The sequence below is a fragment of the Pelodiscus sinensis genome, chromosome 20 (assembly GCF_052426305.1).
Source record: "Pelodiscus sinensis isolate ZL-2025 chromosome 20, ASM5242630v1, whole genome shotgun sequence".
NCBI classification, from domain to species: Eukaryota; Metazoa; Chordata; order Testudines; family Trionychidae; genus Pelodiscus; species Pelodiscus sinensis.
In genome coordinates, this window is record NC_143071.1 from 12919277 (window position 1) to 13032717 (window position 113441).

At 45.3% G+C, this 113441-nt stretch overlaps 1 protein-coding gene across 2 annotated transcripts; it reads right to left on the reverse strand.

The window, feature by feature from the left end:
• Nucleotides 1–42002: 42002 nt before the first annotated feature.
• HLF (HLF transcription factor, PAR bZIP family member) lies at nucleotides 42003–90501 on the reverse strand. 2 transcript variants are annotated; one of them, XM_006125142.5, is made up of 4 exons: nucleotides 90153–90501; nucleotides 88264–88599; nucleotides 49550–49770; nucleotides 42003–46131 (listed from the first exon to the last, which is right to left on the reverse strand). In XM_006125142.5, the coding sequence occupies exons 1-4, from the start codon at nucleotides 90256–90258 to the stop codon at nucleotides 45913–45915; spliced, it is 882 nt and encodes a 293-aa protein (XP_006125204.1). In that variant the 5' UTR covers nucleotides 90259–90501; the 3' UTR covers nucleotides 42003–45912. The 2 variants fall into 2 exon arrangements, with proteins under 2 accessions (XP_006125204.1, XP_006125205.1); XM_006125143.5 differs by having other exon boundaries at nucleotides 42003–46128; nucleotides 90153–90500.
• Between the last annotated feature and the right edge of the window lie 22940 nt (nucleotides 90502–113441).

Here is a 113441-nt window from a genome sequence, read left to right on the forward strand (position 1 = left end):
AACACTTTTCTGAGTCACCTCAGAGTCTTTATTTAGGTCTGGGTTATTTTCGCCTCCAGAGGAATTATGTGACTGTGGCTGTCATGTTGACGTCATGATCTTGACTACGGCTTTTCTCATAGCTTTTGCTAATTTTAAAGGAATGCAAGATGTTAGTCTGTGCTACATAATTGCTTTTAGTAGTGAGAGGTGTAGTAAGATTAAAACTAAAAATAATTAGAATTTCCTGTTTCCAGAAGTATACCCTGGATGAACATCTTCCTACTTAGTATAAGAGCCTTTTTATTGAATCCCAGTTTGTCTCCATGGTATTCATGTAGGGTTGAGCAGGTCATTGAAACTGCAACTGTTCCTGCTTTAGCTATATTAAGACCCTCTATCCACATACAGTAAAATCTTACATGTATTTATAACTTCTTTGTATTTATTTAATGTGCTAGTAAGTGAACTTTCTATATGACATAAATATAAATCACTCATAACCCATGCTCTATGATTACTTGAAATACATTCAGGTCTATGGGACCACTCCCCTCCAAAACCACTTCACAATATATTTCTCTTTCCCACAGCTGTAACCAACCACTCCTTTCTGATTAGGAGGGCAGTTAAATGATTATATACAGGCCCCACAGTTCTAAGGTGCTTAACACTCAACTCTGTTGCAGTTTAGAACACATCTCACAAGAGTGGAACCTAGTCCGAACATTAGGTCTTTCTCTAAGTGTCTATTGAGATGCAATTTTTCTAGTAGGCAGACACAAAGTTGATATTCTCATTAGTGACCTGACTCTACCATTTGCTACAGTAACTGGCTTTAGAAGCGAGCTTTCTCTCTGAGCTATGTAGCTTGGGCATCTGCTTATTTTGAATACAAGAGAGTATTGCTGCATGGTTCTTTTGTGAAATAAGGACACTTGTTCCTATGACTCTGGTTTATCCTGAGTCTTCTTACAAAAGTTTTAAGGGTCAAATCCTGGCCCCATTGAAGCTGCAGAAGATTTGCCATTTTGTCTTTATCCTAGAGCTCTATGCACTTACAGGAGTATTTTCACATGTGCCTCAATGAATTACAAACACAAGTTAATAGGATTTATTCCCTTAAATCACAGGGGAGCGATTTGGAGATCTCCCCCTGAGGGTTTTTTTTTTTAATATATAAATGAAGTCATTGACATTAGTCCACAGAATTACTGAGGCTTTAGTTCCTGAAAAAGGGCTCTTGCATTCTTGTACATCCTGATCAATTTTAAGAACAATGACGCATAGGTTTGGGTAGTAGGCTATAAAGCAGGGTCTCTAACACCTGCCAGAATATTATAATAGACACTGACCTTCTTGCAGCTTTGTGGCTGTGAGCTGTTACCAATGCCAACTGACAGCCCAGCCTCATATCAGACAGGAAGTTTAAACCAGATCACAGGAAGCTTGGCTGGAGAAAGAGGTTTATTTTTTGGTGCTTATTCAACTCAGTTGAAATAACACAAGAGTCAAGCCCACAAAACCAAGGAAATGCAGTGTGGTGCTTATTCCCACAGTCCTGCATGGCTTCTTGCTTTTAAATATTTTGATGATCTTAGAACGTGATCTAATAGGTGGACATAATGAATAACAGAGTACAAGATGAATCCCTCATATTTCTTGCCCTGGGAATTTTTAAAACGTCATTCTTCCTAATGTCACAAACTTATAAACGCTAAATTCTTTGCATGGTACTAATACTGATTATGTATTTAAAAATAAATTTAAAAATTAGATACATTTTTTCACTATGATCCTTTTGGGGGGTGGGATTTGGCTCTTCAGGCAGCTTAAATGAAAATAACCTAACTAACTTTAATTGGGTCTGTTTCAATCTTGGGTTTTCTTTTAGTGACTGTTCTCAAACTTGCAGGGAAATTTTACAAATTCAGGAACATGATTTTCACTGAATGTTTTTGCAACACAAATCAAAACCTTCACATTAAGATCAGGGTTTTTTTTTTTAAATTGCTCTTAAATGTGTGCTGTTTTCTGCAGTCAGCTACTTCGCTAATGGCAAAATGGGCATTGTTTTTGTTGTTGCTTGGCTGGGTTTTGTATTTTTTTTCATAAATAAAAATACCTCAGAAATAATCACAACGAATAAAGCAAAAATTCACTGCATCAGTCCCTCTTCCCTCCTTCAACGAATGTGTTTAAAAGTTGTCCCAGCACTTAAGTCAAGCTTAATAAAGACAATATGTATCTAAATACATAGAAATAGTACTTTGGTTAGCATAGAATCTCAGAAAAGAAAGGGATATCAAGAGGAATCTAGTCCAGTGCTGGCCACCCATGGTAGCGCAAAGTATTATATAGATTATTCCTGACAGGTGTTTGTCTATAGCTTTATAGCCATCCGCTATAAACTATGTGATCATCAAGATATCTTCTCTTTTATCAGGGTGTGTGTCTGTAAAATGCAACATCATATGGCTACATCTACACTGCAGGCTTCTTGCGCAAGAACAGGTGTTCTTGCGCAAAAATTTGTGGAGTGTCTACACTACAAGCCTGTTCTTGCGCACGAAAGTTTACAGTAGATTGTCAGAGAGGGATTTTTGCACAAGAGTTATTCCTCTCCCCACAAAAAATAAGCCTTTTTGTGCAAGCCTCTTGAACAAAAAGGCTAGTGTGAACGGGAACAGGTTTCTTGCACAAGAAACCCCTATGGCTAAAATGGCCATCAGAGCTTTCTTGCACAAGAGCTATGGACACACGTGTGCAAAAGCACATGGCAGTGTGGACACGCTCTTGCGCAAGAACTCTTGCGCAAAAAGTTCTTGAGCAAGAAGCCTGCAGTGTACACTTACAATCTTAGGGTATGTCTACACTACAAAGTTAGTTCGAACTAACGTTCGAACTAACTTTCATAGGCGCTACACTAGCGCTCCGTTAGTTCGAATTTAGTTCGAACTAGGTAATCCTCATTCCACGAGGATAAAGCCTAGTTCGAATTAGCTAGTTCGAATTAAGGGGTGTGTAGCCCCTTAATTCGAACTAGTGGGAGGCTAGCCCTCCCCAGGTTTCCCTGGTGGCCACTCTGGCCAACACCAGGGAAACTCGTCTGCCCCCCTCCCGACCCCAGACCCCTTAAAGGGGCACGGGCTGGCTACGGTGCCCGTGCCAGGTGCAAGCCTGCCAGCACCCAGCCAGCAGACCCTGCACCTGGCACGGATCGAGCCACCCACCTGATGCCCTCCAGCCCTCCCCCTCTTCCCGGGACCAGGCTGGCGGCTCCCGGGAGCTTGCCCGGTTCCGCAAGAGGCAGGCACCCGCCTGGGCTTGTGCGGAGATCGTGGACCTTGTCCACGATCTCCGCACTAGGCACAGGAAAGTGGCCGGCTTGGGCAGGAGAGCTGCCAGCCTGGCCACCCAGGAGCAGGTGTGCAAGAGAATCAAGGGGGTCCTCTGAGACCCCCGGCCCTGAGCTTACAATGGCCATCCTGGGTCAGACCAAAGGTCTATCTAGACCAGTAGCCTGTCTGCCGACAGCGGCCAACCCTAGGGACCCTGAAGGGGATGGACCGAAGACAGTGACCAAGGCATTTGTCTCGTGCCATCCATCTCCAGCCTTCCACAAACCTTGGGCAGGGACACCACTCCTACCCCCTGGCTAATACCACTCCATGGACCCAACCTCCATCACTTTATCTCACTTCCCTTTAAACTCTGTTCCAGTTCTAGCCTTCACAGCCTCCTGCAGCAAGGAGTTCCACAGGTTGACTCTTTGCTTTGTGAAGAACAACTTTCTGTTACTAGTTTGAAGCCTGCTACCCATTCCTTTCCTTTGGTGTCCTCTAGTCCTTCTTTATGGGAACTAATGAAGAACTTTTCTGTATGCACCGTCTCCACCCAACTCCTGCTTTTAGAGACCTCTATCCTGTCCCCCCTCCGTCTCCTCTTTTCTAAGCTGAAAAGTCCCACTCTCTTTAGCCTCTCTTCATATGGGACCTGTTCCCAACCCCTGATCATTTTAGTTGCCTTCCCCTCTCCCAGCCTCTCTCTTCCCCTCTCCCACCTCCTTTTCCCAGTCTCCCCCAGTTTTGTTCAATAAAGACAGATTCCATTTTGGAAGACACGTTATCTTTATTTTGTACATCAAGAAGAGGGGCTAGGGAAAGGTAAGTGGAAGGAGGTGAGGGAGGAATGGGGCACGAGCCCCCGATGGGGAGGACTGGGCTGGCTTTGCGGGCTTCTGGGGGTGGAAACTCTCCTGCAGCCCCCCAATTGCCCCCTCTCTCCAGATGGCAGCCTGCGGCAAGTGCAGCCGGGCTGATGGCCGAGCGCTGTGATGTGCCCAGTGTGGGCACTAAGGGCACTCCAAGCCAGGACTGCTTTGCAAGCGGGGCACCCCTGAGAACTGTCTGTCCGGGGTGGGGGTCGGGACCCTTTAAGCACAGCCCTCTGCTAGCCTGAGACAGCATCTCCGCGCTCTAAGTCCTCCTCTGATGCCCTGTCGGCACTGCTTCCGGCCATCCTTAACCCCACTTCAGGGTCCACGTAATGTGGACGCGCTAATTCGAATTAGCAGAACGCTAATTCAAATTAGTTTTTATTTCTAGATGCGTTAGTTCGAATTAGCTTAGTTCGAATTAACTAATTCGAACTAAGTTAGTTCGAATTAGCGCTGTAGTGTAGACGTACCCTCATAGGCTATCGGGCACTGTGGCTGGATAAAGATAATAAAATTTGAGGGTTGATGGAGCATATTAATATTTGCAGAGGTCAATAAGCAATTATAATTTTTCACCTTTCACTTGAGTATCAACTGTTGGCCACTGTTGGACTGAATTTGGCTCTTATCTGACATTAAGTCTGCATAAGAATATAAATTGTAATTTAAAAAAATCCCTCATGACTCCCAATTCTTACATCTTGATATTTACAACAGCCTATTTAGAAAGTAATTTCAAATGATGGCCCCTTACACTAATATGTTTTGTACTGAAGTTAAAAGGTTGAATGTGTTAACATTTCTGAAGAGTGGCTGGGAATTTTAGACTATTACTCTCTGAAGAGCTTGGTATAGTTTATTTGATTGGTCTAATTCTGACTTAAGAGATGTCCTTCCAACTTTGGCAGACATTTTGGGGAGGATAGGTGTACACATTTCTTTCCTATCCATGATTCTAACTCAGGAAAACTTGAGTTACAATATGTAATGGGTGTTTTCAGAATGTATTTTAGCTTTCTAGCTATCTTCCATTAGATTCGATTGTATAATCATCTGTATATCCTCTCTTCACAAACATTACATCTCTTGAATCTACAAACACTATTTCGGACATTTTGAGGGCTTCTCTCAAATGAGTTTTCAGTGTCAGAGCCAAAGGTGGTGGCTTGATTCCCACTCGCGTTACTGTGAGAAAAGTGGTAGCGATTTCCTATTGGTAGGAGTAATCGGGGAGTGAGCTGCTTCAGTGCTACTGTCTATGGCCACATGTAATTCAAGTTGCAAAAGTAGCACTTAGGTTTGGGCCCCTTCTTAAATGTGGAATTTGCATATGTAGCTAAAAGATATGAATGTTTCCATGTAGAAAGAGGGGGAGGAGGAGGAAAAGGTTAAGAAATACATGGTTGATCTGAAAGCTGGTTGCAGCCAAACTCCAATCCCAATATCCATTTCAGGATTGATTTAAGCTGGGACTTTCAAGATAGCCCCCAACTCCTATTGAATTTCAATGTGATTCAGGTGCCAAACTCCCTTAGACTTCTCTCAATAGCCCACCATTTGTGGCTTCATAGTGTGTAGAAAAAACTTCACTAAGGCGCATTCCTGCCCTTTTGGATCTCTCTCTATTGAATGTTATGTTTGGTCATTTTTCAATGCCCAGTGCCCCACTAGCTAAGCTTTGATACATCCAGCATTTCCCTTTTGCCCTCTATATTCTGCTTTACACCAGGTCTTAAATTCAGTTTAGTTCTGATCTCCGTAGAGTTCATAGAGTCTTTGTGAACAGTTGTCAAAATTGACTGTTTAAGACTTTCATGTACCAACGACCCCCGCAAAGGAGGCTAGTAGTAATGAGAGTTGGTGTTGCTAACAATAACAGGTAGTTTAATGGCCTGAGCCTAATATTCAAGGTGGAGCACATTTATCATTCCTCAGGAACAAACATTAAGTCCTGTTTTGGGCAAACCAGCTGCTGAAGTCCTTGAGAGCATGGGGCCTGAGCGAAGGCTTCACGGTCAGGTTTCTTTGCACTGTGGATCATTGCTTAGCTCAGCCAGCATTTGTGTGGTTTGGAGGCAGATTGTTGCAGGTTATTTGTTTTCTAAATGGCTTTTGCTTGGGCCCTTGCCTTCATTTCCTCAGTCATGCAGAAGCCTTATTGCTTGACCTTTAGTTCACCTGCTACTATCAAGACCCCTTTAGCAAGAGTCCTCTTTCCGGAATGCCCTCACTCCTACCTTTTCCTAAGAACCACAAAAACATTAGTCTTGAAAAGTGGATAGCAGAGGTCTTTGAAGTGCGTGCCCAGTTGCTGTGTTAAATGGGGTGTGCTCCATGTTATATAGCAGGTCACAACTCCCTCCTAGACCTTGCACCCCCTCCTAGAGCCCCTCCCTCAGGCCAGAATCCTCTCCTGTACCCTTACTCCCTCCTGGACTCTGCACCCTAATCCACTGCCCCAGATCACAACCCCCTCCTTCACCCAAACTCCCTCAGACTCTACACCCCCTCCTGCACCCAGTCTCCAATCCCAAGCTCTGTTCTGCACCCAACCTCTCTCTGACTCCAGACTCCCTCGGTAGAAATGCGGCCTTTGACCACTTGCCAAAATCTTGGCGTGCCCCCCCCCCCCATTAAAAATTATTTCCAGTCCCTGTTATACACACTAAGCACATGGATGTTGTTCTGGAGAACGGCGGTGTATCTACAGCCTCGGTTTGAGCATCAACAGCATAGGCTGTTCAGTCTAGTAAACAGGACAGCTTTTGTTCTATGGACATACAATATGGCATCCAGGCCTTTACCCTGTTCCAGTTGAAGTCAGTGGCACATCCCTTGTTGAATTTAAAGTGAGCAGAGTGGAGCAAGTCAGCACCTGTAGTCCGAAGGACTTTTTAAATTGTTTTGCTCTCGTATTTCAAGCCCTAATGCAAATCACCCGGTAGAGCAGAGGAAAGAGAACCAGTTTGTCAGCTGTAATTATTTTTGACTATGAAGTGACTTCACCTAGAGAATGTATTTCATCTAAGAAATGATCGTGAGCAGCATCCACAGGTGGTGTTTGCAGGTATCTGAATATCTGTGGCAAGATAATCACATGAGCTACCACAGATATTGCTGGAAGGGGAAGTGCTGCTGTCTGAATGGAGAACTTACTAAGACAAGAAGGAAATGGACCAACTGTCTCAGATGTGTAAATACAAAAAACAAAAAAAACCCACACACCCCAGAAAGCTCTTCTGCTGGAAACATGAGGTACAGACACAGGAAATTAGTGATTACTGGAACTGGGGAGGAGGAGGGGATTAAAGCATGAAGCCAGCATGGTCTGAGGGATGTTTACTTCAATGAGAATTGCTTGTAGCTTCCTGAGAGCCAGGCAAGCAATAGACAGTGGAGCTGTGGAGGGCAAATCAGCCTTTTGCTTCAGGGCTGGGCAGATGAGGTGGGTCCAGTCTGAGGCAAGACAGGGTTTGGTGGGCATTAGGTTGCAAGGAAGTCGGTCCAGGCAGGAGAGAGGGGTGTATCTAGAGTCTATTTAGCCATCCTCCCTGCTTACTCACCTGCCTTGTGCTTCCTGCTACAGCTCCTAAGCAAGCAGCTTTGCTTTCTCTTTCAGTCTCCCCACCTGCTGACTTCAGGGAAACTGCTGCAGCAAGCCAGACCTGACCAGAATTCTTGCGTGGGACGGGGCTTTGCAATAATAATTAGTTTGGCCCCAATCCAATTCAATCAACGAAGCCTGAAAAAATTCACTTTTCTTTAAATGTTTGAGGCCAGATTCTGCACTGCACCCTCCGGAAGAGCAGGTAGGGCAAAAGGAGGATTTAAACCACCTCTATCCTGTATACACCAGCCCTACGTGGCGAGAATTCTCTCAGGGATTGTTCCGAACACTGGGTAGCATAAAGGGCCCAGCATGTGGAGCAGTGGCTGCATTTGTTTCCTGCTTTAAATAATACTAATGTGAGGATCCCAGATCCTATGTTCTGCAGCAGGGATATTGCAATGTTTTGCACAATTACCATCATGCTCAACAAGGGATCCTCTGCCCAGATAAACAGTTTGCTGTAAATTGGGTAAAGAGAGAGGCAAACCTGCTTCCCACAAGTTCCTTCCTTACCCATCACTCCCTAAAACTTTTCCCAAAGCAAGAGAACTTATTTCTCCTGAAACTCCTTTTCTTCCTTTTCCTAGCATTTTATGAGCTGGAATTTCAGTGGGTATTTTTAACAAATGTCTATAGCATTTAGGTGCTGCACTTGGTACAATACTAGTGCCTTCTATCTCCTACCACTTTAGAAATGGTCATTTTCATAATACAGCAGTGATGTATTGGACGCAAATAGCCCTTGGCTGCCTCTGGCTATGTCTAGACTGCAGGTTTCTTTCAGAAAAGCTTATTTCGAAAGACAACGTCGACACGCAAAAAGCGCAACGAAAAAGCGATGTGCTTTTTTTAAAGATAGCATCCACATTGACTGGACACTATTTCACATTTAAGTTGTGATTAGTCTGGACAGAGTGGCCACCAGGGCACCTATGCTATTTCCTGGAGACCTCTTTTTTTTGAAAGAACTCCCTTTTTCAGAAAAAGGATGCTTCTGTCGAAAGAACTCAATGGCAGCGTGGACGCAAGTATTGTTTTTCCAGAAAAACGCAGCCGTGTAGACACACTCTCTGGCTGCCCTCTGTCTCTGCCTACGCAAGGCCAGACAAGTTGCCATGAACTACACCTCCCTCACGGTCCCCCATGGAGGGCTGATCCAATAACCCTACAATGTGGCTGTCTCCTGTACAGAATTTCTGACATTGTGGCTACGTCTACACTGGCCCCTTTTCCGAAGGGGCATGCTAATTTTACAGGTCGTAATAGGGAAATCTGCGGGGGATTTAAATATCCCCCGCGGCATTTAAATAAAAATGTCCGCCGCTTTTTTCCGGCTTTTAGTACTTTGAAGTAGGAATAAGAGATCTCCGGAAAAGGGCTTTTTTCCGGAGGATCGGGGCCAGTGTAGACGCTCTTTTCCGGCTTTTCTAAAAGCCGGAAAAAAGCGGCGGACATTTTTATTTAAATGCCGCGGGGGATATTTAAATCCCCCGCGGATTTCCCTATTACGACCTGTAAAATTAGCATGCCCCTTTCGGAAAAGGGGCCAGTGTAGACGTAGCCTAGGTGTCTGAATACCCTCGTCACATCTCCATTAGCTTAAGGTAATTCCTTCCAGTTTAAAACAGTTGTTTTCCCTCAGCACAAGAGCATGCAAGCTCTGGGGATCTCTGTCCTGGTGACACATAGAGCAAGAGAATTGGCAGCTAACATAAAGTGGCACAGAGACATGGACTAACAGAAACTCCTCCAATTTTGTGCCAGTTTCGGTCACATCCTGCACCCAGAAAGAGCTTTTCTGCTCTGTGACTCAGTGCCAGCTTCCAGTTTCTCTGGTGTTAGAAAGAACAACCATACGCGCATGTTTCAGAAGGGCAGAGCCCCTCTCTCTGCTGCAGTGACTGGCAGTCACACTCAGGCGATTGTAGAGCCTGGTTCCAGAATCATTCATCTTTCTGTCCTGGGGCCTGGGCACTTCCCATTTCCCATGGTGACATCTGTCAGGGCAGGAATTGCCTCTTTCAATCTCGTTGCCTCCTTCAGGCTGCTCTGCAGCGATCATGAACCACTCCTTGTCAAACCACCCCTCTGTCTGCCGATCCAAAGGGACTCCCCAAATACAGTCGGCCATGACGTCCCATGTATCTCCCCTTGCACTTTAGGAATTGTCTCCTGTCCGTGGCTCCTCTGCACACTCCCACAGACCTTTCAGCAGGGCCTTCTAACCAGCCCTTCACACATTGTAGCCTGTGTCCTTTCTGCAGACTGCGGGGGTTCACCCAGTGTCTTCATGCCACAATTGACGGGACACAGATCTCCCCAGACGCAGACACCACCCATACCCACATTATTACATTTCCCTGTAGCCACAGCCTGTGCCCGGCTCCTGCCCTGAGTCTGTGACAGGAGGGATGCTGCAGGTGGTTTGACAAGAATCAAAAGATTCTTCCCTGTGCCATAGGCCAGAGCCGAGGCTTTTATATCCCCCGTCCACTCCCAGCTGGTCCTGCTGCTGCGTGTCACACCGGGCTTGTCACATGTTTGTTTTATCCCCTCAACATTAGTTTACATTGCTTTCTACCCCCGTTTTGGAACGTGTGGGAGGGGCCTGATTCATTGACTCGCTCTGTGACCCATGGAATAGTATCTTTAATAGCATGCTTCTTAGGAGCCTAATCCAGCCTCACTGTGGTTGGTGGAGAGATTGTGATGGGGGTGGGGCTGTGTCGCCTTCACTGTTCTCATTGATTAATTCCAGATCTTTTATTAAGGGGTCAATACACCTCGGTCCGTCTCTGCTTGTGCAGAGCCCGCAATAGAAGGCACTAATTTTTCACGTGCAAATAGGAATGTGCAACTTACCCTATTTCTCCCACCCCCAGGGATCTCAAAACCTTTTACAAAGCTGTGTAAGTCTTATCAGTGCCCTGCTTTATTGAAGAGGAACCAAATGACTTGCTCAATCAAGATAGCGCAGTAAATTATTGACAGTAAGCAACAAAACCCGGGTCTTTGGTCTCCTAGCTCCCTGCTCTAACCAAGAGACCGTTCTTTCTCGGTAGACACAATTTGGCTGGACGTCAACGATAGATCAGAAATACCAATGTGCGCACACAGGCAGATTTCTGCTCTGCAAATAAAAACTACAACCAAATGGAGAATGAACCCTAATGTTAGATCACCCATTTATGCAACCTTTCCTGCACATAACAGAATCTACATGGCAATATCACCATCTACTATCTGACATCATGCCTCACGCTAACTAGTTCCAATGACCTATTGCGTCACTTGGAGAACCCATGCCAAAGCTAGAGTCAAGGTGTCATGCTGATGTTTCAGGCGGCAGTTGGAGATATGTGGGGTGTAGATGGTGGTAAGGGTGGGAGCTGAAGCTGAGAAGGGTTGTTGGTGTGGAGGGATCGGTGAGCATCAGCTTTTTTCCATCCTTTGTTATTTAAGGGGAAGTGGGGTGTATGCAGTCAAGCAAATTTAACTGGCAACACATGAAGCTTCTCCATGTGGGAATGTGTAGTCTTGAAGCAAGAATGTATTGAACTAACTTTCCAAATACCCTGGTTTTAATGAATCTATCACTAGCTCTTCCAGACCCACACAGTCTTGTTGGGCCTGCCCACTTTATACTCCATGATCTGTTTTTAAGATACAGATGCATGGACAGGGGAGCTGAGGACCTCACCAGGCCTCTGGACGAGATGGGGAGGTATGCTGCTCTATGGTCCCAGAAGGGGCGGGGCCTGAGTTCGATGGGGCGGGGCCAGAGCATCCAGCCCTGAGCAGCACCCAGACCACAGCGTGCGTGCGAGCATGCGCGCATGCACACACAGCCTTCAGTGCTGCCTGGAATGCGTTGTGTGATACACCCACCTCTGCAAGCAGCACTAAGAACGGCCTGGTGCATGCTCTGCAGTGCTCCACTGGGGATTTCAAGGGCCTGAGGCTTTGGGCACTACTGCAGTCGCAGCGGCGACTGCAGCTAGGAGCCCTGGGCCCCTTTGAATCATCAGGCCCTGGGGAAGTTGCCCTTTTTTTGCTCCCCCCATTGGCGGGCCTGTGTATGGAACAAACACAGATTCCTCTGAGCCTACCTGAGTATTTCCCTCTGAGCTTCTCTGCACACCAATGGGCTGAGAGTGACTTTTTTATGTAGAGACTGTACCATGGTCATTCTCAGGAGTAGTTGCCCGTGTCACATTCCAAAATGCATCCAGCAGGTTCCATCAGCTCTGGTGAATGATGGAGCGTCCCACTGCAATGCACTACAAGCACCTGGCTCGAGATAACTGTGGATTAAGGACAGTCAAGCAGCTGCTACACAGGGTTTGAATTCCTGATAAAAGGGTGAATTTATCATTAGGGAAGCTCTACTGAAGTTAATGAAACTGTCCAGGGCTACATTTGGCTTTTGCTAGCTCCTTCCTTGCCTTGTCCTACTAAAACTCATTTCTAGGATATAAACCAACTGTCCACTAGTCCCTCAAGGCTGCATATGTTCTCTACATGGGCCCTGCAGAATTGAAACATGGCAGATCTGTAGTGACACGGTAGTACAAGCTGGTAGGGAAAAGGTTGGACGTCTCTGGTCCAGCACCTCAGGACCTGGCCAGTCCTGGATGAGGGGTTTTGCCAGATCAGGGAAGGTCATATCTGGCCCCCCTGCTACTGCTCCCCCAGCTCTGGCCTTCCCTTGGCCCATTGCTCTGCCCGTCTCCATCCCCTCTTGCCAGCCACTCTGGGCAGCCCAGCTCCAAGTGCGTCAGGCTCCCACCCCACTAGCAGCCCCATTGGGGCACACTGGGCTCCCAGTCCCACTAGCAGCTTGCTGGCAGCAGCCCACTGCCCTGCCAGCCTGCTGGGCTCTTTGCCGCCAGACCTCCACTCTCTGGTCCTGGAACACCCGTGGTCCTGCCAGACCGGAGAGTTCTGGGTTACAGAGGTTCAACCTGAAGTTAGAAAGGAGATGGAAACTTTGGTCTGTTTAGAAAAACCATCTCACGCCAGGTCTCTATGTTGTTCGAACTGCTGTGCCATCCAGCTTTGCAAGCTTTGCAGGACTGTTAGTTATGTGGGGGTGACAGACTCTGCCTTCCCCTTTCCTTTTGTGGCTGTTGTGTCTCCTCGGCCACTAGACTGTGGTTTCAGCTGGTGTCTCAGGACTTTTCAGACTTTCATTTCCAACCACTTTGTGTTCATCTTCCTTCCTGTGGCAGCTTACTATGATATAGTAATAATAATGGGGTGGGCAAGGAGGGGAGGGAGTGATGGAATCCAACTGAAGGCTCAAGATAATAGTTATTAAAGTAGGTCTAGCATGACCCCTTGTGTCAGAAGACAGGTTTGCTGCCATGTTCCACTACTGGAGATAATCAGACTAAATACATGTTAAAAAGTCTGAGTGGTAGCCATGGTCGTCTGTCACTTTAAAAACGAGTGGTCCTGTGGCACCTTACCGGCTAACAAAAATATCTATAGTATTATGAGCTTTCCTGAGCAAAGCCCACTTCATCAGATGAGCAAAATACATGTACTGTATAATACTTCCATGCTTATGTGTAAGGTGACATATACACGTGAAATTTCCATTTCTCTGTCAAATCCAGAAGGCAGTTTACATATATATCGATGCAGGTATACCAGTATTTATTTATGTAGAGGTTCCTCTAAATACATTGTGGTATACTCCCATTTATCCATGTGAATTTGTGTGGTCCCATATTAGAGACAGAGAATTAGATGCATAATCTCACATACATCTCACATCGTGCAACATTCAAAGTATGAAATATACATGTGAAATTTGGATGCGTACCCAGTGATCCATAACATCAAGTCTCCTTTCTAACAAAGAGATGTGATACAAGTGCTATTTTAAGTATCATTTTACAAAACACATAAGCCAATGCTGCAGATACCATGCAAATTTACAAATATTGATAAGGATAAGGTACCCAAATACAGTCATGAATAGCTGCTGTAGAAATCTTTTGTTATGTGATCAAATAGTGCCAAGTATGATACGATTCTGATTAGTCTGACTAGGTACTACATGGATACTACAAATATATAATATTTGATACATGATATTTATTAATAAATACATGATATTTATTAGAGTATATTCCATTCTTATATTATTCCTTATATTTGAAGGTTGATATATGACAGATACGAGTATCCATCAGTCTACGATACAAACAATGACATACGTACACAAAGTATACAATATAAAAGAGTGTAAAGATTAGTTACATTCAGGTACTAGACTAATAAGCCATATAAGAAACTTAAGAAAGAGTTAAACTTTTGATCATGTCCAGTGTCTTTGACTAAAATTGCCTATTGAAAAAAAGAAAGAAGCATTATCATTAATATACTTATATTTTTTAAAAAGACATACTTGTGCTCCACATGTTTTTTTGTTTGTTTGTTTCATTGTTCGTGACCATAAGTTCTCCAGAGTGCCAATCTATTTTATTCTCTATTTTATGGCTCATATGCCAGTTATAAATCAAGGGAACTCCTCCAGGCATGATTATGTATGTGGCTGTGTAAGAACAGGAGTCAAATTATAAATATAATAAGAATGCGATAATGTGTGTTACTATTTATTAAGGAAGAATAAGGCCACTTGCAGTCTTTCCAGGGATTTACAGCTTTGTTCTCTTGCTTGAGTGATTTTACCCTCCACTTCTTTCAGAGACATTGGATGCCATGGCAAAGAATGAATTTGTTCATTTTGTGCATTTTCAGTCAATTTTGGACTCCAACAAAATGCTGGACTGACGGCTCGAAATATCGTAGAATCATAGAACACTAGTGTGACAGGGCACCTGCCCTGCACTAGCCCTTTAAGACCAGGACTCAGGCCCTGAGCCAGGGCTGGAAACAGAGAGGCCAGCTGAAGCTGTTCGGGCTAGTGAGAGCCCAGCTGGCAGCTATCTAGTGAAGCACAGTTGGCTTGGAGAGGCCAGCTGGAGCCATTAGGGCAAGTGAGAGCCCAGCTGGCAGCTATATAGAGAAGCAGTTTGCTTAGAGGGGGAACCAGTAAAGGGCTGACTGCAGAGGAAGCAGGAGCTCCCAGGAGGGAGACCAGCTGGGGATAGCCAGCTAGGGCTGGGAGAGGGCCAGCCAAGATGCCTCTGGGCTAGGGGCTGGAGGCAAGGCCCAAGGTTTGGAGGCGGATTGCAATGCAGCCTAGTTAGGCGGGGCAGTAGAGATAACCCCATTCCAGTGATGAGCAACCCGTACAGACTGTAACTTGCCCTGAGAGGGGCTAGATGAGGACAGTCAGGGGGCACTGAGGCACAGTGGGGAGTGCACCCTGACAACTAGAAGGGATCTCAAGAGGTCATTGAGTCCAGTCCTCTGCCTTTACAGCAAGACCAAGCACCATCTAGACCAGAGCTACTCAACTTTGGAAGTCCCAGGGGCCACAATAATACTCACAGCACATGCCGAGGGCTGCAATTTAAGTGGGGTTGCACATACATGGAAATATATATATGCAAATAGCAACTTTCACACTACCTGGCATGAATACAAAGATTAAGGCAAGACTATGCAACACGCAGGCCCCATTTAAGTCAGTTCTGCTGATATTAATAAAATGCAACATTTACCCGATTTCCACCCATATGGCAGCACTTTTAATAAGCAATGGCAGTCCAGGAATGTAACCACTAAAACACGTATCAACAGGAGACTTTTTTGTTTTGGCTCCCACCTGTGGACCGCGGACAAATGGGCCGCAGGCCATGTGTTGAGTAGCCCTGGTCTAGACCATCCCTGATAGATGTTGTGCACATGTGAATAGATGCATGTATTACAGTGCGATTACTTGTGTTCTTAATTCACACAATATGTACAGATCGGACACTGCCACTTTCCTCTTCCCATAGCATCAGTGCGCTCCCACCTTAATTCACACAGATTCCTTTAAAGCATGTTCAGTCACTGGGCCTATTCAGCCCGATAGGATTTGAGCATTACTCTGTTTGCATGAAAATGGGATTATTTTTTCCCCTTGGAGTTCATTACTTTGCCCCAAGACAATCCTCTGGGACAGTAAAGGGCTGATGCTGCAACATTCTCAGCACACTCCAAACCTTGATAAAGCCATGCCACTGGCGGCAGAGGTTTCGAAGGGCAGTTGAACAAGACAAAGATCCAGACATTAACACTGACGACTGGGTAGGGCATCTGGGTCTCACGTTTTGGTTCCTAATTCCAGTGCCAGTGCAGCTCAGCAGTTATGAAATGTAAGAAGGCTCCTGTCTGTCACAGAAGAACTGTCAATCATGGGTGGTGGGTGACCGCATGGCTCGGGGACGCAAGCCCCCCTAGACCCACCTCTTCCACGCTCACGAGAGTCCAGCCCCCCGCTACTCTGGCTGCTACTGGCCCCTGCCCAGCTCCCTCCCATGTGGCCACTTGCCCCCTCCCTGCCCCATGGTAGCATCCCCAGCTGACCCTGGAGCTTCAGAGAGCCAGCTGCCAAGCATGGCACGGGGAATCTGGGGCCATGCCGCCCCCTTGACCATCCCCCCCACATACACTGAAGCCAAGCCTCCAGCCCCAGTGCTGGATGGCCAGAGTGGTCCCAGCGCCAAGAGGACAAGTAGCATAGCCCCTAACCTGCCCGCCCCAGCCCCGGGCATCACAATGGCGGACTGTCGGAGAGGGAGGTCTGGGGAACTCAGTTGGAGCATAGGCGGAAGCAGCTGGGAAAGACATTGCCTGTGATACCTGCCCCCCATGCTGTCAGTCACTGTAGAACACAAAGGATCTCGAGGAGTAATATGACAGATGGAAAGCCCTAATGTGTTTATTCTGCAATCAGCTGGCAACATTCTCCTCACTTCCTGAGATGCCGGAGCGAAAATAGGCCCAGAGGACATGGCAACGAACACGCTGCTCTACTGCATGGGTCCAAATCACCTCTATCTGTGTGTCCCTTCGACCGTTTCAGAAAGAATCAGTGGACTCAGGTGGCTAAAAGTTACTGTCCAATCGGTTTAATAGAAATATAGTCAGAAAATTGTGGCTATTACTTTGTGTAGTATATGGTATGGTCTCCAGGGCAAAAATAGAAAGGATGCTGTTACCTAGTTCCTAGATGTGTTGCTTTTCCCTGGCAGCAACTTAAAGGACCTTTGAATTGCCAGTCCTGGGAATAACTGTCCTAGGCTGTGTCCAGACTCAGGGTTTTTTTCGGGAAAAGTAGCCTTTTCCCGAAAAAACTTCCCCTGCGTCCAGACTCAAGCCGCGTTCTTTCGAAATAATTTCGAAAGAACGCGGCTTTTCTTTCGATGGCGGTAAACCTCGTTTCACGAGGAAGAACGCCTTCTTTCGAAAGTTCCTCTTTCGAAAGAAGGCGTTCTTCAATGTAAATAGGGCTTCCTCGAAAGAGAGCATCCAGACTCACTGGGTGCTCTCTTTCGAAAAAGCGGATTGCTCTTTCAAAAGATCCGCCTGCAGTCTAGACGCGATCTTTCGAAAGAGGCTCTTTCTAAAGATGCTTTCGAAAGAGCCTCTTTCGAAAGAAGCCTGCAGTCTAGACATAGCCCTATTTACTTCCCTCCCTTTCTGCATGTCTATGGGGATGTAAATCTTACTGCAGCTCTAGGGTTGCCAGATGGTTGAACCAAAAACTTTCCCCTCTCCCCCAAAAGAAAACACCAGGGGACAAAATTCTGTGAGGGGAAATAAAAGTGGGGAGACCAAAGTTGTTGAGCAATAAATAAATAAATAATAAACCAGCATTAAAACAGCATGGTGCCTTTCAGAGTGAGTGCAGAGTTAGAACAGGGATAGGAACAGAGGAGATGTTGAGCACTAAGACCCAGGGAAGGCTTCCCCTTGGTCTTTAAGTTTTTTGCCGGCAGCCATTTTGTTTTCTTGTTCAAGCCACAACTTAGCTTCCCTGCGGAACCAGGTAAGCATAGAGTCCCGGGGCAGGGAGATGGAGGTGTTGGGGGCTGGGAAGTGGAGGCCAGGGACTGGGCCTGGGCACTAGGGTTGCCAGGTGTCCGGTATTTTCGCCTCCTGGCCAGGTAAAAATCAGAAAATACTGGATATTTTAGGTGTCTGGTATTTTCTGAATTTTTTTACCGGACAGGAGGCGAAAATACCAGACTGTCCAGGTCAATACCAGACACCTGGCAACCCTATGCACCTCTGTGAAGTATTGCTAATCTCATTTCGTGAATGTGGGGCAGAGGCACAAAGCGTCTGGACCACGGTCCCACACGGAGCCTCATAATGCAGCAGGGAACTGAATACGTCTCCTGAGTTCTAAACTAGCACCTCAGTTCCTAGGCAATCTTTCCTGCCTCATCCTTGGCCTTCAGGAGAGTGACACGTCTTGAATAAATATTTTGTGGTCATAAAAAACAACAACCCTAGAATGGCTTGACTGAAGAAATGAAAACCCAAGATACTCCGGGAGTCCCAGAGACACTGTATGAATAATTAGGCCTGCCCCAGTTAAAATGGGATGTATGGTCACTGTAGGAGAACTGCCTCCCAGCTCATTAATCCTCCTTCCCTACCCTACCATACTCAAGGGGCACCCTACCCTGCCCTACCCGAGGGGTTGTGAGTGGACCCAACAGCCTGTTATGCTATAGGAGCAAGGCATAAAAGAAAAGTCAAGGGGAAATAGCCCCCAAAGATAACCTCGTGGAAATTTTCTTCACCTTTATTCCCTTCAGCTGCAAACCCATTGATACGTGTGATACACACTAAAACAGCAACAGAGCCACTATTTGCCACAAGAGGGCACCAACTACCAGGAATGTTAGAACACAAGCAAAGAAACATCTTTATTCAAGTATCTTCATCTAGGGCCAAGGCCTCGGGCACCTACACCCCCTTTCCTCCTTCCATACTGAGGTAAATGACTCCTGCCTGCAACAGAAGTGTGTGTATGGGCAGAGTTCGCTATTTGGCCCAGGGCCAGAAGGGAAGGGGTAGTGAGCCCTGTCTATTGTGGCCATGGAGCTTGGGAGTTCTGTGAGCAGTAGCCAGAGGGGATTTTCATAATGAGCATATGGCTGTTGCCAGGGATGCCCTTAGCATTTATGGGGCCCTATACAGTCCTATTAAGCAGGTGCCCCTCTGCCCAATGACAAACTGGAGTGGGGGAGCTGACAATTTTTGAGAGATGTGATTTTATAATCTTCAACAACACACTAATGAAATATTGTCAAAGCCAATTGAAACTCAAGTCCTGTCGACTAACACTGTAAGTTCAGAAACTGACAGTATAGACCTGGGGTTGGCAAATGCGTGTTAAATGGCTTCATTGCCGCTTAAATGGCTCTTTCCCAGGTTCAGTGCTCAGCTGAAAGCTCTGGCAGGCTTAAATTAACCAGATCCTCTCTGGAAAAAGCGGAACCATAGAACAGGGATAGGAAGAGGCAGATGGGTGTGCATTAAGACCCTAAATTTTGGGGTGCCCTACACAGCTGCATATTCTACATATGGGTAAGGATAGCTCTGGCTATTGTGACATCATGACACTACACTGCACTCAGATTAGCTCTGGGCTATTAACTAGCTTGTCAAAGTGCAACTTACAGACTGTCCATGTGCAATTCCTGGAGCCTGAAGCTCTGGAGTGGGAAGTTCACTCGCTATTAACTCCTGTTGGTGAACAGAGAAAAAAAGGTCCCAGATTGGAGTAAGAACTTCAGATGGACAGGAGGGTCCAGAGAGGAGAGAGCCCTAAGGTGGCACCTATTGGCATGAGTGAATGGGCCAGGCCTCATTTGCATTTCTGTGATGTGGGAAGTTGGATCGTTTTTGGTTACAAGACAGGTAAGTTTTGAGTTTGTGGATAATAAAGTGCTGTTATGCCTGTTTGGAAATGACAGGACGTGAGATTAACACCTCATGTGACAAGGATGAGGGGTCTCCCCAACTGAGATGGCATCAGGCACAGTGGCATGGTGGGTAAGGGGGCCTGGACAAGGTTAATGCAGGGAAAATTTTTATTCTTTGTGGCTGTGTGTGGGGAGTGTGTTTCTGGGGATAAGGACTCTAAGGCCTTGTCTATATTTACCCAGAGATCAATGCTCCAGAAATTGATCTTCTGGGATTCAATTTAGCAGGTCTACCAAGGACCCACTAAATCAAACACTGATCGTGCTCCATCAACCCTGGTACTTCATAGGGGCACAAGATGTTGACAGGAGAGTTTCTCCCATCGACCTCTGCTGCAGAACTTGGATTTAAGGTACGTTGACTCCAGCTACGCAATTCTTGTTGTAAATCATGAGTCGAATTTCTTCCCCAGTGTAGACCTGGCCTACAAAAGACCTGACTTCTAACAGACCCAGATCCTCAGTGGATCAGGTATGGAGGGGGCCTGGACCACACTCTCACTGCTGTGTTACATTGGTGAGACTGAAGTCTGTTAGCAGTGCCTCACCCACATTCCACTAGGAATCAAGCTGAACATATTGAGAGCCACCTGGTTAAAGTGCTCGTATATCAACCACGGTGTTGGTCCTATGCTCTTAGCAGTAGGGATCCCTGTCTTTCTCTGTGTCTCCATTCACCACACCTTTGTCCTTTTGTGGCCAGCTTGTGTGGCTGACTTGCATTGGCTTCAGAGGGCTGGCATAAGGGATAACAGGAAAGGTGTGGTGGTAGGTGCAAGCTCTTTGAGTTCAAAGATGCTACTGGAGTCCAAAATATTACTATGACTAGGCGTAATTTGTGTCTCGGCGGAGTTGTGCTTTCTTCTCCTTTGGTATCACTGAAGGTGCATTTCAGTTTCTAAAATCTTATTAATCCAGCAAAGAATGAGCAAAGAAGCAGGTAAAGTTGTCACCGGCAGCATCTCCGGATTTAGATTAGCCTAGATATTGCCAGTCTGCAGCCACGCCGCCCCTTCGTAAACTACAAGGATAACTCATTGGCTGAACCATGATCTGCTTCCTATGAAGTTCCCCAGGGACAAGTGTTTGGATCCTTTCATGACTGTTATCTGTGTAGTCACTGTGTAACATGACTGATTACGGAGGATTATGAATGTGCATATTACTCAGACACATGCCTGTCTCTTCTGTCTCTTTGCACATAATAAAAGCCTGATGGATTGTGAACAGATGGCTACACAGAGTGCCCAAGTTTGTAAGAATGGGCTCTCTCTATAGCAGTGGTGGAGAATCTATGGCCCATGGGCTGCACATGGCTCACTGAGGTCCTACGTGTGGCCCACAAGACATTGTGTTTACCGTTGCCCACACACAGAGTCACCAGATTCCGCTGCTTTCCATACACGTGGGGGTTTTTTTGCTCCTGGTATTACTGAAGTGACACGTGGAGTGAGACGCGGGGAGACGCGGAGCAAAGCCACAGAGGACGCGGGCGGCGGGACCGCGGCGCCTCTCGGTGGTCCCGCCGTCCATGTCTCCCTAGTCTGCTGGGAGGGGGGGCGCAGCTAGTACGCCCCCCCCAGCAGACCAGGCTTTTCTCGCCGCGGAGGACGCGGGCGGTCCCGCCGCCCCTGTCCTCCGCGGCGAGAAAAGCCGCTCCGCGTCTCCCTGGTCTGCTGTGGGGGGCCCAGCAGACCAGGGAGACGCAGAGCAAAGCCACGGAGGATGCAGGCGGCGGGGCCAGTCCCGCTGCCCGTGTCCTCCGCGGCTTTGCTCCACGTCTCCGAGGTCTGCTGGGGGGCCCCACTCAGCAGACCAGAGAGACGCGGAGCGGCTTTTCTCGCCGCGGAGGACAGGGGCGGCGGGACCGCCCGCGTCCTCCGCGGCGAGAAAAGCCTGGTCTGCTGGGGGGGGGCGTACTAGCTGCGCCCCCCCCCTCCCAGCAGACTAGGAAGACATGGGCGGCGGGACCACCGAGAGGCGCCGCGGTCCCGCCGCCCGCGTCCTCTGTGGCTTTGCTCCGCGTCTCCCTGGTCTGCTGGAGGGGGGGGCGCAGCTAGTGCGCCCCCCCCCCCAGCAGACCAGGCTTTTCTCGCCTGGGATAGAGTAGCTGGAGCGCTGCTGGGTTGGTCCCGCGCTCCTTGGCGCTACTGGACCAACCCGGCAGCACTCCAGCTGCTCTGCCTCGGGCTTCCTGTAGTCAGGCGCTGGACAGTTTCAGCAGTGGCTGACTTGGGGACGCCTGGGGCAGAGCAGCTGGGGTGCTGCTGGGTTGGTCCAGTAGCCCCGAGGAGCGGCACTGCGGGACCAACCCGGCAGCGCCCCAGCTGCTCTGTCCCAGGTGTCCAGATTCAGCCGCTGTTGAAACTGACCAGCGGCTGATTCCTGGAAGCCTGGGGCAGAGCAGCTCTGCCTTGGGCTTCCTGTAGTCAGCTGCTGGTCAGTTTCAACAGAGGCTGAATCTAGACACCAGTTCCGACTTACATACAAATTCAACTTAAGAACAAACCTAGAGTACGTCTAAACTACAGGGTTTTGTCGACAGAAGTTTTGTCAACAGATACTGTCGACAAACCTTCTGTCGACAAAGAACGTCTAGACTACTTTCAGTTCTGTCGACAAAGCAAGCTGCTTTGTTGACATAACAGTGTGGACGCAAAGGACAGTTTAAATGCAATAATGCCTTATGTTGACAGAACTCTGTCGACAAAAGGCGTTATTCCTCGTAAAATTAGGTTTACCAGCGTCGACAAAACTGCTGAGTTCTGTCGACGTTATGTCGACAGAACTCAGCGGTAGTGTAGACGCAGGTTTAGTTTTGTCGACAAAAGTCCACTTTTGTCGACAAAACCCTGTAGTCTAGACACACCCCTACAGTCCCTATCTTGTACGTAACCCGGGGACTGCCTGTAAACCATTGTTTAAATGACAGGAATGACAAGAAGGCCCAGTGTGCTGTAGGGTTGCCAGGTGTCCGGTTTTCTTCCTGACAATTCGGTATTTGTGCCCTCTGTCTGGTAGAAAAATTCAGAAAATACCAGAAATGTTCAATATCTGGTATTTTCTGAATTTCAGGCTGGGCGCTGGATGGAAGCCTGGCGGGGATGGAGAAACGACTGGGAGGAGGGGCCGCGATTGGCACTGGGTGCGCTGTGGTCACGTGCAAAAGCCGGGTGGGGCAGGGTGGGGGCTGGGATGCCCAGCCACTCCTCGTGCTTGGCTTTTGCATACAACCAGAGGCTCCCATTGCCAATCGTGGCCCCGTCTCCCAGCTGGCACCCTCTGGTTGTGTGCCTCTGGGAGCCTCCCAGCCAGTCCCTCCCCCTCCTGCCCACAATCAAGTGTGTCCAGTATTTTGGGGGGGGTCTACCTGGTAACCCTATCTGCACGTACATATAGTAAGAGACAAACCCTCCCCAATGAGCTTACAGCCATTAACAAGACAGGGAAAGGAAGGGTTCTTTTCCCATTGTACTGATATGGAACTGAAGAACAGAGAGCAGAGTGATTTGTCTGAACTCCCATAGGGTATGTCTACACTACAGCACTAATTCGAACTAACTTAGTTCGAATTAGTTAATTCGAACTAAGCTAATTCGAACTAGTGCATCTAGACTTAAAAATTAGTTCGAATTAGCGTTTTGCTAATTCGAACTAGCATATCCACACTGAGTGGACCCTGAACTGAGGTTAAGGATGGCCGGAAGCAGTGCTGGCACATCACAGCACTCGGCCATCAGCCCGGCTGCACTTGCTGCAGGCTGCCATCCGGAGGGGGAGGTCAATCAAGGGGCTTCAGGAGAGCTTCCACCCCGAGAAGCCCACAGAGCCACCCCAGTCCTCCCTATCGGGGGCTCGTACCCCATTCCTCCCTCACCTCCTTCCACTTACCCCTCCCTAGCCCCCCTTCCTGATGTACAAAATAAAGGACACGTGTGTTCAAAAATAGAAACTCTCTTTATTGAACAAAACTCGGGGAAACTGGGAAAAGGAGGTGGGAGAGGGGAAGAGAGAGGGTGGGAGAGGGGAGGGCAACTAAAATGATCAGGGGTTTGGAACAGGTCCCATATGAAGAGAGGCTAAAGAGACTGTGACTTCTCAGCTTAGAAAAGAGGAGACTGAGGGGGGATATGATAGAGGTCTATAAAAGAATGAGTGGTGTGGAGAGGGTGAATAAAGAAAAGTTCTTCATTAGTTCCCATAATAGAAGGACTAGAGGACACCAAATGAAATGAATGGGTAGCAGGCTTCAAACTAATAACAGAAAGTTGTTCTTCACAAAGCAAATAGTCAACCTGTGGAACTCCTTGCTGCAGGAGGCTGTGAAGGCTAGAACTAGAACAGAGTTTAAAGAGAAGTGAGATCAAGTCATGGAGGTTGGGTCCATGGAGTGGTATTAGCCAGGGGGTAGAAATGGTGTCCCTGGCCTCTGTTTGTGGAAGGCTGGAGATGGATGGCATGAGACAAATGGCTCGGTCATTGTTTCGGTCCATCCCCTCCAGGGTCCCTAGTGTTGGCCGCTGTCGGCAGACAGGCTACGGGGCTAGATGGACCTTTGGTCTGACCCAGTACGGCCGTTCTAAGCTCAGGGCTCAGGGTCTGGGGTCTCAGTGGACCACCTTGATTTTCATGCAAACCTGCTCCCGGGTGGCCAGGCTGGCAGCTATCCTGCCCTAGACGGCCGCTTTCCTATGCCTAGTGCGGAGGTCATGGATGAGGTCCACGATGTCTGCACTAGACCAGGCGGGTGCCCGCCTCTTGCGGACCCAGGCAGGCTCCCAGGAGCCACCAGCCTGGTCCCGGGAAGAGGTGGAGGGCTGGGTGGCAGCGGGCGGCTGGCTCGAGCCGTACCAGGTGCAGGGTCTGCTGGCTGGGTGCTGGCAGGCTTGCACCTGGCACAGGCACCGTAGCCAGCCCGTGCTCCTTTAAGGGCTCCGGGGCCGGGATGGGGGCAGACGAGATTCCCTGGTGGTGCCCAGAGTGGCCACCAGGGCAAGCTGGGGAGGGCTAGCCTCCCACTAGTTCAAATTAAGTGGCTACACAGCCCTTAATTCGAACTAGCTAATTCGAACTCGGTGTTAGTCCTCGTAGAATGAGGTTTACCTAGTTCGAATTAAGAGCTCCGCTAGTTCGAATTAAGTTCGAACTAGCGGAGCGCTAGTGTAGCGCCTATCAAAGTTAATTTGAACTAACGTCTGTTAGTTCGAATTAACTTTGTAGTGTAGACATACCCTTACAGAGTCATGGGCACAGCTACAGTGCAATGCATTAGCCACTAGGCCAGCCTTCCTCTTTGCAGTGTGGTGCCCGTCCTTTCTTCCCATGGACAGTTCTGCAGTAGCCCAGCTTTTTAATTGGTAGTTTTAGGGGCGTAGGTCTGATGTTTGTTGGGCTTATCGTGGTAAATTTGGGCTACTATTACACAGCGCCCCCTATAGTATTGGTGAGCATGAGCTATTGTAGATGTGTAAACCAGGGGGCTAGTACAACTAGACGAGGTGAAACACTGTTCCCCCAGTCAAAACCACACTACTGCCCCTTCCCCAGACCTCTCCGTGGAGCAGGCTTCTCTAGGGTGTGATAGCAGGCTGTGTGGAGGTAGGTAAGACAGCTTAAAGTGGTATCCGCTCCCTTTCAGTCCCCTGCACAGCTGTGGCGTAACCTAGCCCAGGTGTATCAGGACAGAGGGAAAATGGTGACAGGTTGACTATGGACTCTGAGCAAAGGCTGACCCCTATTGAACCACTAGTGCAAGACAATTCCTGACATGGACTAGGGCCTGGGTGGATCCTAAAAGCGGAAGAGGGTCCAGCTTTGCCGTGCTAATGACTATGCACCCCAAAAACCAGCACTAGCTATTGGGAGGTTTATGCATGACATCACACATCCCCTTTGTTACTATAGGAAGGGACTCTTCTGTTCCTTACAAGATCAAAGTTTTAGGAAAGTTTGCAAAAGTGTGTCTTCATGTGCTGGGCCAAGTTCTGCTTTCAGTTCTGCTGATGTAAATCTGGAATCACGTCATCAATGCCAGTGGAGTTAATCCAGATTTACACTAGCAACATTTGTAGCAGAATTTGGCCTTCTGTTTAGAACTGGGGGACTTCTCGTGTTCGCTGTCTACATGCCTTGGAGGAGCATAAACCAATTTGCAGCTATTTTCCTTTATAAACCAACCCCATTAAAAACTTTGGCTCAAATCTTCTCTTGAGTTCTCACTCAATTCTCAACCTACTCATGCCAGTGAAAGCAATAAAATATAATGGAAGAACTACCAATGTTCTAATAAAAACATATCCCATGAGGGCTTTGCCACAGAGGTGTTTCAAACACCAGTGGCAAAAACGCATCCAATAAAACAAAATCCACCTTTCCATCTCTCTTCCCCACCCTGAAACAGAAAAATAAAGCACGAGGCGGGAGATGTTAATAAAACTCACAATATTTTGGGACTGCAGCTGCTTTGCATAGTTAGGAAGCAACGTGCTGATTTTAAAGCTCTGGGTTTACAAACCAAGAAACTGAGTGTAAAGAACTATTGATCAACTTAAAAAATCAACACGGAAAGATTGGCTAGAAGCCAGCATTGACAGGACGCCTGAGCTGTGTTGACAGGCTGGGAACCTGCTGCTGATTTCCAGGAAAGCATCTGGCAAACATAATTGAAAATTATGTTCCTGCTCGCTGCATTACAGGGTGGCCTTGGTAACCAATTTAACTTGGAGCTGCTGCCTGAGGTGGATTAGTGGTGTTTAGATAGAAAATACGTTTTTGACTCGTTGATACAAGAGCAAAGGGAAAAAGTAAAAGCTGTCGGCAGGGTGCACAGGGCATGTCCAAATTACAACTAAGGGCTGGTACAAAACAGTGCAAATTAACCTCTCCCAAAGCCAGCAGGTCTTCTATGGTCACCCTCTGTGTAATATCTCAGGACACCAGTCCTTAACGGACCTGTCCTCTCAGCACCCTGTGAGGTAGGGCAGTGCTAATAGCCTCATTTTACAGATGGGGACAGAGGCACAGAGAGACTAAGAATTAGCTTCTCAAAAGTATTTAGGTGCCTAATTCCCATTTGGCTTAGGGATGTTAAATATCGGTTACTTGAATAGTCAAGTAACCTCATAAATTCTTATTGGTTAGTCGACTAATCTATAGTCCCTGGGGGCGGGACTGCCAGCCAGTGTACGCCGGCCCCACTCCTGAGGAGCCCCCTGCCACTGTATCAGAGGCAGCAGCGCGGGGTGCCAGGTGGGAGCTGGTCCGTGAGGGGAGCCAGTTTAAAAACCAGCTCCCCTTGCAGACCGGCTGCCTGTCATCCTGTGTTGCTGCCTCTGATACAGAGGCAGCAGTGTGGGGTTGCAGCAGCCCCTGTCCAGGTGGGATCTGAGATCCTGGACCTGGCGCGATCTGGAACTGAGCCGAGCTGCCTGCCCACCTGGCTCTTAATATACTTTACATGCAAAGCCACAGCGGGGGTAGGTCCCAGACCCGGCGTGAGCCAGGACTGAGCCAGGCTGCTGGCCACCCTGCTAAAAAATTAACTGGCAGGAGGAAGGAGAGAAATGTGTGTAGTCTGTAGCATTAACCCTATACGCTTTTGCTCATCGGTTAATCGACTATATTGTTACATCCCTAACTGGGCTGAAGCTCACCCACTTTCCAGACTGCTCCGTCCGGCATGGCAAAATGGAGAAATGCAGGACTTAAGCTGTAACGGTGCAGCCCTGAGCGCAGATGTGCTTTCCACTAGAGCAAGGTGATTGGCACGAGTCCAGCTTGCTTGGTTGGGAACAAAGGGAAGTTACACTGGAGAAAGCCAGGTTACGCTTGTCTTAATTGTGCCTGAACTTGGGGGTTGAATTAGTGCACGTACAACGGTGACAGAAATACCAGTGCAGACCTAGATACGATCAGACAACGGTACTAAACACAGTTAAGATTCAACTAAGTAACAGCAGTTTCTACTGGGGTCTCTTATTGCACCATCAGAGTTCAAATAGTGCATAGATCTGCTGTGACCAATTTCCCCCTGAGCATGTAAATTATTTCCATCATGGGTATATACATGTGACATACCAGGGTACAATCCAGACTGATAAGTAACTGTGTCACCTCTGCCGTCTAACCTGGGGGCCCCTTTGTAATACTTTGCTTTTTCGTTGCCTCCAGACTGGATTGCCCTCAAACAGTCCCCAGTGTGCAAGTCATTCCCATCTATGTCTTTGATTGGGCTGCAACCAGTCAGCAACACCGTGTTTCTCATCAGCCTTGGTTAGACTTCAGGGTGACACCAGCACACTCCCAGTCTTGCATTCCCCCTCCCCTCCGAAATGTATGTCCTGTACTGCCCAGCCCCTCCTGGACAATGCAAGCTTCCACAAAGTCCATTCTTTCTTTAATAGAAAAAGTATGCACTCAACTTGCCATCCCAAACCCTTTCATTTAAACACATAGGATTAGATAAAATAGTAAAACAAGTTTATTAATGCCGAAGAGAGAGACTTTAAGTGACTGAAAAGAACGAGGCATAAAAGTCAGAAATAATGACCAGAAAATAAAGTTAAATTACTAATAGGACCTAATTTAACAAGCTCAGTTTTTCATCATGTGCTTTCAGCAGTCAGGCCCCCTTCTCCCAGAGTTCAACAAATGCTTCCTGTGTTGTTTGTAGGGCTGTGATTGGGGTGCATAGGTAGGGGGGTATCTGGTGTTTACCTCTCCCCCCCCTTTTCATAGTTTCAGTTCCCCTTTTGAAAAACATTTCCAGATGGGCACCAGAAGACCAAAGGCCTATAGGGAAAGATGTTTCCCGCGGCTTTTTTTCACCTGTTTGAGCTTCCTTTGTCTCCCTTTCCTGCTCAATGATGTTTCCTGCTTACATGCAAATTAAGCAGAGCACACATTCCTTGGATGGAGACAGACCTGTTTGCCAATCACAGTTTGGAACATGTGTTAATAACACCTTACCGCGGGTTTTTATAATTTCACATATAGTGTTGCCACCCATATGTTATAAAGACAACAGTGACCAGCAAATTGTAAGTTTTCAGATGACACCTTGCAAGATATATTGGTACAAAGATTATTACAATAGTGGTACAGGTGTGGACATAGGGGTCCATTTTGTCACAAAAGAGCACTCAGCCTTTGATGCAAGCCAAAAGGGATACACTTCAATTAAAGATTATGTCATTTTTCTGCTTTTGGTCATAAGAATGCACCCTGCTTTTCCCGCAGCAAACTAATGACTTTAATTGCCTCCTAAGATACATCTACATTCCTGGATAAAAATAACCTCCTTTTCCAAAGGGAGACGCGCAGGATTACTGCTCATCTGCATCACAGGCCTCTTTGATTATTTCTTTGTCTCCCTTCTCTCTCTCTCTCTCTCTTTTGGTCTGGGATTCCTTACTGTGGCATCGGACATTTTGGCGTTCTCCGCAACCTCACAAAAGCTTTGTGAGACCGTGGGAAAATCACATCCTCTCTCCGGGCTCCTGATTCCCTTGGTACCCTTTGTCTGTCTTTGTTCAGACTGAGCGGCTGTGTCTACACTGGGCCACTTATTCCGGAAAATCATCCTCTTTTCCGGAATAAGCTGCGAGCTGTCTACACTGGCCCTTGAATTTCCGGAAAAGCAACGATGCTCTACTGTACAAAATCAGCCGCTATTCCGGAAAAACTATTCTGCTCCCGCTTGGGCATAAGTCCTTATTCCGGAACACTGTTCCGGAAAAGGGCCAGTGTAGACAGCCCAGTAGTCTTTTCCGGAAAAGCGCGTCTACATTGGCCACAGATGCTTTTCTGGAAAAAGGGCTTTTCCAGAAAAGCAGCCTGCCAATGTAGACGCTCCTTTTCCGGAAATACTTATAACAAAAACTATTCTGTTTTAAGCATTTCCGGAAATTCATGCCAGTGTAGACACAGCCACTGTGAACTGTCTCTTTGGGATAAGGCTTGTTTACATGGGGAACAGCTGCAGAATATTCTGGACTAACTCTCCATGTGGACATTCTTATACTGGATTAACCCACTGCTGCTACTCTTGTACTTTAAATTCACTGCCTACCTTATTCAGGTATAACTTTTCTATGTAGACACAATTTTACTCTATACGGTATCTAGCAACAGGAAATTTCTGATGTTGGTTGGCACTGGTATTCCAGGGATCCTGTAGCAGAGTATAATTTACAAGACAATTTGTTTGTTAGTTCTGTTTATGAAGGCTTTGGTCCAATTTTTTGCCCATGGGCAGGTACATCAGGGGCTGAGCACTGCATTTGGACACTTGGGTGCATCTACACAGCACCCTAAACTTGAAATAAGATACGCAGTTTGCTCTACGCAAATTGTGTATCTAAGGCTATGGCTACACTGCCGCTTTTTTGCAGAAGAGGATAAACCCCCTCTTTCACAAGATCCTGTAAATCCTGATTTTTGAGAAATAAGGGATCTAGTGAAAGAGGGTTTTTTCCCGACAAATCAACCCGTCTACACGGGGCTTTTTATCGGCAAAACCTCTTTTGCAAAAAGAATCAGAAGAAGATATGCAAATGCGAGCGCAAAAAAAAGGCAGTGTAGCCATAGCCTTATTTTGAAACTATTTCAAAATAGCTTATTTTGAAATTTGGCTCGTCTACACAGCGCCAAATTTCAAAATAACACGCTGTTTCAAGCCGTTCCTTATCCCTTGTGCAACGAGGTTTACCAGGATGGTAAATCAGTGCGCCCGTTATTTTGAAAAATATTTTGAAATAACGGGCAGCTTGTGTAGACACGGGGTAGCTATTTTGGGCTATCTCCAGTATTCCGAAATAGCCGTGCAATGTAGATGTACCCTTAGGCACCCAGCCACCCATTTTAGACTGTCAGTCTTGGCATCCAGATCTCAGTAATCAATTTGCAGTGGTCTGGTTGTCTCACTGTGATACTGAGCTGTAAGAAATAGAGAGTCTCACACTGGGTAAAATGGGACCAATAAAATGGTCAAGACTAAGACAGCTGAAAGTGAAGGTCTTCTGAAAATGTTCTTAACTAGGCAGCCAACAGATGACTGCCTCTGTAGGTCCTCAGTCAAAAAGACCCTTTTACAATCCTGGTCATGACTGAATGTTGGAGCTGATGGATAAATCCAGTGTCAGCTTAAGGCAGTGGTTCTCAACGTTTTTGGCCCATGACCCACCCCACTCAATGCAGACCTTTCTGTGGACCACCAGCCAACCACCCATAATGACAAAATGGGTGCAAGAGGGGGCGAGGGTGCAGGATCTGGGAGGGAGTGTATAGAAGCAGGGTGGGGGTGCAGGGCCTGGGCATGAGGGGGATGGGGCGCTTACCTGGCTCCATGCTCCCCACCACCCTCAGGCACCGCCCTCTGCTGCTCTATTGGCCATGATTCCAGCCAATGGGAGCAGTGGGGAAAGCCTCCATGTGAATGGTTTTCTGCACTGCTGTTCCCCCAGCTGGGGAAAAGAAGGAGCGGCAGTACAGGAAGCCTCTTCGGCTGTGTCTAGACTACATGCCTCTGTCGTCAGAGTCATGTAGATTAGACACATAGGCAAAGGCAAATGAAGCCGCGATTTAAATGATCGTGGCTTCATTTAAATTTACATGGCTGCCGTGCTGAGCCGACAAACAGCTGATCAGCTGTTTGTCCGCTCAGCGTGCTAGTCTGGACACTCCCCTGCCGACATCAAAGCCCTTTGTCGGCAGCCCCGTTATTCCTCGTGGGATGAGGTTTACCGGGGCTGCCGACAAAGGGCTTTGATGTTGGCAGGGGAGTGTCCAGACTAGTGCGCTGAGCAGACAAACAGCTGATCAGCTGTTTGTCGGCTCAGCGCGGCAGCCATGTAAATGTAAATGAAGCCACGATCATTTAAATCACGGCTTCATTTGCCTTTGCCAAAACAACAAATCTACATGGCTCTGTCGACGGAGCCATGTAGTTTAGACGTACCCTTCCTGTCCTCCCCGCCCCCTTTTGTAAGGCAAGGTGGATGTAGGAGTCTTTGGAGGACACGGTCCCGAACTTGCAACTACAGCTAGTCACTGCATGGCTAAGTGGAGAATTTTCCTCCCCCCTCCTTCTACCTTTACCCACCTCAGGCCACTCACTGGGCCTGTCTGCTCATAAGAGCAGATTCACAGCGGCTGGTCATATTGTAGGTCCGTCACTTTCACGCTAACATGCTCTTTTTGCTGCTTCGCTTTGTGCGACAAGCTGTCGTACTTATAACATAACTTACATGAAGTATAGCCCCAGCTCGGGCTGCCACTGCATCTGGCCGTCAAGCGTGATCTCAAAATCATGTGATGGCCAGTTATCATGGATTTCACATGAGTCCCGCTGGGATTCAGTGTCTCTCGTGGGCTCCTCAGCCAGCACAGCAGATTGTTGCTTTAGGCAATTTTGGAAGCTCCTTTGCCTTCCAGAAATGGGAGAGAATAACTAAGAGGAAACCGTGGCATGTCATGGGATATCTCCATAGCCAAGACTTACAATTAGGCATTGAACAACTTTTGAGGGATGAGTGGCTGCTGAGCAAACATGTGACTGGGGGGTACTGAAAATAAGTATCGCTTGCAGGCAAATCTGTGTCGATTCTTCTTCTTAGCACATGGGGCTACACAATGTTTTCTTGTACTCCGCGTGCACGTAATACGCCCTACGTTTGGGGAAGGGGATGTGGGTTGGTGGCTGATACTGCCAAAGATGCCACTCGCTGAGCGAGCTGCAGAAGACAGTCCAGAGCCTCTTGATCTGAAGCATAAATAACCCCTGAGTCACCATGTAGCCACTAGAAGGGGACAAAGAGCTATACCATATTAATGTGGGTTGCATCCAGGATCTTGAGCGAATAGAAAAGCTCGGGAGCTTGCAAATCTGATTAGACATTGCAATGTAATATTTCAGCAATAGAAGAGGGCTTGCTAAGAAATGATAAGTCTGCAGTGTGATGTGGCAGCAAAAATTTAGGGAGAGGCTTCTGGCCAGGAGAGACAGGGCGCTGCAGGGGAAACACAGATGTGTCCCCCTCTTCTTCCTTCCACTTTGCCTGATTTGCCCTGATGGGCTGCAGCACCTCATTGCACAGTTGGGCCTCTCCAGCACAGACCCTCCACAGGCCATGCTGCAAAAGCAGGGACATCACACACCAAGCTGCACAAAGGGTTACATCGGTTTCTAAGCTTCAGGGTGTAGCCAAGTTACAGAAAAAAACAGCCAGCAAAGGGTCTGGTAGCACTTTATAGACCAGGGGTCTCCAACCTTTTTAAGCACAAGATCACTTTCTGAATTTAAGTGCAATTCAAGCTCTACCTCAAACCCAAATACCCTCACCCTGCCTCCTTTGGGCCCCTTCTCCGAGGCCCCGCCCCTGCTCACTCTGTCCTCCCTCCTCTCTCACTTTTGTGAGGCTGGGGAAGAGGGTTAAGAGACCTGGTGTGTGAGAGGGGCTTGTGGTAGGCAGTTGGGGAGTAGGAGAGGGTTCTAGGTGCAGGCTCTGTGAGGGTGTTTGGATGCAGGGGTACTCGGGGCTGGGGCAGGAGCTTGGGGTGCAGGAGGGGGTTCAAGACTGGAGTAAGAGTTTGGGATGTGGGCTCCAGCTGAACATAAGAACGGCCGTACTGGGTCAGACCAAAGGTCCTTCTAGCCCAGTATCCTGTCTGCCGACAGTGGCCAGCACCAGGTGCCCCAGAGAGGATGGACCGAAGACAATGATCAAGCGATTTGTCTCCTGCCATCCTTCTCCAGCCTCTGACAAACAGAGGCCAAGGACACCATTTTATCCCCTGGCTAATAGCCTTTTATGGACCTAACCTCCATGAAATTATCTAGCTTCCCTTTAAACTCTATTATAGTCCTAGCCTTCACAGCCTCCTGCAGCAAGGAGTTCCACAGGTTGACTACACGCTGTGTGAAGAAGAACTTTCTTTTATTCGTTTTAAACCTGCTACCCATTAATTTCATTTGGTGTCCTCTAGTTCTTCTATTTAGGGAACTAATAAATGACTTTTCTTTATCGGCCCTCTCCATACCACTCATGATTTTATAGACCTCTATCATATCCCCCCACAGCTTCCCTCAGGTGGCTTCTGGGTGGTGGTGCAGTGGGGTTAAAGCAGGCTCACCCCTGTCCTGGCCCTGCACCACTCCCAAAAAGCAGCCAGCAAACTCTGTCCCAAGTCCTGTTCTACCCCCTTTCTTCTCTGTAGAGATAGGATACAAATTGGGAGAGGGGGCACCTTGACATCTGCACCCCTTCTCTCTCTCCCTGCCTTGCAAAGAAAGCAGGAGGCCTGGGGTGGAAGTAGGGGGTCAGCTCCACGGCAAAGCGCAGCAGTGTGGGAAGGGGCAGGTGAAGTGCCGGCACTTGATAGCCTGTTGGCCAAACCAGTCAGGATCACCTGTCAGAGTCTCCAAGATCTACCAGTAGATCCCGATTGGTGACCACTACATAATCTCACAGATCTGAAGGTGGCGATCTTGTCACAGGCCAGCTCCTCAAGCCAAATACACAGGGAAAACTTGGAATTACAATACATATGCAAATTCAATTCAATTACTATTGGACTTAATCAAGATATGGGGTGATGGACCCTTTATCACTGAAGGTGCTAACAGCCTTCTGAATGGTATCCTTCCTGCCTTAGCAATCTATCCACTGGCTTGATCTTTATCTACTCAGGTTTAGCACCCTTTCTCCTGATACTTTATGCATAGAGCTAGGGGTGTGGGCAACAGAGCATCTTTCTCCCCCCATCCCTTCTCCTATTTATTTCGAGTTTTCTTATCCCCTAGACATAACTCTGGTCATCTGGAGAAGTGGTCTGTGCCCACAAAAGCTCATGATTCCAGCTACATGTTTTGTTCGTCTATAACACTGGTCACCAACCAGTAGATCAGGATTCTCTGGTAGATCTTGGAGCCTCTGACAGGGGATCCTAACTAGTTTGGCTGGGAGGTTATCAAGTGCCAGCACTTCAGCTGCCCCTTCCCCCCACTGCCCTGCTGCTCCTGCCCAGAGCCTCAGAGCTGCCTCCTGTTTGTTGTATAGGGTGGGGGAGACAGAGGCAGGGGGGCACTTATGTCACTCTGACCCCCTCTCCTGTACCCAATCTACAAAGAGTGAAGAGGGCGGGGCAGGGGTATTTGGGTTTGAGGTAGATCCTGGACTGACGTAAAGTCAAAAAGTGATCTTGTGCTTAAAAAGGTTGGAGACCCCTGGTCTATAAAGTGCTACCAGACCATTTGCTTGCTGTTTTTATTGGTTTCGAAGAGAGCCCAACCTCTCCAATGTGTGAACTCGCAGTTCCTGCCCGAAGGGAATCACAGCCAGTGGGTGGAGGACCAGCATACGACATAGGCACACATGTCTGTATGTTCCCCTGTGCTTAAGGGGAACCCGCATCCTCAGCAAGCCACGAGAGCAGCAAAATAGGCAGCTCAGGTAAGTCAGCATCTGAACCACCCTCTGCCTACTACATCATTTGTACACCTTTGCACTCCCAGTCACTGCTCTCTTCCAGCAAGTCCCGTTCCATCTGTCATGGCCAGTGACACGACATACACTGCAGTCCTCAACCACTCGCCAATGCAAAACCTTAACTCTGGCCTCATGAAATAGGCATCCGCAGGCCGGGGACTGGTGTGATGTTAACAGCCAGGCTGTTGCTAGCGGTAGTGTTCGGGCTCAGCCCATCCTTCTCCACTCTCTGCCCGTCTCCTGTTCTGACCGCTCCTATTTCCCCATCCACGCCTGAATCATGGTCTAAATAGCTCATTCAGGGACACAAGAAATTGTTTATTTCCCTGATCTGGCTTGTTGTCCAAGTGACACTCTAGCTCAGTGGTTCCCAGACTTTTTGGCATTATGCCCCCCTTTTTGATTTTTGAAAAAAATCCTCACGCCCCCCCAAAATAGCAGCAAAACTTGTTGAGCCAAAAAAAAGGAAAAAAGGAACTGAACAGGGCAGCAAAACTTGATGGGGCGGGAGGCTGGGTCACCTCGCGCCTCCCCCCTGGAATTTCTTCATGCCCCCCCAGTGGCACACCCCCCAGTTTGGAAACCTATGCTCTAGCTGTATGTCCCATTTAAAAAGTCTGTGCTTCCATGTGCATTTTTAATCCCCCTCCACTTCCATTTTAACTCAGCCACTCTGATTATATTTGCAGCTGCAATGGTTCAAGAATGATAGCTTTTCTCTTCCTTGAAGGTAGCCGCTTCTGTCATTAATGTGATATTGGATTATTGTTGTTTTGTTGTGTTTTTTTGTTTGTTTTTGTGTTTTGCATGCTGGAAAGCGACGTCTTAATGCCTATTGAAAGAAACCTGCAAAAACATGTGATGCAGCAAGACGCCAGCCCTACTGCTTATCTGGGATAATCAGCTGAGAGGCAGGCTGCGGAGAGATGATTTTCTCTAGCTTGCAGGCAGAATAGGAATGGTAACAGTTATGGATGAGAAAAGAACACCTCCCCCCCTCCAAGTTGCAGACATGTTCTGTGCTGTACATTCAGAATTAGTTGCACATCAAAAGAAAAGGGCTGTTTTAGGCATGGTGGAAACCGCTCTTGGCCTTAATTTAGGAAGAAGCGTTTACCCTTTCTGGCATGCTTATCTGCAAAGACAACATTTTGACAGCAAATTGATTTTCTATCACCCTTAAGGGGCGATTTGATACCCAATGTTAATGTCACCATCACCTCTGTTGAAACTAACTAGTCCAAACAGGATTCCAGCTTTCAGCCTGAATGCGAGACCTCCTGAAAATTCAATGGCACAGACTGTAACAATTAACCTCTTCTGGGCACACCAGCTGCAAAGTTCCCTCTTAAATTGCAAAGCTCAAATAAATTAAGATACATATTGACGTAAATTTGAAAACACTCAGTAATGATATTGGCCCACGGTATGTTGTTAAGCTCGAGTATCTGATCAAGGACATTGTATGAGCGAGTAAGAGTGTGAACCGCTAAATGGAAGTCAAGGACATGCTAGTTGTTTAGACAGCAAGCAAGTCTTTGAAAGGCAAAGAGTTTTGATTGATGGGAGAAAAGTAATCACTGAATGCCAATTGTGTTTCTCTCACCAACAGAGGTGGGTCCAATAACAACTTAGTCCCTTGCCCATCTTGTCTCATTAAGTTGCTGTCAATATTTGCAGCAGGTTAAAGCGTTTATTGAAAGAAAAGGCTCGTTTACAATACATGTGAAATTGAATGAGAGAGCCAGGCAGCCACTGCTGGTTTTCCCACCCTTTGCCAAGTCATATCTTCCCCTAAGTTCACAGCTGGAGGCCAGGTCATCTAGATTCAGCCCTCCCGCTGATTCAGTATTGCCCTGATCTTGTGTTCAAGTGACTTCAATGGAAAAAGCTCCCTTTGACTTCATTAAGTGTTGGCTGAAAACTTGGATGTGTCATTTATGCCTCAGTTTTTCCATCTGTGAAATAGACACAATACCTGGCTCACTGCTGAGCTGCAATTTAATACATTTGCAGGCCCAACCCTTAGTCATAAGTGTAGTGCACATGTGAGGAATGCCACGGCCTTCTTTGGTCTCCCCTATATTTGGCCCGTTTGCGTATCATTGCACTCGAGCCTTTGCTAGAGTTTGGAGCAGCCTTTGCGTTTCTGAGACTCCCACAGCGCCTATTATCATAGCAACTCAAGGGGATTAATACAAAGTGGGTCCAGAAACCGCAACACATGCAGTTTCCATCCGTGCTTCATCCCTGGGAAAAATATGTTCCGTATCATTCTCAAATCCCCTTAACCCATGGAGCTGGGGCTGTGACCCAGTCTCACCACAGCGAGGCAATTGGGTTCTGAGGCACTGCAGACTAAGGCACTGCTCAATGGGGCTATGTCTACACTGGCGGGGTCTTGTGCAAGAATAGCTGTTCTTGCGCCAGAATCTGCAGGACGTCCGCACTGCCCGCCTGCTCCTGTGCAAGAAGATTTACAGTACGGCGTGGTGAAAGAGGGCTTCTTGAGCAAGAGCTACGCTCTTTTTTAACAGGTGTAAGCCTCTTGTGCAGGAGCTCTTGCTCAAGAAGGCAGTGTGGACGCTCGGCAGGGATTTCTTGCGCAAGAAAGCCCTGTGGCTAAAATGGCCATTGGAACTTTGAGCGTCCACACTGCCATGGGCACGCGTGCGCAAAAGCACAGCGCGCACATGGCAGTGTGGACGTGTTCTTGCACGAGAACCCTTGCGCAAGAAGCCACCAGTGTAGGCATAGCCTGGGAGTTTAGGATGCTGACGCTGCTCCAGGTAGCGCACGCCCTTGCGTTTCTCGAGCAGTTGGTCTAGGGTAGTGGGTTTCAGCCTGTGGGCCACAGTCAGCAGATGACCTCTCAGCTTTCCAAAGGCATCTATGCCTCCATTTGAAATTTTGTTGGGGGGGGGGAGGGGGTAAGAAAAGGCAGTAGGACCCAAACAGTGGGGCGCACTGCCCCAGGGGGGTGTGGAGAACTGTGTGTGATGGGGCCTTGGACAGCCCTCCCTTGAGGAGGAAGATCCACCCACCCCTCTACTTTGTCCTCAGGTCTGCTGCAGCCCAGCTCTCCCTCCCTGCCCCCCCTTCCCTCCCCCGGCCACATCCTTGATCCTGGCTGTGGCTCAGCCTCTGGTCCCCCCACCCCCACTCCCAGCTATGCTCTTGGCCCCATCTGCACTGTTCCCAACTTGGGAAGGGCGGGTATTCTAGTACTGGTAAGGCAGTGGCAAAAGAGGAAAAGTTTGGGGACCACTGTTGTAGGCCAAGGTAAGCGTCCTAGGATCCAAAACTGAAGGGCTCCACCAAACCTATTCGCTGGAGGTGCCCCACCCTCCCCCACCCCGTTTTGGGAAGACAAATTCAGCCCAATAGCACGGTTCAGAAAACAACGCCAAGCGTGAGGCTGTGCCTGTTTTAGTGACGACTCAGCAAAACAGAGGCAGTTTCTATTAACGTCTCTGTCAGCCATGGTATGGCGAGCCGTGAGCAGTAAATGATGTGAGCGAAAACAGATGACCTGGAATTTAGATTTATGTCATAGACCATGGCTGAGTCATAATAATACAAGATTGTTTCCACACCCTAAGTCAGTGTTTTTGTTTTGCCTTGTTATGTAACACAACATGCGGCAGAAGCAGCTCACATTGTAGCTCAGCAGGACTCAATCGTAATGTCTTTCTCTCTGGTACAGGTTGGACCTCCCTGGTCTGGAACCCTCGGCATCTGGCCGGTCCTGCACGAGAGATTTTTTTCTGGCCCTTCTGTCCCACCCCCAACTTGGCCTGCCTTGGCGCTGGGCAGCTGCACGCCGCAGGTCTGGGCCCCACTGGGCGGCCGTGTGCCAGGTCTCCCAGCCCTGCTGGCAGCATTGCTGCTGGGTGCTGGGCGGCCCTGCCAGCAGCTCGCTATGGGCAGCCCACTGCCCTGCCAGCTCTGCAGGGCTCCCCTGTCTGCTGGCTCGTCACCAGGACTTTCTGGTCCTGCGCTATTTGTGCTGGACCACAGCGGTTGCTGGACCACAGTGTCCCAGTGTAGAGCGTTTCAAGCGATACGAAACAACAAATGGTCTGGTAGCACTTTAAAGACCAACAAATCATGTAGCTGGTATCATGAGCTTTCATGGGCACTGCCCACTTTTTCAGCTGACGCTCATAATCACCATGTTTTGTTTGTCTTTAAAGTGTTACCAGACCATTTGTTGTTTTTAAAGTTTACCCTGTACAGACTAACTCGGCTACCCCCTGAAGCTTTTCAACCTATACTGTTACTTAGAGCATGGTAGGACCCAGAGGAGTCATTCAGGGCTGAGATGCATGGTGCTAGGCACTGTACACAGGACCTGCCAGTGCCTGCCCCGAAGTGGGCACTGATTTCGTAATATTATCAGTCTTTGGATTATCAGTCCCAATACGATTCCATGGCGGTGTCCTCTCCAACTCTAATTTAGCTATAACATGGGGGCAGAGGGAACCAAATTCTTTCCAGCTGTCCTACGTGAATTTCAGAACACATGCAAGCCAGCAGTGTAATGCATGGTCTAAGGCACAGGTTGGCCCTCGCTGGTTCGGCACCCGTAAGACCTGGCTGGGCCTGAGCAAGGGGATTTTCCGGAACAGGGAAGGTCCCTCCCCTCGTGGCCATGCTACCACTGGGCTAGGGCACCAGCCTGCCCTTGGGGCTCTCCCCAGCCCTACTACTGCTGGGGCCAGAGTGCCACAGCCAGAGCTGCGCACTCGCCTGGCTCTGCAGCTGGGGCAGAACTCTGTAGCCACTGGGCTCTGTGGCCAGGCAGAGAGCTAGGGTTGGAGCTCCCTGGCCCGGGACAGAGCTTCCTGGATGCCTCTGGGGCTGGAGTTTCCCAGCCGCTGGAGCCAGAATGCAGCCGGAGCGCCGCAGCCAAGGATGAAGCCAGAGTTCCCTGGCTGACCCTGGGGTTAGAGCTCCTTGGCCAGGTTTGAGCTTTCCAGCCACTGGGGCCAAGGAACTTCGCAGAGGCCAGAGCACCTCGCCATGCCATCCATCCTCTTTTTCCCCCTCCCACACACACTCTGGGCTCCCGGCTGAGTTGCCGGTGCCCCTTACAGCGCTCCTGCCCTGCCACCAGACTTCCTTTTTCCTGGGCTCTGTGTTCCAGGAACATCCGTGGTCCAGGGAATCCCAGTTAAAGAGGTACAAGTGTATGGAAATGAATTCACTAGAAATTATGATTTCACAACTTGTTCTGCATGGGGCTGAAACTGAGGCCTTTGCTGGCAAACCCAGAGAGAGAGAGAGAAACATTGTGGCCCGAAGCTTCGTGATTAGATCATTCACTTGGAATGCAGGAGACCAGGATCAATTTTTTGCTCTGAGTCAACCAGGTCACAAGTGAATTGTCTAATCACCAAGGTATTAGCTAGGCCGCTTGCTCACCCTCCATCCCCCGAGATTCCATCCGAGACCTCAAAAACCTGCCCAAAGGAAAGGCTTGGTAAAATGATGGGATTCCATTTAAAAAAAAAAAAGTGGTTGCCACAAATTGGCATGTTTGGTTGAAAATTTACCCAGCCACTGTAGGAAACGTTCAGGGAAATGTACATGTAGTGTGTTGTGCGCGAATGTTCTCATGTCACCACCAGGCAAAGGTGGCATCAAAAACTATGAAGAAAAGTCTTCCAGTCACCACTGTTCCCTCTAAGCTGGGTGGCAGAATGGCTCTACAGCTGCTTAACGAGCCCCGCCCAGGGACTCAGGACTGCTATGCATGGAGCTGCCTGGCTAGGGGAGAGGCACGTCTCCCTCAGCTACAATCGCTCCCTACAATAGCTGAGGGAGAAGTTTGTTTACAGCCACCAGTCCTAGCTCTTAGTGTTCAGTACTGTTATTTAGCTCTAATTTACCTCTAAACGTCTTCTAAGGGTATGTCTATGCTGCAAGGCTACCGCCGAGATAAGCGATACAACACGATACAACTTGAGCTATGTCAATTGTGTAGCTTAAGTAGAAATAGCTTCTTTTGGCGCTGTCTACGCAGCAGGGAGTCTGAGAACGAGCACTCTTCCCCCGACTTCCCATACTCCTCCTACAATGAGGGTCACAGGAGTCAGAGTAAGAAGTCCTCCAGCTCGACGTTATTTCAACATTATGTCAAAATAACTGTAGTGTAGACATGGACTTTGTTATTCTGAAATAATGCTGCTGTGTAGACATAGCCTAAGAGACCAGTAAGCAGTGGACCTGTTGGTAATGCTGCTAGACAATATTGATCTCTCGTGGGTCAACAAATCCTCTGTTTCGGCATTGGTCAGATCCCAACGGTGCTAGACTAGAGCGGTTCAACCTGTACTGTAACTGTGGAAAGCCTAGGGATTCTTAAATAGCCCGCAGTCTGCCCTGCTTGCTTGTTTTTCCTGAGGGCAGCCAGAAGCCAGAAGAGCCCTACTGAGGAACACAAAAAGCTTAGGAGGTGTATCAATTATATCAGCACATCCAGGAACTGATGGCTTTATTTAGTAACTTTTAGTCCCTTGTAAAAATTGGGTCTTTTGGAAAGTAACTTCATGTTCGAAGGTTGTCTGGCACTATACAACTGCTTGGCAAGTGTTTTGCAAAGGGGATATTTTTACATGCAATTTAATTGGTATATGGACCTAAGACTGACTGAAAAGAAGGCCCTTGGAGATGTGCCATGTTATGGGTTGTTTCTTCAGGACCAATGATAGCTAATAATAGACCTTCAAGTGTATGGGCTGAAGAAGAGACCATCCCAGTATCGGACAGATTAAAGCAAATATACAGCTGAGAGAAGAAAAATTTAAAAGTTTTATTAAACATTAAGAATAACAGACAAAAAGAATTGGGCTGAGCAGCATACAGGATGCAATCCATTTCCTGACATACATTTAATTTGATCTTATATGTTAAACTTGTATTTAAACAGATGCTATCTTGTGGTGTTGCCCAAAATACAATGGTTGATCACTTGTAATGTTTAAATATTTTTTCCAAGTTTTAAAAAACAAAAATGACCCACACCCCTCACTCACTAATAAATCACACACAATCATTTTTAAAGTGACATCAGTGGCCGATAAACCCACAAAGGCAAGAAGTTCATCCCATTTTGCAGGGGCCTCAATCCAGTGTCTGTGTTGTTACATAGCATAGTAATGCTTCAATAGATAGGCACAGCAGAATGAGTTAAGTGAAAGTGTCAGCCCAGAATGTTTTCCTTAGTTCTGAATTCCTTGCTTTTGTGGATTGAAGTCAGCAATTTCATTCCATTATCCTGTTTATTTTAGTGCCAACAGCATCAGAAGACAACTCCTCCCCCTTTAATTCCTAAGGTAATAGAAACTATATGAATAGAGTTGAAACTAAAACAATACCACTGTTTAAAAATAAATCATTTTCAAAGTTGCAATAATTGACTGAAGGGCTAGCATCAAGCAAACTTATAGCCAATGCTTATTGTCTACTTATTAGATTTTAGTGGATTATCATGTAAAGATATGGTTTGATCCTTTTGAAATGCCATATAATTTGATAGACCTTTAAGAACTATTTTAGAGTTAATAAGGCCCAACAGAATCTTGAGTATGCGCGACACAGTGCTCTTATCAGTTGAAAACCAAGGTTAAAAAACGTTTTAAAAATTGTTAAGTCTTCTGGGAATGTATCCTAGGCTGAGAATTTATATTTGAAGGTTTATCACAGTTTTAAAAAAATGCATTAGATACCCAAATCCCGCTGTAAAAGAGGAGCCCCTGTCTCCTTTAGGTGCTTCAGACAATCCTAGTCAAAATGACAATGCCAATGGTGGCTTTAAATGTAAAGATTGACATGACTCTAGTGTTAGCAGTGCTTCTGGGTGTTGCTTTAATATCATTAGCTCTTGGACTTCCACAGCCCTTCTGGATTATTCTGAGTCTCTCCAAGTCAGAAAACATGGTTTGGTTTTGTTGTGCAAAATGCATTGTCAAACCTTCATGCCTTGACAAGAGTATGCTCAACCTGTAGATATGTAAGGCACCTGAACAGACTCAGAAGTGTTTGAGATGGTAGATGAGGTAGCTGCTAGAAACCTCTACTGGCACACAGTGGAAAGCCTACCTTGTTCCCCTGTTCTCCCTCCCCCGCCCCAAAAAAGTCTGAGACACACTTGTTTTTGTAGGGTGGCTACACAATACACACACTCCTAAAAAAAGACAGAAGTGCTCATTTATAAATTTACTCAGCTGCCTTTTTGTGTGGATGAATGATCGTGTCAACCGTGGAAACTACCAATACTTTGTTATTTATGTCTCATCTGATTTCACAACCACAACTTCTGCTATTTCAAACTTCAGCTGCAGTGTACTGTTGCAAATTGCCACTTTGCTACAGTGTGTCCATATTAACAGCATCTTGTAGAACCCTGCCCACACTAAATAACTTCTTTTAAAAAAACCTGAAACTCTCAGTTTGTTTTCTGGTCAGTAGATATATTGACTTGTATACAACACGGTCAGGGCAAATATTCCAAACATCCCATCTGGTTCATACTGGACAATAATTGACTTTCTACTCTGACCATTCCTGAAACTCCTGGACATGCAATCCACAGAATTAGTGGTCCACAGGATACTACCAAGTATTAATAGATCCTGTGACTTTTGAGGAAGAAAAATGGAAAAATCCCATTAAAGAATGGATATGTTTAATGTAGAACAAAATGCTTAGTCCTTTGTAACAATCTCTGTAAGCAATGGTTTACTGGAATGAATAACCTTTTTTATTTGAAAAAAAAAAGTGAAAAAACCCTAGAAAACTGTGAGCCAAACATGTAGCACCATATTTTCCTCACATGTAAATAAATGTATGCAATACATGAACTGCATAAATGAACAAGACTATTAAGAATTTCAGATGGAAACAAATTTTAGCAGCAGCAGCAGAATTGAAGTAAGCATGAGATTTTTTTGTTGTGTACTTTATTTTTCTGCCTCTACAAAATATTGCATCGTCCAATATATATTTGACTAAACTCCATGTTGTGCTTTTCTGTGTCAGACAGATTCTTTATATGTTTCTAATGGAAAACTATAAAGCCTCTTAATATTTCAGTAATACGAAGCACTCTGTCAAGCCATATTACTTTCAAAAAATTTAATTTAAAGCACAAAACATGCTGATGTGTCAGTGGTACATTTAAAATATTAACGACCTCTAAAACCCCAAAGCACTTCCTCTCTGTACAATATTAGTGAATATATATCTTTCCTATATATTTTAAACATGGAATAGCTCTTTCCTTTTCTTTGCTATATATAATATGTCTTTCAAAATACACTGTCAGTATTGGTATTTGAAAAATACTGTACAAAACACCCCATACTATAATTATTCTGTATAAACTTTATACATTTTATAATATCTATTCTTTTGGTCTATAGTAAACATTTACATTGATTGGATTAACCACAGTATATGACAACACCATTGCCTTCTGAAATTCACCAGTGTCTTTTACATTCATTTTCAGAAGTCCACTTTGTAACAGAGCATATGTTCAAGAGCAGATAGAGAAAACAGAATAAAGTTCAGAACCATCAGTTCAAGACATGCTCAAAATAATGTCGCTTGGAAAAGTGGGGTTTGCAAAACAGTGACTCTTCTAACTAAATAAAAATGCATTTAAAACAGCAAGATATAATCCTCAGAAAATATATTACAAAAAGTGGAAAAATGAATAGTTAATCACAAAATGGGACTCTGAACAATGCAGAAATGAAAACTAAACCAAAACCTCCTTTAATTTCAACATCAAATCTGATTTGAGCCTTTTAAATTTTGTTCTTGTATCAACTAATTGTCCTCTCTCTTTTTTTACACACACCAGGGATGCTTTCAGCATGCTCATATCAATGGGTCTTTTATTTATAAGACATTAAAACTCTTACTAGGTAGGGGACTCATCCTACGTCCACTAGGAACATCCAGGCAGCATGCGCTAGTGCACAATAGGATTATTGCTTTAGGTACAGACAGTGCAAAATACACACTCTGTATACTGTTAGTAGTTCTCCTATCTGGTGTTTGTGGAAATAAAAGGAAACTTAGTAGATATAGATAAGTCATAATGGGCTCTATAATGAGCAGAGCTAACTCAGTCTAATAGCACTTTAAATCTGAAGACAGCTATCACCAGAACTTAAAATACAACAAAAGCAATTTATAAATTAATATTTCTGTAGTGTTGCACTGAATTATTGTTTGTGCACTTCATTAGCACATTACTTTTTCTGATTAGACACAATTTAACAATAACTTGTTACTTTTGAAAACTGAGATTTATCTTTTATTATTTTTGTTTTTCTGGGATCTTTGTAAGTAAGTTGTGAGGCTGGAACTGTTTGGAACAACATAACAATCCTAATCAGAAGCAGCACCGGAAAAAAACAACAACAACAAAAAAACCTTACTATGGCAGTTCTCAATAGTCCAGGTAAAAATGTGTCACCCTTTGAAGAGGGTTTCATAAAAACGGGAAGTGCTGAGATGTGCACACACACGCATACACAAATGAAAAATAATGTAAGTCCATTTTGTTTCTACTTCTTGTAAAGTGCTGATGACAGACAGGTTGGTTTGGGTGTGGTGCTATCAAACAGGAAACACATTGTCCATCTATTAAAATGCCAACCCACAACAAAAAAGAAAGGAGAGGGGAACCGCCATTTACATGGGCCCATGCCGAGCTTCATATTTCGCCAGCACGTTCTTGCATTTGCCCAGCTCTTTCCGTAAGTCAGCCACCTCTTGGCGAAGGGCTGAGTTCTCTTTCTCCAGGAAAGAGGCGCGGATGGCAATCTGGTTTTCCTTCAGCCTCCGGGCATCTCTCGATCGCTTGGCAGCCATATTGTTCTTTCTACGTCTTGCCCAGTATTTGTCATCCTGCTCATTAAGTACATAAGAAAAAGAGAGAAGATATTAGATTTCGGTAAACTAACAACTCCTCGAGGCACGAGTTTCCACTGTTAACCACACTGCAATCTCTAGGCTCCAAAGTGACTTTACCATTGATATTTCACTGGCCACTGCTGTTTTCACTCGAACATCCCACTGACTGGTGACAATATCAGTAATTCCTGAGGCAAATACTAAATCTATGTGCAAGAGTCTCACAAACAGGCATACTTTTAGGCCTGCTTATTTACTTAAAGCCTAGTTCACACTACACCACCACCACTAGCGATCACTAACTAATTAAACAGGATGTTACATTCCTAGTCCAGTGTATCGAATTCTCCATTCACTTGTTCTTAGATGGGACACTCCCCCCCCCCCCCCATCTCCCTTTTTAAAAAAAGAAAGCAAAAAAAACCCATGACCCTAAATCTTGGGTTACAATTTCCTCTCATTCCTCTCCACAAAAATCAGCTTTAAGCAATTCATTATTGTGCCATCTCAGCCTCACCCATCTTTATTTTAACAATCTGCAATGGCAAATCCCTTAATCCAGCCTGAGCAGGGGTAGGCTGGAATTTCAGAATCACGTGTAGTCCAGAGACAACTGACTGGCCTAATCTGTTTACCTCTCCCCAGAGCTCAAAAGCCAGTTCTCATGCCAGGACAGAAACAGTTACCCTGTTAACAGCCAAGGACAACCAAATATGATTGTTTTAGGAACCAGCACCTGGCTTCTCCAGTCATCACATGCCGAAAACACAAAAACCTCCTTGCACGGAGGACCCTACATTTTCAGTTGCTGACATGAAATACTCCAAGGGCGCCTCTGATTGCAATTTTCTTTTCTTTCTGCATAAATCGTAAATATAACCTGGTGTAGAATGATTCTCAATGATAATTGACACTAGGGGTCAAATTCCCACTTTCCTTACACCTGGTAACCTTTCTGACTTAAGTGCCTTTACATAGACAGACCCTTCACAGCCCAAACAGGCGTGATCTCGATGGAGTTGTAAAGGTGTCGCTACAAGCAGAATTTGTCACAGTAATCACATGGTATCAGGAAATAGGTACAAAGCAAGGCTGGGGATACTCTGGACAAAGACGGTAACAAATTGTTTGGTTACAACTTGACATGTGAATTTTTTTTGACATTTTAACTATGATGACACCTGCTCCTGACAGCGCTTTCCTGAGGGACAAAAATAGCAAATGGTAACAGACCTTTTCTCTAATGCCATCAGTCTACTGTAAACACGTACCCATTCTCTGTCTACGTGGGGCCTGATCAAAGCCCACTGCAGTCCTTGGAAAGTTTCCCATTCACGTCAGTTGGCTAAAGATCTGTCTGGTGGGAAACCACAGCAGTTCAAGGCCATGCACTATGCTACGTCCTCACGGAAGCTGCATAATGCCAACAGTGTTTTCCATGTAAAAATAAAGTGGCCCAAGTCTTCAGTAAAGCATGTCCTTGAATCATTCAGTTGGGGTCCCTACAATTTGGTAATGTATTTGTGCCTTAGAGCTGAAAGCCAAATGGTGGGTGCAGAGCAGACCATGTTTGTTTGTTTATGTGTTTTTACGTAGCAATAGAAAACATTTCAAATTCACTTTTGAAACCCTGACCGAGGGCTACTGTCAAGTCCTATTTAAAGTTAGTTTTTTAATTTGCTCTCCTATAGTCTTAGAAGCTTGAAACGTTCTCTTTGCCTGTGACTTTCGGCAACCTCCAGAAAAAGGAGATGAAATTGTCGTGAGTGCTGATGCAAGCATGCTTGGAGAACAGGATTCTTAAACACTGCTGCAGTCGGCACAATAAGTACAAACACTGTGACAGTGTAGGTCCTACCTAAACAGCCAATTCTTTTAAAAAAAATCCACACCCCTGAAGTGTATTATATATTTTAAACTATACATTTAAATACGTATATGTATTTGTGTGTGGGCGTGTGTTTGTCCTTAGCTACATTACAGACAACTTCAAGGAAGTCAAATTATGACCCTGAACTTTTTGATTCGGAGTCACTGCACTGGCTACGTCTAGACTGGCATGATTTTCTGCAAATGCTTTTAACGGAAAAGTTTTTCCGTTAAAAGCATTTGCAGAAAAGAGCGTCTAGATTGGCACGGACGCTTTTCCGTAAAAGCACTTTTTGTGGAAAAGCGTCCGTGCCAATCTAGACGCGCTTTTGCACAAGAAAGCCCCAATCGCCATTTTCGCCATCAGGGCTTTTTTGTGCAAAACAATACTGTGTTATCCTCACTGGCCCTCTTGAGCAAAAGCTTTTGTGCAAAAGAACTTTTGCCTGAACGGGAGCAGCATAGTATTTCCGCAAGAACACTGACGATCTTACATGAGATTGTCAGTGTTCTTGCGGAAATTCAAGCGGCCAGTGTAGACAGCTGGCAAGTTTTTCCGCAAAAGCACCTGCTTTTGCGGAAAAACTTGCCAGTCTAGACACAGCCACTGTGTTTTACTAGACTTAATTTAGCCCCTTCCACGTCCACTTAGGGAAAGTGATGTTTCAGCCCATTGTTGGTCCTTAGTCATAAAGAGAATTAAGGTAGCCTCAAGATTGGAGCACAGCAGAGAGAGCTTCGCTCATTGTTCATTGGACACAACTGTTCAATATCCATTCATTCTGGGTGAATTTCATCCACTTTCATACCCTACTTAAGGCATTAGTGTGGCATATTGTAGAGCCTACTGTCTCTGCCCTAGTGAGGATAAAGAATAACAAAGATCCCAAATAAGATGAGGGACCTCACTGGACTAATCACTGTACAGACTTAGGCCAGCTCTACACTCATCCTGAGAAGAATACTCTGGAGATCAATCTTCTGGGGTTTGATTTAGCAGGTCTAATAAGGACTCACTAAATTCGACCATTGATGCTGCTCCTGTTGACCCTGGTACTCCATGGGGTCATGAGGAATAAGGAAGCCGATAGGAGAGTTTTTCCCATCGACCTCCCACAGTGAGGATGCCATGGAAATTCAACTTAAGGTAAGTTCACTCCAGCTACTATGCTATTCACATAGCTGGAATTGTATATCTTAGGTCGACTTTCTCCTGTAGTGTAGACCTGACCTGGGGTAGTGAGGCTGAGAGAGCTTAAGTGACTAGTGCAAGGTCACATAGGAAGTTTCTGGCAGATCTGGGGAAAGGTATCTTGATCTGCTACATTTCAGCCTGTTACCTTCACCATAAAGGCATCCTTCCCCTCAGGCCTGCTCTGATCACAATCTCACATCAATTTTTTCATGTGCACATTTCCACTGGCTTTAAGGGAGTCACTCCTGATTTACATCAGCATATGAAAAGAGACTCATGCTCCAAATATTCATGGGGAAAATAGCGTTCACATTTTGTTCTCTAGCAGCCTGATCACCAGTTCCAATTTACCTTCAGATCTTCTGGAATGAAGACTTTACGGGCTTTCTTAATCATTGGCTGTGGCTTGAGCTCTTCCTCAGAGAACTTGCGTTTACGAGGGTCAAACATCTCCTGGCCAGGAATGCTGGAGAGAGCAAGATCTGCCGGGTCAGGTTCATAGCCCACAGGAACTTGGATTGTCTCAGGGTCTATGGGACTTGGCGTGTTACGATTTGTTGGCAAGATCTGACCTAGAGAAACAGAAGAAGAGTTTAAGAGGGGTTTAAAATAAAAAAAAATAAATGCATCTTTGCGTTTGCACTTTAGAGAGTCTCAAAATATAATACAAGCAATAACTCATTAAGCCCCAAATACACTCATGGAAACTCTGTTTATTAAAGTATAAGACTATCCATTTTATATAGAATAGTATGGTAGCACTTTATAGACTAACAAAACATGTAGATGGTATCATGAGCTTTCATGGGCACAGCATAGTTAGTCTATAAAGTGCAACCAGACTATTTGTTGTTTTTTAAGTTTATCCTGTACAGACTAACTCGGCTCCCCCTCTGAAGCATTTTATATAGGGTTAGATAGCCCCAGTGAGGCATGAGACAATATTTTTCAGACATACCCACTAACTGTGGCTGCTTCCCTTTCTAGGTGCCCGGCATGGGACTCCTTATTACTCCAACTGGAGGGGCAGGTGCCCATCACTGCTGAAGTTCAAATGTTCAGCATCTCAAGTTGGGGACACACCATTTAAGGTTCCTAAAATGTTTGACCATTGAATATGCATGGCCTCAATTACCTAGCCAAGGTCAACTGACTGGTCTACACAATGACTGGTGCAAAAGCTAGTAGGGCTGTTAACCAGTTAAATGTTAGGTTGACCTAACATTAACCAACTAAGTGGGATCCAGGCTGGGGACTGCGCCAGCCTGGCTGGAGCAGTCCCAATCCATGGGACTCCTACCCAAGCCCTGCACTCGGGCTCAGTCTGTCACTGGCTGCTGGCTCCCCACCCCACTGGAGCAGCCCCTGCCTGCAGGGCACCTGGGCTCTCAGTGAACGGGGGCTGTCATACAAGAGCAGCCCCTGTCTGTGGCGGGACCCTGCGGGGCTGGACCAAGGCTGGCCCGAGCCATTCGCGTGCCCCGGGCCCTGGCGCTGCCCCCGGGAGCGTGACGCATGCGTGGCCCTGCCCCCGGGCACCCAGCACATGCGCGGCCCCGCTCCTGGGCACGCGGAGCATGTGCAGTGCCGCCCCCGCCCGACCTGGCATCCCTGCGCGGTGCCCACTACAATGGGGCGCCACGGGCGGTAGCCCGGTTAGCTCGTACCTTGGGCCAGTGGACCAGCCCCTGGCCTGCAGCAGGGAGGGAGCTGCTGCAGCCCCCACTGGATGCCAGTTAACTGGAACCAGTGAGCATTACCCATTTAGAGTGTTGCTTATTGGTCAATCAGATAACCAATTAACCCTTCACATCCCTAAAAGCTACCTCATTCATGAACGTGAACTATGGCTGTACAAAGTCTAGGTCCATCGTGAAATTTGATTAGTGAAAGGCACTGGAAGTATCTGGAAACATTAGGAACTATGGTGATGGCTTAAAAATAACCTGCTAAGGGGAGAGAACATGGGGGTATAATGTATGAGAAGGGCCACAAAATGTTTTAACTTCTTGTTTTTATGTTTGTAACATGGGGGAGGGATAGCTCAGTGGTTTGAGCCTTGGCCTGCTAAACCCAGGGTTGTAAGCTCAATCCATTTAGGGATCTGGGGTAAATCTGTCAGGGATGGTACTTGCTCCTGATGTGAAGGCAGGGGGCTGGACTTGATGACCTTTCAAGGTCCCGTCCAGCTCTATGACATATACCCCTTTTTTATTCTCATCTTTCTGGGTTTTGCTGGCTACTGTGAGAACTAGATAACTGCTTTTTTGCCGAGGTGGGGAGAATGCATGACTCTTTAACTGAAAGAGTTTTTCCTCCTAAATGTTTTTTTATGGAGTTTATGAGGTATAAAAAAAGTTTTAAACAATCTGACTAAAAAAGTCTTTTCCCGTTTCCTCTGCTCAGATTTCAATCTCTTCAGTCCTATTTACGTTAGGGAAATTTACAGCAGAGTAGCCACACCAGTGGAACGATACAGGTGTAAACCGCTAATATGATGCATTTTTATAGAATCGGGGTCTTCGAGGGATTGTCTATCCAGTCCCCTGAACTAGGCAGGACTAAATTTTATGTAGACCATCCCTGACAGATGTTTATCTAACCTGCTCTTACACATCTCCAATGACGGAAATTCCACAACCTCCCTAAACAATTTATTCCACTGCTTAACTACTCTGACATTATGTCCAACCAAAGCTGCCCTTGCTGCTATTTAAGTCCATTGCTTCGTGTCCTATCCTCAGAAGTTGAGAACAATTTTTCTCCCTCCCTCCTTTTATGTACTTGCACATTGTTATGTCTCCTCTTAGTCTTCTGTTCTCCAGACCAAACAAACTTAATTTTTCAATCTTCCCTCACATGTTTCCTAGACCTTTAATCCTTTTTGTTGCTCTTCTCTGGACTTTCTCCAATTTGTCCACATCTTTTACTAATACGAAACCTATTGCACATACTAAAAAAATGTTATGGACTTCCGTTCATCCTGGGCCAATCTTGCAGTCATCATTTGGGCAGCATTCTGATTGGAAACTATTTTAGTAACATAAGCCAATGTTACAAAAAAATACATAGGTGCCTAGGGCTAACATTTTTCAAAAGCATCTCAATGACTTAGGAGTGCAAATCTTATTGACTTCATAGTTAACGGCCTAACTTAAGGGGCTTCTATTTTTGAAAATGTTAGTCATCATTCTTGACCTTACTGATATAGAAAGTATATTATGATGTTAGAGATATAATGGCTTTCATAATAACTTAACTAACATACTGTTACCGGTACTTTTCATAACATCTTCATATTTCTATACACCATTGTCATATTTACTTTGCAACTTAATACCTAAAATCATCTCTTTAAATGTCATTTCTACCTGCAACTCAAGAATATGATCTGCTGCATCCTTTTTATTATTTGATATAAACACTAAAGCTATGTCTAGACTGCACATAATTAATGAGGCTCTGTTTTTGTGGGGAAAAAAATGCAAAGAACAGCTCTTGCGCAAGAGGAGGTTCTTATTCAAAAGGGAGCTGTCTACACAGCTCCTTTTTGAGCAAAAGCCTCTTGCACAAAAACAGACTCATTAATTTTGCAAATGAGGCATGGCGATATTCCACACTTCCCCTCATTTGCATATTTCTTGTGCCAAATGGGCGCAGTCTAGACATAGCCTAATAATATTGTGGGGAAAATGCGTAAAACAAGAGTTTACTCTCAGTAAGCATGCATGGCTTCAGTAGTACACATTTTAAAATAGCACCAATAACATCAGATTCTAGGAAAGGCTGGGATGGACTCGGGGGAAGAAAAAAAATTGGATCAAAGTAATTAAAACAAGAAAGAAATCTGAAACCATTCAGGAAGTAATGTTCTACCAACAGTGGAGTGTTTCCTTCTCCCTCTCTAAGGACATAGCACACTGCTGCCATCCCATTGTTGAAAAGTAGATGGTTTCCTACCGTGGTTCATTAACAAGACCAGAAAAAAAATTAGCCCAGCGCACAACCACATAGGTAACAGTAGGGATGAAGAATCCTGGTAAAAAAGTTAACCGGGCCTGCTGCACCGCAGGCTGCTCCAGCTAGGCCTGACCTGCGCTGTAGGCTGCTCCGGAATAGCCCCCCCTCCAACCAGTTACCCCAATAAGCGGTTAACCAGTTAATCTTTTACATCCCTAGGTAACCACCACCTAGCACCCCTTCCTAACAAATCTACCACTAATAACGACAGTTCCAGCATAAAAATCATGAGAGGTTGCATATAGCATACATGCTGCTATAAAGTAGTGTTCTACTCGGTTTCAGAGATCCATGCTAGTTGATTTTTCACAGTGATGTATGATTAGAGGATCTCTTTATTCTTTACACAGCGATGAAAATTTCAAGTCCCATGTCTTTGAGCAAGTAAAGCAAAATGAAGTTAAAAGCTTAATGGAAAAAAACACACTGGATTTTTGGTCTGCTTGAAAAAAATGTCAAGAAGAAAGGTTCTTCAAGATACGCAGGACAGTCTGAAACAGCTTTAATTAAATCACTTTTGTCTAAGACATTATGGTTTAAAAAAAGCAGCTTAACTCCTCAAACCAAAGCCACTTGTTTATAGCTATATTTTAAATGGACAGCCAATTTCATATGGGAGGAGCAGAAATAGGCTTCTTTAATTGATTAAATACAGGCATATTCCTTTGATGTTAATACATCTGTCAGAACAGAGCAGAAAGATATTTTTAAACACTAACATCTAGATCTTGCAAATTTTATATTAAATTAACCCAAACCATAACTGTGAATACTTTTTCATACTTATTTTTGGTGAGGAAGAGGGATATTCAAAAACAGAGTGGGTTTTGAAAATGGCCACAGCTTTCTAATGAATCTGAATCAAAATTGTGGTTCTAAATAATTCTGAACTCTGAACTGTTCAATCCATGGATTAAACACTAGTATCTATTTGCAGTACTTATATGGATGCTTTACCATAGCTTATAAGCACCTCATAGTCTTAAACTCACAGCACTCGAATGCTATTTGTCCCCATTTTACAGAAGGGGAATTAAGACACCGCCATTATATGACTTGACCAAGGTCACATATAAAACTGTGGCAGACCAGAGAATTGATCCTGAATATCCAGCATCCCAGGTTAGCAGCTGAATCACTGCACCTTCCTTAAACAAATCCCTGAGATACAAAATGTGTTTCTGTATGTTTATAATGCAGTATTTTAAAACAACAATACATAATTCTAGCAAAGATTTGGAAACACTGTGTGAATTAAAAAATAATAGAATTCCTTATGAGTTATTGTGACACACATGCAACTTTTTTCCCATAAAAACTGATTCTGGCAGAATATTGACTTCAGCAAAATGAAATATTTTGCAAAAGGTATCTGGGATTCACAGAAAATTGAGGTTTTTTCCATCAAAGATTGTGGCCAAAAAGTTTGGTTTTTATTCAGCATTTTCAGGTGAAAACTTTATGGGACAAAAAGCGTTTGGACCAGCTTAAGATACTTCCCCTCTGCCTACACAAATACAATCACTTGCATTGATTCAGAGGAGCCAAACACCAAGCCCTGATTCTACAACTCCACTTAGGCGGATGCATGAGCTGATGCAGACCTCATTCATAAAGCTGTCCACATGTCCTTAGATGTACCTAAAACATCTAGGCATCTACGGACCACTTCTTTGTGAGCTATTTACCACTACACAGGGCCGTGTTCTGCACTCCCTTCTCATTGGTGTAAATTAGCAACTCCACTGAAGTCAATGGAGTTAACAGGTACGTGCAAGAGGGAGGAAAATCTATTCTTCTCTGTCCAATATTAAGCAACTCCTGGCACTCTGCATCTTTGTATTTATTCAATCTGTGGTTGCCAATAACATTAGCCAGAAACCTGTCTTTGTTAGTTTACTGGCTAATGGCCATTGTATCTACGCAGTGCTGGAACTTGTTGTAACCTAATACGATCGCGTGGGCTGCTTTGGATCCAGTGCCTATTACTGTAAAATGTACAGTATGCGGGCTCGTATTTCCTCGTCACGCTACCTTCTTTTCTCTGTTTGCACGGCACTTTGGACTCAGATCCCTCTGCAGAGTTTGTGCAGGGACTTATTTTTATGCATCAAATTTCTCCCCATCGGGGGTACGTCAAGAGAGAGCAGCAATCGAAAGGTCACGTGCCTCGCTGCTGACTAATCCCCACACCAGCGAGTTCTGCAGCTGTCACAACATCCAGCGAAAGAGTTGGTCAATACACCAGAGAGGCTGCGGTGCAGGAACGGTCAGCCCAGGAGAATGCAACTGGTATCACAGGCGAAGGCCAGGCAAACAAAGCACCTCACTGCTGGACACGAGGAGCCAGAGTCCTTGACAACAGGGGCCACATTTCTTTAAACAAATAAAAAAAAAACCCCACACACACACCAGCTTCCATTTAGGCATCTCAGTGAAGTGGTCAGATATTCAGACATGCTCAGTGCCCTTTGTTGCCAGTGGAAGTTGGGTGTTTTTGAAAATCAAGCCAATTCTTTGAGGTGTTGAAACGGGAACGGATGAGCACAGAATTCTTGGAAATCCAGCCCTAAAGGACCATGACGGAAGCAAGCTGGGGACAATGGAAAGGAAGCAGCAGAAGTTTCCCCTTATGCAGCCCAGTGGCTTCTCTCACCCTGACTTAGAAGGAAAAGAACCGTCAACACATCAGCTTTTTTGGGGGAAAGCTTTCCCCCTGGGACAGAGCCACACTGCACATGCTACTGTAGACAGAGCTCCAGTGGCTCTTTGTATTTTAACGGTGGCATTTAAACCTGCTCCCGGCAAGTTCATGCCTGGCTCATACCGACAGCGGCCACCAACTCCTTGTCTTCATGAAGCCCTCCGATGTTGCCACGGCAGGCGTTAGCAATGGCAGGAAGTTTTTCAGGATGGTCGAATAGGCTTACGAGCAGGAAAACAGAACAGCATTCATATAGGGGGGAAGCCAAATGCGGTGGCAGCGTGGATGCTTGCACACTGGGAACTGGACTGAGGCCAGCAACTTCTGTCACTTAGGTCACCAAACAGGTGCTAGAAAGCCACAAGCTTTGCCACTGCCAACATTAACTATGCTTCCCCAACCTGTCAGACGGGAGAGTATTTTTATATCCCCAGAGCAGGGGTAGGCAGTAAGTGGTAAGCTGCCCAGACCCGGTTCACCAGGGTTAGCCCCTGGAGTTCCACTGGCACTTTATTTACTGCACGCCTGCAGGTACGGCGGCTCGCAGCTCCTGCTGGGCACGGGTCACTGTTCCCGGCTAATGGGAATGTTGGGAAGTGAGGTCCTGTTCCGTGCAGCTTCCCGCAGCTCTCATTGGCTGGAATCCGTACCCAAAGGCAGCTGCGAGTGGCCGCGCCTGCAGAGGCACAAGTAAATGATGCAGCCAGCCAGCCTACCAGTGACTATCCCTAGCAAACTACATCCAACCTGTGGGCTGCTTATTACCTACCCCCACCCAAGAGAGTGGGAAATTGAATTTCAAAGCGATAATGTACAATGGTCCTGGTCACAACGTGACTCGGGAACAAAGCCCCTTGCCTAACTACTAGGAAACACATCCAGCATTATACACAAGGGGTAGAAGTGGAAAGAACCTTTTCAGAGGAGTCTCTTGGTGGTGGTTTCCTATTATTATTTGTATTGGAGGAGAGCCTGGGGGTCCCAAGTGGGACCAAGATGATTAATTATGTTGGTACAGCTGGTCAGATAACTTCAAGTCATTCAGATTTGCAAGCAATAATAAACCTATTCAGTTTTCTGGAAATTCTCTCCCTCCCTCCCAAGCTAAAGCAGATTGGAAAATGTATATGAAAAAGGGAGAGAAGGACATTGTCTTGAAACAAGTATTTTTGTAGTTTATCTAGTAGGGGTTTAAAAAAAAAAAAAACACATTTGTGCAGGAGGTATCAATGCAACTGTTAGGAGCCCAGCAGAAACAGATTATGTACTTTCAGTTAACGGAATTTATTTTGCAACCTAAAACATACATCAGGTTTATCAATTATAAAACAGTCTGTCAGTTAAACTGTCATACAATCTCCTCCCAGAGCTGTTCTAGAGAACAACACTGCAGTGTAAATATGTTTTCCAAGCCTTCTTTTCCTTTGGCAGCAGTCTAGCCATTGGGGGGTAGTTCTCTAACAGCAAATCACAGAGTCTCCCAGCTGAATCGGTGGGCTACTTCTACATTAACTCTTTCATCCCATAGATAAGATCAGCACACAGCTCCATAAAGTAGCAATCTGGACAGAGCTCATAAACTAGCTGAATGTAGGAAGAAAAATGAAAGGAACGTTTAGGAACCTTTAGGGCAATCTCCCACTAACATAGCTGCTAGCTAAAAACAGGATATTAACAGAAACTAAACTTTATCCTCACATTTATATTAGCACTAATAGTGCTTTCTTGAAAAAGAGAAAGTTATATGGAGCAACCCTTGCGTGTATTACTGTATATAATTATTATAGGGGTTTTATAGCTTCCTCAGGTGCATCTGATGATAGGACAAGAAGCAATGGGCTTAAATTGTAGCAAGGGATATTTAGGTTGGACATTAGGAAAAATTCCCTGTCAGAGTGGCTAAACACTGGAATAAATTGCCTAGGGAGGTTGTGGAATCTCCATCACTGGAGACATTTAAGAGCAGGTTGGATAGACATCTATTAGGGATGGTCTAGATTGTGCTTGGTCCTGCTGTGAGGGCAGGGGACTGGACCCGACCTCTCGAGGTCCCTTCCAGTTCTAGTATTCTATTCTATGATGGCAACTCTCAGCAACAGGAGACCAGTGTATCTAAACCAGCGGTTCCCAAACTTTAGTCTGCGACAGTACTGCAGGGGGTCCGTGGGAAGTTTAAAAAAAGGATCGTGCCCCACTTTTCTTTTTCTTTTATTTTCCCCCCCTCCCTTAAGGAGAGAGGGCCGTGAAATGTTAATAGATTGAAAAAGGGTCCATATGCTTGAAAAAGTTGGGAACCTCTGATCTAGATCATTGATCTGATACAGTGTGGCCATTCCTACATCCCAATCCTATATAATATGTATTTGTGAGCTGATCACTAAAATTTTCCAAAGGAAGAATATTCTTGAATGACCAATGCAGCCACTTTGGCAGACTCCTAAAACATTAGTATAGTCTAAGAAAAGACCGACGAGTAAACAAACACAAAAAATGTCAGACAAAGTGGTGTTTGTGAGTTGCATTTGAGTTCTTAAAGAATCACTATAGAATATACTTCATCTCTAGGCACTATATGACAATACTGTACAATAATGCACACGCATAAGTTTAGGGGATGGAGATGAAATGAAGCTACACAATGTAACCTTGATTTGTGTCTAATTCATAGTGTAAGTATAAGGAACAGACCCAAATCGAACTCTCTAAGGTTTGAGCATCCAGAGCAGTTACAGATCATTTAACTGAGTGGCGGACTGTGAATGGCATATGCATAAGAGAATTAAAGACCCTTTAAAATAAAATAATGAGTTTAAATAAGCAGACACTATACCGCACACTGCATTTATACACACGTTCTAAGATGAAATGGAGCATTCAGGGGTGATCAGTCCCTGGATGAGAAAAATGGGTATATAATCCTCTCTCTAATGATACTTTGATGGTGATTAGTTGAAGACTACATCAAGGTTCAAAAAAGAGCTAGATAAATTCATGGAGGATAGATAGGCCAATGAAAGGCTGTTAGACAGTATGGGCAGGAAGGGTTTCCCTAACTTCTGTTTGTCAGAAGCTGGGAATGGACGACAAGGAATTGGATCACTTGATGATTAGCGGTTTCGTTCATTATTTCTGGAACACCTGGCACTGGCCAGTGTCAGAATACAGTATGCTGGGCTAGATGAACATTTGGTATGAACCAGTATGGCTGTTCTTAAGTTCTTTTGCGAATGGCACACTAATTGTAAAAGGGGCATACTTCCCTTTTTATAACCACTTATAACAATACCCCTTAATTACTTACATTTACCTTTTTCCATATCTATTCATGCTATCATATTTAATCTCCTGGATTCCAAAACCCAAATATTTTTATTGGCTATTCATGACAAATACAATTTTAATTTTCATTTGCATCAATGTAAATTCTGTGATTACCAATATTATTTCCATTCCTTAGCTATATTTTAATATAAAAGGGCTATGGTCAATTTGGTTTCCAATAACATTTTCTTCTAGTTTTCAAACCTTAAACATGTATTTAGTTGTGCCAAAGCAGAGCACTTCTCCAGATTTCTCCCTTTTCTGTAAGGTTTATTGAGAACCTGTTCCAGGTTCATCTGGTTTTTCAGGCTCACTTTGGTTCAATCTCTTTCAACATTCATTCAGTTATGTCAATTTTGAGGATTGTACTTGATTTAGTCTCTTCTGTTTGCTTTTATGAGAAGCAATCCCATTCCAGGCACATCCCATTTTCCTGGCATAACCAAACCTTTACCTTGCTATACGTTCTGATAAGAGGAAGCTGCATACTGGATTTCGTGATCCTAGCTCTTTGATCAAGAACTCTTCCTAAATGCTAACAGACAAATTCTCTAAAATATATAGTGACAACAGGCAATTTAACTTTTGAACACTTGACTTTGTAACTTTAGTAGTGTTCTTTTAGCAGTGTTTGTGTGAGGTGTATGCAAATAACATATACACTATGCCTATATTAGACTACATTACCTTGCAAAATAAAATCCCACGCCTATGCACAGGGCACGATTTTATATAGACTAAAGGTTTCTGGGATCAAGACTAGCTAAAGTTCTCAACATAGGCTATGTGACTTAGCTCCACTACTGTCACTTAGACTTGGATGCCTAAATCTCTTTTGAAAAAGGGAATTAGGCACTTTTGAAAACCTTACCCACTGTCTTTTTATTATGTGCACGTACAGTACTTGACTCAATAGGGCCTCAGACTGCAAAGGAAAACCTGCCATGCAGACTCTCCAGGTACATCTAACCTGCAACTGGACCTCTGTGGCTGGCCTGTGCCGGTTGATTTGTGCTCTCAGGGCTGTTTCATTGCCTTGCAGATATTCTGGTTTGGGGCTACAGCCTTCCCACGGGTTTTTAACTGCAGTGTAATCGCAGCGTCAGAGCCTGGGTCAAGGGACATGGGCTCAGAGACATGGTGCCGTTGTTTTTTCTTTGCAGTACAGATGTACCTCAGTGATAAACAACAATACATTCTAACGACCCAATCAGAAAATTAGCCCAACTCTTCCCTTTTCCAAAATAAGTGGTTGGGAGTTACAAGCAGGAAGATTCCATCTCCTAGGAGACAAACATTCAAACTCCAAGGTTTTCTTTCCCTGCTGCTTTTTTTTTTTTTTTTTTTTTTTTTTTTTGCAGTAAGATGACTTCTCCACAGGTATCTGGGAAGCAGACAGATCCTCCATGAAGCATCTGAACAGTGTTGGTGTACTTAGGCCTCCTTGTGACAATGGCAGTGCCCACTTTCTAACTGCTTTTCTTATTGATAAACTAGGCAAATATAACTTAGATAGGGCCACGATAAGGTGGGTGCATAATTGGCTGGATAACCGTAGTCAGAGAGTTGTTGTTAACTGTTCTAAATCCTGCTGGAAAGGGATAACAAGTGGAGTTCCTCAAGGGTCTGTTTTGGGACCCGTACTGTTCAATATCTTCATCAATGATGTAGATATTGGGATAGAGAGTACGCTTATTAAGTTTGCGGATGATACCAAACTGGGTGGGGTTGCGACTTCTTTGGAGGATAGGGACATAATTCAAAATGACCTTAGCAAGTTAGAGAAATGGTCAGAGGTAAACAGGATGAGGTTTAATAAAGAGAAATGCAAAGTGCTCCACTTAGGAAGGAACAATCAGTTCCATACATACAAGATGGGAAGCGACTGTCTAGGAAGGAGCATGGCAGAAAGGGATCTAGGGGTCATAGTGGACCACAAGTTGAATATGAGTCAACAGTGTGATGCTGTTGCCAAAAAAGCAAATATGATTCTAGGTTGAATCAACAGGTGTGTTGTAAGCAAAACTCGTGAAGTCATTCTGCCGCTCTACTCTGCGCTAGTTAGGCCTCAGCTGGAGTACTGTGTCCAGTTCTGGGCGCCACATTTCAAGAAAGATGTGGAGAAATTGGAAAGGGTACAGAGAAGAGCGACAAGAATGATTAAAGGTCTAGAGAACATGACCTATGAAGCCAGGCTTCATGAACTGGGCTTGTTTAGTTTGGAAAAAAGAAGATTAAGGGGGGACATGATAGCGGTTTTCAAATATCTAAAAGGGTGTCACAAGGAGGAAGGAGAAAATTTGTTCCTCTTGGTTTCTGAGGACAGGACAAGGAGTAATGGGCTTAAAGTGCAGCAGGGGAGGTTTAGATTGGACATTAGGAAAAAATTCCTAACTGTCAGGGTGGTCAAATATTGGAATAAATTGCCAAGGGAGGTGGTGGAATCTCCCTCTCTGGAGATATTTAAGAACAGGTTAAATAGACATCTGTCAGGGATGGTGTAGGTGGAGCTTGGTCCTGCCTTGAGGGCGGGGGGCTGGACTCGATGACCTCTTGAGGTCCCTTCCAGTCCTATTATTCTATGATTCTATGAATTCACCCTGTCACAAGCCTGCCTGACTACGAGTAGCACAAGCAAATCTCCCACCATCCCACCACAGTGAAAAAACCTACCTGTGGTCTGCCTGCACAAGTTGCTCCCTCTAGCGGTACTGTACTGGGGGAGATGCCACAGAAAAGCCCAGTGCAGACACAGATTGAGGGGGATCACAGCTGATTTACTATTCAGAAGGCCATGTTACAAACACTGCATGGAGGGGGTTGCTAGACTATTTAGTTACATGCCCGATTAGCCAACAGTGGCATTGAGTGGCAGGACAGGGGAGCAATGAGGAGAGGACATATGGATGATTTTGCATACTTCTGAGGAGCCCCCTGCTACCCAATGCTGCTCTATATACCTCTATATCAGAAGCAGCAGCACAGGGTGCCTGTGGACCAGCTGCCTGTCGCCCTGCACTGCTGCCTCTACTACAGAAACAGCAGTGCAGGGTGTCAGCATCCCCTGTCCCGGGGCGGGGGGGCAGGGAAGGCTGAGCTCCCGACACGGCATGAGTCAGAACTGAGCCGGGCTGCTGGCCAGCCTGCTAAAAATTTACTGGAAGAGGGGAAATGCGTATCGTCTATAGCATTAACCTATAAAGCTTTTGCTTATCAGCTTATTGACTATACTATTACATCCCTACTTTACATTAGACCTGGGTGTGTTTCCCTTTGAGTCGCTGGATGTTCTCTGGCCACACAAACATGTACAGTTTGGGGGGAGGGGGAGGGCTCGTTGTTGCAAATACCGGGATGATATGCAAGTTTTCAAGTCCAAAAGGCACAATTGTTCCTTCCTTCCCTAAGGAAAAGGCTGGGGCAGCATATTTCGTTTTACTTTGGGGCAACAGAAAGGGTTAGGCCCGAACGTCTGCTTTCCGTCCCTTCAGAAGCTCTCCCCAACTTTAACAAACAAAACCCATAAAACAAGGGACTTTCCCTGAGCCCTTCTCCTATGATAACAACCAGAGGCATAACGAAGGTGTTGTGTCCCCCCTCCACTGCCGCTGCGCGGTGGGGCTCCAAACCTGGCACGCGGCTGAGCCCAGCCCTGGGAGGAGGGGGCAAGCTTGTACTGCGTGTTCCCCCGCCCCCTCCAGTTTGGGGCCAGGCCCCCACACGCACTAACCCACTGGCAGAGATGGGCTGGGGGCTGAGGAGTAGGAAGGAGGCTCCAGCCGCTGGTGGCAAGCAGAGGAGGAATAGGCGAACTGAGGAAAGACACAGAGAGTGGAGAGGGACTAAATTGGCTCACAGCCCCAACTGCCTCACCCAGCCCCCTCGCTACGCCACTGATAAAAATACCACATGAAGTTAAGAACCCCTAACAGGCACTACAAAATTGAAATCAAGCACACCACCAGGGCTCAGGTAGAGTTCATGTTACTGACAAAAATGTCCTGGGCTTAGAGTCCAGAGTTCTCTTTGGCCTTGTCTATACTTACCCGGAGACGGATGCTCCAGAGATTGATCTTCCGGGGTTTGATTTAGTGGGTCTAGTAAGGACATGATAAATCAAACGTAGAGGGTGCCCCCATCGACCCAAGTACTCCATGGAGTAGCAAGGTAAAGGAAGTCAAAGGGATAGTTTCTCCTGTCAAACTCCTGCCACGGGGCCACCCCAGAAATTCAGCTTAAAGTACATCGACTCCAGCTACACAATTCTTGTAGGTGGAGTTTCATATCTTAAGGCAAATTTCTCCCATGGGGTGTGTCTGGACTACATGGCTCTGTCGACGGAGCCATGCAGATGAGTTTACTCGGCAAAGGGAAATGAAATGGCAATTTAAATAATTGCCGCTTCATTTACATCCAAATGGCCACCGTGCTGTGCCAATCAGCTGTTTGTCGGCAGAGCGCGGCAGTCTAGACGGGGATTTGCCGACCCCAGAACCCTTTATATGGGATCTGCCGACGAAGGGTTCTGGAGTCGGCAGATCCCCGTCTAGACTGCCGCGCTCTGCCGACAAACAGCTGATTGGCACAGCACGGCGGCCATTTTTATTTAAATAATCGCCGCTTCATTTACATCGCCATTTCATTTCCCTTTGCCAAGTAAACTCATCTACATGGCTCCATCGACAGTCATGTAGTCCAGACACACACATAGTGTAGACCTGACCTCAGACTCCAACCTCTGCTCATATTCCCCTTGTATTGTTCCTTTCATTTATTGTCCTCGTGATCATGAGTGACTAGCTAATGGACATCCAGGACAGGCATCTTGCACTGAGCAAGACAACTCAGGTAGCCTCATGTAGCTAGTCACTAATTGTGGTACCTACGGGCATCTGGTCACCTCACTGGCTGTGTGTTCTCCAAAGTCTGCAGAGGGAGGTTTCCAGTGGCATGGAAAAACCCTGCCCTGTCACGAATGCAAAGCCACACAAAATGAATTAGGGATGTACAATAACGTTTAAAAAGTTAACCAGTTAAGCATTACATTTAACCAGGATCCCACAGGTAGGGGGCCACTCCCACCCATGGCACGATGGGCCCAGCTGGGCGGGAGGCTGCTCCAGCGTGGTCGGACCTGCCACATCACTGGCTGCTTGGGCCAGGCCTGCCATACCATGCTGCAGATGGGGTAGAGAGAGGGGGGGTTGCTCCAGCTGGGCTGGGCCCACCCCACCATACCACAGGCAGGGAACTGATTTAACAAACACAGTTCCCTGTGGCCCAGCTGGGCCCGCTGCACCACACTACTGGTATGTGGGGCTGCTCCAGCGAGGCCGGGCCGTCGGTTAACCCAGTAAGTGTGCTGGTATGCGTGATGCTTACCAGGTAACCAGTTAACCCTTTACATCCCTAAAAAGAATGTATTGTCCATCCCCTTCCCACAGCCAGTAGTTAATGGTAATTCTTAAAATCACTAACAGGTGTTAAGACCTTGTCTACACTACATGGTGGATTGACGCTGCAGTGATCAATCCACCAGTCGTCAATTTATCACGTCTGTTTAGATGCAATAAATCAATCTCTGAGCATGTTCCTATCAATGCTGATACTTCGCCAAAATCAGAAGAGTAGCCAGCATCAATGGGAGAGCAGCCCCTGCTGACTTTACTGCATTTGCGTAGCTGAAGTAAATTAACTGTATCGGTCTGGCGTGGCCTTTAAGCATGGGGAGTAGGGCGGGAACCACTGGATAGAAGGTTATAGATCCCCACAGATCTTTCCTTTCCTCATCTGCACTCTTAGTAACTGTGCTGGCTTTAGTTTAAGGATTGTTACTCATGAAAACTGTGTTTGTTACATGGCCAAAAATACAGACACTTTACCTAGGCTTATTTGTAAGAAATGATTATCAAATTACAAAAGAAATAAATAGAGGTGGTCACGTCTAGTTTTGCCAGATGGTTTAATCAGAAATACTGGACACACTTGATATTACATCACAAACTACATTACATCTTATTAAGAAAATACCGGACATTTCTATTTTCTAATTTATATTTTCTCAATTTGTTTCCCGAACAGAAAGCTCAAGTACTGGACTGTCCAGTTCAAAACCGGACACCTTGCAACTCTAGTCACATCTCTTCCAAACAATGAATAATTAGTGACTCGGTAAATTTTCTTTCCTTCAATTTCAGTTAAGGACACTCTTGCATGGAAAATACTGTACCTGTAATGACCCAAATTCTGCCACCAATTACATCCTACGGGAGATATGGAGAAGCAGAATTTGTCTTGTATTCTTATTTTATATTTTGCAGCTAAAGAATATACATATATGAGAGAGAGAGAGACAGAGAGAGAGAATGTGTCTAGTGTCTAGTCTTTGCTTACAATTTGCATAAGTGCATTAATAGCACAGTAGGCTAAGAGGGTTTTGAGATTAGATGGAACATACTAGAATGATATTTAGGGTAAATTCCAAAAAGAACAGACTGTCCCCAAAAGAAATTACTCTCCACACGGCTCACCAATTACCCATTTGATGAGGCTGCTTAATGTGGATTTTGATGGTACATCTAATGCAGAAGGAAATGAGCAGCCTTATACAAGAAATGTAAGAAAAAGGAACTACTATGTCATTGAATATTGGGCAAGACAATCCCTCTTCCTTCTACTGGGAAAGCCATCTAGCAGCAACACAATGAAGTATCATCGTGTTTGGATTGAAGGCTTTCAAGAAATTCTAACAAGAGCAAATGGTTTCTACTGCACTTAAAATTATGTGTAGCAGGGCAACAAACAATTCTCATTCAAATTAATAATGAAAATAAAGGTGTTCATGTTGAAATCTTGAGTTCTCATTTTGAGGCATGAGCTAAAGAAAGAACAAAAGACAGAACGAACGAAAGATCCACAGGCCTATGGAGTTATTTCTTGAGCAAGTCCAGCCATTCATTTTCAAACTTTTCTACATTGTGATCTCATACTATGCCAGAAGATAATTGTGGGACCTCCTTTGGGTCTAACTGAAGAAATGAAAGATTGTTACCAATCTTTTGAAACTTATTCTTGACCTTAGGTTGAGAATTCATGGTACATAATGCACCATTTCTGAATATTTTGTACACTGAGTGCTGAGATTAAAGAGTGCTTGCAAAATCATGTGGGTTTTACCTTTTACACTCCTATGAACTCCAATTCTCATGAAGTAGGTGGTGTTGCCACAGCAACTGTCATATCAGATCACTTCTGCTGTCTGACATTTAGATTTTTTTTTCATTTTTTTGTAAATGCAGGCATATGGATTAAACGTCCTCTATGTTTTGAATATAAGAAAATTCGTGGGTAAGCAAGAGGCTTAATTTAAAACAGTGTTTATTTTTTAATGGAGACATATGCCACTTTTTTTCTTAAACTTCATTTTATTAATGCAGAAGGAAACACAAAAACTGCACTAAATGGAATTAAAGAGTAACAGGGTACGAGAACTATAGGAGTCTGTCTCACAATGAGAAAGGTGCTCTGTGCCACTATATATTTGGTCTTTCCAGAAACACAATTCAATGTTCTGGTACATCTTAATCTAGTTAGTGGTGGGGAAAAAAAAAAAAAAAAAAAAAAAGAGTATGCTTCCTCATACTTAGATCTATTTATGTGCATACACTGCACCTAGACAAGATTACACACTCACGGAACACTTTGTTTGTCTGGCATATCTCCTTGATATAACTTCTAAAAAAAAATCTATTGAAAGATCTTCACACCTGTTTCAAATGTGTTTAACGGCTAGGACTGTGGCCAGCTAATCTTGGTTTTGCTGCTTATTGGCTGTGTTACCCTGGCAAGTTGGTGTAATTCTCCATGCTTCTGCTTTCTGATCTGTAACATGGGCATAATACTTCCTGCTAAGGTCTAATTAAAATGCTGTTTGTAAAATAAGGTGATGCCTACGAAAGATAGAAAGAAAGGGTGGTTGTTGTTAACATACACCATCATACCGAATAGGAAAGGAGAACCACGCTGACTATCCTGCCATCTGGTTCTTGCACTTAGACTTTCCCTTGTTATTTATTTATTTTTGCATTCTCTCACTCTCTAGGTCAGAAATAATCAATAGGTTACTCAGGAAACTGGAAAAAGACCTGTCTACCAACAAAGGTGTTCTTGCAAATCAGTCAGCTGCAGCCAAAGCTTGAATTTACTGCCAGGTCAAGTTAGCACTGCCGCAGCTCAAGCCAAACGTATAGCTGTAACTTTTGAAGGATTTCCAGTCATTTCCCAAAACAAGCAACCCGACTCCAGATTGCCCTTACTGTACAGCTACAAGCCACTGGGCAGGCTCCCATGCAGCAGCAAGGCCTGTACGCTACAGCCTTATAGACCATAGTAATAACCGAGCTTCGCTTCAGCTGTAATGTTTTGCTCGGCCTTCAAGGGCCTGCAATGCATTTAAGTAACTACATATTGGTTTCTCCCTTTCCAGACACTGCATCAGTACTGCAGAATGATCTGTTCGCACTGGCAGCACTGAAACGTATCTTGGATTTTGAAAAAAAAAAAATTCTTTAAAAGGAAAAACTTTGAACAGTCCAAAAAAATGTTGGCTGAGGAAGAGGGCAAAAGTTGTCAGCAAGCCTGGGAAGAGAGAAGGGAAGCTGCCTAGTGTGATTCTCCATGCCCGGGGTGGCTCTGGAGCTGCATGTGGCTTTTCCAAAGTTAATATGTGGCTCCTTGCACAGGCGTTGACTCTGGAGCTACAGGCACCAACATTCCAATGTTCACTGCTCAGCCCCAGCTTGCCTCAGGCACTGCCCCCTCTCCATCCCTTCCCCCCTCCCTCACGCCTCTATCCCATCTCACTGGCTCCCCGGATCCTGCCACACCCTTGCTCCTCACCCTCCCAGGCTCACTTGCATGCTGCAAGGCAGCTGATTGTGGTGGGTAGGGAAAGAGGGAGAGGTGCTGGGAGTGGGGAAGGGAAGCTGGTGGGGGGGGGGGGGCTGCTGATCATCACCGAGGCTCTCTGATAAATTCTGGTTCCTTCTCAGGCTCAGGTTGGTCGCCCCTGCTCCACACCTTTACTCATTGCTGTGGTGCCATGGTTTTCAAACTAAGGGTCGCAACCGAGTACTGGGTTATAGAATGTAAGGGACTGGGTCTTGTTGCTGCAGGGCAATCAGGTGACGAGAGGGGATGCTAAGGCAGCTACCTGCCTGTCCTGGCACTGCAGACTGCACCCTGCCCAAGAAGCAGCCAGCAACAGGAGAGGAGGGAAAGCGCACAGGGCTTCAAGCACTGCCCCTGCCCTGAACACGAACTTTGCACTCCCATTGGCTGGGAACCTGCGGCTGGCTGCATGATCTGCGGTGCTGCACCCTCTTTGCACCACTGACCGGGAGCCATTCAAGGGAAGCCCCTTCTGCCTCCCCCAAAGCCGGAGCCCCCTCCTACAGCCCAAACTCTCACCTTCAGCACCACTCTGGAGCCTACACTCTAGTCAGATTATGCTGGGTCACGGGCACCAACAATTTCCCTTAAACTGGGTCATGAGAAAAAAAATTGAAAACCACTGGACTAGTCTGGGTACACACACAAGTGATTCCATGGTGCCAATTAATATTTTCTTAAGAGCATCACCTTTCTTAATCACCCTCCTGTCCCACTGCTGTTTTGTCAGTGCGGGAAAATGCATACAATTCCGGAAGCCTAGAAAGGAAGGAGTTAAATTTTGCAAAGGAAAAATTAATCTCAAGAGACACATCATTCCTCTTTCTGCTTAACCGGATAACTGCTTACCAAGAACCTGCCTGATGAGTTTCACCAGTGCCAGGAGATCATCTGAGGGGCACTTTTGAGAAGGGTTGAAGCTGCTAACTCTGCCACTGTACCCACAGCTCTGTTTACACCTGAGATATTTTCAAAGGGCAGCTAAAGAAGAAAGGTGCCTAGAGAAAAAAATCTCAATTCAGAAATCTCAATCTGAATGTTTAAAGTCCTTAAGTATGTGTGTGTATGTGTCTGGGCACGCGCATTAGAGATGTAAAATCCTGTTTAATTGGCTAATGGGTTAAGCATATTGTTTAACCGGTTAAACAATTAAAAGGGGGGGGGGGGGGCATTCCAATCCTTTGCAAGTAGGGGCTGCTCCAGCTTGGCTACAGCAGCCCTGGTCTGTGCCTCTCCTGAGACATGAGGAGTAACCATCCCTTATGAAATACTACAGAGGTACCTGGCATTGCTCGGGTCCTTAACTCATTAATTTTTTTAAATAAAAGGGGGAAGGGGAAAAAAATACAGATTTATTTGTATGGTGTTAATTTTAGTAAAAAATTTAAAATGGGAATTCCATCACCTGTATTTTTTCCATCATTCTTATAAATTCTTATCATTCACTATGTTTTAACAAAGGCTGTAGTTATTGGACACCAAGTTGACATGGTCTTCTAGTTTTCAAACCTGAACCATTGGCTGTGCCAAAACAGCGCACTACTCCAAATTTCTCCATTTCATCTCTTTTTTGCAAAGTTTATTGAGAAGCCATCCTATTTCAGGTTTTTTCTTTCTTTCTGGCTCACCTTGGTTCAGTCTCTTTCAACATTTGCTCAGCTGTATCAATTTTGAGGCTGTACTTGATTTGGTGAGTCTGTCTCTTCTCTATTTGGTTTTAGGAGAAGCAACCCCATTCCAGACACATCTTGTTTTCCTGGCACAACCAAGCCCTTACCTTGCTCTAGTTACGGTAACAGAGAATTGCATAATGAATTTGTTGGTCCTAACTCTTACCATTTAGGAGGAGTTCTTGATCTAACAGATAAATTCTCTAAAATATACAGCAGACTATAGTGTTCTCATGTCCACCTCAATACTGGAGTAATACAACTAACCCGTATTTTGGACCACTGTGGTATTTTTTTAATACATGTACAGTAGAGTCCCAATTATCCAACCTAAATGGGACCGACAGGTGGTCGGATTAACGAAAATGTCGGATAATACGGATTACCTGTAGTTGATTCGGGTGGCTTGGCCCCTTCCCTCCCTGCAGCTCCCAGGCGTGGGCCAGGATAATAGCCCCGCTTGCTGCCACGTCACTCCGGGGGCTGCAGGGAGGGAAGGGGCCAGGCAGGAATGGGGACTGAGTGGCAGAGCAGCAGCAGCAGGGACGTCAGCAGCTGGGGAAGGAGAAACGGGCCAGGTCACATGGCAGGCGACAAGGGGCAGCACGGGGTTTTAGTTTTGCTTTCAGGGGCCAGCTATGTCAGATAAAGTGGAATGTCGGATTAGCAAAGGTCGGATAATCCGGACTCTACTGTATAACATGTATTACATGAGAAGTTTGGTTTTCAAGCTGTAGAATTGTAGCCTCCTCCTAAATGTGTCTTTTGCCATGGTTGTACATTGAAAATGTCGGGGTTTCGACCATGGTGCCAACTTTCCAAAACGCACACTGCATTTTGAAAAGTCAATTTCTGATTCACTGAGAAATTAGTTTGCATCCTAAAGCCTTTATTCTCCAACAACCCAAAAGCCTCCTCGACTGCTAAAATCAAATCCACCTTTACTTTCACGGGTGAGTCAGATTGCATGCAAACATCTTCTGAGGAAGGCAAGCTGAGGAAGGAGAGAACCCTTCAGAGGAACAGGCATCCATCTCCAGAATTTTATCTGCACTCTCCTAGTTTCCCAAAACAAAATACAGGACTATGTAGCACTTTAAAGACTAATAAGATGGTTTATTAGATGATGAGCTTTATCTTGTTAGTCTTTAAAGTGCAACATAGTCCTGTATTTTGTTTCAGCTACACCAGACTAACACGGCTTCATTTCTATCACTAGTTTCCCAAGACATTTACTAATATTTTCACTGACAATCTGTAGTTGGGGACAAAAACAATACACTTTAAAAAATGTTTAAAAGATTAGAGAGAAAGACAAGGACAGATTTGGTTAGTTTAACAATTCTTGCTATTTTCAGAGGGCCAGCAAAGTTACTTCCTTCCCTATTTGGCCTTCAGTCATTCCTGGAAAAGCTTTTGATCTCTGAAAGAGTAACAGCCTGGTTGTGTCATCGGCTCCCTGGCGGTAAGAAGGGCAGGAGCGTAATTAAGAAGTTTGCTTTTCAAGCTGTAGAATTGTAGCCTCCTCCTAAATGTGTCTCTTGCCATGGTTATACATGTTTTGAACATGCACACCAAGCATGTACGCTGAACTGGGAGTCTTGTGTTGACTGGCCAAACACAAGGGGTGGTATTCTATTGCGTGCGTGCATAGGAAGAAAAGAGAAGAAAGGAAAGATTACTATCCAAATATACCCCAGCGTGGATGTCCTGCCAAGCAGCATATGTGTGACTGTGTGCTCCAAAGTGAAATAAAAGCTTGGCCAAGAGCCCAGCACTTTGCTGTATTTTGCTCAGCCAGCCACAATCTGGCAGAACAGAGTGAACACATTCTAATCCACGTGATGGTGAAGCCGATTTCCGTGTGTTGGCTAAATGTGATCTGCAGACTGTACACAGCAGCAGCTCTGGGAAAACTTGAGAAAGTGGGAAAGAACGAGCCAGAGGCGATGAACGGGCGTGCAAGAGAAAAAAGGAGAGGCAACTTCAGAAATGATGTCGGGGTTTGTTTAAATGTTGGCGTTAGCAACGCTGCTGATTGCGACGTGTGCTGAACACCTTTTGCTCTTGTTGATCGAAAGGGGAGTTACGGATGCTCAGTACCCTCTCAGGTTTTGGACTTTTGCCCTAGCACCCGGGCAACAATCCTGAAAAGGACTGAAAACTGCCAATGGCCAAGGATTCTGACCCCCGAACAGAAGTGGACCGAAAATGAACTCCATCTTGCAAAATGCTGAGTGCCCTCAAATCGCAAAGTGATGCGATTTAAAGGCACCCATCACCTCTCAGGATCTGGCCGAGTACAAGAATGAGACAAGTACACAGCTGATGGAGAACCCTATGGCTCTGATTCCAATACCCTTACTTAAAGTAGCCCCACTGAAATATAAGAGACCACTCACAAAGTAAGTGTGGTACAATACAACTCAAAGTAACATTTTAAGTTCCCTTGGAATAAACGATGCTACAAATGTAAGGTATGATGATATTAATGGCAGGAATGCATTTAGCTAATTGAATTAAGCCAAGAAAAGAGGCAGCTGTGGCCAGTATCAGTCTCAGCACGTGACTGATTCACATGCTTACACCAGAAAACATGACGGGTATAACATAAAAGAAAGCCTCCAACACTGGAGTACAGAAATACATCCCTGCTGCAGACGGGAATGATGAAGGATGGAACAGAAGCGAGGGCACAGAATTAAAATGTATCTGTTTACATACTACTGAAATGAGATGATAATCAAGACACGTGCAGAAGCTCCTGAAATCAGAGCGACACAGACAAGTTCTCTCCTTTTATTTAACCAAGTATTCCTTTTAATATGCTTGCTTTTCTCTCACTAGTTAATAGAGTGCACTTACTCTTTTGGTTTTATCATCTCCTTGCATGCAGTACAAGAAACTACGCCAAGATAAGCGGACTCCATTGGCTTTTACTAACTCATAAAACTTTACTATGAAAGATCTTTACATTGAGACAGCTGATGTTTAGTTTGGAAAACAACATGCATTGGGCAACCATGGAACCACTGCCAGCTTCAGCCACATGCGACTCATCTAATACAAAACCCAATGTGTTTAAACAAGTAGGCATATTACTATCCATTAGAAGGTTAAAAACAACACAGAAGGGCTACAAGATGGGACTTTTTTTTTTGGAAAAAGGAGGAATCTTTCCAGAGTAGTGATCCATTTGCATAGGTCTTTTATTATTTCACACATTAAACTACATAGATGACTTAATTTTCCAAACCTTACTCAAGCAAACTTCCACTGTGATTCGACACAGTAAGAAGTACGTATTTCATCAATGTTATTTTGTGTAGACTACTCATTTTTAAATGTCCTTCTAGGAATCAAATTAAATATTCTGGAACTGAAAGTCCATAAGTCCATAACATGTATTATTAAAGCCCCATCTAAACCAGCTATTTTCCCCTCTAGAAAACCTTTTTAAACATGGTTTCTGCTGATATTTTTCCTCCAACAAGTGTTATCTACTAATTATTTTAGAGAATTTGTCTGTTTGATCAACAATGCCTCCTAAACGGTACAAGGTAGGACTACCAAAGAGGAAGCTGTATACTGAATTATCATAACTTAAAGCAATGGAAGGGTTAGATGTGCTAGAAAAACGGGATGTGCCTGGAATGGGATTGTTTCTCATAAAACTAAACGGAAAACAGACAGAATCACCAAAGCAAGTACAGTCCTCAAAATTGACATAACTGAATGGAACAAACCATGAGACTGAACCAAGATGAGCCAAAAAAATAAATTAAAAAAATAGGATGGATCTGGAACAGAACTGCTTCTCAATAAACTTTACAGAAAAGAGACAAAAATGACAAATTTGGAATAGTGCTGTTTTTGTGCAGCTAAATCAATGCTTAAGTTTTGAAAACTTCAAGACAATGCTATTGGAAATCAAATTGACTATAGCACTTTTTTGTTAACACATTGAGAATAATAAGAGTTTAAAGGGATGGAGAAAAAAATACTCGTAATATAATTCCCATTTTAAAAAATGTACTATAATTAACTTCATAAAAACAACACTTTTTAAAAAAATACAGTAATTTCAATTAGGTAGATGGTTTTTATCCACTAGTTAACTGGTTAAATAATTTGTTTAACTGGTTAACCACCCATCCCTGGGGCTGCTCCTGCCCCAGATGCAACAGGGTCCAGTCGGCAGGGCTGGTTAACCCGTTACCTTGTAAGTAGGCCAATAATGGGTAACCAGTTAGCCTCTTACACGCCTAATGTCAATAAAGCATGTACACTTTCCTTTTCTTTGGGGGAAAAAAAAAAGAGCTAAGGATCCGAGCAATGTCAAGTAAATTTGCTAATAGGTCAGAAGTTCAGAAACAAACAAAAAATTTGTGGAGACTAGATACTCCCTACAGTCTATCCTGGAAAACTAGTATAGCTTTCTGCAATGGGTATTGAAAATGTTTAACTCAGTCTGCTTTAGCAAGCAAACCATTTACAAACCTGATTGATAAGTAGATGCAGTCAGGACCCATGGATGACAACTTCCAGAGACAATGAGTCTTGAGAATGGTTTATACCAATGGTTTTTAACAACCTTGTGCCAGACACAGTGACACCATAGTTTTCCAAAAGTTTCCTAACACAGCAAAAACTGCAGAAGGGGCCCAATGCAGCAGAAAGGTCAGTTCTTTCAAAAGTAACCACAGATTTCTAGATGCCCCAATTTTGGGGTCCCTGGCTTGTGACACTTGTGATCTGGTTTTCAGGTGAGCTGAGAACCCAACCAATTGTAATGAGAACCAAGGCCGGAAGCTTTTCAAGCTGGCACCCAAAATATAGGCCCCCCACATCGGGGCCACTTTTGAAATTTTTCACCTAAAGATGCTTATTTTTAAATGGACTTAACTCTGAATTTTCTCATTTTAACCTAGAAGTGATATAGGTACATAGTGGTAGAAATGTAGCCGTGATAGTCTGGTGCAGTTGAAACAAAAAACACAGTCCTGTTTTTTGTTTCATATAGATACATACAATGCCAATCAGAATTACCATTTACCGAGTCTGCATTGTCCTCAATAAGACAACAAATTAATGAACAAAAAAAGAAAAAGTTTTATCCTAGCACCTCTTCAGAAAATTCAACCAATCCAAAGAGCTAGTTCCATATTTCATTGCATGGGTGATTAGAGCCAGGAACTATAGCAACATAGAGCTAAGAAACATAACCTTTTCCTTACAGCTGACCTAAACCAGAATTAATTATTCCACTTGAATAGGTCTCTCACTCCTCCCTCTTCCCTCTCCATAATGGAGAGCTGCTCTTCCTTCAAGAATCAGAATAATATGAAACATGATCACGGGCAAGGATATTTAGTTAACCCTTTATTCAGTTTTGTTGTTGCTACACATAAAAATGTGAATTCCACTAAATGCAAATTCTTCTAACACAGAAACTGGAGGACAATCTCCAAAGGTCTTGCAAGTCCTAGAGTAGGAGCTTCAGAGGGGTAGCCAAGTTAGTCTGTACAGAATACTTAAAAAAACAACAAATAGTCTGGTAGCACGTTAAAGACTAACAAAACACGTAGATAGTATCATGAGCTTTCTTCATGATGGTATCATGAGTTTCCTTCGTCATCTGAAGAAGTGGTCTGTGTCCACGAAAGCTCATGATCCCATCTACATGTTTTGTTAGTTTTTAAAGTGCTACCAGACTATTTGTTGTTCTAGAGTAGGTGGTGTGACTTGGAAGAGAGGAAGTCTATTGGGGCTAGGAAAAAGCCTAAACTGCTGCAAAGTCTTTGAGGAACCAAAATTTGAATAGCCCTCTGAATTGTTCAGTCTTTATGGCAACTTTCAATTCTGAGCTACTGTAGAGTCATCTCAGCCCCATTTACTTGGGCCTGCAAACTCTGTGCTGCACCTCTTAGACTTGGGCTTTGTCTACACTTGAAAGTTTAAAGCGGTCCCCACCAGCGCTCCAGATAAGCCACTTCCACAAGGAGAGTAGCAAACTGCACTGGGAGCGTGGCTCCCAGCACTGTAGCCCAGTTTACACTGGTGCTTTACAGTGCTGCAACTTGCTGCGCTTGGGGATTTTTCACACCCCCCGAGCCAGAAAGTTTCAGTGCAGTAAAGTGGCAGTGGAGACTCAGCCTTTGTGTTCGCACAGAGGCAGTTCCACTGGTACCGCTCAGCCAAGACTGAAATCACGTTGAGGTAAGTGTAGACAGAGACTTGCTACTCTCAGACACATGCACACTGCCCACTTGGACTTCAGTGATAGCTGCGGGAATACATGGCCAATACAGAAGCTATTTCACCATGTTAAGTCATTTCACTACATGTGAGACGGGGAAAACTTTGGGCAACTTTTTTTTTTTTTTTTTTTTTTTAAAGATCTGAAAGTGAAATTTTCTCACTATGTATGCATCTTTCAAAGAGTGAGCCCCACACCTAAAATCATTTCGCATCTGGACTTAACTTCTATTTTTCCCTTAAGGCACTGTCTTATGACATAATTATATAAACAAAAACATTGACATTTCCCATTGAACTGCATCTGTGTATCCTCAGAACAGTCCGGCTCTTTTTTCAAAGCTGACTTTTTATGTACCAGTCTTCCACCCTTCATGTGCCCTTCTATGATGCCATTTTTTATGTCAAAGGGGTGGGAGGGTCTTCAAGTGACTTGACTGTATGTTGGAAACATAATACAGAGTAAAAACGAGTCGTCCAGTGGCATCTTAAAGACTAAGGCCTGGTCTATGCTACAGCAGAAGGCTGAATTAAGATACACAACTTAGCTATAACTTAAATCGTGTTTCTGTGCCCTCCACAGAGCGCAAGGCGGACGGGAACAAATGCTCCCATTGGCTTCCCTTACTCCTTGCGAGGAACCTCAGAAGATTGACCACGGCAGAATCTACCTTCCGTGTAGTTAAGACATGGCCTAACATTTATTTGGGCATAAACTTTCGTGGGCAAAAACCCACTTCATCAGCTGCATAATATTAGTATGCGTCAGTGAGTTTAATGAAAGCTGAGCAGAACTGGCCCAGGCAGATAACCAGATGTAACAATACCAGGGTTTTGCCCACAAAAGGTTAAGCCCAAATAAATCTGTCAGCCTTTAAGTCGCCACAGGACTCCTCGTTGTTTTTTCAGACACAGAACAACATGGCTACCCCTCTGAGAACACACAGAAGATTAAAAAGCAAGCGGATAAAAAGAAAATCTGCCCAGTACTATATTGATGTACCACATTATGCTGCAAGGCGGTTGTGTCATTAAAACTTTGTACAGACACACCCATATTTACAGCACACAATGTACTGAATCATGCAGCATGCCAAGAAACTCAACATATCTAATCTGGCAGAAAAACAAAGTCACATCAGGTTAATCCAATTCTTATATTACACAGTTTTTTAAAACCCAGATGAAAAGAAATCTCTCACGCCTCTCTCCTTTATTGCCCCTAAGAATCTAGCTTTCCACAGTCCCTGTCCCCAGCCCACTTTTGCCATGTTTCTGACTGATTCCTATCCCACCCCCTCAATGCCTAAGCCTACGAGTGGAAATTTACATTGATTAAAACGTGCTGTATAAGGTAGATTTTAGTGGAATGGGCTGGTCGACGTATATTGCAGAGGCTGGATGGTCAGACATATACACGAGGTCAGTCGGACACCTCCCTGCCGACATTTTCCCCACCACTGATCTTGCAACAGTGGCAATAAGAGGAGGTGTTCAAAGCACCCAACTGAAATGGGACATAACTGAGAACAGGGCCATTTCAGCAAGTTGCCCTGGACTGCAGAGCCGGGGTGATTCTGCCTCATAAAGGGGGAAGAGGGTGCAAAGAGACAGTCCAAAGCTATCCTCTGTATGGGCTCCCGCTGCCTAAGTACAGACGGGGGAGGACAGGACGAGCTGAATTTTACAATTCATGGACAGTATTACCACACCAAAGCACGTATAGACCATGAGTCAGGCCTCAAGAAGTTATGCTTAAAAAAAAAAGAGACACTTAAATATTAGTATGGGGATCTTTTTAGCTTGTAGAGACTAATGTTTTGAAGATTTTCTCCATAGGCACAAGGTCTAGAAACTGACATTTAGAAAAGGAAGCCAACATGACATATAACCACGAGACTCCAGTCGGAAAAAGCCCATATACACCGTGAAACTTGCAATAAGATTGCAAGAGCGAGCAACCCTGCTTATACACCAAATGCCCCATTTGCATGGAGGTACAGCAGCAGCAGCAGCCATGTGGCCCCTTGAGAGCTCAGCAGCAGCTGCACTTCAACTCTATGTTAGGAGGGGAGTGAGAAGGTTCCATTTGTCTGATCCCTGAAGAGTCCCCGGAACTAAGCCAGTGACCACCCCAGCTTTGGCAAGAAACGGGATTTAGCTGTGTGACGTAGTGGGGGTACCTGGCTGGTTTCTATGCTGCTGGCTCTCGGGTAACCCCCACTGGCTGCCGCGGGTACCACGACCCAGCAAAACAGGATGAGTCACTATGCAAACCAGTATGGCCAGACACCCCCCATGGAGAGGAACAAAGGAAGGTGGAATGCTGCCCTGGCTGGGGGGCAGGGCTGGAAGAGAGTGAGTTAGTTGCTGGCTGGAAGCATGGAGGAGACAGCCTAGGGAAAGGGGCTGGAGTTTAGGGGCCCAGTCTCCCCCATCTCAAGGGGGCCTGAGGCAGCCTAGCCCAGCTCTGTGACCAGACTACATCTGTGCTGTGCTGTATCCTGGAGAGGCAATAAACTTCCTCTATTCCACCGGCTGGTGCAGTCTGTTTGTGCCATTTCGGGGTGCAGGAGACGGGGGACCCCCAACGCGCCGTCACAAGCTGTTCAGAAGCATTTAGCTCATATGGGGCAAGGGTTACAAATTAAATTGCTTGCTATTATCATTGCACTTCTCTGTGATGCAGCACTCAGTTCAGCCCCAAACATCCCTCAATCCTACTGAAACCTGGTGTTACTCCTTTCCACATTATTGGACGTAAGATCTTGAAATTGCACGTTGTACAATCTGACACCAAACCATTTCAAGATTGCTCCTCTTTTTTGGGGGAGGAGGCTGTCTTTGTTTTACATGTTTTTAAGGCCAGCATGACATTTCACTCCAATTCATCTGAGGAAGTGGGTTTTGCCCACAAAAAAAAAAAAAAAAAAAACCTCATGATTCTAAATGTGTTGATTAGTTGCTAAGGTGCCACAGGACCACGTAGTGCTCACTCCTCCAAGAGCAACATGATTACGGTAACTTCTAGGGACATGAAGGACTAGTCAACTATCCAATAAGCACATGCTTGTCAGAGAGTTGATTACTTGCTTTCCTCCCCCCCACTCCCACCTCTATCAGAAAGAGGTAGCAAGGGGGGCGGTGGGAAGAGGAGGGGATACTTCAAAGTGGCAGTGCCACTTGGAGCATGGGGCCAGACCCTGGGCTCCATGCGGCCCTGCCACTTTGAAATGCCGCGTGCAGCCTGGGGCCAGCTGGAGTGCCTCCAGGCTGCACGCAGCATTTCAAAGAGATAGCACCACAGAGAGCCTGGGGTCAGTGAGGGAGTCCCCAGCTGATCCCGGGCTCCTGACGCCAGGCTCCCCATGGCATTTCAAAGCATCAGCACTGCATGGAGCCCGGATCTGACCCCTTGGGGTGTTGCTACACTTCAAAGACAGAAGCACCCAATCAGCTAATCGAAGAGCCGATGCAAAATGCATCAACTATTTGATGAGTCAATTACTCACAATTTAACATCCCTAGTAACTTCATTGGTTATTCCTTCAGATGAGTGACGCAGGAGTGTTGGGTTTGGAGTCTGTTTCACAGCATATTTGTTTCCTCCATTTGGAAAAAAAGAGTTACAATCACTTTTTCCCCTTAGAAAATAAACCCATGAAAGCGATCACTACTGGGGTTCTGTTTAGACAGCACTTATGGTTTGGTTTTAATGTTTTCATCAGTAGTGCAATTACAGAGAGACCAGGATACTTAAAACAGCCATTTTCATGCACAGCTACTGAACCAGTAGGAGAGCCTCTGAGGACATTAGAAAGCATGTGGTCCAATTCTTGCCATGCAACATAATGGATTTGCTATGAACTAAGAAACAGGCTCATCCATTTGCTTATTAAATTCAGAAGCACCAACCAGTTTTGCAGCAAACTACTTGATCTCTGACCTACTGTCCACCACCATGCTGCAGAATAAGAATTTATAACAGACAGATCCCTAAGGCTAATTGGAGAATTAGTCATTATTGCCATTCCCTGCCACCAACCCTGAGCCAAATACATGTGTGCCTGTCCATTTAGGCTTTTATACTTTTTTGGGGAGGACATTTTGTCACAGATGATTTACTGCTGTGGCTCATTCTGGCATCTGTTTGTGACAAATGTATACTAATTGAAGGAACATGCTGATTTGTAGGCACCTGGTACATTTTGTTTCAGTAATTATCTGCGTTTCATCTCCAATTAAGCACTGAGATCCAAGAGAGTTTTCCCAGGCTCTAATAAGATTGGGGATTTACCATCCTAAACGGGAACGAGGGGGGGGGGGAGAAAGAAAGAAAAAAAAAAAGACAAACTGTAGCATATGAGCAAATGCAACAGCAGAAGACTATTACCAACTTTAAAAGTTAGGAGTTAGCTATGAATGGGAGACAATGGGAGAGGGTTCCGTGGCAGCATGGCCTAAGAATGGGTTCCCTATGTGATGTAAATCCACGCAGAATTTGGCCCTTCCAAGCTGTGGCTCAAACACAGCCCAGTGTAACAGGTGCAACTCCTGTGACAGCGCTGGGCCACTAACGGGGGGTGATATAAACCAGGGGGTACATTTGGCAGAACATAAGAGTCAGTGGCAAAATGTGTAATTTGCACCAGTGTGGAATTCCATGGGTGGACTGGGCATTTCATGCCCAGGAGGGGGCTACAGTAGAAAAAAAGCACTATGTGAGGCCCCACTTCCCTCGGCTGGCACCATGCCGAGCCCAACGCTGTCAGCACCACATCCCGACGTGTGTTAGGTAGACCATTCCTATTGGGGGATGTAAACATTTTAAAAAGTCACCATGTACCCGCTAAAAATCTGACTGGTTGCAGGCTGCAGTCTCTGCAGCATAAAGCTTAAAGAAACTTTATACTGGAGAGACCGCAGCAAAACCTCCCTGGAGGCTCTGCTCCTGGAGGCTTCACTGTGGGTTCTGCAGCCAGCTCCCTGGGAGCAGGGCCAACAGCCCCAGCTGGCTCCACTCCCAGGGAGCCAGTGTGTAACCTGCAGTTGGGAGGGCAGGGGGAGAGAGAACAGGCCCACCACAGAAAGAGGCTGCAGTAGGTTCCACAGGGCTGGAACACCCCCCTGCCGGGGCGGGTGGGGAGCTGGTCCAGCCCCTACCAGCTAACAGGAACCATTTAAGATGATGTTTCCCAGTTAACCTTTCACATCCCTAGTCCCTATTGACGTCACCGGCTTCATCTCTGGCTCCTCAACACAAAATCAGTGTCCGGTGGGCTCAACTTGGGGCCATTTACACTTATTTTCTCAACTGAAAACACGACTGAATCTGATCCACCGACTCCGTGTTCAATTTGTGGTTTTCCAGCTCTTGCCCCATCCAGAGCACCTCACGTGCTCAGGATCATAGCACGTGTATCTCTGGAGACTGGTTGGCTGAGATACTGCTTTTCTATCCATCCCTGGCTTTTCTGGAACTTGTCTGGAATTCATATCATTTTAGCCACGGCTGACAGTGAGACTGTTAACAAAATGTTCATTTTTAGTTAGCAACATGTAACTGAAGGTATCCCTGACAATGAGCCCTCAGCCAGTGAGAGCTTCGGATTTTACTGACCATGAGCGTTCTCTTTGCTGACCACGAGCGTTCTCTTTGCTGACCACGAGCGTTCTCTTTGCTGACCACGAGCGTCTTTTTATGCTGCTCTTAGAACATACAGCATCACCGCTGGCTACCACCTCACACAGAAAATCCAGAAAGACAAGAGAACCCTTCCATTCTCCCATGCCCTTAGGAGTTGATGGGGATGGAGAGGGAGGGACAAAATGCTGGATTGTGCAGCAACTTTCTCCAGCTGAGCAGCATCTCAAGCCAGGTCTGCTCTTAAAATTTCGAGTCAATAACTATGGCACGCAGGTGTATGAAAAAATCCATACCCCTAAGTCCCATAGCAGTGCTGTACTCACCCCCAGTGTAGGCACAGCTATGTCAATGGAAGAATGTTTCTGTCATCCTCGCTACTCAGTGAGATGTTCCTACAGTGATGGAAAATACCTCTTCTGTCAGTACAGGCTGCACCGGCCCTATGGGATGATGCTGACACAGCTATGGTGCCATAGCTATGCCACTAGAATCCGCTTGGTATAGACACGGCCTTTCTCTGTGAGCAGCCCCATCCAACTCAACGGGATTATCTGAGGAGTAAACAACTCAGCGTGATTAACTAGGCGAAACCTGGCCACAACTATCTCTCGCTTTGCCAGTCTACAGCCAAACACACAGTTTAACATTTTCTAAGATTTACATTTAATCAATGTCTTCTTCGATGTCCCCTCTGCCAAACTTATTGTGAAAATGCATGAAGACTCCAGAAGACGCTTGCTTCTTCAAAAGTCCAGTAACGGAACGAGTCAAACACATTTTGCACCACCTTTCGAGACGTGAAATAAGGCTCTTTGAAATGCACCACAGCTCCTGACCCACATGATCGTGACACGTACAGGTGGCTCTCGGACATCCCTGAAATGTCTCACTGGGAACAAGTCGCGCCTGTTACCCATTGTGCAATCCTTACTTTCCTTGAGTAGCACTTAACTCACACACGTAGCCTCATTTATTTGGTCAAAGCAACTTCACGTGAGGTTTGCAGAATGAGGCCGTGTATATTTCTAAATTATCATACAAAAAGGAGAACATCTTTCTTTTGCTTGTTTAACCCCTACAGGGTTTTAAATTGCTTGATCACATAAAAAAGAATCTAGAAATCAGTAATTAGCATTTAAGCAGCAAATTGAATCTACCAAGTAAGGAGGGGACACAATGTGCTTGCTTCCAGCACTAGCCAGGTGGTGCATTCAGAATTTTTTTTTCTTGTCATGTATGTATGTGCCAAAACATACTCTGTATATTTCGTTGACCCCAAATGCAGCTTGGAGATCTTCTGCATATTACATTTCCCTGGCACATGAAGCCCATATAGTTCAACCTTCCCATTTCGCTGTTATTTCACTAGAGGCTGCTCATGGCAGAAACACACAGTCCAGTGTGTGCTTGCTGCTGTTCTAGCAAAAGTCATGCTGAGCAGACTGCACAGGGCAGGGCCACGTGTCACAACACATGGTCCTGCAGGCAACAGCCCTTCCCAGCCTTCATGGGAGACAATGTGAAAAAGCAGCACTCAAGCCGGGCCTGCTGCCACGTGGCAGTCCCAGGTTCAAAAAAAATGCAGGGGGAGATGGGCACTGGAGGTGGTGTCCTCAGCCTCTCAGCAAGGGGGTTCATCATGATATGGACCACGCGCCTCGTAATTGCTTCTAAGCAAGCATTACAGCTAAAGAGGAGCTTGTGTTTTTATCTGGCTGCTGGGAATATGCAAGTCCGTGGATTGGAAAAGCTGTTCTGGAAGACAGGGTGAATATTAAGATATATGGGAGGTAAAGGGCAAACCAGATTTAAAGGGTGTTTTAACACATCCCTTCTTGAACTAGGCCACTGCTTAAGTCACTCCATATATGGTGTCAAGAGATTAGATGCATCAAGCGAAAGACTGTATCTATTTGCCTGGTGTCCTTAGGACTGGAACCAGACAGATAAGAGACAGAACTTTCAATTTCCCCATAGTAACCCATTTCTATCATTACAATTCAGTATCTATTTGGCAAGTAAAGAGGCAGAGTTATGACATGCATTGTACATGACAGCACTCAATTCCTGCTCTATTCAAACACTCAGTGAGCAAAAATGTAAGGAAATTCTTCCTACCTCAGCTTCCACTTGGGCCCCATATAGCCCTACCCACTTTCTGTAGACCCCTCATGACAGCTGTCCTATCTATTTAAATTATAAATATGAAATACAAAAAGCCAGATTTTAAACTGATGCTAGTGATCACCAACCAGGTATCCTCTGACGACAGCAAAGTACTGCCTTCAACATTCTCCCCCCAAACACAGCAAAGTGCAGTTAAACATTCTTTAAAGAACTCCACAGCCAAATCCAAGTCTGCGTTCCTACTGCAGAACAAAGACAACACAAGTTGGAAACACACATAATATGAAGCATCAACAAAATGTGTTGATAGGTTACTTAAAAAAAAATCTGTTCGCTAACATGGCAGCAACAGTATTCCTTAAGATAATTATTGATTTAAACCAACTAATCAGAGGTTAAGTGCCCCTTACAGCAAAGTGAAAATATTTCCAAGTCCATCTACACGTTGTGTTGGTGAATTGAACACTCTCAATGCCTCATCATTAAACAAAATCACAACCAGAATCTAATCTTGCAGCGCTCACTATTCTGGATAGCTCTTGATCCAAATACAAATGGTAAACCCTATATGTAGAGTCTCCACATACATTCCTGGATTGTATTATTTCATTCATTCTTCACCCAGAGAACAAATGACAAATGGAATCACTGTCTTTCTGTCAACCACAAGGTAAAGACATACAATACAAAAAAAAAAAAAGGGGGGGGGAACATTTTTTTCTTAAGGAAAGCCAATCTGTTACAATTTTGTAATGTTGTATTTATAGTGAAGGTCAGATTAGCTCTGCTGAGCTCAACTAAGTTTGCTGGCGAATGTCAATGCAAGTTTCTGGATCATTTCCAGTAGTTGTAAATGTGTTAGAATTTAGGATCTAATTGTCTCATTCAAACAATGGTTACATTTTCAGTACACATGTGATATTTACTATTATAATGTCAACAATGCATTTTATGTTGCTTGTATATGAATCTTATAAACATACATGTCTCAGTCTCTGTCCCACTTACACAAACATATATATATGGCCTCCGCACAGTACTGACATGTATGCATACACATATTTTAGCACTGACGCATCACATACTATGAGGCCAAATTCTGCTAGTCTTACTCATGAGAGCAGACCCATTCAAACCATCTGACAGGAGGTGAGCAAGATTTGGTCCTATAGATATATTAAATGCCACACTGCAAGATAGGCGGCACTAACAACATTAAGCAAGATGACATTCAGAACACAAAGCACTACAAACCTTTATTATACGTGCGATAGATAGACTGATCACCCTGGCATCTTCGTTTTACCAGCATTAATAAGACCATCTGAACTGCATTTGATTGGTACTGTAATACTTTTTTTGTCATTCTAATTACTCCTGTATCTTAGCATAAGAAAATAAATCATGACAACAAGCAGAAGTCCTTTTAATAACGAAAAGACAAGGGAGTCCACAACTATCAAACCAAAACTTTTCTCAAGGTACAATTTTAAAACCAGACAACAAAGTCCACATGTAATGTGTAAATGTCATGCCTTCATTCTAATGCTGTTTTTACATTATCAGCTGCAGCTCACTATCTTCTAAACGAATGTCATGTTTTGAGAGAAATCTTCACATAGTAGGTTTAACTGCTATTTTTTAAATACAAAGAGTTTTATATTTTTGAAATATATTTGTAATCTGATTTTAAAAGTAGATCAAACACTGAAATCCATGTTGGATTGTGGATGTTCCCTCAAAACAAAGCATGCGAGACTAGAGATGTTTATAAAACGATGTAGGTTAGAATGTATTTGCATTGTCTCTCAGAAAATTAATGCTTACAAATGTATTTGGTTTTTCCTCTGCATCCAGGTTATAGAACAGAAAAAAAATATTGTGACTAACAGACAAACTCTGCTCCTCATCTAGAGAAAAATAAACTACATTATTGTTAGGCAATAGAAGGAATTGTGAAAACTCTGATCACAGCTATTTCCTCTTCTTCCTCGCCGTCTTTTCCCTAAGGCTATATCTCGACTGCAAGCTTCTTTCGAAAGATACTTTTGAAAAAGAGCATCTAGACTACAACCAATACTTTCGAAAAAAGCAAGCCGCTTTTTCAAAAGACAGCACTCAGGCAGCCTGGATGCTCTCTTTCGAAAAAGCACACTTTGCATTACATAGCGCCTTTTTTCGAAAGAGCACTTTACAAGTGTTATTCCTTGTAAAGCGAGGTTTTCTGTGGTCAAAAAACTGCTGCGTTCTTTCGATTTACTTTCGAAAGAACGCGTCAGCAGTCTAGATGCAGATCTAGAAAAAAGGCCACTTTTTTCGAAAAATCCCTGTAGTCTAGACACACCCTAAGAGACCTGGATTTATTTTACAACAGTAAAAAAATATGTATATGTATCAATAACTGCATTTATGAGCAGTCCTGTGGCACCTTAGAGATTAACAAATGTAATAGGTCAGGAGCTTTTGTGAGTAAAACCCACTTCATCAGCTCAGGAAAAACACTCAAACTCAACGGCCTGCAAAAAAACATGCAAACAGCTGACCCATAACATAGATTACAAATAAATTCTGACAGGTGATCATTAAAAGGCTGGCTCTCTTTCAGGGGCTCCTGAAAAAAGAATGGCAAAGGATAATCACTTCTTAATTGTGTGCTTGGGGGGGGGGGGGGGGAGGGGGGGGGGAGAGAGAGAGAGAGAGAGAACGAACACATGTTGTATGCACAATGGCTTATTAAAATATATCAAGAAAAGTAGGGGTGTTTTTCCTCTTGCCAATTCTAAACGTTATTTAATGTTGGAGAATGGTAAAAATTACTGTTAATTCTGAACTCCAAGATCGCTTAAAACTGAGGTGGGAGTAAGTGTAAACAGTCTCACAAGGACTAGCCAGTGAGAAAGCAAGTAAATGAAAGTCTCAGAACACCATATTATGCTCTTTCCAACTTGGGCCCCAAACACCGTTCACAGCCTTATTTAAAAAAAAAAAAATAAGAAATTAATTTGGCAATTCATGTGGTTTTGGCACATTATTTTTCCTCCCTAACTACTACATTCTGTGTATTTATTTTGACTCTCAGATGGCTCTGACAATAGCACATACATGCTGTGCATGGCAAGTGATCAAGCAGGGAGGAGAGGAGAGATTTCCTGTTCTCTGCAGCTTACTTTGCTCTCTCAAATGGTGTGAGTGTAGGGTCACAATCCAAGTTTAGCAAGACTATGTCACTTTATTTGAATCAGAAGGCTTCTTATTGCTCCATTTCCACCAAACTGTTGGTATCATGCATCAGATTCCCACCTCTGACTTGACACATTGGGGTAACTCCATTATTGATACTAAGGGTCTGATTTAAGCCCCCTGAACTCAGTGAAAAATTCCCCATTGACATACAATGGTTTTAAATTAGGCTCTACTGTCAAAATCCAGTTTAAGGTGTTTATTTCTCTGCCCTTTGCTTAGGGCAGAATTAGATAAATTCATGGAGGGCCAATCCATCAATGTCTATTAGCCAGGATAGGCAGGCATGCAACCCTATGCTCTGAGTGTCCCTAGCCTCTTTTTGCCAGAAGCTGGGAGTGGATGAGATGGGGTGAATCACTCAATGATTGCCTGTTCTGTTCATTCCATCTGAAGCATCTGGCATTGGAAGACAGGATACTAGGCTAGATGGACAATTGGTCTGACCCAGTATGGCTGTTCCTATGTAGGTCTGAGTCTCGTATAACTCAGCCGAAGTCAGTAATTACGCTCTGGGTCTACACTAGAGTGACAGATCAGAATCTGCTGCAAATGTTTGTGTTTTATTTCTTTAACTATTATTTGTCCATTTTTTATTGTGTGCACTTTTTGACTGGATTATCACAGGAGGATACAGGACATACAACGATATGGGCAATGTTACAGACAAGGACCCTCTTCCCTACCATTTCCACTGAAATGCCAGCTGGGACCTGAATTCTCTTCTGTCTCAGTGGTCCTGTTGACTGTATAAATTCTCTTTCGCGGTCTCTCTCCTTTTTCCTTTCCCTGTTCATTTCACACTGTGGCATCTGTGCATTACTATTTTTACTTCTGTTTGTATTTTTAGCCTGATAAATAGCTAGGTTACCAGGAGGGAAAAGACAACAGGCAATTTTCCATGGAATTTCCACAAGTTATTGACACAATATAAGCAAAAATCCCTGTGGAGCTGGTTAGCATTTTTCCAGATTATCAATTATTATTACTACTGACCCTACCAAAGACGTGCTTCATGTTGGAAACTTCGCTATGCTGCCTGTGTCAATCACGTAGTGAGAAATAATTTACTTTCTTTGTTTGTGTGGTTATTTAAGAACCTCTAGGGCAGATCTTGCAAGTGAGTTACCTGGTCTGACTGGGCTCTGCATGCAGTTTTGAGACACCATGCCTGGATGCACTGATGTAGAGGCCCTGTTGCTGAGGTCCATGACAGAGGGTGCTGCTGAGGTAGCTTGCTGGAGATTTGGCTGGTGTGGACTGTGGTCATGCTGGGCCGGGCTGGGCGGAATTCCATTTTCTGAGAGGAATTCTTCCAGGTCCATGTATTCCAACTGGAAAGTATCTCCATCATATGGCAGCGTCTTGTCCCATAGCGTTGGCCCCAAAAAAGCAGATTGTGGGACTGAGGCGCTGGTGCTGTCATCGTCTAGCTTCTTTTCTTTGTCTTTTTCTTTACCAAATGCTTATAAAAAAAAGCATAGTAAAGTTATAAGGGTTGAGTAGTTCATAATTATTATTTTTCAAGAAAATATTTTTCCACTTTTTTAAATATCTCACCACAGATATAAGTCCTTGGATTCCTTTCACATGGCACAGAATTAAAGGGTTGACTTTTAAATGACTGTGTATGTATGCACATTTTCATCAGTTCTATTTTTAATTGACAATTCAGCAGCATTCAATGTGCACTTTGATAAAGGCTTACAGATTTCTTGAGAGAGTCCGTGCTAATTGACAAAGCAAGTTACGGAGAAGATGCTGCCAGATATTTTATTGTATTGGAAAGGATCACTTTTATTTTAACATTATTAAACAAAATACTTTAACATTATTTAAATAAAAGGGCCCAACCCTGCAGACTTTAAACAGCTCAGCCATTGAGCTTAAGTTGTTTTGCTTGCTTTGAGGTTGCAGAATTGGGCCCATAAGAAGTGATAAACATCACAGTATTTTTATCATCATTAAAAATAATGTTTAGCTATTTCATTTTCTGCTGCATATTTTGACCATTATTGTAAACATACGTTAGGATAAATATACTCAAGAGATGTAAAAAACAGGCAAATAAATTACAAAAAATGCGGACTAAAATTAAGAACCTAAACTGCCTATTAATGGTAAAACAAAGTGCTTTTATTCACCGTTAATTTGGAAAATGCTCTTAAACACCTAATAAAGTGAACAAGACACCGTGAGGTCACTTTTTTTTTTAAAATGTAGCCCCTTGATTTGCTAGTCTAAATTATTACAGTGTTTCCCCCAGATATATTCCCTTTAAGAACAAGATCAGTAGATATTGCAGGATGTATGTTTTCGAAATAACACATGCTTTTGTAATAAAGCCACACTTGATAAAAATTATGATTGCATTGTCTTATCCTCCCCAGAACTGTACATTGCAACGTTTCAGCTTTAAAATTCTTATTCGTTACCATTCACCCAAATAAGTTTTAAACATATTTTTTTTTTAAAAGGGGAGCAAAGTCAGGAAGCAAAATCCCCACCAAACGAAAAAGATGTTCCAACTTCAGTCACCCAGAACATACACTCATTTCTGGAAGGACATTTGGAACACTGTGCTGTCTGCTTCTTCCTAATAAGTCTGTCTTAAGTACAGATGGAACTGTGTTCATTTTCAGAAGATCTCCAGTATATTGCCCACCGCTTAGCTGAGCTATCAATTGTTCTGCACTGATTCAAAAGAGAGCTGTTTTTCAACAGCGCATTGATCATGTGTAGCCATGCCATGATCATTCATATTCTACTGACTTGCTCTCAAAAACTAAAAGTGACAATCTCCTGGGAAAAGAAGCTGCAGAGGTTCACAGCTGACCGCTAGGAAGGTTCCTCTGCTTTTCCTACTTGGCTCTGCTCTTCCAACGATGCAGAACTCTCAAGCGGCAATTTATGGGGCAGCTTCAGCAGGGCAACTCGGCACTGGAGACCCAGCCTGCCATGCAGGCGCTGGCTAGGGACGAGTTACCCCCGCTAGCAAAGCAACTTTCTGCGTCTCACCGTCTTCGTGGGTCAGCGGCAGCTTGAGCGGGTTTTCCAGCAGGGACTTCAGCACCCCGTAAGTCGGAGGTAGGAACGGCGGGTTCAGAGGGAGAGGGCGAGACATTTTTCCCTCCCGCTTCCAACCAAAACACACAAAACCCCCCAAATCTGCAGCCAGCCCAGCCGGAGCAGGGGGAGCAATTGCAGCGGGCTCGCTCGGTTCTGGCAAGCGACGCCCCGGGCTCGTCTGCGCCTGCCCCCAGCAAACCAGCGCCCAGCTCCCACCCCCCGCTGCCTCCTGCGCCCGGACGCGCGGCGCGGCTCAGAGCACTCGCCCAGCCATGTGCCGCCCCGGCCGCGATTGACGTCAGCGCCCCGCCCCGCTGCCGGAGAGGCCGGCGGGGGAGGAGCTCCCCGCGGATCCAAGTGCGCCGGCAGCCGCCCCCGCCGGGCTGCGTGTTCCACGTGGCTGCGCGGCGCCCCTTGGAGACGCGGCTCTATCGCGGTTCACGTGCGGGCTCCCAGGCTGCTCGCTGCTGCTGCTGCCCCCTGCCAGCGCTTTGGGGTTGGCCTAAGGATTGACGTGCTGGGGCCCTAGGCAGTCCTAGACTGGCCAGTTTTTCCAACATCAGCTGCTTTTGCGGGAAAACTTGCCAGCTGTCTACACCGGCCGCTTGAATTTCCGCAAAAGCACTGACTTCCTACTGTCTGAAATCAGTGCTTCTTGCGGAAATGCTATGCTGCTCCCGTTGGGGCAAAAGCCCTCTTGCGCACATCATTTGCGCAAAAGGGCCAGTGTAGACAGCTCAGATTTGTTTTCTGCAAAAAAGCCCCGCGGGCGAAAATGGCGATCGGGGCTTTTTTGAGGAAAAGCGCGTCTAGATTGGCAGGGAGGCTTTTCCACAAAAAGTGCTTTTGCGGAAAAGCGTCCGTGCCAATCTAGGCGTTCTTTTCTGCAAATGCTTTTAACGGAAAACTTTTCCGTTAAAAGCATTTGCGGAAAATCATGCCAGTCTGGACGTAGCCCCTGTGCACGGGCAGCCTGGGTGGGGAAAGGGAGGGTGATTTTTTTAGAGCGGTTTTATAATTCCCCATCACACACCAGTGAAATAGTTGTAAAGCACATTTTAAATGAAGGGCCGGCAATAGGGTTGCCAGATGGTTTCAACAAAAATACCCGGCACACTGGGCAGAATAGCACACCTGTTATTTTGAAATACATTTTGAAATAATGGGCATGTTCTAAAGACGCAGGGTAGCTATTTCGGGATACATCCGGTATCCTGAAATAGTCCCACTGTGAAGACGTACCCTAAGTGGGTAAGGACAGCCTTCTTTGCACTAGCTGCCAGTGAAATCTAGGCCTGCCGATCAAGTCTATGTCTCCTGTTTAAAAACAACATACACTCTCCATAGATCCAGGATTGGCATTGCAGGGTTTCAAGCTGTGATCACTTTGTTTCCACAGTAACCATGAGGAATGTTAATGAGGTTGAATTTTTGACCTATCCTGATGCATCAGAGCATGAGGTAAACAAAAAAGAACATGCAAGAGTGCACTTGGAATAAAACTTTCACGGGTGCACAGAAGCTTACGTGCAAATAAAAACATTGCAATGAGACACTAATCCAACAATTAGAGAAGGGTGCGATGATTGTTTAGGTTTCGACAAGTGTTCCCTGTAAGCTGTGTGCTTGTGCAGCCCACTCAGGAGCTGGGTGGTATATAAATCTCATATTAGTAGAATGCTCACATCTAGGTTTTGTTTCTACTGCTGGTGCACATAACACAATGCATTCCGCACATGGATGGAAAATATCAGAAGGAACATTGGCTCTGATCCAATGAGATGTTGATATCCTCCCTTCCCCAACCTTCCACTTAATTTAAATGAGACACTATATAGGATTGTCAACCCCAAGTATCCAAAAATCATGATTCAAGCCACCAAAAATACGCAAACAAAAACAACCATTGGCTTAACATTTATGAGCTTAAAAATACATTTTGGATTCTCTTCGTGTTCAGCTTTTTGAGCTGTTAGGATCCATCGTTTCAAAGTTTTCTCTGCCACACCCAAGGAAAAACACCAAATATTACCAGATTTGTGATCAATGTTCCCTTTGATTTTTTTCTATCCATGTGCTGAATAATAGTATTATGTGCACCAAGGCATATGCACATGTGCACCACCAGTAGAAACACATACTGCTGGCTATGGATGCTGTGCATGCTCTGCTAATCAGCTGGACAGCATTTGAATTTCTCTTCAGTGGTTGGCCAAACGCTCAGCTTACAGGGAACACTGTGATACAACTGAGAGATGGAAACGCTGAAAAACAGAGTTGCCAAATTTGACAGAAGCTATTCCAGGAGATTTCACCCTCGAGGCCCCCGTCCCTCCCCCCTCCCCCCAACATGATGTAATGTCATGTTCTTAAAATAGCCTATTAAAATCTCCAGGATTGCTTCCAATAATACTGGGAAATTGATGCCGTTTCGGGGAGATTCCAGACCAGTTCTGGAGGGTAGGCAAGCCTCCTGAAAAGATCAATGAAAGCATCTGGAACAGTTGCAAACGAGATGAGCTCATAGCTGGGACAGAACAGAAATCTGCTGATTTTGAAGAAGGTGATTCCTTTTGTCTTTAATTATTCCTACCTGGGAACATTCCTGTATCTGTTGATTCACACTCCAGCCATGGCTTCACTCCCTGCTGTGAAATTTGAAGGATAAAATATACATAGCTATTGGCAATACAGGTTGAACCTCTCTAATCCAGCACCCTCGAGACCTGACTGGTGCCAAACCAGAGAATTTGCTGAACCACAGGAGGTCAATATTGTTTAGCAGCATTGTCAACACTTCCACTGCTTACTGGGCTCTTAGAAGACAATTAGGGGTAAATTAGAGCTAAAAAAAAACAGCACAGAACGTTGATAGCCAAATCTGGTGGCTGTAAACAAACTTTATGGGACCACAGGAAACTTGGCCACAACCATGATAAGTGAACATCCAGCTAACTAAATCATGCCGGACCATGGATGTTGCCAGACCAGAGAGTGTCAGCCTAAGAGAGGTTCAACCTGGCTGTGTCTAGACTGCATCCCTTTTCTGTAAAAGGGATGCAAATTAGACACATCGCAATTGCAAATCCCCCCTGCTTCATTTGCATAAAAATGGCTGCCGCTTTTTTTCCAGCTCGGAGCTTTGCCAGAAAAAAGCGCCAGTCTAGATGCGGATCTTTCGGAAAATAAAGCCTTTTCCGAAAGATCCCTTATTCCTCTTACGGAAAAGGGATGCAGTCTAGACAGCCCCTGTGTAACAGCATTTTGAATTCTGTTTGTGCAGCTAAGCCAGTCCCTCCCTTTACCCCAAAGTCAGTAACAAACATAAAAGTTCTTGTTTGTAATAAAGTTCAGTTCAGTGGACTGAGACACAATTTTTCATTAATGCCCCTCTCCCCAAAAAACAGTTTTTGTACTGGAGTCTCATATTGTGATGATACAGGAGAATGCTAGACAAGGTGTGGGAGAAGTGACAGTATGTTTATCTAAAAAGTCTCAGCTATGAATGGGACACATTCAGCCTACTTAATTAGCTTCATTAACATGGGTCCTACAATTGACAGGTAACTGCTTTTGCTGTTATATACATCTTGGATTCTGTTATTTTCACGACAGCTCATCTGGTAAAGTTGGTTTTACCCATGCAAGCTCATGATCCTATATATTCTTGTTAGTCTATAAGATGCCACAGGACTACTAATTGTTTTTTACTTAACTAGTCTATTTATAAAGTACCCAAGTCATTCTGATTCCTAGGTACTACCATGGTATCTAGCTTCAAAGTTTCACACTACATACAGTGTGTTTATTTTGTAGCTTGCATGCAATTAGAGATGAAAGAGACCTAACAGATCTTTTAGTTCATCGTGCTTCCAGTAAAGGATTGCTCCTTCCAGTACATACAGGGGAAGACTATTATTCCACAGCATGATAGATTTCACCATTAAGACGGTTTCTTGATAGCCTATCTAAATTTTCCTTTTCAGGTGGGGCTTTTCCATCTTTAATTTCTGCAACCCTACTCTTAGTTATATTCCTTTTTTTTATTCCCATAGGTTTTCACCGCTCATCGCTGGATTGGAGCTCTCGCTATGTTTGCCACTTTTAAACAGTTCCACTCCACTAGATGCTGTTTATACCCTTCAAATATTAGTAACCACTTAGGGTACGTCCAGACTGCATTGCTCTTTCGGAATACCGGAAGTATCACAAAATAGTAATGTTGTGTCTTTAAAGGCACCTGCTATTTCCTGAAGTAGCAGGCACGCTATTCCAGCATCCCTGTAACCTTCAAGGATTAAGGGATTTGTCTGAATAGTGCCTTATTTTGAAATTTGGGACTCACACTGCGTCCGGCGATGGGGGATCGCCGTAGAAGAGCGCAGCGAGCAGTGAACCCTCCGCCGCTTTGCAGGGAGGCGGGGGAATCCCTGCGCAGCCGCTGGAAATGGGCTGGCTGGGGAAACTGTGTTATTCCAGGGACGGTCATATAATTCAAAAAACGTTCCCTAAAAAAAAATCATGCTATCACGAAAACATGTTAAGCGAGCACATGTTAAATGAGGAATTACTGTACAGCAGTCTTCCTCTAACTTCTCTTACTCCTCATATAATGGGGGTTACAGGAGTCGGAGTAAGAAGTCCTCCAGCTTGACAGTACTTCAGCATTATTTCAAATAACTGCCTGCTGTGTAGACGTGGACTACGTTATTTCGAAATAATATTAGTTATTTTGAAATAATGTTTCTGTGTAGATGTACCCTTAGCCAATTTATATTTTCCTTTATTTAGTTCTATTAAACTTTCTTCAGATTCAATCCCTAAGGGTATGTCTACACTACCACCCTAGTTCGAACTAGGGTGGTTAATGTAGGCAACCGAAGTTGCAAATGAAGCCCGGGATTTAAATATCCCGGGCTTCATTTGCATCTTGCCAGGTGCCGCCATTTTTAAAGCCCCGGTAGTTCGGATTAGGCTCTCTAATCCGAACTACTGGTACACCTCGTTCCACGAGGAGTAACGGTACTTCGGATTAGAGAGCCTAATCCGAACTACCTACTCCGTGCCGCGTGTAGCCACGGGCACGGAGTCCGAACTACCGGGGCTTTAAAAATGGCAGCGCCCGGCAAGATGCAAATGAAGCCCGGGATATTAAATCCCGGGCTTCATTTGCAACTTCGGTTGCCTACATTAACCACCCTAGTTCAAACTAGGGTGGTAGTGTAGACATACCGTTAATGATGTCATGTTTGTTATATATCTAAAAAAATAATATTCTCTCTGATCTATTAATTTCTTTACAAAGATTAATACATTGCATTTTTTTGAATGGCCATTATTTAAAAACAAAAGCAAAATTCTGTTTACCTACTGCCAGATTTAGTATTGAAAACAACGATTTTGTCTGTTTAGCCCCAGGAAAAACATACTAAAAGGGAGTCTGCCTATTACTCTAGGCACTTTGATGGGTATTTATACAAACAGTCCAGCTAAAATTAGCAGTAACCCACAAACTCTGAATAATCTCAACCTTGAACCAAAAGAGTATGACATCACTGGCAAAGACAAAACCTGGGGATTTAAAGTGATCATCTGGTGGTTCAGAGAAAGTGTAGCATTAACATAATTACGAAAAACAATTAAAAAGAGCATATGAAAGAACCTTGCTTGACGTGGCAGCCAGCCACGGTTTGAGATTAGAGATGTTTCAAGGAGTAACATGAATGATAGCAGCACAGCATATTACAAACCACCCAACGAGAAAGAACGACTGGATTATTAAATGATTGCACACATGGCACCAGTGCGTAAAATGGCCAAATTGCTAGTTACTGGAGACTTTAATTACATAATTGCAGAGTAAATGACATTAAGAGGAGGAAAGTGATTGGCAGGGTTGCTTGCACATCGTGTACAGGAATGATTTGCTATTCAGTGTGCGCATAAATAAGAAAGGGAACCATGATGAGATTTGCTATTAAGCAACAATGAGGATAAACAGAAATATAAGATGCAAAGGTAATAGAGAATCTGGGAACCACCAATAACAAACAATATTAACTTGGAATTAGGATCAAAATGCTCAAGAAGGAACAGAAAAAGCGACTGAGCTTTGTTATGGTTATTAGCCACCTAATGCAAAATATACTCCATAAAATCTGATGAAATGGGATATTGAATTAAATATAAGATCCAAATATCTTTCTCATTCTTTGACATCATGAAGCATGAATCACTCTGGGATAAATTGTGTCTAGACCTGCACAAGGGTGGGACAAAGAGAAAAGGTCCAAATGGCAGGTATAATCTCAGTCTTTGAGTTCCCAGCATGCAGGAACTGGAAATTAACTCAAAAGGACAGGAGAATGAGAAGGAGAGGAGAAGTCATTTCTTCCCATCTCTGGACTAGTCAGCACAGCTGGGCCAGCATCCAGGGAAACATGCTGCACAAGTATGTAGCATTTAGGGTATGTCTACACTACAGCACTAATTCGAACTAACTAAGATAATTCGAATTAGCGCATCTACGCTTAAAAACTAGTTCGAATTAGCGTTTTGCTAATTCGAACTAGCATGTCCACACTGAGAGGACCCTGAACCGAGGTTAAGGATGGCCGGAAGCAGTGCCAGCAGGGCATCAGAGGAGGACTTAGAGTGTGGAGCTGCTGTCTCAGGCTAGCCGAGGGCTGTGCTTAAAGGGACCCGACCCCCACCCCGGACAGACAGTTCTCAGGGGTGCCCCGCTTGCAAAGCAGTCCTGGCTTGGAGTGCCCTGAGTGCCCACACTCGGCACATCACAGCACTCGGCCATCAGCCCGGCTGCACTTGCCGCAGGCTGCCATCCGGGGGAGGGTGTGTCAATCAAGGGGCTTAAGGAAGGCTTCCACCCCGAGGAGCCCGCAGAGCCAGCCCAGTCCTCCCCATCGGGGGCTCGTACCCCATTCCTCCCTCACCTCCTTCCACTTACCCCTCCCTAGTCTCCCTTCCTGATGTACAAAATAAAGGACACGTGTGTTCAAAAATAGACACTCTCTTTATTGAACTAAACTGGGGGAGACTGGGAAAAGGAGGTGGGAGAGGGGAAGACAGAGGGTGGGACAGGGGAGGGCAACTACAATATCAGGGGTTTGGAACAGGTCCCATGTGAAGAGAGACTAAAAAGACTGGGACTTTTCAGCTTAGAAAAGAGGAGATGGAGGGGGGACAGGACAGAGGTCTCTAAAAGCATGAGTGGTGTGGAGAGGGTGCATAAAGAAAAGTTCTTCATTAGTTCCCATAATAGAAGGACTAAAGGACACCAAATGAAATGAATGGGTAACAGGCTTCAAACTAACAGCAGAAAGTTCTTCTTCACAAAGCAAATAGTCAACCTGTGGAACTCCTTGTGCAGGAGGCTGTGAAGGCTAGAACTAGAACAGAGTTTAAAGAGAAGTGAGATAAAGTGATGGAGGTTGGGTCCATGGAGTGGTATTAGCCAGGGGGTAGGAATGGTGTCCCTGGCCTCTGTTTGTGAAAGGCTGGAGATGGATGGCACGAGACAAATGGCTTGGTCATTGTCTTTGGTCCATCCCCTCCAGGGTACCTAGTGTTGACCGCTGTTGACAGACAGGCTACTGGGATAGATGGACCTTTGGTCTGACCCAGTATGGCCATTCTAAGCTCAGGGTTGGGGGTCTCAGTGGACCACCTTGATTTTCATGCAAACCTGCTCCTGGGTGGCCAGGCTGGCAGCTCTCCTGCCCTAGATGGCCACTTTCCTGTGCCTAGTGCGGAGGTCGTGGATGAGGTCCATGATCTCTGCACTAGACCAGGCGGGCGCCCGCCTCTTGCGGACCTGGGCAGGCTCCCGGGAGCCGCCAGCCTGGTCCTGGGAAGAGGCGGAGGGCTGGGTGGCAGCGGGTGGCTGGCTTGAGCCGTGCCAGGTGCAGGGTCTGCTGGCTGGGTGCTGGCAGGCTTGCACCTGGCACGGGGACCGTAGCCAGCCCATGCCCCTTTAAGGACTCCGGGAGGGGGGGCAGAAGAGTTTCCCTGGTGGTGCCCAGAGTGGCCACCAGGGAGAGCTGGGGAGGGCTAGCCTCCCATTAGTTCGAATTAAGTGGCTACACAGCCCTTAATTCGAACTACTTAATTCGAACTAGGCGTTAGTCCTCGTAGAATGAGGTTTACCTAGGTCGAATTAAGCGCACTGCTAGTTCGAATTAAGTTCGAACTAGCGGTTTGCATGTGTAGCGCCTATCAAAGTTAATTCGAACTAACGTCTGTTAGTTCGAATTAACTTTATAGTGTAAACATACCCTTAGTCCTGTGCTCCCCTTTCTTAGGATATGTCTACACGCCAACTGAGGGGTGCGATTCCCAGTGCTGTACTAGCTCTCATCTGAGCAAGCATGTTATAAATCAGTGATGGGCAACCTCCTTCATCTCAGTGGGCCTCAAGACTTGTAACCAAGGGTATGTCTACACTACCACCCTAGTTCGAACTAGGGTGGTAATGTAGGCAACCGGAGTTGCAAATGAAGCCCGGGATTTGAATCTCCCGGGCTTCATTTGCATCTTGCCGGGCACCGCCATTTTTAAATGTCCGCTAGTGCAGACTCCGTGCCACGCAGCTACACGTGGCACGGACTAGGTAGTTCGGACTAGGCTTCCTATTCTGAACTACTGTTACTCCTCGTGAAATAGGAAGCCTAGTCCGAACTACCTAGTCCGTGCCGCGTGTCGCTGCGCGGCACGGAGTCTGCACTAGCGGACATTTAAAAATGGCGGCGCCCGGCAAGATGCAAATGAAGCCCGAGAAATTCAAATCCCGGGTTTCATTTGCAACTCCGGTTGCCTACATTACCACCCTAGTTCGAACTAGGGTGGTAGTGTAGACATACCCCAAGACAGTCTCCCGGGATCGGGGCAGATTTGCTAACTGTGCTCGTGGACCTAGAATTTGCAAGGGGCAGCAATTGAACCATAGCAACACTTTGACTGGATGCAGAGGGCACACTCGGCTCTCGCAGTCAATGGTGTGTGCAGGCAGCTCACACCTCACTTCATGTGCCGTTGCTTTACGCACATGTCACTTTAGTAATACTGGTAGGGAAAAAACTATGCGGATGGAAACCAGCGGAATCTGGCAACCCTGTGTGTAGGCAACAATAAACAAAATGTCTCACGCGCCACATATAGAACCCCAATGGGCTGCATGTGGCCCTGGGGCCACAGGTTGTGCACCAGTAGTGAAGTTACAAGTACCACAGATGGCAGTGGCATGGGCTAGCCATTCCAAATATATACCCTGCAATTCAGGTGGGTTTGTACTCTATATGGCTGTCCACTCTGCCACTGCCAGTGCTCATGCTACTGCACCTATGCTATTTTTAGCATGCTTGCTCAGATGAGAGCTAGTGAGACTAATGTCCTCACGAGCTAGGAATCACATCCCTAGCTCAGAGTGCAGATGTAGTCTAACAAAGGCAGTAAGTTCAAGCAACAGGTTTGTCAGAAAAGCTATTTATATCACATCGCCAGCTTCCTTACATTGGCAAATCACTGATACATTTTCAGGACTATCCAGTAAGGGTCAGAGGTACACAGAAATTGGCATTTGGTTACAGGTTATAGTTCATCTATATTATAAAGTATCTATTTCCAACAGTGCATGTTGCCAAATGCTGCACAGGAAGCTCTAAAACTAATTATGCAATAATCTAGCCGGATTTCTGCATTTTACATACAGTCAAAAGACAGTTTGTTTCAAAAAGAGTATTTCTACCAGATTCACCAAGAGAAAACACTTATTTGTATATAACAACAAGGAGTTCAGTGGCACTTTAAAGAGCTACAATTCACTTCCTCAGATGCTGAAGAGAAAAAAAAAAAGCCGACAAAAGACCCTAGCAGAACACTATTTTTCCACATTGAAAAATTTATTTGCTTCCTAGGTAAAAATTAAGTCAGTGAGGGTGCATCTACACAGCAGGGCTTAACTCGAAATAAGCTGCACAAGTTGAGCTACGTCAATTGCTTAAGTCGAAATAGCTGATTTCAAAATTGGGAGCATCTACACAGCACTTATTTTGAAATAGAGCACTCTTCCTCTGATTTCCCTTACTCCTTGTACAATGAGGGTTACAGGAGTTGGAGTAAGAAGTCTTCCAGCTTGACAGTATTTCAACATTATTTTGAAATAACTGCCTGCTGTGTAGATATGGACTAAGTTCTTTTGAAATAACACTAATTATTTTGAAATACTGTTGCTTTGTAGATGTACCCTGAATGTTTATGTTCCTTTTCCAGGTATTTTCATCACAAAATCTTGGTCAACACAGAAGTGTTTGAGAATGGTATTTTTCAAACTGAGCCCTGCCAAGTTACTATACATTCATATTTTTTGAGGCCCTGATTTCTGTTAATTCTTTTCTTTCTCTCATCTAGGCAATTTGAAAAATTAAACACATGACGCTTTCCACTTCTTCTGAAAAGCCCATCTATACCACAAGCCTCCCATGCCCATTCACATATAAGAAGAGATGACTAGGTTTTAACTTAAGATTTTCTTTTGTATTTAGGTGGGACACCATAGACTTGTGTTGAGGACTAAAGACCTAAGTTATAAACACAGGAATAAGTTGTGTTGGAATAAGTAACTGTTATTCCAACCAAAGAAGAGGTCCAATATATTTTACATATCTTGGCAGCACTGTCAGTAAAATGGTGGAACAGAGAAAGGCACAAAAGCCAGACATGCCTTCATAAGTGTAAAGCTGATCCAGAGAAACAGAAAATGTTTCTGTTCTAAACTTTGAATACATAACATCATTGTAAAGACTCACATACTATATGGTGCTGGAACTTGGAGACATAGTAAGACCTTACTATCTACTCTGTTTTCATAAACAAGTCCCATATACAAACAATAAATATTAGATGGCCAGAAGAAAATCACAAAGGACTTTGGCAGAGAATAAAACTGAAACTAACAGGACAGAATATTACAGAATAAAAATGGAGCTGGTTGGAACATAAAGGGAGAAAAAACCTGAATATCATTACAAGACAGACACTGGACTGGAATCTCCTGAGCAAGAGGTGATAAAATAGAAGAAGATTAACAAAGAAACAAAAATACCAAAGTGTCATAGAACGGAGCTAAAACTGCAGCAACAGCTTGTCAAAGATGGAAGGCCCCATATTCTCCCTGGAATGAAGAGGCATAAGTCAGTAAATCAACCAAATGAAAGAGCCCATGCTGCTGTCATGCTGTCAATCATACTCTCCCGTTTCCAGCAACTCAGGGCTCCTGTTTCAGACTTGAACTTACAGACTAGGATCCAGGTCCCTTCTTGGTTCAAGGAAAGTGGCTCTGCTGGAACTTGGTGCCTCACTTCAAGCAGAAGAGGAATAGTTGGCAGCCGCCAGTCAAGGAGTACCTTAAAACATTGATACAACTGCTCTTGCAGCTACTGAGTGTGTTGTGTGAAGAACAGCGAGGTTATACATATTTCCAAACGTAGCCAATCCACCTAATTCTAGCAGCAGGCTGGCCATTAACAAGCCAGTGAATGCTTGCTCCTAGATGGTCTCTTTCAAAAGAAACTTAGCTGGAAGGAGCCCATCACTATAACATGAAAGTGAGCACAAAATAAACATTACTCCCCTGAACTCCAGGGCCATGTCATTGCTGGCCACCCAATTAGACAGGTGATGTTTCTTTGCCAATCCCGGGCACTAACTCCAGCGGTTGCTAGCCTTGCCCCCGTGCGTGCGCCCGTCTCATTGGGACCCCGCCTGCGTCCAGGGGGCAGTGCTCGGCCGGGTCACATGGGAGCACGGAGTAACCTACTTTGGGTCCGTGGCAGGGGGAGGGGACCCGCTCAGGGCTTCCCTCTCCCATGTCGGGGGCCTGGCTGGGGGCAGCTCCAGCCAGGGAGGGGGCGGGGCCTGTAGTGTGTGGGCGGGACTGGAGAGGGACAGTGGGTGGGGGCTGGTCTTTGGGGAGCAGGGGGAAGATCCAGGGAACAGCAGGGAATTGGGAGTGGGGAGGTTCTAGGGGAAGGGAGTGGGGGGGTGGTATTTGAGGGGTGGGGGGGATGATCCAGAGGACAGCAGGGGTTGGTGTTTCAGGAGGAGGGGGCAGGGCCAAGGGACAGCTGGGGGGGGGGAAGGATCCAGGGGGTGGCATTGGTGTTTGGGGAGTGGGGAGAGGAACAGCAGGGAAGAGCGGGGGTTGGTGTTTGAGGGGTGGAGGGAGGATCCAGGGAACAGCCGGGGTTGGTGTTTGAGGGGTGGGGGGAAGATCCAGGGAACAGCAGGGCTTGGTGTTTCAGGAGCAGGGGGCAGGGCCAAGGGACCTCCAGGGGGTGGCACTGGTGTTTGGGGAGTGGGGTAAGATCCAGGGAACAGCAGGGCTTGGTGTTTGGGGATGGGGATACATGCAAAGGTGGGGATGGTGTTTTGGGAGGGGGCTGCCCTTAATTAAGCTCAGAAAAACATCTAGTCAGAGCCCTGCTCATTGCTGCAGGAATGATGTGCTTGTTTTGAGGGCACCACCTGATGCAGAACTCAGGCATGGCCCTGGGGCTCAGCTCCTGTACCTCTAATGAGAGCAATGATTCAAAGAAAACATTAGGCCTTGGCTTCTTCTGTAGCTTGTGCTTTCCCCGTCCCTGCAGTTTATGCTCCCTCTCAGGCAGGGTTATAGATTCATACTGAGTTTAGGCTGCTGTACTCTGCAATCCTGTACTGACAGCAATGCACAAGACAAATGAACCTTCCCCTCTCTAACATTCAGACTGGAAATCACTTATTCTCCAGTCTCTATTATGGGATTATGAACCTGTTGTCTAGCAATTCTTTCCCCCCACCATGCAATTTGAAGCATTTCCCTATATTTCTCACCTGCCCTTAAAATGTGGAATTCATTTCAATAAATGGAAGTCTAAAAAGGGTAGCTGTGTTAAGTCTGTATCTGCAAAAACTAGGAGTCCTGTGGTATATTAACGACTAAGATTTATTTGGGCAAAAACATCTGACAAAGTGAGGTTTTACCCATGACATCTTATGCCTAAATAAATCTACCAATCCTTAAAGTACCACAGGACTCCTTGTTGTTTTTGCAGGAAAAGGAAGTAACTGCAATATGGTGATGACTTTTCAACATTTTTTAAACGGAGTCCTGTAGGATAAAACAGGAAAAAAATAGCAAGACTAGCCCTTATTTTATATCAACATCTGCTTCCATTCAAACACTACATGATGCAATTGTACATTAATTAGTGGTATTTACATTTGTTCACTTTTTGTAAATTCAGGTGCTCAGTGTCTTTTAGGCTCAATAAAACATAATACAAAATTGGGATTGCAATATTCCGTAGTAGTAAATGAGAAGGTGGCCACTCAGAGAATGCTCATAAAGCTGCCCCACAGCATGTTTTCAGCTTTTTTCATTCATGATGGTTTGTGCCTCCCTCCTGTGGAGGGTCTTTTCTGAAGCATTATATTGTGCTGGCTGCTGGAGAGAGGATTGTAGGATAGACTCAGCAGAGGTCAGTTACTGTTCAGCAATTCCTATTCCTATGTTTCAGATCTCACCACCAGTGTTCTGTAAACTTTGGGCATCCCTCATCTTTGAAAATTAAGCAACTTATGTTAAATACCTGGTTTTAAAAATAAAGGCTTACGGTTCTTTTCTTATCTTCCGGTTAGACAGGTTCTCAAATATCATTCTACAGCAATCCCCTCTGATAACAATTACTATGTGACCCCAGGATGGGAGGCCTGAACCCTTCCGAGACCCATGGCACTGGGCTAAAGTGCCAAAGTCCAGGGGATTCAGGCCTGTGAGCTAAGACCCGCTGTGCGAAGCCCGTATGCTTCAGTCCCAGGCAGTGGGGCTCAGTCAAGTCTAATGCCAGCCCTGGTGACCCCATTAAAGTGGGATCCTGACCTACAGTTGAGAACTGCTAATAAAGGAACCATTTGAATTACTGTTTACTTTTTTTCCTCATCATAGATCAATTCTGCTTATTCTGTCTGCATTTCTAAAACTCCTCCTTCCCATAGGATGGTTGTGTAATAACTGCACCGATATTTCAGTGACAATACTTTTTACCATTTAAAAACAGTCCTGCTAGCTCCTTAGGGAGATTAGAAATCCCTTGGTACTCTTATGAATAGAGTTTTCTTCTGCTGTCTTGACAGTTTCCCTTCCTGCCACTGTTGTGCCCGAGAGGCGACTGTTTTTCAGTGGTGCTATGTTTACTTGGCCAATCTTTGGGATTCTGTGGCATGACAGTTGCTGGGGAAATGCAAGAATATCGTTTTTTCAGAGATCACACACACCTTTCAGGCTGTTAAGCTGTGGTCTCCAACCTTTTTAAGCACAAGATCACTTTTTTGAATTTTAGTGCAATTCAGGATCTACCTCAAATCCAAATACCCTTGTGTGCCCACCTTCTTCATGCCTCTTTTTCAAGGCCTTGCCTCTGTTCACTCCATCCTCCCTCCCTTACACCAGGCAGGGGCAAAGGGTTGGGGCACAGTCTCTGGTCTTGGGATAAGGGATATGGAATGTGAGTGGGACTCTGAGCTGAGCCTGGGGCAGGGGGTTGGAGTGCAGGAGGGGGTTCAGGGCACATGATCTCTAAGGAATTTTGGTACTGGGGAGCTCAGGGTTAGGGCAGGGGCTTGGGCTGTAGGAGGGAGTACATAACTGGGGCAGGGGTTCAGAGCTGGCTCCAGCTGGACACTGCTTATCTCAGGTGGCTCCTAGGTGGTGGTTCAGTGGGGCTAAGGCAGGCTCACCCTTGCCCTGCATTACTCTCATAAGCAGCCAGAAAACTCCCTCCATCCCAAGTCGTGTTGTGCCCCCTTCTTCCATTCTGTGGAGATAGGATAGAGGGTGGGAGAGGGGAGCACCTAACATCAGCACCCCTGCCTCTCCCTTCCCTGCTCTATACTGCAAGCAGGAGGCTCCCAAGGGAGGACGGGAGAGGTAGCTCCAAGGCAAAGAGTAGGAGATGTACAGTAGTGAGGGGAGAGGCAGCTGAAGTGCCAGCATTTGATAGCCTCTTGGCCAAACCAGTCAGGATCACCTGTCAGAGACTCCAAGATCTACCGGTAGGTCCCAATCTATTGGTTGGTGACCATTGATGTAAGGACACATCACTCTGAAAATACCTGTCAGGGGAACTATTCATAACAGTTGGTTCCTGGCTATAGTTAGAACAGGCCTTGCTAAGGTGAAGCAACTAAGCTCTGAGCAGGATTTAGCACGGTTGTGGATGCTGCTGGAAACTCAATATAGTCTTGTCTAGGCTACAAGATAGCCCTATGTTAACCATAATGATGTCATAGCTTGGGTCTCCTAACAGTTGTTTCTACAACCATTCAAACTTTTAACTGCTAAACTCTTTTATCTGACCCATGTCATTTTTTTTCAGGTTCATACAAGAAAGTAGCAGCAATATTGATACTGACAGGATTTTCATGTTCATGCGGAGCTCTCCCAGGATCTATGCATAGCTGACCCCTGCTCTTTCTTAAAAGGCATTTTTTTCTTCATTTAATTTTCATGTTGTCCTGGGAAAGGTGCAAAGGGGGGAAATGACAGGCCACCAAATGAAGGAAGGGGACACTGAAGAATCTATGAGAAATAGCTTTGAGTCAAGGTAAAATGCAGGCTGGAAAAGCAGATGCTGACTTCCAAACTTAAAAATATAGTGGTCCTAGACAGGCCCACATCACTATGGCTGTGTCTAGACTGGCCAGTTTTTCCGGTAAATCAGCCACTTTTCCGGAAAAACTTGCCAGCTGTCTACACTGGCCGCTTGAATTTCCGCAAAAGCACTGACTTCCTACTGTAAGAAATCAGTGCTTTTTGCGGAAATACTATGCTGCTCCTGTTCGGGCAAAAGTCCCTTTTGCGCAAAAGTTTTGCACAAAAGCGCCAGTGTAGACAGCCCAGATTTGTTTTGTGCAAAAAAGCCCCGATCGCGAAAATGGCGACTGGGGCTTTTTTTGCGCAAAAGCGCATCTAGATTGGCCACGGACGCTTTTCCACAAAAAGTGCTTTTCCGGAAAAGTGTCAGTGCCAATCTAGATGCTCTTTTCTGAAAATGCTTTTAATGGAAAACTTTTCCATTAAAAGCATTCCCGGAAAATCATGCCAATCTAGATGTAGCCTATATGTTTTAAAGACATATTTCCACCTCCCTTTCTCTGCCCTCCAAGAGTCAAATGTTCTACTCATTTGCAGGATCTGTTCCAGAGTGAACTAGAAGAGGAGGAACCTGGAGCCACCTGGAGAGACACTTGGCAACCCTTTTGAAATGTAATGGCGACCCATAGGTTGGGAAAACCTGCTCTGTTGCAAGGGGTAAGGCGCTCATCTGGGTTCCAGTCCCAGCTCCATAGTGGGGAACTGAATATGGGTTTCCTACATCCCAGCCAAATGCTTAAACCATTGAGCTAAAAATTAAGAGAGGTGGCCACCATTTTTGTCAATGGTGCCTAAATTTCTTAGTGAATCTTGCCTGAAAAATTGTTTTGATAATAATAAAACTTTTCTTCTTTCAGGACGCCAAAATAGACGAGAATTCATGAAATGTTTTGATCAGCCCAAATCGGCATTCTTTTTGACAAGACCATTTTGTCCACAATGTTTTGTCTAGCTCTAATTGTGAAGTCATACATTTAGATGATCAGACCCTAGTAGTGCAAAGCCATGGCGGTGCATTCAAGGTGCACCATGCTTCTTAAAAGAACAGAAAATCCCTGGCAGAAATCCTGGAAGTAGCCATAGATTGGCTTTTGAAGTGAAAGTCCTTACTGACAGCCCTGGATTACTTTTTAATTGATGCTTGTTTTCCACTTGGCACACAACTGAGCAGACTGACATGATTTCTCACAGGAAGAAAAATGTTTGTTGAATGAACCATGCCTTGCCCCGCCTATATTTAATATTTATTGAGTGTAAGAGAGAGAGGTTTGGACTTGCTCCTAGGTAATGGCAGAAGAACTTAAGTAATCTGGACTAGTTCCAAGCTGCATTCCAGTTCTCAGAAAAATAGGCATTACTAGTCATCACTTAAATGCCTTTGGGCTGAAAGATTAATATATTTTCTCTGCCAAAGCATAGAGGCAGCTCTACACACAACAGTAAAGTGAGTACATGCATTTGCATTGGGGTGGCTGACCTGTCTTGAACTGAGCCATAGTCATGATGCAGAGCAACTAAGTTATTAAAACCTACTGCCATGCTATTTGTCTGCGAGAGTCCCTTACTGGCACTGTGCCTAACCCTGTAACCCAGAAACTGACCTGTTAGAGCAGCCAAAGGACAGTAAGGACACTGAATGTTCAGTATCCTTCACCACTGTTTGGAATGAGCAAAGTACTATTTGAATCCTAGAGTAAAACTGGAGTATTGCCAATGAAATGGGATGACAAAATGCTTCCTCGACGGGCTTGTTTTACGGGGACCTTCTAAAGAGAGAAAAGACCACCCACACACCCCAGAGTGGTTACAGAGATCCCCATCATCGATTGGGGCTTGGCAAACCAGTTAGAGAGGATGGAAAGCGTTAGGACCTAACTACTTCATCCTCATTCAAGCATAATCCCCATGGAAGTTGATGACCCAAATTCTACCAACTTCAAAGTGAGGTAGATTGCACAGTAAGAACTGAAATTGGCCTGCACACGATGCTGCAACTGAGCACAATGAAGGCTTGATACTGAACAACTTGTTCTCCCCCCCAGGAAATTGGACTCGAAAACCTCCAGGTTCAGGCTCTTGCAAGGAAGTCTGCCTGTGCTTGGAGTTTATTGATTTAGGTCCTTTTTTCAGTCCCATGACATCTACTTGGCTTACTTTTTCCATTTATCAAATCTCAATCCTCTAGGCCTAGCATGTTAAGTTCCCTTGAACGTCACAAATTAGATGAGACCATAGCAGAGGCATGTCTACACTAGAGAGAAGATTGACCCTTCGGAGGTCGATCTTCTAGCATTCAATTTAGTGGGTCTAATGTAGACCCGTAAATCAAACACTGAGGGCAGCCCTTGTCAGTGTCCGGTACTCCTTGTTCTTTGAGGAATAAGGGAAGCTGATGGGAGCATGCTCCTGTCAGTCTCCTGCAGGGTGGATACCGCAGCAGCTCGGCTTAAGATAAGCAAACTCCAGCTATGCTCTTTGTGTAACTGGAGGTCATCAACCTTAAGATGACCTGCCTGGTCTAGTGTAGAACTGCCGTAGGAGAGTCTAGCTTTCTTCTGGAGAAAATGGGAGCATCTCACAGACTAAGTCAGTCTATAAAACATTGTACATTACACCCATGCCCACGTATATGTCCTTTAAAAACTGCAGTATGTGGTTTTTGAACATTGAGTGTTCATCCATTTGCAGTAGTTACAAGTTTCATCATGAGCTAGCATTCCTAAGGTGCTGAGTATAAGGTTGTTGATTACTTCTGATTTCAATTGCAAAAATCCTTGGTGTACCAAATAATAAGGGAGCAGATTCTGATCTTTATCATAACAATGTACATCTGCAGTGTCAGCATTCATTACTCAGTGAATATAATGATACGATCAGAACCTATCCCAGTTTATTTAGCAAAGAACATATTAGCTATGTCTACACTGCAGGCTTTTTCCTCAAGAACAACTGTTCTTGCATGAAAACTTGCCGGATGTCTACACTGCATGCGCGTTCTTGCACAAGTAAATTTACAGTACAGTGTTGTAAAGCAGGGCTTCTTCCAGAAGAGTTATTCCTCTCTCCACAAGGAATAAGCCTTCTTGCGCAAGAGCTCTTCCACAAGAAGTCAGTGTAGACAGGCTAAAATAGCCATCAGAGCTTCCTTGCACAAGAGAGCGTCCACACTGCCATGGACGCTCTTGCGCAAAAGCACATGGCAGTGTGGACGTGCTCTTGTGGAAGACCTTTTGTACGAGAACTCTTGCGCAAAACAGTTCTTGTGCAAGAAGCCTGGAGTGTAGACATAGCCAATATGCAGCTCTTGCACAAGGCGGCTTATTTCTCGTGGAGAGAGGAATAACTCTTCCGGAAGAAGCCCTGTTTTCCAATGCTATACTGTAAATGTACTTGCGCAAGAAGATGCGTGCAGTGTAGACACTCAGCAAGTTTTTCCGCAAGAATGGCTGTTCTTGCGCAAGAAGCTGCCAGTGTAGACGAAATTTACATCTACAACGGGACTTATGTGGAGGACTCACTGTAAAAAGGGTGGAGAAGGAAAAAGAGAGAGATTGTCTAACCCAGTGATGGGGGCAGTGCCATGTGAGTCTCACATTCCAGTCCCCCCTGTGCCAATTAATAATTAGTTTACACCCCAGTATAACTTCAGCAGGAGAGCTTGAAGGAAACAGCTTATAGCCTGGGGGTAATAAACTCCCCTGGGAGAGGGGAGACCAAAGTTCAAATCACAGGTCCATGGCAAGCAGAGAGAGGATATGAATATGAGTCTCCCACATACAAAAGACGCAGCTTTATCTACTGAGCTAAAGGTTAGGGACCTGGTTATGATCATGGTGTGAGTATGCCTACTGGACTGGCCCCTGAATGCAGGATAGGTAGGGAATACCTTGCTTTAGAATCCTACTGGGACTTAGCTATTGTGTGATTTAGACACTGAGCTGCTGGATGTTGTCAGGCCTTAGGGGGCTGCACACATGTCCAGTGGCTTAAATGTAGGGGGTTTAAAGAGTGAAAACTTAGGGCCCTACAGAGTTGGGTGGCAGATGAGCAGGGATTTTGTGAATGCCAGTGGTGCTGAAGTACTGGGCTTCAGCACCTAACACTGCAGTCAGATAAGTACCTAGCATGTAATTGAGTAGTCGTGTAACCACATAAAAAAACGGTTACACGACTATTCGATAGTCCCCAGGGGAGGGGCTGGCAGCCAGTGCACTCCTGGTCCTACTCCTGGGGAGCCCCCTGCAACCGTGCGTTGCTACCTTTCTATCAGAGGCAGCAGCGCAAGGTGGCAGATGGGAGCCAGTCCACGAGAGGAACCGGTCCCACACAGACCAGCTCCCACCTGCCGCCCCAGCCTGCTGCCTCTGATATAGAGGCAGCAGCATGGACTGGCAACAGCACCCGTCTGTTGAGTGGTCCGAGCTTCCTGCGGACATAGGCTGCTCTGTGGGATGTTGGAGCAGCCCCTGCCTGTGGAGAGCTCAGACCCACCACGGACAGGGGCTACTGTGGTGGAGCAGCCTCCACTGCTCCTCCCTCTGTGCTGCTGCCTCTAAAAGAGGCAGCAGGGCAGGGCAGGGGGAGGCTCCTAAGAGCCGGTGCTATGGGGAACCGGCTTTTAAGCTGGCTCCCCCTAGGACCAGGTCCTGCCTGCTTTCCTGCACTGCCTCTGTAGGAGGCAGCAAGGAGGGTCTGGGGGTCCACGGAGCTGGCACACAGAGAGAGCTGGCTTAAAAGCTGGCTCTCCATGCATATCGGGCTCAGACTACACCCCTCACCCTTCACACTGCTGCCTCTCTATCAGATCATCGCACTGAGTCCCACCTCCTCCCCCATCTTGCTGCCTCTGATACAGAGGCAGCGGGGAGGGTGGGGGAATCCATATAGTCAACAGGATTAACCGATACGCCCAGGCTTATTGGTTAATTGTGTAATCATGTACACATTGCCATCCCTATGAATACCAGCTCTAGGCATATACTTAACTTAATATATGTAAGTGGCTTTAAGAGGACTGCTTACATTGGTAAAGGTATTTCTGTCTGTAAATGTGTGCAGGATCAGGACTTGACTGTTAGCTTAGCTGCGACTCTACCTCTAGTGCCACTAATTTCTGACATTTTTATTCTGACTGGAAGAATCCGTATTTGAGGGTCTCTTTGTAAAACAGGTTTCTAAAATTTTACAATCAGCTTTGATTGGCAGAACATAAACACTTGTGCATGTTTGTAGAGCTACAAGCCAGAAACTGTTGTCATTACACGCCGTGTCCTGCTCCTGTATTTTAGTAACTTGAATCTGGAGAATACATTATTTTGATTGCCAGAGGAAAAACAAGCTGTGATCTTATTTGTACTATTTGTTATTGCTGTTTCAAACCTTATCAAAGGAAGAAAGAGGTCTCCTCAATAGCTGCTTGCCAACATCACTAATCAGAATTTTAATGAGGTTTTTCCTTTTGAGGCCTAATTTAGGCCCAATTAACAGTGTACAAAGCAAACATACTGCACCATAAAAGGGAATAAGCACACTGTGTCTTTCTTATTATATAGAATTTGCATCTGAATTCCTTAATAAGAGGAAATGTTAAACAAAACAAGTTAACACGCGCTTTTGAATATATGCAGATTTTTTACTTTTATGCCTTAATAAACAAAGTGCCTTTAGAAAGTGTGGACCTATGTTTTTGTAATTAGGTTTGTATCTCAGAAGAGTAAATATTTCAAGTGGGAACACAACCCCAATTGCCTAATGGAAAGGATCACAAGGGATCACTGTCATGGTTACAAAGTGAGTTGACTATAGACTTCTTTCAGTCCCACATAAAAGCACCCATTTGGGGCCCAGTTTTCACAGATTTCACCCTCCTGAGGGGAGTCCTACCACTCAGCACTGAGCTCAGTAACATCTGACCCACGGCGTTTCACACCTGTAAGCGCTTTCCCTCCAGGAGCCTGGGTTAAAAGCTGATTCCAGTGATTCAAGAACAGCTTCATCCAAACAAAGCAGCATTTATTCATCGTAAGGTGGACAGCAAAGGGGCAAAACTAAATAAAGTCCATATGTCTCACCTCACCCTTACATCTTTTCCTGCAAGCTTTAGTAAGAGCCATCGAGCCCAGTTACCACCCACTGTGGGCTAGGAGAGAGCCCCTTTGCAGCAGGATGTGTTTGTCTAAGTCTACATTAGGGGTTCCATATTCCCGGCTCATGGGCCACCCCTAGCCAGAGCAATTGTGCAATCCGGCTGGAAGTCCCAGGAGGCCAAGGAAGGGGGGGGCTGTCAGTTACCATTCTCCACCCCTTACCCCACCCACCTTCATTCCCCCCACCCAATGGCACCCCATCCCCCAAGGATACCTCTTTGGAGGGCACCAGGGGAGAGGCGGTTTGGAGCGGCAGCAATGGTCAGTCCCTCACACACTCCCTGCTTTCCTCAGCTCCTGCCGCTGTGAAGAGTGTGGGGGGAACTGCTGCTACTGCCTCCACCCCCAGTAACCCCAAAGCTGCATCCTTGGGGAATGGGTTGCCATGGAGATGAGGGCAGGACAGTGACAGGAAGGGATGAGGCTTGGGAAACAGTAAAGCCCCCCCCCCCCACTGGGACTCCTGGGCATGGTGAAGGTAGGCCTGGGGAAGGCAAGCCCCCAACCCCACCCCTGCTACCGAGGCCCTGCCCCCACTACCATAGGGAGGAGGGGCAGTGTGCCAAGCACACGCTCCCCAACACCAGGGAGTAGGGAGAAGAAGGGGGGAGGGGGCAGACGCACACCCCAGCCCTGGAGCACCAGGGAGGGAGGAGGGCATGTGGCCCCAGCCTCCCGGGCCCTGGAGCACCCATTCTAGGGGCAGAGTGTGGACAGGGCCAGGCTGGTGGTTTGGGAAGGCAATGTCCCCACCTAGGATACTGGCTGCCCATGCTCCCAGACCAGATTGTGCAATTGCTCCAGCTGGGGATGATCCAAGGGTGGACCCAGGTGTGAGACTCCTGGTCTACATTGACACTTTACTACACTGCAACTTTCCAGCTCAAGGGATGTGAAAAAACACACACAGCTCTCGTGTAAACAGGCTCCCAGCTCTGTTAGCTACTCCCCTCATGGAGGTGGTTTACATGGAGGATCACCGCTCCTGCCACGGCCTCGCTTTTACTTTAAAACCCTGCCGTGGCTGCACTGTCATTTTAGAAGTGTAAACAAAGCCTAAAACTCACCTTCAGCTGCTGCTGACAAACCATGCAATCCCTCCTCAGGCCAGCATATTGTAATGATCTTTCCCCTTTCATCCTGAGCTCAGGTCTGGGAAGAGTAAATCTTGCCAGCCAGAGTCTTCCCCAGCTATTAGTTTCCTCACAGGCCATTGGGATGGTCTCTCTGAGTTTCTTGAGGGATAGAGGAAATTGCATGTATTGGATCCCTTTCTGAATGAAAAATAGAATGAATGGGAGAATCAGAAATATTAGTAAGGACGAAGCACTGAGCATTTGTACTTGTTGAGTGGGAACAAGATTGACCCAATCTCTCCTCATT

Excerpts from the sequence above, each read along its gene's own strand:
- HLF (XM_006125142.5), bottom strand. The coding sequence starts at position 90,258 with ATGTCTCGCCCTCTCCCTCTGAACCCGCCGTTCCTACCTCCGACTTAC. Across the intron at positions 88,600-90,152 it reads GCCGCTGACCCACGAAGACG|CATTTGGTAAAGAAAAAGAC; the intron begins GTGAGACGCAGA and ends TTTTTTTATAAG. Across the intron at positions 46,132-49,549 it reads TCATTCCAGAAGATCTGAAG|CAGGATGACAAATACTGGGC; the intron begins GTAAATTGGAAC and ends GTACTTAATGAG.